Genomic DNA, 144179 nt, shown 5'->3' on the forward strand with positions numbered 1-144179 from the left:
CCCTAATTGAGTGAACAGCTACAAGAACCATCTTGGGAGGGGTATTGGTATGAATCTATTTTAATGATGTGTTTCCTGAGTCAATAAAAGAGTCTTCTAAGAAGTAACAAAAACTGTTCTTCTCCCATTGGGCTTCATGCTTTGTAACGATGATGTTGACTTGTTTGTACTAAAAGGACTTTGCACTAATTACTCTCTATCTCACCCAACAAACAATAATGCAAAAACAGTGTATAAATGCCATTAAAGGCATTCCTTTTCTTCCTCTATCCTGTTGCATATACACATTTTCTCTTTATTACAGGCAGATATTGAGTATCAAAATTCCAAAATTAGTGTCTAAGTATTAAGCTATCACATTAATTTTTCTTTTTGCATCTAGCACATCAGATTTTCTCCTTCATACAAATAAGCTAAAATACTATATTTTTTTCTGAAAATGCCAACAACTTGCACATTTGGCTGGTACACTAAATAAAACTGGACAAGGAAAATTGGAGGGAAATCTGAAAAAAGGCTCAATTGATAACATATAACTAACTTTTAAAAATTGTGTGTGTGTATGTGAGATGGTAGGGACATGCATGTTCCATGGTTCCATGGTGTTATAGTGGAAGACATAGGAGACACAGGAAAACTTTATCCAGGCTTTCTCCTTCCACTGTATCGAGAAGGGTTTCTCTTATTTCTGCAATGCTGCAGACTCCAGAAGAGTTAGCTAACCAGATTCCTGGGTATTCTCTTATCTTCATGTACAACCTCAGCATCAAAGTTGTGGGATTATAGATGCTTGGTGTGGGAAGCCCTTCTGTTATGTGTTGCTTTTATTGGTTAATGAATAAAGCTGCTTTGGCCTAAGGCAGGAGAGAATAGAGTAAGGCAGAAATTCCAAGCATATAAAAGAGGAAAGAAGGCTGAGTCACAGAGACACCATGTAGCCACCAAAGGAGACAGATGTTCAGGGAACTTGTCGGTAAACCAAGAGCCTTGTGGTAAAATATAAAATAATAGAAATGTGTTAATTTGAGATGTAAGAGCTAGCTAGAAATAAGCTTAAGTTACGGACCAAACAGTATTGCAATTAATATAGTTTCTGTGTGATTATTTCGGGTCTGGGCAGCTGGGAACCCAACAAGCAGGCTCTGCCTACAGAATGGTGCACCAATGTGGGCTGACTACATCCATATAAAACCTGATAGAGACTGAAAGGGAATTCTAGACACACACACAAACAACAGTTTAGCAGCATTTTTTTTCTGGCAGTGAGCAGGGGCCGCACAGCTTCTTTAAGAGAGGTCTTCCTGAATCAGCTTTGGCAGTGAAGGCTGCAGCAGTTTCTTTAGGGGAGGGCTTCCTGGTTGGAAGGAACAACTCTGGTTCTTTTAGGAGGCCAAGCACTTAAATGGGGCCTGTAAGCAGCATGTTACACATTGTTTAATGGTGGCATAGACCCACTGCAACCATGGTGCTGGGACAATGTGCATAGCTCTCATAGGAAATGAACATACCTCTGCCATGTTGGACTGGGCTGAGTGAACAAGCAGGACAACACAGTTGATCCTAGCTATGCCTGCTTAACATTTATTTAAAAGTACTCCTGGTCAGAAAATAATTACAGATATACACACAACAAAGACAGATTCTGAAGAAAAAGACCTCTAAATGGGTCACGGTGTTGGATAAATATACATAGGCTTGGGAGAGAAAGGAAATAGTTATAAAAAGAAGTATTTTTTTAAAAAAGCAAAGTCTTTAAAGAGAGTACATACAGTCATAGATTAAAGAAGTAAAAAAATAATAAGCCACATAAGGATGGAATATACATAGAGAGTCTGGATCATGTATACTGTTGTGTTTTCTTTGAATTTTTGACTGTGAATGAACTAAGTACAGAGAGACGTTTCATTGTACAGGCTGTTAAGCTAAACCAACATATATACTTTAAAAGTATCTTGACTTCAAAATTTGGGCCTAAGCATATGTTGCTTTGGAAAAGAGGTTCTGCTTTTGTTTTCACAGAGGATGAAAACCTGTGTATTCCTTCCAAGTTAATATGGCTTGATCAAAGAAGACCCCCTGAAGCAATGGACCAGACAGTCCAACATCCATGACAGCTTCAGGACTGCTGGCTGAGATGGGCCAACCACACAGGATACCCCATGAAAGATCTGATTAACAGTGCACTGAAGGGCTGGAGAGATGGCTCAGTGGTTAAGAGCATTGCTTGCTCTTCCATAGGTCCTGAGTTCAATTCTCAGCAACCACATGGTGGCTCACAACCATCTGTAAAGAGGTCTGGTGCCCTCTTCTGGCCTGCAGACATGAACACAGAATATTGTATACATAATAAATAAATAAATATTTAAAAAAAAAAACAGTGCACTGAATCAGCAGGAAGCAGTCTAGATAACAATGCCCAAATTCCCTAAATGGTTGCTTATAAATGTTTGTTCACATTTAAAGGGGGATATGCTATAGAGATGAATACTTTGCATTGGTATGGATCTTGATTTATTGATACAAATTTAAGGTCAATTTTATCATATGTATATTTCTGCTTTTGATTGAGGAATTATGTTCATGTTGTTCATTTAAAAATTTAATGTATAATTAACAAATACAGGTTAATAGATAGTCATGTATAATAGTAAAGCTTGTAGTTATGTGTAACATGAGCTGGGCCTGCTTGTTGGGGTTTATGTCCTGTCTGGTTCCCACAGCTGTTTAGCCCCAAAGAAAATCACACAGAGATCTCTATAAGTTATAAAACTGATTGGTCCATTAGGTTAGGCTACTTATTAGCTCTTGTAGCTTATATTAACCCATTGTTCTTATCTATGCTAGTCACATGGTCCAGTACCTTTCTCGGCAGGGCAGCTCATATCTTGCTTCTTCGGAGTCTGGGCAGGAGTGGGAGGAATCAATTTCCTCCTTCCCAGAATTCTCCTGTTCTCATTGTATCATTTCTACTTCCTGTTTGGTTTTCCCACCTATACTTTCTGCCTGGCCAATCAGTGTTTATTTAAAACATGATTGACAAGATACAGACAATTCTCCCGCACCAGTTATGTAAGGTTTTCTAGATATACAGTGATATATTTCAGATGGATAGTTATTCTTCAGACCTTTCAAAGACTAACAAAATATGGAATTTAAAATGTTTTGAGAACTTAGGACTTTTCATGACAACGAAGCACATCTGATCCTTGCAGCACCAATCTACTTCAAGAAGATGATGGGCATCAAAGAGGCTCCTTATGAAGTTTGTTAGCCATTTGGGCAAGAAACTGCTCTTGCCTGGACTGCTTGATGGTATGCTGTATAAACTGGACATGGAGGACCCACAGAAAAATGACTGCTGAAGTTGCCTAAGGAAGGTGAGACAATCCTTCAGTGTTCCTACTTCTTGAAAGAATCTTCTAAACATTCTGCAGGATACAGAAGAAAGTGAGTGACAAACTGACAATAGAGGCAAAACAGTCTTCCAAATTTCCTGCTTCATGAAAAGTCTGCCAGACCCTATGGTCCTGTAGGCTGAAGATGGATGCTCCAATGCTACAAATGAACTTTGGGTAACTGTCCAGCCAGCAAACTGTCTCTGTCAATTCAAGAATTTTGGAAGTTTCTTATAATGTATTTCCTATTAATTTAGGTAATATTATATCCTTCTGGGGTCTTTGATGAAACTGAAGACTAGACAATTATAGTTTTCCTTAGTTGTGACAAAAGATAAAGGAGATATAAATATTATAACTGTAATTCTTGCTTTATAACTGTTTTATTGTATGTAATCTTATTAAAGTTAAAACCTTCCTTTTTATTTGGACAGAAAAGGGGAAATGGTATGGGAAGTCCTGTATATGTGTTGTTTTTATTGGTTAATGAAAAATTCTGCTTTGGTCTAAGGCAGGGCAGAATAGAGTAAGGCAGGAATTCCAAGCAGATAGAGAAGGAAGGAAGTCAAAGTAAGAGAGACATCATGTAGCCATTGAAGGAGACAGATGCCTGGGAAACTTACCAGTAAGCAAAGAGCCTCCAGGTAAAATATAAAATAATATAAATAGGTTAATTTAAGATGAAAGAGCTAGTTAGAAATATGCTTATGCTATTGGACAAACAGTATTGCAATTAATATAGTTTCTGTGTGATTATTTCGGGTCTGGGCAGCCAGGAAACAAGCGAGCTGCCTCCACCTACAGATGCTCACCATCTTATGAGGCTTTTTATGTCATGGGGGTCAAACTCAGTGGAGCCATCTCCATAACTCCCAAAAGACTACATTTTTAAGAATATTAATCTGTTTCATGTTTAAAAACAACAAATCAACAATACATTGTTGCATTAACAAACCTCTAACTTCTGAGAGCTAGAATTACAAGCATACTACACCATGCCTAGAATCTAACATTTGTTTATAAAGGATCTTCCTGTATTTCATAAGAAACAGATTTTATTTTAGCTTTGCAGAATAGTACTCAAATAAGTCTGCATCCTTATCCCAAGAACCTATGATTATATAGCCAGGGCAAGTTAAAATTGTAATAATGGTTGTTAGAAATATAGTTCAGTGGACAGTACTTATTTAACATGTCCTTGGTCCCAGGTTTCATTCTCAGTACTGGAGAGAGGAGCAGCAGGATTGACAGGAGGAGAACAGAAAGGAGAAAAAGACAGAGGGATGGTAGGAAGGGGCAGGGAGGGAGAGGATGGGGATGTTTTAGACAGATGTTTTAGATAGGCTGATGATCTGATACTCTTAAAATAAAATTAGCCTTGATATGTTTGGTTCTGAAATAGAATGAGGCACAGTGATCTCTGGAGGTAGAGCCCAGAGGATGCCTAGGGATTGCTAGCCTTCTAGTCTGGCCAAATTCATGAGCCACAGGTTCAGTGAGAGCCTCTGTCTCAAAAAATAAAGTAAATAACAAGTGAGAAAGACACACAGCCGCAACCTCTAGCCTCCACAAATAAGTACACAAATACACACAAGCATGAATATGCACACACACACACTATACACAAACAGTAGATATCATGAACATATTTAGAAACAATAAGAAAATATAATCAACCAAACTAATTTATATTTCTCTTCCATTTCCTCCCTTTATTTAGATGGTCTCATTTAGTGTCTCAGGATGACTTCAAACTCACAATATTCTGCCTCTTCAGTGCTGGGCTTACATGGATGCGTATGTATAACTGACCCTAGTTCAAATTAGCTTATTTGGGGCAGGTTTAGCAACAGGGTCTCTTGTAGTGCAGAATGGCCTCAAACTCACCATCTAGTTCAGGCTGTTCTTAAATCTTGATCTTTCTGTTTCTAGCTCTCAAGTTCTGAGACAATAGGTGTGGTGTGTCCTGCCATGCTGTGCTGCTTCTAATTTCGATTTCTTCATGGACAACATTCAATAGATAGAAAATAAAACTGGAAGTTGAACTTAGTGTCGTCATCAACGTTGCAAGTTTCTTTGTTGTGTCGGTCAGTCTCATGATATTACAAAATAAAAGAAAACCAGTAAGCATGGGGAGTATGTCAAATATATATAAATATGAGGACACAGTTTTGGTAAGGAAGGTTAACAAGGAAAGAAAGCATATTTCAGGTAAGAAACAATTTTATATAATAAAATCAAATTTGACCTGAGATAAAATTGCTGGACTTTTTCAAAATGAAAAAGAGGAGTGCACACCCAGAAAGCTTAAGCATATTACAAAGGTCACAAAAAGTCGGCCAAAGATAAATCAAAGATGTTCCATGTGTCGGGAATAAATGTTATTAAAATTCCTCAGGTCAAAATCCAGGTCACTCAAATCTGCCTTTTGTTGAAAACAATAAAGTTTGCCCAAGTTCTGCTCGTGGTAACATTTACAAGAATAGACTTAAAGAACAAAAATTTTGGTTTTTTTTTTCAAGGTAATTATGTGTGATTATTCTAGATTTGTTAAACTTTTATCTTCTTAAAAGACTGAGGCTCAGCTGGATGGTGGTAGCGCACATGCCTTTAATCCCAGCACTCAGGAGGCAGAGGCGGGTCTCTGTAAGTTCAAGGCCAGCCTGGTCTAGAGTGAGTTCCAGGAGAGCCAAGGCTACACAGAGAAACTCTTGTCTCAAAAGAAAAAGAAAGAAAGAAAAAGAAAAAAAGAGAAACTGGGTCTTACTAAAATAGGTATTTATTCAGAAATCTGTTGGCTTTTGTTTAAACTCTACTTAAATGTTACCCCTAAAAGTTAAACTAAAATCCATTACTCTTCTCTTAAACTGGTTTCTGAGTATTCACCAACAAAAGCTTACAGGCAAAATCCAAAAGAGATGAGAGACCTAAAACTAAAGTCAATATTTTGGCATTTACTCTCCAAGTTCTGGCCAGACCCAAGGTGTAATGAGACCCCCCTCTCCAATGGCCCTCCATCTCCAGTAAGCCACCTGTCCTCTTGATCAGAGAGGCTATGGATACTACCAATGGTGATCTCTAACTACTAAATGCTAAATACCAAAGGATGGCTCTCAAGTAAAAGTGTCTGCAGTTGGCTACTTCTGAGGCTATGCCAGAACTCTTGGGCCTGTGCTAGCTTCTGGTGGCTGGCTGGAAATTCTTGACATTCCTGGCTTATAAAAGCATCATTCTAACTGTCACATTTATCTTCACATTATTTTTCTTTTGAGTGTCTGCCTGTGTTTGTGTGTGTGTGTGTGTGTGTGTGCAAAACACAGAGACATAATAACATAAAGGAGTAGATCCTACCCCTAATGCCTCCTTTTGGGGATCGATTACCTGTCAAAAGCCTTTTCTCCCAGTATTTGGGGTCAGGATTCCTATACCTTCTGGTGGCATCACAAGCAAACCTCTAGAACCCCAATACTCACTTGATTATCCCCCTAGGTTACAACCGATAATGCTAAAAATAACTTACCTGCTAACCTTACTAAAATAATGATTTGCACTGTGATACAGAACCTGTGTTTTATAATATTGAAAATTATAATTCATGGTTTTTATTTCTGCATGGCAATTGTTTTGTTAATAATAATTTAGCTTACACACATCTTAATATTAGGTCAAATGCTACTCGGGATAAGTATTTGTAAATTCTGACTGTGTGTGCATCTAGGTTATCCTCGGTGAGGTTGTGTCCTGTGGGAACAGACTAGCAAGTGGTAATTACTGGATTTATATAGTATCTATTCCATAGAGAGAGGGAAACACTATAATACCCCAGAGCCTCTGATTCCTGAGCCTTCACAACAGGGTTAATAATACCCAGCTGTCTCCCTGGAGATCACAGAGTCGATGTGAAGCCTCATTAAGATGCATCACTCCACTCCTCCTTAGAAGAAAGGAATACAGTGTGTTTGTAGGCACCCGAAGCTTCCTATTCTCACCTTTTGTCAAGGTTCATTTAGGTTCATCAGCAAGAAGGTACTTTAGCTGCAGTCTATGGCTGTAGAGCACAGTACACCTTCCATGTTTAAGCTGGAGGCTTTACATGTTTAAATAGAGTCTGCACACCTGTTAGCAGTTGTCTTTAGAGGAGTAGCTTAAGGGGAGAGTCTTCGTGAATGGGCCAAGGGACAAGAAGAAGTGTGAAGGCAAGAATGAAAGCTTAAGAAACTGGCCTGGAAGTCGAGCGGTGGTGGTGCACACCTTTAATCCCAGCACTTGGGAGGCGAAGGCAGGCGGATCTCAGTGAATTCGAGGCCACTCTGGTCTACAAAGCAAGTTCCAGGACAGCCAGGTCTGTTACACAGAGAAACTTTGTCTTGAAAAACTAGGGGGGCGCGGGGGGAGTCCCACCCAAACACTTCCTAAGTGTAGTGAATCCTAAATGTCCCTTCCAATTCACAGGAGAGAACCTGGCCCACTCAGGCACTGAACTCCTTAGGTTTCTTGGTTCTGAGAAGGGCCTGTGGGGACTTTGCACACCCTAAGACACACCAGTGTCTTCTTTCTAACCTCGAAAAAGAGCAGAGAAATGAGAAGAGACGCAGTGGACCACGTTCCCCTGCTGGAGCTCTGAGCTGTCTAAGGGCTTGCTGGAGAATATCTGAAAGGAGACCATTCCTAATGGTAACACCGTGGAGTTAGGGACCTGGCTAAAGTCCCGTGTAGCATCCTTGAAGCCACCACCCCAAGAGGCTGATACACCGTATAAGTACCAATCTGGATCTTTTCCACTAGTCACTCTAGTACTACAGGTGAGCGAAGCGACATCACAGTTTCATTTGAGTGGGCTAAAGAGAATTTCTGGGTTCACACCACCTCGCTCCAGACAGTCCGGCACCATGCTCCGCCCCCTCATGTGCTAAAGCACAGTGCTTCGCCCGGACTGCTCACCAGCACATGTCCCACCTCTTATCTGCACCTACTTGATCCGTAAACTCAAAATCTAGGTCCTTCATTTGTGACATCCCAACTCTCACCTGCACCTGACCCGCCCCTTATCTGTCTAGGACTTGTTCCTCATTACCAAAATTCCACCCCTTATCTGCACGTTTTCTCCCCAGTACCTCCTCTAGCCAGGCGCAAACTTGCCCAAGTACCATTCACCAGCACACGCTCCGACCCTACTTGCCTACGCTGCGTTCCATACCCACAGCAAGCCCTTCATTAGCTAATGCCCCCCTTTCATTGCTCGGGACTGGTCTTTGCAGTAAACCTTCCTATCACTTGCCACGCCACGTCCCTTCCCAGCTCTGCTTCCTTCTTGCCCTCCTCCCACCGGTCCTCCTCTGCGACCCGCCCATCACCCGCCCCTCACCTCGCTCCGACCCATGGCAGGAGGAACCGCCTTCCTCCCCTCCAGCCTATAGCAGACGACATCTCCATTCCGCTTGTCCAATGAGAGTCTCGAGGTCGCTCCCCGCCCCGCGCCGTGCGTCAGGTTAAAGGCAGTCCCCACACTGGACCCACGCTGGTCACATGCCATGTGGCGCTTCAGCGGTCGTCGGGGATTGTGCGCGGTACAGCGACTGAGCTACGGGTGAGACACTGCGGGTGGCAACAGAGGATAGGGAGGGGCGGGACCGGTACTAGAGGTTTCTGAGTCTCTGCCATCTCTGGGCACGGGTGACAGCCCTCTCTGGTGCTCCTGCATCCCAAAATTTCTTACAGGTACCCAAAAACCCACTTCTGAGCTCCCCAAACCATGCATCCCTACTTCCTACGTCATTCAGAGCCTCTAAAGTAGTCCTGCCCTTCGGCGCGTGGCAAAGCGTGCTCTCCCTAAGAAGCTGCTGTCCTAGCTCGAGTTGGGGTGTCACCGGTACTCCAAAGGGGAACCAGGTCCAGGGCACTGTCCTGACCCACTTTCCAGGTGTTCCGAGAGCGAGTGGGTGGTCCTGAGTGTAGTTACCAAGGCTGTTTGAAGTAAAGATAGGCTTTGATGTGGATTTTAACTGTGTAATTAATAATAGAGGCAGTTTATGGCCCTCATTAATAGATTTGCGCCCATCTCATTTTTGTTACGAGGTAGAGTCCTTGAGGGCTCCACGACAAGCTGCAGTTTACATAAAGTTGTGCCTCCTGGAGTCCAACATTTTGTAGCGATTCGATTTATAGAAAAGTAAAGATGTATTTAAAAAGTGTCTGACTTTTATTCTAATCCAAACCCCCGTTAGTCTAGATGAGAAAACGCGGGGTTGTGGGTTTCTGTGAGGGTGTGGGCGTTAGGAGTGTTTGAACTCGATAGCAGCAGTTTTATTTGTGAATGCAGTTACCAGAATGTAAAGAGAGTGAGCCATCCTACCTAGCCTTTTGTCTCTCAGTGTTGTCTTGCAGATCCTGTTCTGATGACCAACTGTTTCTTAAACTTTCTACCCACAATCTAGAATTTGCTGTCAGATAGGAAAACCAGTTGATTTTAGCGTGTCTTCCTGATTCTGCCAGTGACTGAATTGGAATTTTTTTTTATTGTTGTTTTCTTTTCCTTCTGTAATATAACCTTTAAAAGGGATATTCCTGAGATTTTAGTACTGAAAACTTCATAAAACTTTTTTTGATAGAAAAACTATTTTAAATGATGTTATCATTACTTGTCAAGATTGCCCTGACAATGTATGTAACTCTTTATCTATTTTTGGGTAGTCATTTCTCCCAGACTTAAAATTTATTTGCTTTTTTTCTTTTTATTATCCATGTACATTCCTATACTAAATGTACCTGCTCACATGATAGCTGTGTACTGTCTTTTTAAAAGTCCTGTGCTTTTAAAACAGACGGAGCATAGCTAGAAACTAGTCTTAGAAATGCCCAAGATCTTGGAAGATTCAGGGTACAGGTTCCCTTTACTTAATTATCTTTATCCTGAGGGGTTATTTATATATGCCACTGTGGTACTTAACCAAACAACTTTCTAGGACGTTCACTAACTCTGACACCCTTCCTTTAAACTCCGCAGGGCACACCACAAGGTGTGGAGGGGGAGGAGTGATCAAGCCTGCGAAAGAGCCCTGCAGTATAAAGTGGGCGAAAAGATCCACGGCTTCACCGTAAAGCAGGTACCCACCCACCCATCTACCTTGCCACATTCTTTATGAATTGAGGTTGGTATACATTCTGCTGGCCGATGAGAGCTTGCAGAGAGGAGACTGTGGTTTCTGTCCTTGCCTCGCCAGGACCTGGCAAGCTTCCTGACTCATAGCAGGTGCTCCAGGTGGCTTCCACATGAAATGATGGCGAGACCTTAATTGTACCCTTTAAAGCCTCAATCATTTCAGATATTAGAAAATGACCCCCACCCCCGCTATGAAAGGAGGGCCTTTGTAGTCAGACACACTGACATTTCTGCAGCCAAGCCTGATCATTCCCTGTGATGACTACAGATGGTGCTTGCTGTTCCCTTCACCTCCTCCTTCACACTATGTCATCAATTATTCTTGCCTCTAGACTTGCATAGAACCCTTTCTAGCTGTTTTGTCTTGGAATTACAAAGAAGAGATGGTACACCAGTATTTACTTGGTTTACATTAAAAATAGCTTTCGCTGGTTCTTTTTCTTGACTTTATTTTTTATTTTTAGGTTAAAACCTTCATATTACTTTTTTATTTATTGTAATTATTGAAAAATTTGGGGTGGGCATGTCGCTCAGTTGGTAGAATGCTTGCCAAGGATCCGATAAGCCATGGGTTTGATCCCTAGCACCATATGAAACCCTGTTTGGTGGTATATGCCTATAAATGAACGGCAGAGACAGGAGGATAATGAGTCCAGAGTCATTTTTGGATATTTATCAAGTTCACAGCAACCTGGAATACCCTGTTTTGTATATATCCTGTCTTAAACACACACACATATGAAAGAAAATTCCACACGTCAAGTTTTTGGTCCCAGGCTTTGTACTGTACTTGTATTTAACAAATACAAGAAGGCAGAACCTTTAACCTAGAAAGCCGCATGTGGCTGCAGCAAAAACCACAATTTGATAAGCATGAAGAAATAAGCAAGGCTGGTAAAACTGGAGCACTAGTTCCGGGCTAGGTAGGATGAGTCACACGAGCGGGGTGAGAGCATTGTGAGCTCCCTGAAAGGCCACAAGAGGAATCTGGTTTTGTAATATAAGTTGCTGGTAATGAAGACCTGGTTCAGAATGCTGTGATCTTTTCCTTATGTTTCAAACAAAAGAGAAGCATGGGAGAAATGGTAATTCTTATTTGAAAATAGTTCCCCTGAGCTGTGGTTGGGCAGGCATCATAGTATCTCCTGGTTTTAAGGACACTGATCGTCTATTTGAGTAAATTCCGAAGCCTGAAGCCAGCTGGAATTACACAAGTAACTTCATTCATGTCATTTGTGTATCTGGGCCCCTAAGTTTGCACCAAGAGAGTTGGTTCTAACTATAGTTCTGCCGGGAACTTCCTGTAGAGAGGTGGACAGGTTATCATCTGAGAAAAGAGAAGGATGATAGCTGTCATAGTACGGATGGTTTGTGGCTGAATGAAAGAGGACCAGCTGATATGAATGTGTGACAGGATGCTGTATGTGTGCATGCACACTTGTGCGTGTGGATGCATGTGTGTGGATGCATGCATGTGTGTGTGCCACACACACACGAGAACAGAAGCTGGCTCTCCTGGCATGTTGAAGGCAGCCGTGCTGTGTCAGTGTGCTTTGCTCACACTGCCCTTCTCTCCTCAGGTCACTCCTGTCCCTGAACTGTTCCTGACAGCAGTAAAGCTCAGCCATGACAACACGGGAGCCAGATACCTGCACCTGGCAAGGGAGGACAAGAACAACTTATTCAGGTGTGTGTTCCTTTGAAGAGCGTGTTCTTGAATGTCTGTCTAACACATCTGCCATCCGTCCTGAAATGCGAGGGAACAGTGTCCCTTTCTGGGCATAGTGGCTCATCAGTAAACCTAGTACTGGAGAGGCAGAAGCAGGAGGATTGCTCTAAGTTCTAGATGGGGCTAAGCTACATAGTGAGTTCCAGGCCAGGTTGGGCTGTAGAGTGAGAATCTATTTCTACCTCTTCCCAAAAAGGAAGAGTATATGAATTCATCTAAAGATTCTATCATCTAGATACAGTGCAGTTTTACAGTATGACTCAGTGATTCATACATTATAGTCTTTATCAAAAGACTGAGATATGAGAATGATTTTTTTTTTAATGATGCAGGGTGGCCACAGGTTCCGGAATTCTGTTAGAGAATCTTAGGCTAACCCCTTATCACCTGTTTGTCGTCTTTCCTGACCCTCAGTGTCCAGTTCCGGACGACCCCGATGGACAGCACTGGAGTCCCCCATGTTCTTGAGCATACAGTCCTCTGTGGTTCTCAGAAGTATCCATGCAGAGATCCTTTCTTCAAAATGCTCAACAGGTCACTGTCCACGTTTATGAATGCCTTCACAGGTAAGACTGATGTCCTGAGTCAAAACCACATTTGGTCTATTTTAGTAGGCGAATTAAATTATTTTCCAAGAGAAAAAGAAGCCTTAATGTAGTAGAGTAATTTTTATTACTCCCTGGACTAGGTGCTAGAAATTCAGTTGTTTTAGGAAAGCTATATCTTGGTTTAATTAGAAAAATGGGAGTAGTAGCTACTGGGGAGATAGCTTGGTTGATAAAGTGCTTGCCATAAAGCATGAGGACAAGGACCCAAGTTCAAAACTCCAGCACCCACGTGAAAGCCAGGTGCAGTGATGTGTACCCATAATCCTACTGCAGGAGAGGTGGAGGCAGGAGGAGCTTTTGTCTTTTCAGCCAATCAATTTAGCTGAATTGGTGAGTTCAGTGTTAAGAACCTTTGTCACAATGTAAGGTACAGAGTGATTGACAAAAGTACCAGCCTTCACCTCTGGCCTCCTTAGTCACACAAGCACATATATATATGCACACACACACACACATGTATGTGCACACACAATTAGCAAGTAAGTAAATGAAAACTGGAGTTTTAGGACAACAGTATGGGAGGTTTTTTTTGTTGTTGTTGTTAAAGTTCAAAACAAATTTGGAGATAGCCCTATAACATCTGCAAGGCTGTATAGTTAAATCAGTCAATCAGTCTTATCAATTAAACCAGTGGAACATCCCAAGTCAAGCAGTTGATCAAATCAAAGCAAAGGGAAGGTCACTGAAGAATTGGTGCTAGTATCTGTTCAGAGAAGACATTGGGGTTCAGGAAAGGTTAAGGCTCCAGGTAATGAGCTGGGTGGAAATGCCAAGTGCAGGGTTTTCCCTTCTGTTTCCACGGGAGTTAAATACTAAAGGGTGTTAAGAAGTGATGCTTCACAGTCACCCATTTCCAGAGGCATTTCGTATGTTTTAAAATCTGTCTCTTCTTTTCTCCCCAGCTAGCGATTATACGATGTATCCTTTCTCCACACAAAATCCCAAAGATTTTCAGAACCTCCTCTCAGTGTATCTGGATGCAACTTTCTTCCCATGCTTGAGGGAACTGGACTTCTGGTATGCAAGGATTCTTGTTTGATTTAGGCTTTAATAGTCTGCTCACCACCGTTTTTTTATGTATCCACTTGCTGTTTATTTAGGCAGGAGGGATGGCGTCTAGAACATGAGAATCCAAGTGACCCTCAGTCTCCCTTGATCTTTAAAGGAGTCGTCTTTAATGAGATGAAAGGGGCGTTTGTAAGTGTGCTTCCTCATTTCTGCTGTATTATAATTATCTCTGTAACAAAACATATGTCTTTGTATGTAGCATGTTCATGTTCATGGTATGCAGGCTCTAACATACCATGGTGCGTGTGGAGGGCAGAGGGCAGCATAAGGTGTTGGTGCTCACCTTCCACCTTGTGTAAGGTGGGCTCTCTTGTTTTTTACACCAGGCAGTCTGGCCCGTGAACATCTGCATAGTTTCCTTTTTCCACATCCCATCTTGCAATGGTAGTTCTACATTTACAGAGGGTCTCTAACACATCCAGCTTTATATGTGTTCTGGGATTTGAACTCAAGTCATCATACTTTTGTACCAAGTTGTTTAACCACTGAACACCCCTCCCACCCCGCCGCCAGCCCACCTTTCTAAAATTTTGAAATGTATATGCACATGAGATATGAGAGACCTGTGGTTATTTAATATTCTCCTAACACCTTCAGTTGTGTGGCGTCAGTACTGAGAGCAGAACCCTTTGGTGGTGGGAGGGCCAGGTCTCATTACATGCGACCTGGAATGTGAAGGCCTGCCCTGGCCAGCTTACTCTTTCGGAAGCACATGGGATATTTAGATATACCAGGACCATCTCTGATTCTTGTGGCCTCTGGATAGCAAATTTGTTTTTATACTCCAGTTGGTATCATTTTGTTCATGATATCCATGGTAGTAACATCCTTGTGTCTGTATAGTTCATGGACCAACGAATTCTTGCCCATCCATCTGTTTCTCACCATTCCCTTCTCTCTGACTTCAAACTGCGCTTCTAAGAGAGCCAGCCCTGGGGTCCACAGTTTATGAAGAACTTGAACGCTAGTTTAAACTGCACCCCTGTGGCTCGTAGGTGGCGTCTGGTTTACATTACATTTTCATTAACTTACTTCTTTTCAATTTCAAGACAGACAATGAGAGGATATTCTCCCAGCACCTCCAGAACAAGCTTCTTCCTGACCATACGTACTCTGTGGTCTCGGGCGGGGACCCACTGTGCATCCCAGAGCTCACGTGGGAGCAGCTGAAAGAGTTCCATGCGACTCATTATCACCCAAGCAATGCCAGGTAGTGTGGAGTGTAGAGGTTGGATGGTGGACCCATAGTCGACTTGCTTGCCTTCCTACAGTTCTTGGATTAAGCTATGTGGCTTCTCATTGAAGGAAAACGTGTTTGCTGAACAGATTCATAGCTCTGGGTAAGATCCTGTTGCTTTAGTTCTCCTCTGGACCCTACTGGGGCATCACTGTGAGCATCTACAGCCGTAACTGTCAGTTGGCAGCATTTAGTGGTTACAGACCACCTGTAGAGTCACCTCTGCTGGAGTCCCAACTCCAAGCCCTGGTCCAGGTCACAGTCTTATTACATACAGATTGTGAGTCGTGGTGTCCTTTCTGGGACTCATGTTCACCATACTCAAGAAGCTTTCTGTCTGTGGTCTTTGGCAGACTGAAGTGCTCTGTATGGTGAATAATGATACAATTGAACTTTATTTTTTGTTACTCTTTTGCTCATTTGGTTAGCCATGTATATATTTGTGCATATTGATTGTTTGGTTTGGTTTGGCTTTTGAGACAAGGTCTCACTGTGTAGCTCTGGCTGTCCTGAGATTAGCTGTGTAGATCAGGTGGCCTCAGACTCACAGAGATCCACCTGCTTCTGCCTACTAAGTGCTGGGATTAAAGGCTCGTGCCACCGTACCAGGCTAATAATTGAACTTTAAATGGCAGCTTTTAATAGAAAAGAAAGATTGCCACTATCACTTGTAGCCTTTTCTCATGATGATTACGTAAGTGCATTATACTAAAAACATGCAGTTTGGTAATTGTAGCCTAACACTGAATTTTATGAATTTCCTATTTTGGACTGCCAGTCTTAGGTACATTCTAATACACATTGCATGCCAGAGCAGCTTATTTGGCTTTTGCAATGCCTTTATAGCAGGTTCAAAATAAAATTAAATAATTTTTGTTGCATTTAACCAAGTCCTCCTGTGTGCTGTGTGGTTAGACTGTCTCAAAGCGAAAATTCATCCCTCTGTGTAGTTCCCATTCATGGGGAGATTACCTGTTATTATTACAAGGTACATATACCTTGCATCCTCCGTCTCATGCAAAATCCTTTCATGTTGATTCCTGTTCATTTCAAGCAAATAAGGTGCTATGCTCCCTGGAATTCCCAGGTTCTTCACGTACGGCAGCTTTCCGCTGGAACAGCACCTGAAGCAAATTCATGAAGAGGCCCTCAGTAAATTTCAGAAAATGGAGCCGAGTACAGCTGTGCCGGCCCAGCAGCACTGGGACAAGCCTGTGAGTGCCCCACCCACCCTTTGTCAATGTTATTAGCTTGCCTGTTAAATGTACTGAAACGAAGACTTGGATGATGTAGTACTAACATTTTGAGTTGTTTTGGGGTCTGCAGTGTTTCTAAACTTTCCAAGGCTGAGATTGTGGTTATTTGTTAGAAGCTAACTTGCTGCCAAGGGTTTGACCTGTCCAGATGACCTATGGCTGGTCCATGCTCAGTGCCTGCCTAAAGTATCACGTCATTTTGCAGAGAGAATTCCATATAACATGCGGCCCGGACTCGTTAGCTACGGATGCCTCTAAGCAAACAACTGTCAGCGTCAGCTTCCTCTTACCAGAGTAAGTACGTGTATGCTGGCGGATGGTAAGAAAATAGGCGAATTAGAAGGTGAGATTGTTTACCAATCAGGAGGGATTTAATGGGCAGATAGGAGGATCCAGGAATCCAGCACGTTTTGGCAATAGAGAACAAATGTCAAGTTTTTAATGATATCAGAAATGGGGTTGGAACAATCAATTCTGCCGGTGAGTCAAGGGAAAATTATTTTCTTATTGTATATACGTACACACACATGTTCATGCAGGGTCTCTGCAGCTCAGTCTGGCTTGGAACTGGCTAAGGATGACCTTGAACTTCAGCTCTTCCTGCTTGTGCCTCTGAAATGCCGTGACAATAAGTATATGCCACCACCGCTGGTTCTTAATGTGGTGCAGGGAAATGCACCCAGGGGTTCGTGCGTGCTAGGCAAGTACTCTACCAGCTGACCCACCTTCTCTACTTAGTATATATTAATGTGAATTGATTCATTAAAATTAAATGCTTCCACAAAAGAGGCTGCTTTTAATTGTTTAGCTTTGGGGGGTTCACTGGTCGGCTCCAGGGCTAAGTGCCCCTTGAACATTATCCTCGGGAGAATGTGCCACAAACAAGACTTTGTAACTAGAGATTTGCTGAAGAGTAGCATTAGATTCGTGCCCTGCAGAGCTCTTCAGAAAGGAAGAATGGAGCTCTTCTACCCCACCTGAGCTCTGGCTGCTGCTTGTAGCTCCCGTCTCTTACCGTGCTGACATGGTCCTGTTGCCAAACCTGCAGTATGTCCAAAGACATGGCAGGCCATCTTGTGGTAACATTTGACATGTAACCAAATTAATGTTATGGTTCTGAGCCCCTCCCCCCCACCTCATATAATTATTAAAGTAAATACTCAAGAATCTTCAGTAGAAATTAGGCTTGATTGGAGATGCAGGTGCTAATTTAAGAATGGTTTCAAATGGCTATAAAAGCTCTTAGGCCTACAGAGATGGCTCCATCACGAAAATGCTTACTATGTAGGCATGGGGACCTAAGTTCAGTCCCAGAACTTTAAAATTGGGTATAGTGACGCAATCTTGTAATCTAAATGCAGGAGGTTAAGATAGACAGATCCTCAGGTCACTGTCCAGCCAGCCTAGCAGAATCAGAAATTCCTAGTGAAAATGAGAAAGCCTGTCTGCGAAAGCAAGCTGGGTGGCACCCAAAGATGGACACATGAGGTTGTGTCGTGTGTACATGTGCAGCTACAAACACGCATAAATATGTTTACACACTCATCTTGAAAAGTAAAATGTGGGTCAGGTGGTGGTGGTGGTTCATGCCTTTAATTCCAGCACTCAGTAAGCAGAGGCTATTGTTGCATCTCTATGAGTTCAAGGCCAGCCTGGTTTATAGAGCATGTTCCAGGACAGATTCCAAAGCTACACAGAGAAACCCTGTCTTGAAAAACAAACAAACAAAAAAAAACAACAAAAAAGAAAAAAAAAGAAAGAAAAGAATATGTGTGTAGCCACCAGCAGTTTTCCCTGTGTTCCCTTCTTACCCACCCTCACTTATTCTTCCCCCCATGAAGCATCACTGACACCTTTGAAGCCTTCACGTTGAACCTTCTGTCTTCCCTCCTGATTTCTGGACCTAATTCCCCCTTTTACAAAGCTTTGATTGAATCTGGACTCGGCACAGACTTTTCCCCTGATGTTGGGTAAGTTGCATTTCTTCGGCTGGATTTGATTGACTTGCTTGGGTCATTGGTTTGACTTATTGTTATGGATAGGATTTGATGTTGTTGAGGGGTGGGTGATTTGGTTGGTTTGGTAGAAATTGACATGATTGATACAGTTAATTTGATTGATTGACCTGATAGTTTGATTGATTGACTGATTTGCTCAGGTTGGCCTTGCATTTTCAGTCCTCCTGCCTCCGTCTCTGGGGTAGCAGGCATTACAGGCTGGATTTATTGGCATTTTACCTCAATACTTCTTACTTTGTGTCTTAAAATTCATTATCATTAAGTATTCCTTAAAATTCTAAGTTATTGTAAAACTCAGCAGTTCATTGTTTCTAGGGTTATTTTAGCATAACGCAGATAGGCTATGATTGTGCATTTGACTAGCTACTAGACATGTCTGAGAGCACTGCTTTGGTACTTTACTTTAATGCATTCTTCAGTGGGATCCTGAGTCAGATGTCTTTGGGTGATATGTCAGGAAGGTACATCACAAATGAAAGTGCTTGGCTGATGCATTGTTTGCTTTTGTGTTCTAGATACAATGGCTACACGAAGGAGGCTTACTTCAATGTTGGCCTCCAAGGGATTGCTGAGAAAGATGTCAAGACAGTCAGAGAGATCATAGACAGGACAATCGAAGAAGTTATTGAGTACGTGCGAGGGTCCTGGTGACCTGCTTCTGTCCTTTCTTTATGCATGTCCTGCGGAAAGGAGACTGAGCCATCCCCACTGCAGGCACTGCCAACCTCCCTCAATATAATGTGTGACATGTGTTGCTTCAGTTTAGTTATTTGTATATTTGATTTTTATTCTTGATATTTTTAGCATACAAAGTAATGGATGGTGTGACATTTTCATGTGTGTGTATGCATACATATGATTTGTCCTTGCTGTCCCCCCATCTTTATGCCCCACCCCTTGCTCCTTCCTTCCCTATTTAGTCTACCCTTATATGTCACTTGTTTGTTTCGGTATTACCGCTGCCACCATGTGCTTCTGAGACCTCTTTCTTCACAGCATCTCACTTGATAATTTGGGTGTTTTTAGGAAAGGATTTGAAGATGATCGGATTGAAGCTTTACTTCATAAAATCGAAATCCAGATGAAGCATCAGTCTACCAGCTTTGGCCTGGCGCTGACGTCAGTATGTGATCTTGTTGCTACTGCTACTTTCCCTTTTTGTTTTGATTTTGGTTTTATAACTAATAATTCTTTCTGAGTTTATTTTTATTGATGTATTTTATTTTTATTTGAAACAAGATTGTGCCATGTAGCCCAAGCTCAGTTCTGTTTCAGCATCCTGCATGCCAGGGTTGCAGCTGTGCACCATGATGTTCCCCAGAACTGTAGTTCTTGACAGTACTGAATATATGGACGAACACTGAAAATTAATTTTTTATTTGAGCTTTGAAACTTCTACTATCCTGAATCAAATGCAAATATATTTATGATTTAGTTTCAGATCATTTACAAATATACTTATAATTTAGCTTTTCTTTCTTTTTAAAGATGTTTTTAAATGTACGTGCAGGGGTGAATGCCCATGAGATTTTATGTGCGCTGTGTGCGTGCAGGAGCCATTGGAGGCCAGGGATGGCACTGGATCCCCTGGGAACTGAACGTGTGTCTTCTGCAAGAGCAATAGTTGTCTTTACCACTGAGCTGCCTTGCAGTTCTTTTCATTATTCTTGAATTGGCTTTGTTTAATTGGCTGTTAGTTTTGTTCTCTTTTGTTTGCCTGTGCATATGTACGTAAGGGTGCAAGTGTATGTGTGTATGAAGATGTGTATATAGATGTCTGTGTGGAAACCAGGGGGGGGGGCAATATCAGATGTTGCTCCTCAGTTACTGGCCACCATTTCTTTCTTAAGACTGGGTCTCTCTCTGGCCTCTCACCAAGTAGGTGAAGTGGCTTGACAATGAGCCATAGGGACCCACCTGTCTCCGCCTTCCCGACATGTAGCACCATGCTTGGCTTCTGTCTTTTTCATATAGGTCCTGGAGCTCAAGTACTTTAAGAGCAAGTATTTCATCATCTAAGCTATCTCCCTAGCCCCTTGATTGGCTGTTTAGGAATATTGTGTTCTTACCTGAAATCGATTTAGGATACTAGGGATTGAACACAGGGCCTTGAACATACCAGACAAGTACTGCACAAACTGAACTGTGTTCCCACTCCTCACCATGGTGTGTCTAAATAGACACTGGTATTATAATAGACTGTCAACCTTTGGTGTTTACCGGGGTCACCTAGTTTTTCAGAGGTGATAACACTGCCTGTATATTTAAATTTCTTTGTTGTAGTATATAGCCTCTTGCTGGAATCATGACGGGGACCCTGTGGAGCTCCTGCAGATGGGAAATCAGTTGACTAAATTTAGGCAGTGCCTTAAGGAAAATCCAAAGTTTTTACAAGAAAAAGTAGAGCAGTATTTTAAGGTAAGAAAACTAGAGAATCTTTTGTTTATAACTTGGCAGTTAGATTTCAAGATGTTGAAAAATATGAAGTTATTGAAAAATGTGGAATTAAGATTACAATCTATGTGTTTCTGTTAATAGATTATATATTTATGTATATATATATGTATATATATATGTGTGTAATAAGAAATACATGTGCTTACATGCCTTAAATTCTGTTTTCTAGATTATAGTGCATGGTCAGTACTTAGTTCGTTACAGTAATATTCCCTCTTTCTAACAAGTTGTACTTGGCTGTGCATTTTCTGTTGTACTCTATTTAATTACTGAGAGTCACACTGTTACCTGTTTTGAAGGATAGCTTTCTTGTAAGAATTGCCATTGTTTGGGACAAGGAATGTGATCATTTGATCAATGATTTCTGTGTCCTGTATATACCCCTCATAAACACTTCAAGTCCTGGCCTACATACCCAGGCTAGTTTCTCGGTATCTCTGTCTCTTTCTCCTGAGTGTTGGGATAACAGGCAAGTCCACCACATCCAACTGTTGGGAGTCCTTACTGTATTCTAATCCACATGCCTCCCTTTGTTGAACATTATATACACATGCTTCACTGTTGAGGTAAATAACAGAAGCATGCTAAGAATATCTGCCATTTTTCTTGTACGTTTGGTCAGCATCTGTTTTGTTCACTTACTTTATGAACTGATGAATTGTTAAGTATTGTCTCAGAGGTGGACATGGTAGCACATGCCTGTCATCCCAGCACTGGGAAACAGAGGCAAGAGGATCAGGAGTCCAGGGTCATCCCTGGCTGCTTAGAAAGTTTGAGGCCAGCCTGGGCTACTTGAGACCCTATCTCAAAGCAAACAAAAGATTATAGATCTAACCCTTCAGAAATTCATAGTACTGGATAAAAATTAAATCTGAGTTCTCTTATCTCTAAAATAATTCACAATATTAGAAAGCCCAGGTTTTCTTTACAACCAAGATGTACATTTTGGGAAAGACAGTGGTTACACTTGGCCCAGTGGTAGTCATAGCACCTATGGCTCCTGTGCTGACCGGATAGCAGGTATGGTTGCAAGTGTTTTAGATGGCCTCTGTGCTCATAGCTTCCCCGGCAGCCCCAATGACATTCTCATTATCTGAGAGGTGGATAAACAGAACTGTAGACCTAGGTGCGTGCTGCTCTTGGATGTTCTAATTGATTTGGATTTAATTTCACTCAGTTGTGTTTTAATCTGGGTTGTTGTTGCCATGGTTCCGGCAGAACAATCAGCACAAGATGACTTTATCCATGAAACCGGATGACAAATATTATGAGAAACAAACGCAAATGGAAACGGAAAAGCTAGCGCAAAAGGTGAATTCTCTCTCCCAGGCGGACAAGCAGCAGATCTATCAGAAAGGTCAGTGGGGTTGGGGTGATGTGGCTTACTTGATTTGATGTAATGCATCTCTTTCTCATAACTGGCCTGATATTTCTGGAGCATGAACTCAGGGCGCTGTGTGCGCTGGGCAATGCATTCCCGCTCAGCTCTGTCTCTCAACTCTTCACTGTTTCTTTTGAGCTGAAAACTCAACACTGCCTCTGGGTAGCTGGGATTACAGGTTTGTACCTCCGGGCCTGGGAATGTAGTTCATTACATCAGTAATTCTCTGGGATTACAGGCTTGTGCCTGCGGGCCTGGGAGTGTAGTTCATTACATCCGTAGTTCTCGAATGAAAGCCACTGTGCCTGTCTTCCCCTACACCCACCCCCCCAAAAAGGAACCCAGTACTTGACAACAGGACAGTTTTGCTTGTTTTAAATGCCATGCATTCTGTCTTAATGCTTGCACGTTCTCCACCCTCCATACAACCTAGTGAACTTTTCCTCCTAATAGTTAGAGGCAAGGTATGTTTTGGACACCTATAGACTTACAGATATGTCGTGATGGGTTCCAGCCATGACATTTGGCCATATCAAAAAATTCACATTATAGTTCATTTGTTGCAGTTCCCTGTTTCAGGCCATCTGTCATAGGGAAGTTCAGGTGGCAGGAACGTGAGCAGCTATCACAGCACATCCCAGAGTCCAGATCAGAGTGCAGAGAATACGTGCATGCCCGCTTGCCTACTTGCTTGTGCTCAGCTAGCTTTCTTCATTATTGTGCAGTTCAGAGTCCAGCGCTGAAGTGGTCCCACCTACATCAGGACAAGTCTTCCTACCTCCTTTAGCTCTTTTAAGTCAGTCCCTCTCAGACATTCCCAAGTCCAGCCTGGATCGATGGTTCTTCATTGTCACTCCCTTTCCGGTGATTCCAAGTTGTGTCAAGTTGAAATTTAAAGTAGAGCAGTAGCTCAAGACGCTGATGATGCCCCTGTCACAGAGGTGTTCCCTTCTGTCCAGAGTCTCTGCAGAGCTCTTCCATAGACACAGTGATGATGCCTTTCATGATTGCTTCCTGTGGAGGGTTTTAAGGCGTATGCTTCAATATTTGGAACCTCTAGGTTAAAGTCCAGTCAGAAGATGCCCGGCAATGGGAAAAGTTTATTAACTTTACATCAGTATTTTTGGTGTCTGAGACTGAAGTCCTTACCATGGGGAACCTTTTGATTAGAGGAAAGGAAAAAAAAATAGCTGAGTGTTTCAAATGTCAGTATGAGTGTACACCAGCAAAGGCAGTTGGGGTGCCGGGGTAGCTGCAGACTGTTGCAGTGACATCAGGTGGCCTAGACACCGTGTGGCAGGCACGTTATGTGCTTTGATGATCAGGTCCTCTCTCCCTGTGGTCTTCGCTTTTATAGAGTGAAGAGTAGTAGACCAAGAGCAAAAAGCCCCAAAACCTCTTCAGTCAGCCTTGTTTGGTTTTCATTTCCACTTTCTTTCTTCCTCTTTAGGTTTAGAATTACGAACGCAGCAAAGTAAACCTCAAGACGCCTCCTGTCTCCCAGCACTGAAAGTCTCTGACATTGAGCCCATCATGCCTTTCACCAAGTTTGACATCGCCCTCGCAGGTCACCATCAAGTCCTTCTCGTGGGTGCCTGGGTTCTTTGACTGCATTAAGAAACAGTTTGCAAACAGGCTGGGTCACATTTTAAATGTTTTCCAGAAAACATCGGAGTGAGCAACTTGTTTATATAGCCCTGCTGTTTATTGTTTATTTATTATTTATTATTATTGTTTATTATTTATTACTGTTGTTTGGTTTGTGCGTGTGTGTGTGTGTCTACGTGTATACATGTATGTGTGCGTGTGCCTATGTACATGCTCGCCCATATGCGTGTGTGTGCACGCATGTGTATGCTTGTGTGTATGTGCTTGCTTGTGCACGTGTGTGTATATGCATCTATGTGCATGTGTGTGTGCGTGCATGGCGTGTGTGTGTGTGTCTACGTGTATACATGTATGTGTGCGTGTGCCTATGTACATGCTCGCCCATATGCATGTGTGTGCACGCATGTGTATGCTTGTGTGTATGTGCTTGCTTGTGCACGTGTGTGTATATGCATCTATGTGCATGTGTGTGTGCGTGCATGTATGTGCGTGCGCTTGTGTGTGTGTGTGTAGGGGCCAAAGTTTATTCTTGTATCTACTCATGTAAAATCTGCCTGTTTTTTAAGACACTGTCACCAGTGTTGCTCACTGGGACTTGGGATTTTGCAGTTCAGCTAGGCTGGTGAGCTGGTGAGCTTTCTCTATCTCCCAGCTTGGGGTTCGCCAATGTACACCTCCACTCCTGGCTCCTTTTTTTTTTGAAAGGGGATTGTGAGGATCAAACTCAGGCCCTTCCTTGTTTTCACCAACTGAGCTTTTCTCCAGTCCTTGTGAATTAAGAAGCTTTGTTTCTTCCTGGAAGTAGATTTGATGGTGTGGAGGAAATTCACTGCTGCTGGAATTGGGAGAGGATATGCGTAGCCCCAAGGTTAAATTCGGGCAGGCTTTTGAAGACCCTAGGAATCCTCTGGGCCCTTCCCTCACTCTAGCTCTTTAGCTTGGCTGTCACCATGGGAGAGGATGTGTGTGGGGGTGGGGGGAGGAATAAAACACCTGGCAAGGTTAGGTACTGCAGAGTTACAGAGAAAGGACAGGGTCTGGTGGTTCTCTTGGCCTCCTGTCTCACCACTAGAGATCTCAGAGTTGCTGTTTTCCTTTGCTTGTGGTTGGTGACGTGAGAAACAATTGTCTCTGGAATAGCATTTCCCTGGAATAGCGACCTTGTGAGTGGCCATGGGTAGTTTCTTATCGATTGAGAGATGGGCTTTACTGTGCACTATGGATGATGGGATGGGTTTCATCTGGTTTAATTTTGGAACCGGGAGCCTGCTATATGCTGGGCAAGCACTGTCTGACGACCCCAGGGTAGAAGCACTGGTATCTCTAACCTGCCTTGCATATTTTAACAGTGATTATCTCACTTGCCATGTCTGATTTATTGGCTTAGGTTTATGTATTTAGCTGAGAGGGGGCGGAGGGAGGGAATGAGTACTCCTAGAAATTGTTTTCATGTGTGGGTATGGGTGTGTGTGTGACTATGGAGGTACATGTATGTGGTTGAGTGAACATGTGGGGAGCATGTGCACGTGGAGGTTGGCACTGGAAATGATTCTCCATTGACTTTGTAACTTATTTATTGAGGCAGGGTCTCTTAATCAAACCCAAAGCAGACCGATATGACTAGTCTTGCTAGACAGCCCCTCCTATGGAGTCCCATCTCCGACTTTCAAAGCTAAAATTACAGGTGAGCTGCTGGGCCTGTATGACATTTTACATGGATGTCTGGAGACACAAACTCTGGTCCTGACTCCTGGGAGGCAGCCTCTTTAACTACTGAGTAATCCCTTCAGTCCCTCTTGCATTTTTATTTAGAAGTGAGTCTCAAGAAGTAGAGACAATAAATCAATCATCCACAATAGTTTTCATTCCTCTTCAGTTTTAGGCACTGTGCTCGGAGATGGGGGTATAAAACAGAATCCAGAAAACCTGCCCTAAGAGGTGGGGATGGAGATGCCCTAAGGTCACAGTGTTCTGTGACATAATGAGGGCTTGTAGAGGACAGGGCAGTATGCACTGTTCCTGAAGGGTGGTGGGCCTCACTGGGAAGGGGGACCAGCAGCATTTACGGATGCAGCAATGGAGTCATGTGCTATGGGAATGACCATCAAGCATGCTGATGAAACAGAGCTCTCTTTGTAGGGCTCCGATTCAGGTGAAGCTGACTCAGATGCTGCTGGAGTCAGCTGTGAATGAGAAAAGCATGATTCTTTTCCATCCAGTGCTTCAGCAAGCAGGGGGCTCCCTTCCTCTGCAGTCTTTCCGTTCCATACTCTAAGGAAGGCGCAGGAAGGAAGTGGGGATCAGCTGTAGGAAATGAACAGTCTGTTCTCTTTCAAGCTCTAAACCTTCATCCTGGAAAAGCAGCAGCATGGTTTCTTAAAGAATGATGAGGGGCTGGAGATGTAGCTCAGTTGGTAGAGAGCTCACCCAGCATGCACAGAGTTCTGAGTTCCATCCCAATATTGCTTAAATCAGACGTAAAAGCCCCCTATCTCTAATCCCAACAGGAGAAATCAAGAACTCCAGGCCATCCTTCGGTAAACATCTAGCTCAAGGACAGCTTTAGCTACATGAGACCGTGCTTCAATAACAACAGCAAACCCATTCAAATTTTATTAATTAAACCAGAAGGATTGCTTTTCTCTTTTCCAGCTGGAGACGTCCCCGTGCAGTACTGCCCCCAGCCCACCAATGGCATGGTGTATTTCCGAGCCTTTTCCAGCTTAAACACCCTTCCAGAGGAGTTGAGGCCCTATGTGCCTCTCTTTTGCAGTGTGCTGACCAAGTGAGTTTTGGATCATAATAGATGCACATCCATGCTGTCCGGCATATTTTTATGATGTTTTTCTGTGTGTGTGCACATGCATGCACATGTGTGTGTGTGTGTCCTTTGACTATTTGTGTTATTTTCATGCCTTTTCTTACTTTCTTACTATAAATACATTGCAATAATACACGAATCCAGAAAAGCAGTTAACACTTAGGAAGGCATCTGTCCAGGTGGATTACCGAAACTCTTGAAGACAGGGCAATGCACTTAGTCAGGAAATAAGAGCAGTTCAGTGTAAAGGATAGTATAGCTTGAGGGCTGTCTGTTCAGGTAGCCCAGCCTCCTTCTCGTCTCTGCTTTTCTTCCGAGCAACTCTACAGTGGCTGTTTTCCCCCACAGACCAGTGTGTGGATAGATTAGAAATGGTACAATGAGTTTTTCTTCAGAGCTACAGGAAGAGTAACAACTCCAGACTTCCTCTCCTGTGATAGGAAAGTAAGGCTAGAGAGATGTCCCAGCAGCACTTGCTGCTCTTCCAGAGGCCCCGGTTCTATTCCCAGCACCCACATGGTGACTCACGGCTGTCTTTAAATTCAGTTTCAGGGATTCTGACATCTTCCTCTGGTCTCTATACACACCAGGACACAAATAGTACACAGACAGCCATGCAGGCAAATACTTAAACATATAAAACTATAAAATATAAGAAAAAGTGTAGGAGTCCTAGACCACAGGCACAGTGGCTGGTCCTGCACCTTAGTCCAGTGCACACTTCATAGAGTTAAAGTTGCTTGTGTATTCCAAATGCTGCCTGACTTTGGAGCCTGTATGCTGGCTGAGGACTGGGTTGCATGGAAAATGCATCTTTGGCTTTTTGGAAGTTCTGTCCCAATTCTCAACCACGTTAATAGCGCCCAGTGTTTGCCTTTTAAAGTGGTTTTCAGGAGCACCTCACAGTAGTGCTCTGGGATCAGACTGGTAATGTTTCTTCTGAATACATCAGCACACAGGGAATGTCTGCAGATATTTCTCAGCTCCCTCCCACTCCATTACCAAATATTTGAGCAAATGAAGTGTGTTTGAAAATATTTAGGGGGAAGAGAGCACTCATGAAAACTGTCCATGCTAAAGGCTGTAAAAGCATATTCATCCTGTTATCTTTGGCAGTGGGCACTAACTGCTGAAGGACCTAGTGTCCTGGATGCTGGGCGTGAGTTTCCAAACGGAGAAGTGGATTTGTACCTCAGTGAGTGGGCACATGAGCTGTGTAGAGGTTTAATCTAACACATTCAGGAACCGTGACATGTACGGGAGATACGGAAAGTTGTGGTTATGGATTAGCGCACATAACCTGTACAGTCTTTGAAAATGATGGGCACAGGCAGCTCTGGTAACTCAGCTCCTTCTTGGCTCATCAGGCTGGGTTGTGGCATCCTTGACTACAGAGAGCAAGCCCAGCAGATTGAGCTGAAGACAGGAGGCATGACTGTTTCACCCCACGTGCTCCCTGATGACTCCCAGCTGGACACCTACGAGCAGGTAGCCTTTCACTCCCCGTCATGGCTATAGTCAAGGGCGTGTCTCTGCAGTGCCCTTGTGTTTATTGGTACCCTAATTAATGTCATCCTTTGCGTCTCTCCTTGCTGATGTAGGGTGTGCTGTTTTCATCTCTCTGCCTGGAACGGAACCTGCCAGACATGATGCATCTGTGGAGTGAAATATTTAACAAGTAACTTTACTTGTGCTGTGTATTAATAAGTGGGAGATTGGTATATCTGATTCTGAAATGCTTTCCCAAGGGATTTTCTTAATTTTGAAAGGTTTTCTGAGTTACCCTGTAATAACTTTGCTGCAGTATCAAAGTGAAGCCGGGCCGGTCTCCAAGACTTCACTGTGTTTTTGTAGCCCGTGCTTTGAAGAAGAAGAGCACTTCAAAGTGTTGGTGAAGATGACTGCTCAGGAGCTCTCCAATGGCATTCCCGACTCGGGGCATCTCTATGCATCCCTCAGAGCGAGCAAGACACTTACGCCTTCAGGGGACTTAAAGGAGACCTTCGGTGGGATGGATCAGGTGAGCACTGGCAAGGGCAGGTGTGTGTTCTCGATGAGCAAGGCTTCCGGGAATTGGCAGTGTTCTGTGGTAATGAATGATTTTATCTCAGAAAGCTAACTTTCTAAAAGCCGGGTGGTGGTGGCTTCTGCTTGTCATACCAGTGCCAAAAAGCTAGAGGCAGGTGGATCCCTGAGGACTGCTGGCCTGCCAGCCAGCCTAGCCTACTTCAGGAGTCCAGGCCAGTGAGAGACCGTGTCTCATAAAAATGGTGGGTGGACCCTGAGGAATGATAGCTGGAGTTGGCCTCTGACCTCCACATATACATGTCTGCATGCATGGCCATGAAAATGCATAGGCATGCACACATGCTGAAACCAGAAGGCTGGCTTTCTGACTTAATTCTGGTTTGTTTTGGTTTTTGTTTCTGGTTTTGGATATACAAACAGGGTTTCTTTGTGTATCCCTGACTAGCCTCGAAATTAAAGATTTACCTGCCTCTGCCTCTGGAGTGCTGGGATTAAAGACGTTCACCACCACTGCCTGGCTTAATTTTTGATGTCTGATTCCCAGACTTCATGGATGAAAGTATCTGTGTGAACTCCCTCCGTCTGTGTGCCACACATTCCCTCAGCACCACCCAAGTGATGCTGGCAGTGAACACACATGTGCACAGAAAACCAGGACACATCCAGTGGTCAGGCAGGACCAGTATTAGGGCTGTTTGCATTTCAGACCTGTCCAGAGAACAAAGAGATAGCTCAAAACTAAAACGCTACTACTGACGTAGTAAAGACAAGGTGCCAAGAAAGTCGCTGTGCTCTGCAACCTGCCTCTCTAGGACTCCCATTTCGAGAGAATCACAAATAGTTTTGTGATAGGTATTTTCCTGCTACTGTAAGAAAGTACCGTAGCCAAAGACTATTTAAGGAAGAAGAGATCTGTTTTAGCTTGTGGTTCCACCGGGCTAGAATCCATGATGGTGGGAAAGGCATGTCAACAGGAGGCAGAAGCAGAGGCCACATTCTCCTGCATACTCAGGAAGCAGAGAGAGAGAGAGAGAGAGAGAGAGAGAGAGAGAGAGAGAGAGAGAGAGAGAGAGAGAGAGAGAGAGAAGTGGGTGTGGCTATAAACCCTCAAAGCCCACCCCCCCCCCGAACTTAATCCCCTTCAGCAAGACTGTACTTCAGGGGGTTCTATAATCTCCCCAAACAGCACCACCATCAGGGCACCAAGTGTTCAAATGCCTGAGTCTACGGAGAACTTTTCTCATCCCAACCACCATGGCTGTCACCTAAAATTTGTTTGAATTGTGCAGTGTATTGACTGTCAGTGCGCTCTGACTCAGTGTCTGCCTCCTTTGGGTCAGGTGAGGTTGATGAAAAGAATTGCAGAAATGACAGACATCAAACCCATCCTGAGAAAGCTCCCCCGGATCAAGAAATACCTACTAAACTGTGATAACATGAGGTGGGTGCCCCAATTGTTCCCAGACAGATCTTAGGGTTCACACCATTTCAGGATGTGTCATTTTTCAAGATTTTTTACTTGATGATGTAATTACCTGAATTTATCTTCAAAACAGAAAGTGTACAGGGCGTTGGTGTTAAATTACAGGATTGCTTCAGACATCAAAATAATGTTTTGTGGAAATCAAATCATTTTTAATTTAATAAAAGTTGGGTGAAGTGAAGAAGGCAACTAATTTAAGTCTAGAACTACAAAGTAGACTTAGGGCATCAACTTAAAAGTTTTTTTCTTCTAAAAGTACATATTTCATAAACAAGGAATCGATAAGACCTAGAGAAGGTTATTTTGCTCAAGACTGGTGTCCTAATAGGGCTTCTGCTGCTGTGATAAAACACCATGACCGAAAGCAACTTGGGGAGGAAAGGGTGTATTTGTCTTATATATCTAGAGTCACAGTCCACTGAAGGAAGTCAAGTCAGGAACTCAAGAAGGGCAGGAACCTGGAGGCAGGAGCTGATGTAGAAGCCATGGAAGGGGGACTGCTTACTGGCTTGTTCCTCGTGGCTTGCTTAGCCTGCTTTCTTGTAGAACCCAGGACCAGCAGCCCAGGGATGGCACCACCCACCATGGCCTGGGCCCTACCGGTAAATCACTAATTAAGAAAATGCCTTGCAGCTGGATCTCATGGAGGCATTTTTCTCAAATGAGGTTTTCTCATTTTGGTTGACTCTAGCTGTGTCCAGCTTGTGACTCTAGCCAGGGCAAGCAGTGCCTTCTATCAGTTTGTGCACATTAAGTTAGCTTTATGCACTCAGGCTGTGCATGAATAAAATTAAAGTATCCATAGATTATATACAATGTCTGTTGCCACCACCAGTGTTAATTTAGTAGTCACCGATGATTAACAAGAAAACGCATTATTAAAGCTACTGTTTTGCATAGATCCCTGGTTCCTTTCTTTTTCTCCTCTCTCCCCTCCTGGTACCCTTCTCTAATCAGTTCTTGAAAATCATTAACAGATGCCACAGGGCAGACTACCTAGCAGGAGCGGTCTCATGTTATCACTGCTCCTCCTGCCTTGGGTGTCTCATGGGCCCAGCTTGCATTTCCTTCCCTTCCACTCCAGGCCAGCAGAATTCAGTGCTTACCCTTCCACGCCAGGCTTTATTCACCATGATGCCCCAGGCCAGCCTGTCCCAGCATTCACACTTCCATCCCAGGCTAACCTTTCCTAGGATTCATCTTAGACCCTAGCACTCACCTGTTCCCTAGGCTGGCTCCTTTTGTGTTCACCCTCACACCCTAGGCTAACTTAGCCAGCACTCACCATAATACACAAGACCAGCCTGGGAGCTTAGAGTGTCTGTTTCCTTCTCCATAAAACTGTCTTTGCAAGTTTCTTACATGCAATAAAATCAGTAAAATATACAGGCAATGAGTATAGAGCCCATACACGGTGTTTATTCGATAGTGACTGCTGTGAATTTAACACTGGAAGGAGGAAACCTGCACAATCTCTGTGAGTCTCTCATGTCTGGAGGAGTTTTCTAACAGGGTGTTTTAAAATGTCTTTGGCATCTTAAATTTCTGACTTATAGAGCCGGAGAGATGACTCAGCAGTTAAGAGCATTGGCTGCTCTTGTAGGGGACTGGAGTTCAGTTCCCAGCACCCACACTGGGCAGCTGGAAGTCCAGCTCTAGAGAATCCAACATCTTCTGACCTCCGTGGGCACCTGCACATGGGCATTTGCACACACGTGCCTATACATAGTACATATAGGACATGCACACATAATCTTTGTTTTTAATTCTCTACTTAGCAACAAGTTTGTTGTTTCAAATTGGCGAACGCTTTTGTGGATAGTCACGTTCTTGAAGTTTTCTGCTCTTTGTTATAAACCTTTAAGGCATTGATGGAAGCTGATAGTGTTCATGCTCTTCACTTTGCTCTTTAGAAACTGTGTTAACAGCTGTAAAACCACTCTAGAGAATGAGACAGCTGCATGATTTCTACATCTGGATATTGTTCCTTTTGAACATTTATTTAGTATTTTTATAACAGAAACAAAATTAATTCACATTTCTGTGTCATTTATACAAAATGTGATAAGTTAGTAAAATAATTGTGTTGGGGTTTTGTTTGTTTTGGGGGGTTTTTTTGGTGAGATTGTTTTTACATGTACTGTTCTCCTCCGCAGATGCTCAGTCAATGCCACCCCTCAGCAGATGCCTCAGGCAGAGAAAGAGGTGGAAAACTTCCTTAGAAATGTTGGCCGCAGCAAAAAGGAACGGAAACCTGTCCGCCCACATATTGTCGAGGTAACAGAACCATGTCATTTTTCTCAATTGCTTGACATATGTAGGGATTGATATCCTTATGGTTATATTTGGAGAGACAAGTACATGGGAGGATTAGGTGGCTTAATCAGCCTAGCTAAGTGAATTCAGACCCCATCCCATGTATTTTTGTTCATGCTTGTAAGTAAGCTTTCTCCTGATAGGGAAGAGCAGACTTTGGCCTAGGATGTAATAACATAAAAAAGAGCCCAAAACCTTGATCTGATTAAAGTGTCCCCTGCATTTTGTCAGGCTTGGAATCAGACACAAGTTGGTAAGAGCCTTTCCCCTGTGGCTCATTAGTTTACAGATTTTATCCTTGGGCACAGTACTTGTCAGTGATAATCTTATCAGTGCAATTGATTTGCAATGGTTTGTTTTGTTTTTAAGTCTGAGTCCCTAGAAGCCTCACCTGTCACTGCAAAAGGCTGACACTTTGCAGGTCTTGTAGGATTTATTTTAGTGCCTTCTCTGCTCTGATTCACGTGTTCCTTCTTTCGTTTGTCATTTGGTTTTCCTGTTTGTTTGACATCTTCACCACCCTGTATGTAAAGAGATACCATGTGGAAGTGACTCACTGCTCTTTTGGCCCTCTGTCTGTAGCCTGTGATAACCCACTGCTCTTTTGGCCCTGTTGTAGCCTGTGATAGCCCACTGCTCCTTTGGCCCTCTGTCTGTAGCCTGTGATAACCCACTGCTCTTTTGGCCCTGTTGTAGCCTGTGATAACCCACTGCTCCTTTGGCTGTCTGTAGCCTGTGATAGCCCACTGCTCCTTTGGCCCTCTGTCTGTAGCCTCTGATAGCCCACTGTTCCTTTGGCCCTGTGTCTGTAGCCTGTTCATGTCACCCCCGTGCTTTGGAAGACACTTAGATACAGGAATATTTTGCTCGTTGTTTTTGTTGTTGCTGCTGTTACATTTATTTCTGGGTGTGTATGTGTGGGGGCATGGGTGTGCCACAGTGCGCATGTGAAGGTCATAGACAACTTATAGGAATCATTGGTTTCTTTCCACCTTGCAGGCCCAGGCCCATTGAGTCATCTCACTGGTTGGGAAAGACAGTTTTATGACTACAAAGTAGCTGTTTTCATTGTCTGTTTAAAATTTCACTTCTTTGCATCATGAAGCCTGTCTTCCTTAACTAACCTGTGAAAGGAACTCTGTGGACTTTATAACGGTCATACCTTCCTAACTATTTCAAGGAAGTTTCTTTTTACTCTTGGACACTTTTTCTTTTCAGAAACCTACACACAGTGGCCCCCGTGGCAGTACGCATGTTAGCGGCTCCCAGATCATCAGAAAGCTGATAACAGTGAGTGACCACGGGCTGCTGGGCTCCTTGCTGTGTGCTTTAGCACACTCTGGTTCTCAGCATTCTTCTAGTGGGGCCTTTCCAGGACTCAACTGCAGCGATAGATTCGGGGAGTCACTGTCTCTTGCCATTGCCACCCTGAGCCTTTTCTCTTGGGACAGCCCAGAATGGGTATCATATTTCTTAGCAAGCCTCTACTTACTCTACCAAATAGTCTTGTCACTTTTCAGTCCACCCACATCTTAATGTAGTGTATGCTGCTTAAGCCACAGCAGCTGCCTCCAGGTAGGCAGTGGCATCAATCCCTCTGCAACCCCTTGCTACTCATTGCTTTCCGTAATGATGTCGCTTGGCCTGGGTCTTTGTAGAGTGTGGCAGTTTAATGTATTCCTGGAAAATCAGCCACAATCTGGAATGCTTTTAATTTAATAGTAATTACATTTTAATGCATCTCACCAAATGTGGGGTGTTTCTTGTTAGTTCGTAAGTATACTGTTAGCAGAGCCTGTCTCGTGACTCCCTTGGAGATGGAGATGCTGGGGAGGTGCCGACTGGGTTTACTACCTGTGGGCCACATTTGGTTTTTCAGCTCGGTCTAAACCATAGGCCTCTGCCCCTCAGGACCCCACCTTCAAACCCTGCCAAATGAAGACGCATTTTGTGCTGCCCTTCCCTGTGAACTATGTTGGCGAGTGTGTCCGAACCGTCCCCTATGCTGATCCAGATCATGCCAGGTAGGAGGAGGGGTACAAGCGCATGCATCTGGACTTCAATGAAAGTGTTTGTCAGCATGATAGAAGGGGGGGAGGGGACCGGCTGGGGAGATAGCTTTGTTATTAGAGTGTGAAGAGCTGAGCTGAGATTCCCTGTACGCACGGAAAAGCCAGATGTGGTGGCATTGATAACCCAGTGCCACAGAGGCAAAGACAGGCCAACTTCCAAAGCTCATTGACCAATCAGTCTGGCCAGATCAGTGGACTCCAGACTCAGTGAGATATACTGTCTCCAGCAATAAAAACATTCTGTCAGAAGAATGACCATGATAGCTGAACATTCAGCTACAAATGAATTAGTTTACTAAATAGCACATAGCAACAAGAAGTAAAGGTACAAATCGCAAACAAGCAAGCTGTTGATAATAGAATGTCAAATCCTGCACTTATAGTGTCCAGCAGAAGTGACTAGATGAGCACCGCCCAAGCTTCCAGCCAGCATCCAGATTCAAATTCTGGGCAGTGTTGTCCCCTTGGGAGGCGTCCAGCTTCTGGAACTTCTTTGCTTTCTAGCTGTTCTTAGGGCACAATGTTTTTAAAGCCCTTTGGACTGTTCTCTTTTCTCCTTGTCACCGGTCAAGGGAGGGCCAGCCTGCCCCAGGACACTAGGTCTTAGAGGACACTTGAGATAAACACTCAAGTCTGAGACGAGGGACCCTACTCTGTACCCAGAATCAGCTAACACAAGCAACACACAACAGTTAAGTGATATGATTTACAATACAGAGACTGAGCGAGGAAGATACTCACCATTCTGTCACCCACACATACACACATGCACGCATGCATGCCCACACATGGGTACATACACACAAACACACACACACACACACACACACACACACACACACGAGGTCCACATGTGAGTACAATAGGAGTGAGGGATGCTTTGTGCTCACAAAGTTTCTGCACTAGCTTCACACACTGGACCCTGTGTTACATTGTACCTGTCTGTCACCTACATGTTCCAACTATACCAGTCAGCTAGAGTTCATATGCAGAACAACACACACCCCCACCAGTAGTCAATAAACTGCAGCTTCATGGATAAAATGCCCAGTGTTGTGTGCAGTGTTATTCTTGTGAACCAAGCAGTCCTGTATACAGCAATATACTTATTCCCCTAAATGCAAATATCCTTCAAATTGATTGACTTAATCTCCTATGTATTTACAATTGTTAATTAAGCCTTAAAACTGTCTGATAAATGTAGAATGAACACATGTGCCTACATTTGAGATACACACACTCTCTTGCACGTGTGCGCGCACACACAGACATACACACACACACACACACACACACACACATACAGACACTCACATCCACCAATTACCCTGAAGAATATCAGCAAGGATATTAACAAGGGCATAAAGCCACCAGGAAGAAAAAGCAAGATAGTGTATTAGTCACTGCAGAAGGGAGGGTTTATTATGGTTCATGGTTGGAAGCTGCATTCTATCAAGATGAGGAAGCCATGGCAGCAGGACCCTGAGACAGCTCGTACTGTGCTCACAGCCGGGAAGCAGAGAGCAGTGGATGCCGGTGCTCAGTTCACACTCTCCTTTTTACACAGTCTGGGACCTCAGCCCGGGGATGGTGCCGCCCACATTCGGGCTCTGTCTTCTCACTTCAGTAAACTCAGTCTAGAAACTCCTTCACATATGTGCCCGCTCAAATTGACAGTCAGTATCGGCCATCCAGACGGCCTGGTGTGCAGCATGGGAGAGTTGCAGGGACATTTTCAAAGTGGCAGATAGAGGTCCTCGGAGAGTGTACCCTAGGAGTCCTGCAGAGGGACACATCCACAGGGAGAAAGACAGGCTGTCCTCTGAAGTGGCAGCCCCTGAGACCGATGCATCTCTGAATTGAAGGGCATCTGGAAATAAAGGGCAGCTCCGGATTCCTCTGAAGGAAAGGTTAGGCTCTGTGCTCTGCCGTACCTCAGGAGGTCAGAAAGAAGGCGCTCGCTGATAGAGAAGTCAGAGAGCCTTGGAAGAGAGTGCCTAACCAGACTATTTTCCTTTTCAGTTATCCACCCCGTTTCTTGGCGTTGGTTCTAGTGTTCTAGTGTTGTACTCTCTGTGAGTCATGCTCTAACTTGTTTTTCGCTCCCTTCTTTTCAGTCTTAAGATCCTTGCCCGTTTAATGACAGCGAAATTCTTGCATACAGAAATCCGAGAAAAGGGGGGCGCCTATGGTGGAGGTGCTAAACTCAGCCACAGCGGGATCTTCACCCTGTACTCTTACAGGTGCGTCTCTGAGTTGTCCTGTTTCCCGTGTGAAAGCACCCACATCCCAGCCACTGGCTCTGTTCACTCAGAGTGTCACCATCCCATGTGACCACTGACGCAGTGAAGATTACACCTGTTCATTTGGTCCCTGTCTTGAGCAACGAACCACCGAACCGTGACTTTCTTGTAGCAAGGATCAGACACAGTGGTGTAAGGGTTGTGTTGTTGCATCGTTTACATTAGACAAAATTCTCACTTCCTAATCAGAATGTTTTGGTAGGATGTAATCAGTGGCTTCTGAACTTGTGTTGTAGAAACCTAATCGGGATATGGTTCTATTGGGTTTTCCCAGGTGCGAGACTGTTCTGAGACTAAGATTTTCTGTAAACGTTAGTCTCTCGGGCACTTTTTCCTGAAGCCTTGTATGCCAACGTGCTAAAAACAAGGCCTTGCCACTGATGGCATTCTCCTTGTCCTGACTACCACAGAACTGCAGGCCGGGAGAGTCTCACTGACAAGTCTTCAGGTCCTTGGTGGTGAACTTAAAGAGCTAAGAGGAGAAAGTACTCCAGAAATCCCCTAACTCTCACTCATTTCTGGACGATTCTGGGTTTGTCCTGGGGAAGCAGGGACTTCTTGTCCTTCTTGTGTATCTTTTCCACGGCTCGTCTGTAAAGTCTCGGTATTCCTGAGACCCAACCATCCATGTGCCTTCCTCTCTAGATGAAGTCACAGTCAAGCAGTGGGGTAAGCAGGTGACTGTGGTATTAAATAGGGTGTGTGCTGTGAGTTGTTATTTTATCAGATTTAAATTCCCCAGAGACATTGCTCTGTCAGTGGGCTGTGTAGAGTGTAGACTATCAGATTTTTTAAAAAAAAAATTAAAGCTGTCAAGTCCACATGATTATCATAGATCCCCACCCCCGACATAATGCTTCAGTATTGGCTCTTTTGGGTTTCCAGGGATCCAAACTCCATAGAAACACTCCAGTCTTTTGGGAAAGCTGTAGACTGGGCTAAGTCTGGAAAGTTCACCCAGCAGGACATCGATGAAGCCAAGCTTTCTGTTTTCTCTGCCGTGGATTCTCCTGTTGCCCCATCGGAAAAAGGTATTTCAAGGGCCGGTGACCTGGGTGCCTGGTTTCCTGGGGCAGAATTCCAGACAGTTTTCTTAGTCATGCGTCTGACTCACATGAATGAAACACAGTAGCAGCTATGTTCTTTCAGAGTCTCTCATCTCTGTCCTTTGACCTCCTGAACACCGACCTTAAAAACCCCTCCACCAGTAAAGTACTTGTTAAGCAGGAGTTCAGACTTGAGTTGAATCCATGTAAAAATTCAGGTGGTGGGTACTTCTCAATCCCAGCACAAGGAAGTTGGGACAGGTAGATCCTTGAGGCTCACTGGTCAGACAGCCAGCATACATACCCTACTTGGTGAGCTCCAGGCTAGTGAGGGAGACCCTGTCCCCAAAGCCAAGGTGGGTGGAGCTGACTAGATGGCTCAGCAATTAAGTGTGGTTAATGCTTTTGCAGAAGATCTGGGTTTGGGTCTTAGCATCTGACTCTGGCAGTTCACACCCGCTTGTAACTTAGCTCCCAGGGGATCCAGTAGCTAGTTGGAGTAAAGGAAGACATTTTGACACAGCACAAGACTGGCCAAATTGTTATTCAGTGCTGCTTTTCTTTGCAGTATTGTTACCCATGTGACCTATACTGACTCTAAGAAAGGGAGTCTATACTGGGCTCTGTATCATAGAGGTGGATGTCAAGTTGAATCTCTCTTGCACATGTACCCTTTTTGGTTGAGGAGCACACCATAAAGTGACATGAGTGTCCCCACTATATTTTGAGCACAAAGGCCCCTGTGTGAGCCTTCTCCTCAGCCGTACTTGTGGTTCTAACTTTCAGGAATGGACCACTTCTTGTATGGCCTCTCCGATGAGATGAAGCAGGCGTACCGGGAACAGCTCTTTGCTGTCAGCCATGACAAACTGACCTCTGTGAGCCATAGGTGAGTATGTGTGCCCTGGCTTCCTGTGTTAGCTGGGGGAAGGGAAACTCAGAAAGGTGAAGGCTTCCTGTTGACCACTAAAAAACTAGAAAACGGTCCAATGTGCCATCTTCCTTACAGGTACCTTGGCATTGGGAAGAGCACACACAGCCTGGCTATACTCGGACCAGAGAACCCAAAAATTGCCAAAGACCCATCGTGGATCGTAAGATAATGAGTTTTGCTTATTTCTGAGTCTCTGTAAGAAACCAGAGGCTCTTAAAAACTAAGCCTCTGAACCAAATTTAATTTAAGGGTTGATGGTTTTGTTTTTGTTCTTGTTCCAAAAATCATAGTTATATTCAAAAATCTGACCAAAGATGTTTATCAACTTGCAAGTTGGGCAAAAACTTCAGAAATTACTGTGACGAAGAAATTCGTTGACGTTATCATGCATTAAATGGCAAAAGTGAACAAATTAAAATTCTGAAATGTTACTAAGCCTAGAACATTTATTTTAAAAATAAAAGTCACCTCTGACCTACCTGGGCTTTAGTCATTATTTTAAACATTTTACTACTTTAAAATTAGTTTTTGGGAGCTCGGTCCAGTGCACCAATGTGGGTCTCTGTCTCTATCTCCTTGTGGCTGACGAGGAGGGCTGACTGAGAAGCCAAGGACAATGGCACTGGGTTTTGACTCTACTGTATGTACTGGCTTTGTAGGAACCTAGTCTGTTTGCATCCTCACCTTCCTAGACCTGGATAAATGGGGGAGGAACTTAGACTTCCCACAGGGCAGGGAACCCTGACTGCTTCTTGGACTGGAGAGGGAGGGGGAGGGAAATGGGAGGAGGGGAGGAGGTGAAAATTTGTAAAATTATATAATTTATTTTTAAAAAATTAGTTTTGGGGCCTTCGTTCTTTAAAAAAAAGAAGATAAAGAACGAATGAATATTCATTTGGAGAAATAGCTCAGCAGCGAAGAGCACTTGCTGCTCTTCCAGGGGACCAGAGTTAGGTTTCCAGGACCCATGGAGCATCTCATACCATCTGTAATTTGTTTCTGGGCATCTGATGTCCCACTGCGTGAATTTGGTGCATGGACACACAGTCAGGTAAAGCATTCGTACACATAGAATAAACCGTTTTTCACAAGCACAAGATGAACAAATGTAGAGGCCCGCATGTGCCTGTGTGATCCCCCACCATAGACCTGAAGGAAAATGCAGGTTGGAGTCCCACAGGGCTGTCCAGTGAGCATCCACCTCCAGAGCTAATTGTGCTAGTGTTAACTCAAGCTTTGGCCCTCTGTCTTTACTGAGACAGGAAGAAAGTTTCTCTTATTGTTTTAGCCTCAAACACAATTGACTTTTAATCATCCCTTTCCTCTGTACAATTTTCCTCATTGCTGCTGTGTTGATATCTAGAGGATGCCTTTAGTTAGGAGAACAGCTAGACTAGGGACAAGAGGCAGGGGTGCTTTGCCCTGCAGACTGCTCATCCCTTTGGAGCTTGCTGGAGTGGAGTGGAGGGGCTGTTGCTTAGTACCCCATCATTAACCCTTAACAGTGAGTAGCCTCTTTCAGAGAGTGAAAGCCCGACTTCCACACCGCACCACTGCTTTGGAAGAAGCTGGTTATCATATTGCCCTTCTAAACCCCCTTGTGGCTACAGTGTACAATTATGGCTAAAACTGCGAATGGAAGATATCTTCCTCTTAATTACGGGTTCATATTTGTCATTTTAAAATTCTATACTTGACCTCATTTTAAAAGGACATCTGAGAGTAGTGATGTACATGTAAATAACTAAAATCATACACCTGGAGTTAATAATGTTCTCCACCTGGATGACCATCAGTGTCAAAGTCCCAGACCAACCCTGTGCGTGTGTGAGGTGGGGGGATTAAGAGGAAAGAGCATGGCAGAGGGCGAGAGGGAGGGAAGAGGGGTGAGAGAAGTTAATCTGCACATGTATGCACGTGGCGGTCAAGAGAAGACTTCCAGGGGTGTCCTTCATCAAGCATCATCTACCATGTTTCGTTTTATATTTTGAGACAGGGTCTCTCACTGGCCTGGAGCTCACTAAGCAGGCTAGGACTGGCCAGCATACCTGAGATCTGTCTGTCTCTGCTAGTACGTGCTACTATACCTAGATGATGATGGTGATGATGATGATGATGATTATTATTATTATTATTAATGTGTCTGGGGATCAAACTCCTGCTCTGACCCATCCCTTTCAGTACAGCCCACAGGAGTGCCCAAAGTTCGCTTAATGGCACACAGCTGGTATTTTGATCACAGCGTCTTATTTCCCCCTTCTTTCAAGACTCTCTGTTTGCATAGTCCCTATCTGTACCTGCCCCTGGGGTATCTAAGGAAACTTTTCTAACCTCTGTCCATAAAACTGTCCAAGGAAACCCTTGGCAAGGAAAAAGCATCCTGAGGTTTTAACCTCCTACTTAGAACAATGAACTACTGAAAACAATAAACAGAAAAATAAACAAGAAACAATAAAGGACCATGGGAGTTGTAGCCAAATGTTTAATTCCACAAGACACACACATGGTAAAGCACAAGACAGTATCCCATACAGTAGAAAACAGACACTGGATCAAGCACAGGAGGCTGGGTTTCCTTCCTCAGGCTCTGATGGGTTGGTGATTATGGCAAGTGGTGCTCTCTGAATATTACTGCTGACAATACCTGGTCAACAATACTTGCATAAAGTGCTGATAAATAACTATGTTACAAAAAGCATGGTCCCTGGGGAACATTACAGGCTTCCCTAGACAAGGGTGTAGGTCAGGTGATAGCATGCTTGATCAGATGGCTGCCGGCTCTCCATGGGAGGTGGCCTGGTGGTGTCCCAAGGGCTCCAGCTTGCCTGCATCAGACACATCGTAGCTCGCCTTGTACTTGGCCAAGATCTTCATGAGAGGCCGCAGTTTCAGCCACCACTGCTCCTTGGGGATCCGGTGCCTGGCAGGAAGACAGGTCAGCCTTCAAGTATTACATTTGTACTGAAGACAGCTCCCAACTGCTATAGGCTGCTGGGAGTTGTTTGAAAGCCTCCCCCCAAAAAGATGGGCTTGAGCCGGGCACTGGTGGCGCACGCCTTTAATCCCAGCACTCGGGAGGCAGAGGCAGGCGGATCTCTGTGAGTTCAAGGCCAGCCTGGTCTACAAGAGCTAGGTCCAGGACAGGCTCTAAAAAAGCTGCAGAGAAACCCTGTCTCGAAAAACCAAAAAAAAAAAAAGATGGGCTTGACTTTGTGGTGCAGTCACCTGAATAAATTTGGGGTGATATGGCAACTGTTTTTAATTTCAAAACAAGGTCTTACTCTGTAGCCCAGGGTGGCCTTAAACTTGTAATCTTTCAGTTTGTCAATCAAATACTAGAATGAAAAGTATCACACCATACCCAGTATATGTGTGTTTGTGCATATGTGTGTGTGAGTATACATGCATGTCTGTGTCTTTGCGTGTGTGTCTGAATATGTATCTAAATATGTGTATATGCATGTATGTCACTGGAGATTGAACCTAGGGCCCTATACAGCTAGGTACAATTGCTCTACCACCAAGCTATGTCCTCAGCCCTTTTTATGTTCAGTGTTTTGAAGTGAGGTCTCAACATGTTGTCCAATCTGACCTTGAATTTAGGATTCCCCTAAAATCAGTCTAGGATTGTAGGCCTGTTCTACCACACCAGAAAAGCTCATAGATTACCTAAAGCAGGTCAGTAAGTGGGCTGCATACAGTAGCCAGGGTAGCGCTGGTGATCTGCCCTCACAGCCCTATTTCTCATTCCTTCTCAAGAGATTCAGGTAAGGCACAGTTTTGACTTACTCAAAATCAGTTTCTTTCTTCAAGGCCGCCACTGGTTGAAACAGAAGGTCTCTTTTGATTATTCCCAGGACGCAAATGGAGTCATCGCTAACAAATTTTTTCCCTGTGGACAGTTAAAATAAGAAATCTAAGAGCTACTCAGCATACTGGGTGAGCACATCTCATAGCCTAGGAGAGATGAGACAGCAAACGAAGGGAGAAACCACCAGAGACCATATCTAGGTATCGAGGAGAAAAGTGCAGCTCTTCCAAGGCCTTCTCAGGAATGCTCACTCAGTGCCAAGCCCTGGGTGGGGGTGGGGGTGGAGTACTCATGAGAAACAGCCGTCCAGTCTCTCGAGGGGACCTATATGACCAGGGTCCTTCCCAACTGCCAACACAGCTCTGGTCTTTGAGCTCTGTCTCCTTAGGTCCCTTCAAGGTTCCTCCAGGATGGGGTACAAAGAGGCCGAGATTGTGCTGGGGTCTTCTTTATGGTGCACTCCCAAAGAGGAGCCCTTTACCTGTCTCCCACCTACATACAGTACACCTACCGGATACGGGCTACTAGTGGGAGAGGTTCCTGGAAAGGAACATTTTATAGAATGCTGGTCCAGTATTTAATTCACTAAATAGTGTAATAAGAAAATATGCTCAAACTGCAAGAAGATTTCGCTTTAATAATAAATGTTCAAGGACAAACTGGGAAAGGAAATCTAGGTAGAAAGAAAGAATACAAAAGTATGAAGTGATGTTGAAAAATTATCAGGAGAAAAAAAAGCCAGAGTCAGGATTTCGAAAACACTACAAGTCGGTTGGAACTATATATATCCATTTTGTAGAGTGCCACGTTTGTAACCCACATGCTGGTCACTGTGTGGGTCTGTTCTGATGAGGACACACCTAGATGACTGACAGAGAAGCCTGAGGGGAGAGGGTGCCAAAACCCTGGCGCAAACAGCCATTCTGAAAAGGGAATGGGATCTAGGACTGCAGACCTCAAAAGAGAATGGTACAAAAAGTTCCCTGCAAAGTTTTGATGATGTAAATGGTTTTAAACTGTCCTAGAAAACGTAAGTCAGAAAAGTTATCAAAGGAAGAAAGTATGTTGTTCCATTGAGCAAGAATGAAATCCATGTCACACTCAAATCTTTACACAAAGGAAACTGGAGGTTTTGACAGATGGTCTCACAGGGAGGGTCTACCAAACATCCTGCAAGCTAAACTCCCATGTCACATAGACTGTAAAGGAAACCACCCCCTACCACCACCACCACCACGTCATTTTCAAACATGACCCCATGGAAAATACCAGTGGGGAAACAGCTGGCAGATGGTTTCTATCACCAAAACAAATGTCCTACACCAAAGCATTGCAACATCTGAGAAGTCTGGATGTCAGTCATGGGCCAGGTGGATGCAAAGGAAACCACGGTGCCTGTGAGTGAGCAAAAAGGACTGCTGAGACTTGCTGGCAGCCTGTGCTGAGCATGCATCTGGGATGGGGGTGGGGGAGGGGCAGACCCCAGACACTACAGCACATTGAGTCGAGCGATTTGGAGACACCTGAAGGGTTAGTTGGTCTGAGCAGTTCAGTTCCATCATGTGTGTTCATCAGTGTGTGAACAAGACCATCCCAGAAGAAAGAAGCACACCCTTCCTTCAGACAACCTAGAAAGCCGAGCCAGATTACACCATGAAGGTGTATTCACTCCATAGTGACATTCTAGAATTCTTGAAGAAGTCATAGGAATGGTTCTTACAAAATCCCAAGGTTGCCTCTTTAGGAGAAAATAAGATATTGAAGAAAGACAATATTTAGGACCCGCAGCCAGACATTAGGTGGAGAGAGAGCCCAAATCAGAAATCTCCATCAGGTCCTTCCCTTTAGAGCTTGAGGAATCCTGAAGAAGAGGGGGAGGAAAAATTGTAGGAACCAAAGGGACAGAGGACAACATGAGAACATGACCCACAGAATCAACTAAGCAGGGCTCATGAGGCCTCACAGAGACTGAAGCAGTAATCCGTGAACTTGTGTGAGTCTGCACTGGGTCCTCTGCATATACGTTATGGTTGTTAGCTTGGCTTTTGTGGGACTCCTAACAGTGGGAGTGGGGGTGTCTCTGATTCTTGCCTACTCTTGGGACTCTTATTGGGTTCCTCACCTAGCCTTGATACGAGGGTTTGTGCCTAGTTTGCTGTATCGTGTTACGCCACGTTCAGTTGATAACCCTGGGAGGCCTGCTCTTTTCTGAAGGGAAATGAGAGAGGAGTGGATCTGGAGGGGAGGAGAGCCTGAGAGAGGTGGAGGGAGGGACAACTGTCATCAGGAAGTACTGTATGACAGAATAAAAACATCAAAAACTAGTATTTAGGGTTTTAAGGAGGAAAATAGGACAGTCTTCCCAGTCAGTTGCTCATATTTCCCACCCCATTATACAGTTGCCTGGGAATCAGATCAATGAACAACTGTTAGCCTAAGTCAAAAGATCCTGTACGTGCTTCATGACACCACAGAAATAAATAAAAGTTATGCTTTACAATCTTGCTAATGGTGAGCAGTGTGTGCCTGGCAATCTTCTGAATAACAAGAATGCTACCAAACTACTTGTCACCCATTACTAACAACAGAAATAAAACATTTATTTTTATTAATTATGTTTCTCTGTAACCTAGGGAAGTTAAAAATGGTATTCAGTATGCACACACAAGGAAAGATAAGACAGTATGCTGGGCATCTCGATGGCAGATTTAAAGGAAAGACTTTAGCTTTGATAACACAGGGTTCCCAGTGAGGAAGCCGAGGCATCTCACGCTGTGCACCCATTCTCCCGACAGACTCCTACCTGTGCCCTGGGACCCCTTCAGTTTGTCCGTGATCCACTCCATAGCTCTCGCAGAGATTTTGGTTCCAAAGTTTCTGTCGAATGGAGAAGGTGCTCCCCCCTGTGGTGGGCAAGTTGTGTGAAATGTAAATCATACAGCAATTTCTCTAGACCTTTTTAAAATAAATAAGTAAATAATACCATAACTTAACAAGATCCATGTGCTATTCAGAACTACAAATCTGCAAATGTGGCTTGGTTTTGTATATAGTGGACAAGAAGGAAACAGGACTGCAAGTCCTGGAGCCCCACCTCAGCCTGCCATACAGCCTTGTGGTGTTCTCAACTAAACAAGGAAGCTTCCTGTCTCTGTCTCTAAATAAGTAAGCCATCATTCTTCCTGCCTCTGTCTCTCTGCGTGGTGCTGGCAAGTGAGAATGCAGCTGGGCTCATCTGTATGTCACCAGGCAGTAGGCAGACAAGGCACCAGGTGGCCACGTCTGGCTTTCCACCGATTGCCTTGACGGGGTCTCTCACAAAATGAGAAGCTCCCCATTTAGGCAAGGCGACCTCGCCAGCTGGTTTTCTCCATCTGTCTATCTCACATCCCAGTGTTGGGGTTACAGGCATGTGCAGCCATGCCTGGCTTATTATGCGGGTGCTGAAGGTTCAAATCCCAGTCCTCATTCTTGCAGAGCAAGGGCTTTTACCTACCGAGTCATCTTCCCAGCCCACTAAGATCTGGGATGAATGGAAACTTTCTTTACTGACAAAAATTGGTGGAATCACAGAAATGAGAGGGTACATATTCCTACTGAACTTCAGGAGCTCACCTTTTGAAGGAAGTTAGTGGCTCCTAGCTTCAAAGTTCCCTCAAGTGAGCATCTTCACTGACTAGCAAATAGCAATTATCAGTGATCTCTGAATTTGACTGAGACTTCCTCAATGAATAATGTGGAAGAGCCATCATGGCTGACTCCTGCTGTCAACCTTAGGCCTCCTCATACAATAGACAAACATGTACATACATACCAGAAAAAGGGAAAGGGTGCGTGTCTTAGTCAGTGTTCTCCTGCTGTGAAGAAACACCATGGCCATAGAAACTCTTATAACTGAAAATATTTAATTGTGGGCTAGCTAACCGTTCAGAGATTTAGTCCATTATCATCATAGAGAGTAGCATGCAGGCAGATATGGTACTGGAGAAAGGGCTGAGAGTTCTACATCTTAATCCGTAGGCAACAGGAAGTGAACTGTCTCACTCACTGGGTGTGGCTTGAGCATATATAAGAACTCAAAGGCCACCTTCACAGTGACTCACTTCCTCCATCCAGGCCACACCTCCCAATAGTGCTACTCTATTGAATGACAGGCCAATCATTCAGACTTGAGTCTGTGGGGGTCATGCCCAAACCACCACAGTACATACATATACATACATGAGTAACACACACACACACACACACACACGAATGAAGATAAAAAGTTCCCTATATTGCACACAGGTCAGCAAATAAGGAACAATGGAACTACTGAGTCCCAGGCTGACCTCCAGTCTTGTCACCTAGGCAAATTTGTTTTTCATAAATTGAGAGTATTAAAAAAAAATGACAAAGACAAAAATTGCCATTATACTGCAGGTAGAGAAGTACTTCTGTATTACCAAATGATCTTGATTTGGCGAAAAATGCTACAGTCTCATATTCCACCGTAAACCTTATTAAATGCTGATATTTAATTCAACAAAGTAATCAAAGTATTTCGTGTCTACACAGAAGCTGATTGTTTTTCCCTTAAAACTCCTGCTGTGGTTTTAGTATGGAATCTCCCCCAGAGGCTCATGCCTTAGAACATTGGTGCCCTACTAGGGGTGGAGCCTGAGATAGACTAACTGGAGGAAGTCTGTCACTGAGGAAGCTCAGCTGATGTCTCTTCCCTCAGCCCCACTTCCTGCTTGCCTTCTGCATCCAGACTGTAGATTCAAAGTGAGCAGCTGCCTCACACGCCTTCCTTCATGCCTTTCCCACCATGATTGCTCTAGCCCCTTTAACTATTGGCCCGCATAAATCCTTCCTCCATTAAGCTGTTTTTTCTCAACTGTTTGATCAGGACCATAAGAAGAGCAACTGAGTATTTCCCATAAACCCCAGATATCATAGAAGACAGAGAATCCTAAAGAACATGGCATTTGATATGACTTAAGATTTTGAGTTTGAGGTTAGCCTGATCTACAAGAGCTAGTTCCAGGACAGGCTCCAAACCTACAGAGAAACCCTGTCTTTAAAAATGTGTATATATACATATATGATACTTACAATAATCAACAATTTCAGAATTTACTCATGCTCACTTTTCACAGAACAGCATCATCTAAAGGTGAGCCCTGGAGGTGCAGGGATCATGGCCTACCTGCTGCATGTGGCCCAGCACGTTTTTCCTGCAGTCAAACACCCCTTTGCCTTCCTCTGAGTAGAGCTGGTAAATGAAGTCAGTGGTGTAATTTACACTGCAGCTTTCATTTCTGAAATGAAGGTGAAGGATTCGAGTTCACTCAGGGCTGGAGAGAGAGTCTGAGGGCTTTCCGGAGAACAGCTCCATCCAGCCAGACGACTCAAGGCTCAGGGTGCGCAGTAACATCCCACACCAGCGCCTCTGCCCCTCTGCCCCTCCTCTGACTCTGTGTATATTTCCCTTTTTTCCTAAAGGCTTAAGTAAATGAGTGGCAGATATCTTGAAAACAACAATTTGTAGATTATAGAGAAAAAAGAAAGTATAAATAATTGTACCCGTGTTCCTTCAGCATTCATAGAATCAGCAGCAAGGGAAAGCTACTGCTGGGGTTAAGATCACATGACAGCTTCTGCCCAAGAACCCTCACCTAAAACGGAAGAACACAAATCCTTCCCATTACCTGAGTACCAGGCCCCTCTGGATGGTGGTCTTCATTTTCTCTGTCAAGTGCTCCACGTTGGACTAGAAAAGAATGTCGTATTAGTCCCTCAGACAGTATGCTTACTGGGCACCTGCTGTAATACCATTTGTGCTAGAATGTAACATCAGTATGAACACATCAGCTTCTATGGCTTTAATGTTTGGGGGGTATTACAGTACATAAGAGTATATAGTGGGTAATGGGAAAAAAGATGGTATTGATAGTAAACTAGATAAGCTTGGAATGTGTAAGAGGTTATGTTATTGGATATATCTATTAGTAAATGAATATGACCCCCATCCCCAGCTAAGTTTCCCTCTTAAAATACTTATTCTATACATTTACCTAACACATGCATTTCCTTCTGAATGTTCATGAGATGGTAAGTTTTCATGGTCAACCTGTCACAATCCACACCCACCTAAGAGTCTCTGGACTATCAGGCTGGGTCTGTGGGCATGGCTATGAAGGATCAGCTTGATTATGTTAACAGAGGAGGAAAGACACACTCATTGTGGGTGGCGCCACTTTCTAGGAAGGGGATTCTGAGCTGGCTAGCGGATGGCTAGCACACAGGCATTTGCTCTCTGTGCTCTTGACTGAGCACGTGACTAGCAATCTCAAGTTCCAGCAGCTTTAGCCTCGTTGGACCGTACCCTGGAACTAGGAGCAAAATAAATCCTTTCTCCCTAAGTTGATTTTGCCTGAGAATTTTATCATAAGAATGGGAAACAAAACTAGGACAGTGACAATGTTTCAATAGGCCTAAGGGATGTTATTTAAAACACCAGTCCCATTAAGCAAGTGATTTATACCAAACATTGGGAAAGCATTTCATCTTTCTCAAATGAGTGACCATTTTAAAATACATACACATACACACACAAAGAGAGAAGGGAGGTTAAGACCCCTAAGAGCACTTTTAAATCTTGAGAGGACCCAGCCTTTGTTCTCAGCTTCAGAGAAGCAATGGTGGCTCACAACCATCCTTAACTCCAGTTCCAGGGGATGCGGCACCCTCTTCTGGCCCATGAGGTGTGCACATACACACATACTGGCAAAATATTCCTATGTATAAAATACCACACACAAGAAGGACCCTCAACCCTTCCTAGTGTTGGCCACCCATCCAAAGAGCTCCTAAGACTCAAGTCCAAGCATTTGGATTTGGAGATGACAACTAAAAGCAAACAGTGTGCCATGTTTTCCAACTCCGTCTCCAGCCTTACGAAATAAGGTTTCTTTACTCGGCAGTGTTCCACGAGGTGCTCGAGTCACACATGGATTGACGTACCTGTAAATCTCTGATGTCAAATGGCTCTTCAAAGATGTAGGCAGCATCGGCTCCCGCTGCAAGTGCCCCCATGTTGGCCAGGTAGCCACAGTATCCGCCCATGGTTTCAATGATGAACACTCGGCGCTTGGTCCCACTGGCCGACTGTTTGATTCGGTCACACGTCTGGCCACAGACAAGGAGATCCGTCATTTGAATCCAGGATCTTAGCCAGTGCCACGTGTGCACTAGCCCAGGGCCTGCTGTCCCCACAAGCTGCATGTCCCTCCACCAAACCTGAGCGTGCAGTAGCAAGCATTGGGTACAGAGAGGAGCGGTAGAAAAAAGTGCTTAGATGCAGCCCGGGAGTCAGAATCTCTGTGATCACCTGTGGTGGGAGCCTGGCTGGGCCATTACCCTGGAGACCCAAGTCAGCTCGCTTACTTTTCTGTCTGAAAATGTCCTCGCTTAAAGGATTTTTGCAAGTCAATACTTAGCTGGTAGAATTTATGTTCCCAAGGAAATATTGATTACCTGGTTTCCTGGATGCCATCTTTGCTTTTCTGATCTTGTTTTGTTGTGGAAAGCTCTTTGTCATATTGGGTTTTGTTTACCTTAGGTGTATGCTTGGGTGTTTCATAGGGTACCTCTGTCCACAGAGAACAGCTTCTTGGACAAAGGCATCCAGAGACATCTTCCAGGTACTGGCACCAGGTTTCACACTAAAACACAACCCACTGCCTTACACCCGCAGCACCAGTGTAGATGCCACTCATGTCTGCTCCGTATCTGTTCTGTACCCACAAAACTGACATCCAACCAGATTGTGTTCTTGCCCTCTTCAAAACCCTGCAGCACTGAACTTTTAAGTATGCATTAAAGCCTTTCTTTCTTTCTCTTTCTCTCTTTCTTTCTTTCTTTCTTTCTTTCTTTCTTTCTTTCTTTCTTTCTTTCTTTCTTTCTTTCTTTCTTTCTTTCGAGACAGAGTTTCTCTGTAGCTTTGGAGCCTGTCCTGGAACTAGTTCTTGTAGACCAGGCTGGCCTCGATCTCACAGAGATCCACCTGCCTCTGCCTCCCGAGTGCTGGGATTAAAGGCGAGCGCCACCACTGCCCGGCTTGCATTAAAGCCTTTCTATGGAACGCACAGACCTGCCAATTCCCATCACCATGTCCAACTCCCAGATCCGGTTGCTGTCGTAACACAGGGATATGCTGCTCTCTGAACCTCCATGGGACTGTCATACACAGTGACAGTGAAGATCTGTACATAGAAGTCCCTAAAGGAATTTCCATTCATATGCCCTGGAATGCCATAAGCCTTCTCTTATACATGTAAGTAAACAATCTTGAGTTGGGATTATTCCAGATTATGTTAGAGAGCCTTGAGTGTCATTGTAAAGGGAGCAAAGGAAGCCAGGACACAGAAACAGGCTACTAGACAAAGGAGCGAGAAACTTTATGCTGGCTCAGAGGATGCAAGAGAGGTGGGGGTCATGGCCTGCCAAGGATGCAGGTCAGGAAATTAGAAGAAATAGCAACAGCCTCTCTGTCCTGGAGCTCGCAACTTTACTTCCCTGACCTCTGCCCCAGACAGCCATGAGCAACTGGTACTCTGGCCACACAACACCCATGCAGCCGTTTATTACGACCATAGGAAACTCACTCAGACTGCATCCTGCTCTTAGCTGCGACCTGTGACCCAGTTAAAAAGTCATTTCCTCAGGAAGACACTGCGTGACCTCCAGGACGGCACAGTCCCTGTGGTAGGGATCCTCGTGACTCTGTGTCCTCCCTCTCTTCACCCAGTATTCTTCCTATAATGTGTGCGTATTAGATTTGGGTACTTCCTCCTCTCTGGATACCATTCCTTTAAGGACAGGAACTCTGGGATGGGATAATGCCACTCCACTACCCTCCACAGCCAGCTGTGCCTGCAACGCAGCAGATGCTCAACACTGAATAAAAGTGCATGAGCTACTTGCCCTGCCTGTCAATAGTCCAGAGCTAAGAGGACAGTGACAGCATGATGGGAGAAGGGACACTGGGACTGTAACAGGCACAGACCTATAGGGGGAGCAGAAAGTGAGTCTTGGCACCAAAGCCCAATAACTCTCTGATCATTTTTACATGAACACTTTGAGTTAACATTTAACAGACCATGCGTAGGAACAAACACGGGTTTTATGAAAAGCATTTCAATCTGCAATTTCTCTTGTAGATCCCCCTGCCCAAGAGTATTTACTATATGCTTTGGTGGGTGGGAAGCTCTCAATTCCCAGGCAACAGAGATGTAACCAGGGAAGAAGGATCAATGTTGTACTGAACCTCTCTCTAGGACATTCAAACACGGAAAGGGTCACTGTGTGGTCTTTGTTACAGAGCCATCCTGCAGGGTGAAGGAAAGCTGCAGATCTGCATGGGCTGAGCTAAGGCAGGTGGCCAGTCAGGGAGCAAAACCACATGGGCTACTTTTCTAATTTAATCTTTCCCACATGCCCATTCTATTGCCCACTAACCCATAGAACTAGTCACTTGATGATCCAAGAATATTACTAAGAAAGATGCCTTCGGACACAAGGCCCATTTATACAAATGTCTTAGCTCTGATCCAAATGGATTGTTGATGAAACAAAAAGAAACTGATTGGAATGTATCTGACATGGAAGAAAAGTCCAGGCTTTCTGTGTGCCACTGGCTGGAAGAACAAGGAGATGGGTTTGGGATGGTCTGCTCCTCCTATACTCTAATTACCCAGACTGAATATGAGGACTTCAGTTAGCTTCTTCTAAAAACAGGAAGACATCGTAGCCATGTCACATTCCATTATTAAAAGTAGTAATGACATGGGAAGGGCCAGACCACCAACGCCATCTGTCATGTGCTAAGGGTCTGCCCTGACTGCTAGCTGAGGTCAGGAACCGTTTGTGGTTCTCATCTCTTATGCTAGAGCAAATGCCTCATAGCCACGTTCATGGAGTTCCGAGGGCACAGAGTAGCATATCCTCTGGGTGAGCCTCTGGGAGTGGTCCTGCTGGAGGAAGAAGGTCAAGTCGCAGTTCAAACATCATGACCACTCTGCCACACATACTGTCCTTCCAAAATGTATATAAAAGGTAAGACAGTAAGGCTGAGTTCATCACAAAGCTCATTTTTTTTTTTTAAAGAAAATCAATAGACGTTAATGTGGGAGCAATCGTGTCTTACATGTTAAGAGGTTTCCTCTCTACTTGGTCCCTGAGCCAAGAGAAGGTATTTCTTCTGAATACTCACTGAAGAACTTAGGTAGCCAGATAGGGAAGGAGCTAGGCAATGGGTCATGGGAAATCCTGTAATGCTGTGTGCCGGTAGAGAAATGACTGATCCTCATTTCCCTGTCAGTGAAGCCAGTGTCCAAGGCAAAAGCCAAAGTATGTTGGACCATCTAGGACTTCTGCCTGTGATATCATCTGTCCATGGAGGTGTCTAGAAGGGAAAGCTCAGGGCTGTGCCTGGGTGCTAAGGCATTCAATGACTAGGGTTCAGTTTACAGGCTTGTTTGTGAGTCTGTTTAACACACAAAGAAATTAAACTCCAAAGAAGTCTGAATACAGGCCAGGGGAGCTTCCCCACTGGTCTCAACAGAAAAGTTTCAAGGAAGATCCTTAGAGTATGGCAATCTGTTAAGTCCCATGCTAAGATCTTAGTGGAGAATTCAGATGCTTGACCCAACTGGGCATCTCCCCCTTTTCCTGCAATTTAACTTAGAAGAAAGAACTTGGGATCTAAGAAATCTCTCCAGCAGCTGTAATTCTCTGCAAACTCTAGAGCAGGGCTTCTCAACCTTCCTAAGGCAGCAACCCTTTAATACAGGACCTCATGTTGTGGTGATCCTCCCAAGCCTAAAACTATTTCTGTTGCTACTTCATAACTGTAATTTTGCTAGTTATGAATCATAATGTAAATGTCTGATATGCTGGATATCTGATATGTGATTCCTGAGAACCACTGCTCTAGTGCCAGCTTGGTTGTGAATGCCTTTAGTCAGAGGTCTGCTTGCCGCCCTTGGGTCAGGGTAGGAGGAGCTGAGCATGGTGAGACAGTAACTCCACATGCTTGACCACCATCTCTGGTGTGGGAGAATTGTCTGTATTCTGTCAATCATATTTTAAATAAATGCTGATTGGCCAATAGCTAGGCAGGAAGTATAGGCGGGAAAACCGGACAGGAAGTAGAGGTGGGGCAATAAGAACAAGAGTATTCTGGGAAGAAGGAAGCTCTTTTCGCAGTACTACCCAGATCATAGAAGAAGCAGGATGTGTCCTACCCCACTGAAAAAGGTACTGAGCCATGTGGCTAACATAGATAAGGATAATGGGTTAATATACATTATAAGAGCTATCATGAAGCCTGAGCTAATGGGCCATTCAGTTTATAACTTATGGAGACCTCTGTGTGATTTCCGTTGGGACTTGCCAGGTATGGGAACTGGGCAGGACAGTAACCCCAGCAAGCAAGCCCACATGTTACACATCCCTTCTGCTGTTGTATAACCACTACCTGCGGCAAAGGACTTGGGAGCAAGCAGATATCCTCCTGTCTCAACAGTACCTAGTGTGTTCAGTTCTTTACCTGTGATTCAATGTGGACACTAGCACCAGCTGGTCCATCTCCCCACATAGTGTGTGGCAGGTAAAGTCACTTTCCTCTCAGAGAGTGACTTTGTCTCCTGGAGTGCCTCCCATCACACCAGGAAGTCTTTCCAAGCAATGGCCTGGGTCTTCCTCTGTTTGAGCAGTTATATTGACCACGCTTAATCTGGGAGTTCTTATACTTACTTGAAGCGCATCTAGATCCAATCTACTCTGCTCTCTCCTATGACTTGTTCTCTCACCCTCCTCCAACATCAAAACCCTAACAATGGGACTGTAGACAGAAGCAGTTGACCTTACCAGCAGGGATGTCCACAGCTCTCCTATTAAGATGGTACAGAAACACTACGGAGAGGCCCGTATAGAGCATTTTATCTTGAGTTAATGAAGAAAAGGCGCTCACCATGAAAAACAAGGAAACACTATCCTGTTAGCAAAAATGTGGGCAAAAGGTAAACATACATTTTGGCTTATTCCTTCTGAAAAACAGTTTCCAGTTAAGGTCAGATAGGGAAACATTAAAGACCTTAAGTTGAAAATTGGAGCTGACAGGCAGGCTTAGGGCAGAAGAAAAACTCATTAAGGCAAAAGAAGCAAAATGTAAGTAGAAGCAGAAGGTCTCTTACCTCGACAATCACATCCAGGCCAGTATCAGAACCGATAGATAAATCTGTGCCCGGGATATTGTTACTAACAGTGGCAGGCAAAACGCATATCGGAATGCAAAACTCCTCATGGCTGTTTCGACCATCAGCCAGCATGACCGCAGATTGGAAAGCCTGAAGCAGCAGGGCCATGGCAGTTAGAGGGGTGCCAGTACATCACGTGCCAAGGCACTGGGCAAAAGGCAGTAACTTCAGGGATATGACAGGGAGGAGGGAACCAAGTAACCAGCAGGAAGTTGGTCTGCTTGGGTCAGCAGAGCCCACGAGAGGCCTGGATTGGCGTCTGAGCAGGTGGAGGGCATGCCACAACTATTCATGGACTACTAGGTGTATCCCTCCGCCTTGTCCTTCTTGTCCCGCAGGAAGAAGACACAAGTGGCAGAGTCAAGGTGATGCAAAGCAGGCAGCAAAGCAGGCATCAGGCCGAGGGGACAGAGGTGCATCGTGGGTTAGTCATTAGATGGAACAGCTGCTCCTTTCTTGGCATTACAGTGGAGGTGGAGAAAGAAAATGAAGTGGGGGGCTGTTTAAGCATAAAGCCAGTCCCAACACTTCTTTAGGTGAGGGTGGAGTGTGGGGAGGAGCATATGGTTGCAAGGATGACATCAAATGACTGCTATCACCAATGCAGAGCTGGGTCATTGCACCACCGCCAACCGCTGACAGGAAAAGAGACATGCATTTTACATTACCTGCAGGTTCATCACAGGACCCACACTGGCTTCTGTATGTCCCTCTGCTCCTCATTGGAAATACCTGTTTCCCTCCTGGAGGGGGCAACCTTTCTGGGCCTTTCACAGTACTTACATGAAGCGAGATAGCTCATTTGGAACCTCAGCCACTGCTTTGGAAGAATAACTAGAAATCTGAGTCGGCTGTAAAGACCGACTCCTAGCTGCAATACAGAGGTTTCAAATGCCTACCTCAGGTAGTAAAGCCAGGTTAGTGGTAGGATTCAGGTCTACTCACCCAGAGTTCCTAAATCCAGGCAGCCCCCAGAGTAAGGCAGAGTATTTTTAGGCCACTGTGGGCGGCAAGTCTGACCCATAAATCTTATTTATCCTTCTTAATATAATCATCAACACAGGTTGCTGCATAACTATTGCTAGACTGTAGCATGGGACTCTGTGTCCCCACAAGGCAGCTGTAATGAATGCTGTATGTTCTTTGTGCAACCAAATCGTCCTCAGATTTAAAACCCGTATGCTCCAAGGATTCTGAACAGTGGGTCCAGGACCTGTGGTAAATTAGTCCATAGAGTGTTCAGGTAAAGGTCAGACAGGGTCGCCAGCACGGGCCAGTTTAGGCTTTCCCTTATTCCCAACACAACCAACCCTCCACCTCCACCCCTAGTTGGCTCGGAGTCTTTTCACTGCTCTCCAAGTGCTCAGCCGTTTCTTGCTAAGGCTGTGGTTGTTATAATTGACTGCATTCAAAATCATACCTTACATCAAAGCAATCCGGGTTAACCCGCTGGTCCGTGCCCCCGACACATTTGCTAGACTCCTCAGAATTTTCTACGAAATAGTTGTCATTTGCTGAGAACTATTTTAGCTAGATATTTATCAGGAGTACATTATATAGAAAGAAGCTGTGTCGTTGAAAAGCCTCCCACCGGAAATCAGAGTGCCTGGCAGCCCAGTCTTCCCTGTGGGTGGGGTAGGGCCAGAGAGATATGAGGAGAGCAGGTGTCAATGGAGAGTGTTAGTGCTTAATTTCATCCTGACATTTGGAGTGATAGTTTTATTGCTGCAAGAGCTTTCTTCCCAGCATTCCTCTTCTGTTTCTGTTCCTCTCTCATCAACTGAAAGGAAAATGCCCGGAGGCCAGCCCTACCCAGGAAAAGCAGCAAACTGAGGAAACCATCCAAAAATTCTTGCTTCTAGATCCTGCAGCATTTTTTAAATTTTTTAAATTTTTAAATTTTTTAAAGCACCAATAAAGCCGCAGTAGACATTTTGACTGTACACACTTCAAAAGAAGATGATGCTACACAGTTACAAGGACCTAGGGTCAATTTTCCATATCCCAGTGGTCACTACTGGGGGAGGGCCATCCTCAGGGCTATGTCGTGTCACTTTCGTGGCATTTGGTGGCAGCTCACACTTAACTTGCTTTGGTTGTATTTTTTGACTAGAACAAAGCTTGGTGTCGATGGTAAGGAATAAAAACAAGTCCCATTGGAAAGCCAACACTGCAACACCAGACTTCTGAAGTGCCTGCTTTGAGATGTTACCCAGAGGACTTATCTATTACCTTGCAGATACTGAAACCCATCCAAGGGATGCCCCTATACCTGAGTATCATTGCTGGCAAGCGGGGAGCGATTAGTAAAGACAAGGATCAGTTTTCAAGGGCAATGATGTTGTTTAACTGGAGAGGCTCAGGTTTGTTTACCTCAACAAGACAGACATTCTGAGACTGATTTGTCCCTGTGGTGGGGACTGTCCCCAAGACCGTAAAGCAGTGAACAGCATTCCTGACCATGTTAGGGATTCCTCTCTCCTACCTCTGATGACACAAAATGTCCTTCATCACTGGAGCTGTCTACTAGATATATAATCGCCCAAAGCTGAGAACTGCCTGACTTTCCAGACCTCAAGAAAAAGCTGGTTCTGGGAGACAGCCACGGATGGTAAGCTCGGGTGGTATCCAGGGCCCCAGAAGAGACTATTATCCTCTAGAAAGAGACGAGTGTAGAAAGACAAGTGACTTAGTGCATACTTGTTCTTTAGACACCTGCTTTAAGTTACCCAGTGAGGTTAGGCAACTACTCTCAGCTCCCTGCCCACTCTATACAGGGGCAGCAGGAGGAGGCACGGGCGCTTTGGGTAGTCTCCTCACGTCCTCTTTTCCTAGACACAGTGTCAACCTCCCCTCATTTTTGTGGTCAGCCTAGCCTAATTTAGGTCCAACTTCCAACTATTAGAATGAACCTTTATTTGCCTTCATGCCTCTTCGCATTCTAGTCCCTTTATCTTTGGGATTCACGAATGGACTCTGGCTGGTTTTCTCATCCTCGCTCGGCTATCAGCTCTCCAGAGCGACGGCAACATTCACTAAGGTTATCTTTCCTGGCCCAGCTTCAGACACCCACCTTGAGATCACAGAACCAAGATGACCCAGCTCCCTGGAACCACAGAAGCAATGAGCAACAGATCCACTCAACAACCACACATCCACACGCACGCACCACACACCACCAAGCCTGTAGACCTAGGGAATGGCTACCTACCCACAATTCAAGTGTTCGTTCTCACACACTACCACTAGCTTTGAGAAACTCAAATGAATAAAAAAAGAAATTAAAGAAAAAACATCACAAAATCTCTTTAAGGCAAGTAAAAGGAAGAGGGAATAGATAACTTTTTTTCCCTCCTTCCTATTTTGAGTTTCGAATTTTCAACAATATGTATATATTAAATAGTCAAGTCTGGGACAAAACAATTATTAGCATGGGAGCTAAGAATCATAAATTATAATTATGGGGAAATTATAATAAAAAGAGAGAAGCTTTCCTTCATGCCTGACAGTGCACACTGGCTATCCACAAGGAGATAAATACCCACCTTGCATGGCATCTGCAGAGGCTCCCACTAACTGTGACTGACAGTATGCAGGAGTGTCCAACCTTTCACCGTTTGGGCAGGATGCTGCCATCTACAAAGTTCACACTCAAGAACCATGCAATACCGTTTCCAAAAATAATTGGCAGAAATAATTCTCACAATATTTCAAATGCCTTCATGATTTTTTTTTGGCAAGGCCACATTCATTGCTGTTCTAGGGCGCACGCCATCCACAGGCGTGTCAGAAGCACCTGCAAACGGACTTCTAATTAGATGACAAGGAGCTTGCGAAGAAGAAACTCTAATTGCTTCCCCTGCAAATTCCTCCTATGTAAACTGTAGGCTGTAATTCAGCATCTGGGATGCACAAAGCCCTGGGTCCCGATCCATTTTGTGACAGACACCCTTCTTTCCATTCACAGAGGAAGATCCATCAAGAGCCCGAATCCATCATCAGCAAGAGCAAAAGCAATAGCAGCAGTCACCAAACAGCACATGCAACATAGAAGGAGAAGTTAGTGATCAAAAATAAGTAAAACGGACATTACTTCCAAGACACACCAGGCACGAGCCTCATTAAACAGAAAGAGAAACGTTTCCGAAATTCAGAAAAGCAAGAAGAAATCAGCGCTAAGCGTGACTTACCATTCTGTGATATATCAGAAAAGCAATGGGGGCTTTTTATCTACCAGTACTAGAAATGAGTTGGGTGTCAAGAGCTTAAGAAAAACCAAAACCTTACAAAACTATGTCTAGGAATTCATTCTCCCAGAAAAAAAAATAGCTTAAGAGTTAATGAAAACTTGGAATTCTGACTTAGTGATCTTCAACTGCCAAAGGAATGAACAAATCTAATTTACAAATGTAATACTGAAATGTGTATATTTTGTTACTTGCTTTTTACAAAGAGAAAAATAATAAAAAAAAAAAAAGCATCAATACTTTTGACTTAAAATTGCCAATTTAAAAAGGGGGGGAAACAACAATAACAAACATAGCCAAAAATCCAGTGAAGTGCCAACAGGCGCTTCAGAAAATAGCATTATGAATTATTTAGCTCAATCTCTACCCTTAAGCATAGAGTAGAGAATGTTGGACACGGGATTTAAGTGCAATAAGAGGCTTACAGGCTGAAAGGAAACTATATTCAGCCAAAACTTAGAAAACACTATACTGAGTATCAGATGAGAAAACACAGTGACTTAGCACTGCTTGAGCTCGAGTGAGCTGTCACTCCACGGGTCTTGGCAACAGAGTGACATCGGGCTAGCAGCTGCTTGGGAAGGACCCTTGGAAATAATTGGAGTGGAGTAAACGAGATCAAGGACTTACAGAGTCCAAAAGAACTTTTAAAATGTGCTTTCCTGAAACAAAAATATTTAGGTGCCCAACTGGTAGCTGGTAAAAGGCTACTTCTAGTGCCCTGGTAGATAAAAGGGTCCAGGCCTTTGGTTAGCATCAGCTGCACCTGCTTTGCTAGCAACACGCGCACTTACGTCTGTGATAGTGTTCAGAGCCGTGTCTGCCCCGATGCTGAAATCGGAACCCGGCACATTGTTGGAGACAGTAGCAGGAACCATAACCATAGGTACACAGAACTCCTCGTGTTTCTCCCGGGCAGCTGCCAGCTCTAGGAGTCCCAGGTAGGCCTGTCAGACAAGTGTGTGTGATTGTGGGGCCAGGGACGGAGAGGGGGACATGGACAGTATGTGCCTGGGAGAGTCTCAGGGAACTACTGCCACCATGGTGCACAGGGTACAGTAAGGAGACCAGGGACTACTGAAAACTCAACACAGGTGTGTTAAGGGAACAAACAAGGACAAGCAGCTTCCCAGGCACAAAGGGGAGACGCTGTATCAGCACGTAATAGTAAGCCTAAATGACTCTCTTCAAAATTTGAGTCTAGTTATGGGAAGTTCTTACATGTCTCTAAGTAAATCAAGATTTTTGTGAGTCTCATCCCCATTGAACAGGATGTAATTAAGGACTACAGTCCCATATGACGTCTTAAAAATTCTGAAAAGAAAAACTAACTCTATAACCACCTTCCTTTCTAAATCATCAGTGTATTTCAATTGCAAAGTATGGAATTCTAGCTACAGGTTGATACCAAATCAGAAAATGTCAAACCGAGTCCCCGCAGACTGGTCAAACTTGTGCCGACACGGTTAACTGACTTTATCAGAACTGGACCAGGCTTGTGCTACATCTCCCTGATCTGCCGCACTACAGGGCTACTAGGTTGGCTATTAAAATTCTGGTTCCTGAGGAAGAGTCAATAAGACCAGATATATGTGAAGCAAACATGCGACTACAACTTAAACCTCCAGAACCAACAGGCGGGGAGACAGACAACAACGTACCTCAAATCCACCAATGATTAGAAGCGCGTTGATACTGTGGGAACGCATCTGTTCGGCAATTCTCTCCAAGTGCTTTCCAGGTAGGGTGCTGAGGACAGACAGAACAAGAGGTGAGAGCACACCCACACGCTGGGATTATCTACCCACCCGTTGGGGTCTCGTCTCCCAACTCCCACCTATGTCTGAACTCGGTGGCATGAAAGGCACAGTGGACAGTTGGGCTACTTTCTTATGGTTCCACAGTTGACAGCACCTAGGATAGCAGATAGGACAGTCCTGGAGAATGATCACTAAAGGCAGGAACAGCAAGCTATTTGGTCCCTAAAGAGCGTTTTTGCAAAAGCAGGAGAGCTGGGGACTTAGCTCAGTGGTAAAGTATTTGCCTAACATGTACAAAGCACTAAATTTAATCCATTCCACCAAATATAGGCAGAGAGACAGAAATAATGCTACCCCAGAGGACGTATGCTGCCTCCACAAGGTGTGGCGGTGCATACCTAGAATCTCAACACTCAAGGTGGAAGCAGGATTGTTGAGTTCAAGACCAGTCTGAGCTCCAGGAGACATGGTGAAATCCACAACAGACTGAGCTACATTAGGACCATGACTCAAAAGAGCCAAAACAATTCTGGCTCATGAGGAAAAAGAAAATATACAATAGTTTATGATATCAATAGCAATTGTTGACATAGAAATTTCCATTTTCCAAAGTATATGCATGTGCATGTGTATATGTGTGTATATATAGTATAATATATTTTCATTTATTTATGTGTATAATACAATAATATATATGTTAACTGATATATATTTCCTTTAATGTATGCTATGTATGTATATATATGTGTGTGTGTGTGTGTGTGCATATACATCAATTTACTTTCTTTCAAAATCACATCCACCTACATTTCTCTTCTATACTGTCACCTATTTCCAAAGACACAGTCAGCAGGGACGCCACTAAGCAAAGGAAAGTGACTCACACCTGATTCTAGTATTTCATCTGAAAACCACCCCGATCTACTTTTCATGCTTAAAGGAGAAAATGAAGTATTTATACTGCTGGCAGACAAATGTAAGTTTAAGATGAAGTTATTGGAATATGGAAATAGATACTGGAAATAGAATATAGAAAACTGCAACAAACAAATAAATGTGCCCAAGGGGCAAACTGGGCATCTGCAGCAAGTGTCTCCAGCTGTCAGCTCATTCCCACACTGCCGAAGAGTGATGCTCAGGTTTCTTCACGAGGAGAACACCTGGGCTTGCATAACCTTCAGTCTACTGGGGCTTTGACATCCAAAGAACCCATTCCATGGCACCAAGGAAAATGATCCAGATGGTTGGGGGCCACCCTGTGGAATTCCCACCTGTCTAGCTAACAGCGGAAGACCTGATTTTAAAGTGAGCAAAATAAAAGTTGGCTTGATTCTTCTCAGACTATAATAAGTCACAACGACATAGAGCCCAATACCTAAAAACTACTTTACTTCCATACAAAGGGAGGAAAAGTAAGTTACAATAACGGCTGGTACTAATACTTGCATCCTGGAAATAACCAAAGAGTTAATGGGGTTGGACCTAACATAACACACTTTGTTAAAATGCCTTAATCCCAGCTATGTAGAAAAAAGAAGGATTTTTTTTTTTTTTTTTTTTTTTTTTTGGTTTTTCGAGACAGGGTAAGAAGGATTTTTTTAAGTCAGAAAACATGATTTTAAATTAGCAATACCCAGGTCATTTCTTCAGCTACGCAACTTAGCTTGGAGTCACTGTGTCGCTCAGTTCAGTTAGACCCAGACACATTGCACCTTTCGCAACACTGAAATGCGTGCTTGTTCACATGATAGTACAGGTAATGACAGCTTCGTAATCATCCCTCATTTTCATGACCAGAGTGGGGCAGAAGCTTTTCACATTCACGTAAATGGAAGTATGGAATGAATGGAATTTTAGAGTGCTGGGGATTGAACCTAAGGCCTCATGGATGGTACGCACACACTAACCAGTGAGGTACATATTCAATACAACCTGCGCCCCTCCCCCCATTCCTGGCACTGAGCTCCCTAAAACATGAGTGAGTTCCCAAAGCAATGGCAGACAGATGTCCCTGCTTCATTAGGTGTCCATTAGGTGTCACGCTCTCGACACGACATCTAGCCACTCTCTCTAGGAAGTGCTTCTTCCTTCTTTGTTAACAATTACTGGATGGCTCAACAGTTAAGAGCACTTGCTGCTCTTGCAAGAGAACTGAATTTTGGTTCCCAGAACCTACACGGCAGCTCACAACCATCTTTAATTCCAGCTCCAGGTGAAGCAACGCCTTCGCACTTGGCGCACGTACATAAAGACAAAACACTCATACACGTAAGCTGAAAACAAAAGAAGCAGGACTTCTTTAAGAGTGAAAATTTAGAGATTACCGTTTTGTCCCAAGAATGGATCCTCCTTGTCCAGTCCATCCTCCAACATCTCCCCAGCTGATTTCTTTTACCTAAATTTCAAACACAGAGTGAGACAGCTGAAAGAGGAAGAAAAAAAGGCAGGAACCAAAGGCTCTGAAAACAGCGCAAGGTTCTGAACTCTCACAGGCTGAGTGCCCAGAGAGATGTTAGGCTGCAGCTCTGTCCCTACCCCCTCCCACCCCCCCCCCACACATACACTGTGGTGCTGACTCAGTCAAGACATGACATGTCCTTCTAAGGTTAAACAAAATGCCATGCCTCAGTAAAACTATTCTTCCTGACTGCGGGGGACGTCCACACCTAACCCTCCCCAAGCCTGTGTCCTAGGTGGATACCTGAGATGACCAGAATCTGTCACTAGAAAAGAAACCTGATATCATGGTTTTTTGTTTTTTTTTTTATTTATTTATTATGTATGCAATATTCTGTCTTCATGTACACCTGCAGGCCAGAAGAGGGCGCCAGACTTCCTTATAGATGGTTGTGAGCCACCATGTGGTTGCTGGGAATTGAGCTCAAGACCTCTGGAAGAGCAGGCAATGCTCTTAACCACTGAGCAATCTCTCCAGCCCCGATATCATGGTTTTTAAATTGGTAAAGGTTAAAAATAATTTAGCACTGAAGACAAAGAAGAAAACAAAGAGAGAAACGTGAACATAGTTTGGCTAAGCAGATGAAGTTTAGTTAACTGTGGGCGATTCCCATGTTAGGTGAAGCATGAGTTAGTCACAGAGCAGAACACAGTGGGAGAGAACTCCAGGTCTGCCAGCTTCCAGTCATGTGATTTTTTGGAGAACGTATTCTGGTGAGGTCTTTAGGGAAGTTACAGACCTCTTCCAACTTGGCATCTCCAACCTACTGTCATAGTACCAATTACAGCAGCTCTGGGTTCAGACATGCCTCACCATATTGCTTCAAATCCTACATCAGGAGAGGCACCACAAAATCCTGAATGAGTAGGTGCTGTGATGAGTCTGGCCTACCCATGTGCGTATTCTCACTTCTCTAGGAACTCCTGGGAGACTCACTTGGCCTTTGGCGAAGCCATCAAAGCCATCATAGACTGCGTACATCCTGTGACCATCTGCAATGCCAACTCGAACAGCGGAGCGCACGGCGGCATTCATTCCAGCTGCCGGTGCCCCTACATTGATGACAGCCACATTGCAATTGCTCTGAAAACAGAACAGGGCAGCGTCAAGTCATCAGACAAGAGCAAGCTCCCATTTGCACACTTATAAGGGGGTCATCCTGTGTCACGTTTGGCAGGAGGTGACCATGTTATGATTAAGGTCACAATGGAGAGGTGACGATAAGCTTCCAAGGATTCGCACTGAGGGGGTATGGGGTAAAAAGATCCCTGAGTCACTCAGAAGACTGGGTCATTGATGGAAGCTGGCTACTACCTTGGGGATCTTGTCATTGGGCAGCTTCACGGCAAGACGCTTGTAGGTCTTCAGGTTTCCCTCAAAACTCCTTTAAAAAAAATGACAGTTTAGTTTTAATTTAATATGGGTATGTGAACATCAGTGCAGTGCCCGTGGAGGCCAGAAGAGGGCACCCGATTCCTCTGAAGCTGGATTTACAGCGGTTTTATGAGCTGAGGGACACAGGTTCTGGGAACTGATCTTACTTACCTTGTTCCCTAAACTGCTGAGCCATCTCTTCAACCAAAACTCTTGTAATTTTTATAGAGACGAAGTACAGTCTCAAGGACCAAACAAGGATCTAAATCTCTAGCAGAGTTTGAATCCCGATCACTCACCTCCCTCGCAGTTTTACGGCATCCTTAAATCTCCTCTCATCCATTGCCTTCTGTACATCCTGGGTCTTTAAAAAAGAAGTAATAATGAATGAATCAAGTCTGAGATGCTCTAAGGCTGAATCTTCACAGTCTGACCCCATTGTTAATGGTCCCCAAATTGACAGGTGACGTGGCATCTGTGAGGGTAGAGCCCCAAAGTAAAGGAGGGACTCTTTCTGCGCATGGCCACAGAATCAAGAAGACAGATTTGCACAAAGGCAAGATTCATGGAAATGGCTCTCTTAGGAGGTCTGATTAATCCTCACTGCAGCACATTTAAGGAAAAAGAAAAGCAGAGCTAGCTCACTGCCTCACTGAGCACTGCAGATCTCCAGTACGGGTCACAGGTGGCTTAGAACAGAGGGATTTAGGCAGCCTCGAGACAGAGAGCTCAGGGCTGAACAGCCTGACTGTCTCAGCAAGTAGCTCTTTGTGGCTACTTGCTGAAGCCTCTGTGATCATCTGAGTATCAGGTAAGTTACAAGTAATCCATTGTCCACAGTGAACAAAGACACAGGGGATGAACAATAAGGCCCAAAGAAATGTACCACACATGGCTCACAGCTTTGACCTTTTAATCTTACCATCTTTCACACAGTTTCAGACACTGCTTTTATACTCCCATCCCCAAGAATACACAGGAACACACACAGACACAAACAGAGACACACATCACCACACGTATGTATATATACTATCTTTGTCCCTATTGGCTTCTGGGAATTAAGGTTACTTTCAACAAATTCCCTGACACACTATCATTGTGTGTGTGTGTCTGTCTGTCTATCTATCTGTATGTAAGTCTGTATGTATGTCTCTCTGTCTCTGTGTATGTGTGTGTATGTATGTGTGTGTCTCTGTGTGTGTGTGTGTGTGTGTGTGTGTGTGTGTGTGTGTGTGTGTGTGTGGTGTCTGTATTATATAAGGCACAAATGTCAGGATCATTCAAAAGCCCAAATACTGCAAAATTTCATGAAAATTTTTTTTGGAAAAATAAAAATAGCAGTTTCTAATGTAGCAAGTCCACTGCCACTGCATTTACTGAAAAACTGCTATGCAAAGCAGAATCCATTTTTCTTTCATCTATCAGTAGAAACACCTGAAGGAGTGGGCCTATCTTAACATTACTGGAATCTGTCCCAAGGTCCGATCACAGAACAGAATGTCCTCAAGAACAAAAAAACAGAAAACAACTGGAGGACCTTAGGTGTGTCACACCTACAGCACCAATTCCTGGCAGGACCATTTTCCTGCACTCAGTCTTGCTGCTCCTGGCGCACAGGAACTACCTGGACCATCTGTGACTGTAGGTGGAAACAGTCACCCACTCTTCCAGTTCTTGGTGTAGAACATTCATCGTTAGGAGATATGATCACAGGAAATGCCTCGTGGGTGGCAAAACAAAAGAAGCAGAAGAAGGAGAAGCATTTACACACTAATGACGCAGGGAGCCTGCTGCCATCATCCACAGGACAGATGGATCATTCTGCCCTCCAAAAGGCCACTCGACCGAGTGCTCAACCGAATCTGAAGCAAACCACACAGTTTGAAGCACCCACTTGTTCCCACTGGCGGCCCATCCAATGTCCATGCCCACCCAATACCTGAGCTCACCATTTGCACACACTCCATCAGAGGCAGACGCACAGCATGGTTTCCTCTCAGGGATACCACACAGGCCGGGGTCTGAGGCGTAGCCTCCATCAAGGCAACAACAGCTTCCACCCCCATGCGACTGGCCTGCCAATGATAAGCACAATCACTAAAGACAGTAGCCCTTCCAGAGACCACTGCAGGATTCACTCTGTGCCTGCTTTCTATGCTTAAAACAATGACTCAATCAGGGGTTTGCCCTGCTTCTGTCCTGCTTATCTCTATTCATCTCTGGAACAATAAGAATATCAACTCCATGAAGAAATACCAGGTAACACTAAGAACTTAGGGTGTGAACTCAGGATGCCCGCTGTACTCTTGGCTTAGGTTCGGGAAGCTTACACTTGGGATACCCATTCCTACAACCTGGCTTTTACTCTCCTGGCACCCATGACTTCCCGACCAGTAGCATACTGGCTTCCCACGTCAGCTGTGACTTCAGCCCAGGAAATTTTATCCACGTCAGTAAGTCTCAGAGGACCTTTAAATAAGGACATGGGCCACTATTGTCTCGAGGGATGAGGCTGCTGGTCAGCCTCCACAATAAATTAGTGCGTCTAAATTTCTTTTGAGGACGTCTCACGAAAATGTCCAGTACTTTCCATCCCCCACTCACCAAAATCCTGTCAAACGCAGAAGGGGTCCCTCCTCGTTGCACGTGTCCAAGAATGGTCACCCGGGTGTCAAAGCCCAGCTGCTTCACCACAAGCTGTGGAGAAGGGTGTCCATCAGAAAACAGAGAACCAAACAGACCTCGCTGGTGTGGCCACAGGGTGCTGGCACTCACGACAGGGTGAGCTACTTGGTTTTCAGATGGAAATGCTAAAATTGATCATTGCTTCATTTCTCCCTGCACAATGCTAAGACTTATTTCTCCAAATAATGCTTTCACTGCAAAGTAAAATCTTTTTGATGTTGCTGCTGTTTATTTATTTTGGTTTGGTTTTGGTTACTGGAAACAATATACTTAGGTCAGGTTGGCCTTGAACTTAACAATCCTCCTGAGTAAAGCATCCTGAATTTGAGGGTTATGGACAAGAATGGCCACACTCAGACTACTAAAATTAAAATCGAGAGAGAGAGAGAGAGAGAGAGAGAGAGAGAGAGAGAGAGAGAGAGAGAGAGAGAGAGAGAGAGAGAGAGAACTTGTAAAGCCAGATTATTAATGCCTGTGGGCCCTGACTCAGGGCTGGAACAACACAGCCTAGCTTGTGGTTCCTGAGTGATTCTGAGATCCTAGTGAAGATGTCCAAGTCCTGTAGAGACTAGTAAGCACCAGCCTGAAGGAGTAGCAGAGTAGCAGCCCGCCAGACCCTGCCCTTCCTTAGGGCCATGAGGAACCAGTGACTCATAGCCAGCTAGGCAGATTTATTGGTGGTAACGTGATCAGCTGATGCTCAAGGTTAGAAGAGAATTAGAGGGAAAACCGGACATCTCCTTGTCTGTTTTTCCGAACAGAGAAGCCCCTAGACTGTGCTGGCTGCCAAGTAGTCAAGACTCCTTACTTCCAGTGCAAAGTCTGCTTAACAGCGGGCGGGTCCTTCCTAACCCAAGGACAGGCTTATCCTCTCGCTGTCTCGCCTCTATTGTTAGAGAAGTTATCTGTGGAGCCATTAGGAGCACTGGAGACTTGACCCAAGAACTCCCGGCTGTCCAGCTCGAGCTTCATGATCCCCATGCTATGAAAGTTGAGATAATATTCTAGATAGATCTAAGTCCCATCCATCATTCTGACAAGTCTTATGTCCAGCGGGGCAGCAGAGCAAAGGTCATCACTCATGCTTACCTCCTTGATTTTCTCAGAGCTGATTGGTTTATTTTGGGTATCGATTGCTCCTTCAGCCACGATGATAATATTCAGCCTCTTTTTCTGGGCGCGGTTCTAAGGAAACAGAAAATTCAAACTCCTAAAATTTATAATCTGTATTTAATGACAACAGACCTGAGAGATGTGTCCTAAAAGGAAGTGGCTTCTTTCCTGGCAGAAATCATTGCCGAACTTCAAGTCTTTCACAGTAACTCCCAAAGTAGGTGAAAGGTAGCTTGATGATGGCTGAGTTAGTAGTCTAGGTGACATTACAAGTACACACGAGAACGTGGCCACAGTTAGACCTGGGTTACGGTGGGGTATATAGACATGTTGATTGATAGTGATTCCCATAGCAGTTAGCAAACACAGGCTGGACTCCTCAAGTTTTGCCTGCCCCAAACCATGTTTTCTGTCCCCTTTATGTTTGAGCTTTTTTCCATCTCCCCATGGGACCTCCCTAAACTCAATCTTATGAGGTCAACAATTCTCCGCCATCATGTCAGATAATACTGCACACTAACATGGGTAGCTGACAGGCAGGTACAGATAAGAAATCAGGGAAGGATATTGGAATGTCCTAAGACCCAAGCACTGAGTGCTTGTCCCCAGCCCATGGAACTACTGGATGAGAATAAAAGAGATGGAGCCTAGTGGAAGAAGGCTAGGTAATTGGCAGAGAGAGTTTTGGGTGTGTGTTGGGGAGATATTATGACCCCATCCTCCCTTGTGGTAGTTTAAATGTAACTGGCCCCCATAAGCTCAGAGGAAATGGCACTATCAAGAGGTATGACCTCATTAAATAAATGTAGCTTCATTGGAGGAAGTGTGTCAGAGTGGGGGACAGGCTTTGAGGTCCCATATGCTCAAGCTGCATCTAGTTCAGTTCACTTCCTGTTGCCTACAGATGAAGACGAAGAACTCTCAGCTCCTTTTCCAGCACCATACCTGCCTCCACAAAGCCATATCATGTCATGATGATAATGAACTAAACCTCTGAACTAGAAGTCACTCCAATTAAGTATTTTCCTTTTCCATGACTTGCCATGGTCATAGTGTCTTTTCACAACAATAAAAATCCTAAGACACAATCATTCCTTTTCCTTTCTTTTCTTTCTGATCACCATGAGGTAAACAGACCTCTTCTGTCCCGGAACTCTGTCATGGTTCATGATATCACCACAGGCTCAACCAACCATGGGCCAACACCTTCACAATCATGAGACAAAATAAATGTTTTCCTTTACAGTTGATTTAGCTCAGATGTTTGCCGCAGGAGCCGAAATCTAACAGACACAGAGGCCACATAAAGGGTCTGACACATGCAGTTACACTTACTTGTCATTTCATGCTCTGGGACCCTGAATTATGAACACTTTGGGACCCTGTCTTGTGTACTCACATTCTAGTGCCCTGTTTTATATAAACTTACAAGGTCACTTGAGGCTAAAATATACCTAATAGCACAGGGCAACTAAATCATGGTATGGGTTTGCTCATTGACAATGAATTTGCTTTCTATAAAATCCAAACAAAATATGGTCTCTTAGAAAGGTAGAGCAGGAAAGAATATACTGATATGCATCAGAAGTATACAGCATCAAAGCCACAAATATTTTTTCTAGTTTATGGCTGCTATGATGAAATGTGGCAGGCTTTGAACAATGTGCTGACAAGAAATACCTTCTTTAAAATATAAAGGCATGAATACAGAGTAATTACCTTAGCATCGCTTCAAAGCGGACAGGAAGAACAATTCCTATAAATATGGGGTGGCTAAATAGGTGTGCTTAGTCACAAAACAATATTCTGCAGTGGTTAAAAGACAATGGAATCTGTGGCCTACAGAAACAGCTCTTTTGGTAAAATACTTGCCTTTACAAGCATAATGACCTGTAGTTGATTCCCAGAGCCTGTTTGGGAGAAAAAGGATGGAGAGAAATAATGGGGCAAGCTGGTAATTCCAGAGCTGGGGAAGGAGACAGAAGGTAGATCCCAGGGATTCACCAATTAGAGATCATCCCCCAAGGAGAAAAAGAGAGACAGCTTCTGAAGAACAAGACCCAAAGGCATTTTCTTGATTGCTAATCGCAGGGTCACAGGGCTATGATCACTGTGGGCAGTGACATCCCTTACTTCCCTGAACAGGTGGGTCTGGCCTGCATAAGAAATGTAGCTGAATATGATCCAGTAAGCAGCTTTTCTCTGTGCTCTCTGCTTCAGTTGCTGCCTCCAAGTTCCTGCCTTGAGTTCTGCTCTTGATGATGGATTGTAAGCTAAAGCAAACCCTTCTCTCCCCAAGTTCATTTTGATCCCGTGTTTTACCACAGCAACAGAGAAAACAAACTACAATATCTTCATACATGTTGGTACCTGTACACACATGAACATACATACATGGGGAATGCACACACAAAAAATGAGATCCTCAGTATATTTAAATAGGAAGAAAGGCACCATGCCACTACAACTTAATGAGTGCCTCCATGTTTAGTATCTGAATTAACTGATCCACACTGACTTTTACAAAGTCACTAAGGAATATAATTTTCCCATGTAAGAGAGGAGCACCTTTGGACATGGAAAGGTGAAGTTATTTGATTAAAGTCATCCTATTTGTAGTACAGTCTATATCTAGGTCAAGGAATTCTATAGCCTTGCAAAGCCCTTTATACATTTTACACTTATGTGCATATCATGAAGACTGTTTCTTAGACTAGGAAATCTTCTAGAATATAGGGTAACTTCTTGCAGTATTATACTGGTGACCCAAAAAAAACAAATAAGAGGTACAGGGATAGCAAATATCTGCCTTAACTCAGTCAAAACTTGGGGGGTAGGAAAGCTATGCATCCTGGTCTTGTCCTACTTGAGAGCACACTGTAGGAAGTCTAGAATAGAAGGTTTTTGGATGGTATTACATGAAGAAATAGTCTTTAAGTCTAAGAATATCTAGAACCTAAATGACCATTCCAATCACACAGACTGACTACGTACTTCCTGTCAGCCAAGCCCCAACAGTCTTCCACATCTCTGAATCAGTGCCCATAGATCTGTGGCCTGTGACAATTCACTGCGCAATCAGGCTTCTGGTAAGTCAGGAAGAAGACATAAGGGGACCAGATATGGCTTCTAAGGAGGTAGAGACCACTGAGGTAATGTCCTATGTGATGGCAATCTTCAGTCTTTGGCAGTAAATGGGATAACCTGTCTTAATTAGGCATCTAAGCAATGCCTCCAGATGAGGCAGGACCAAAGCAGAGGAAACTCCCTCCTCGTGGCAACAGCTGCACTCTGACTATCTGCCATAGCTGGCTTATTTCATGTTAAGGATGCTGAACCTCATTTCTCTCTCCATGATGTAACTTTAATCTATAGCTTGCCACATAAGTTTTTATTTCAGCAAAACCTATTGGTTCATGACTTGAATTATTGTCCTCCTTTGAGACTGTTATTCAAAAGCAATGTTTTATTGCCCCCTCCCCCCCCCCACAGCCTTTCCCAGACAGTGCTTCTGTGCTTGCTGGCTATAAATAAAATAGGTCTGTGATATAACACCTACATAATTTTCTTATAGAGCAGGGATAAGATTGTTTCAAAAATAAGGGAGAGAAAAGTAGCGTCCTTATTAATATCTCTGCCCTGAAAGCTACGCATGCTCTTAAAGCTCCCCCGCCCCCAACGCTGTATTAGGCCTTCATGGCGGATATCCGCCCTACCCTAATACTTCGAAGAACAACATACAACAAACTCCTGACAGGGGAAGAGAGGAACATGAATCAAAATAGTTAGGAAACAGAAGAGCCAAAAAGTCCCCATACACGGTGGAAAGAAATGTCACAGCCCTTCACCCCATCTAGAGGTGGGCGGGGAGAGGAGCAGGATTTAAAACTAGAGAGTCCAACACATGTCTGAGTTCAGTGATGAGGAAGTCCGGAAAGGCAAACAAGAGTTGTCTCTGTAATCCTGACTTTGTTTAATCACCACGATTGCATCTCATGGTGCGAGAGCCACCTAGACACAGAACTACTGCTTTGGATGAAAGAGAATCAACAGTTCCAGCTGTTTCTCCATGGCAACATCGGAAAGAGACCCATACAGTCACAGGCTGCGTGGGCAGATCCTCAGCAGCAAGCTTGACCTCATTTTATGGGCAGCAAGCAAGTTTTCAAGTGTTCAAAAAACCCATCCAAATTGGCCACCCCAAAAGGCCTTGTGGATCCTTACCAAAGCAACATATCCAGACTCCCAATTACCTCTGAGAGCTTCAGGCACATGTTTTCCTCCCAACCTTCCTCGGGTGGAGACTCCGGAAGGAACACCCAGTCGGCACCGCAAGCCAAGGCGCTCACCAAGGCCAAGTAACTGCGTGGGAAGAGAGGGATTAAGACCCAGGGAGGAAGGAACCTGCTGGTAAGGCTCGTGGGCCACGGCCACCCATGCTCAGAGACAACCTTGGGCAGCTCTGGCCTTTGAGACCCTGCAGGAGCTTTATGGCCCCTGTAGCAATGCAAGGTGCAGAGCACAATGTGGAACCCTCACACAGATGCCACGAAGGCTGTACCCACCAGGATGGTGTCTGCAGATACCTACCCACAGTGTCTCCCCATCACCTCCAGGACGAAGGTCCTCTGGTGGCTGGAAGAGCAGCACAGGGCACACGTTACCATTCACAGCAAGGAAATGTACTTACAGCCTTGGCTGACAGACAGCTTGCTTCTCAACTATGGCTGGCACCACACTCCCAAAAGCTGACTCATTTTCTACAAAAAGCAAGCTCTAATGCAAGTGTTTCAGACCTAAGGAGTAATGAGGCTTCAATAATAACTGCATTTGGAGAGAGGTTTTGGTTTCCTGAAACATGCTTTCATATACCCCTCTCAGACATTGAACTCTCTGAGTTGCCAAGGGTGGGTGACCTTGAATTTCTGATCCTTCTGTCTCCACATCCAAGATGCTAGGCCTACAGGAAGGCACTACCACCTCCTGCTTATGTTGTACAGAAAATCAAAGCTAGGGCTTCCTGCATGCTAGGCAAGCACCATATGAACTAAACTACATCCTCAGTACTGCTTCTAGTCACACATTTACACCCATCACTTGTTCCCTAAGACTTCTTTATTCCTTTAAGGTAATTTCCGATGGCGTTTTCTAAAAAGCATCACCATGAACTAAGTTGGATATACTTCTTCTTAAAGTCATGGGTAAGCCAGGCTCATATCTGCCATCTCAGAACTGGAGAGGCAACAAAGTTGGGGGTTTAAGTCCATTCTGGTCTACAGCGGGAATCGTAAAGCCATGGCTGGCTATATCCACGTGAGCACATGAGCATGGATGCTACTACAAACCAACTCCATCCACACATAGTGACTGTCTTTACTTGCAGTGGGAAAATCCAACTGTTCTGAGCCATTCTTCCAGTCCTAAAGAGGTGATGGGTTTTCCCGGTGGGCAGAGGGCAGCTAACAACCAGACATATATACAAAGGACCCCATGAAGCCCTAGTCTCCTTCAGTAACGCTTGTTCCAATGTTCCGAGCTTCACACTACCTACTCAAAATAAAAGGCCTATCCGATTTACTGTTCCCCAGGATTGTTATGAAAAGGTGTCCAGGACCTCCATAATGCTCTAGAGAGATGTTAGTGATGCCTCCTTGTGGGTCTACGTCACTCCACTTCATCTCATCTGTAGCTTAGAACCCTCAAAGTGACACTCTAGTGTCTCACTCCACTAACGAGTGTGCCAGCCTCACTGAATGACTCTCGTTTTGTGTTATTCCATGAGCCTGGAGAAGGGGGGCTTTAGATCATTGTCATTTCCTCCTGTTTTCCAGCTTCTTGCCCATAAGCACACTTAGAAAACTACGAATATGTTATCTACAGAATGTGCAGGAGCCAGCAGTAATAACCTATTAGTTTCTCTAAGTCCTTTTACCTCTGGGCAGTGGTCATGATAGCATCAACAACTTCAATAATTCGGTGCAGAGCCGAATCTGTACCAATGGTCATGTCTGTGCCACAGAAGTCATTGTCGATGGAGCCCACCATGCCCACCACGTTGAGGTAGGAGTGCTTCTCCACTGCATCTTTATCGATCTCACCTGCATTGGGGACAAGAAACACACTTCACATTTGGGAAGAGCTGCCCTGTCTCCTTGTGCTCCACCAGATGTGAAAGACAATGGCCATGGGATAAAAATCAAGTACTCTAAGCTCTGCTTTCTTATGAATTTCCCCAGAACTATACACACCTTGAATCAGTACACTGAAGGAAAAAGAAGTCAGAGGCCAGAGGCAGACAGAAGGGATTACACAAAATGTAAATTGGCACTGGGCATTAAGCAAGAACACCGAATTATTAAAAAAAAAAAATTAAAAATCAAAAGTTTTCAATTTAAGATAAAAACCTAAATTTATGTTAGCAATGGCTTTGGACAGTAATGACTTTCAATAAGTGTGCTGTGGGACCATGGTTTTATTCTGTAAAGATTTGTTTCTTGTACTTGTTTAATGCTGATTGGCCAGTAGCCAGGCACAAAGTATAGGCCAGGCGGGCGACCATGCAGGAAGTAGAGGTAGGGCAATGAGAACAGGAGAATTCTGGGAAGAGGAAAGAGTCAGTCTGCAGCCATCACCCAGACACTGGGGAAGCCAGACACAAAGCAAGCAAGATGTGACTGCCTCGCCAAAAAAGGTACCAAGCAACGTGGCTAACACAGAAAAGAATTGTGGGCTAATTTAAGTTATAAGAATAAATAAAAAGCCTGAGCTAATAGAGCAATCAGTTTATAATTAATATAGACCTCTGTGTATTTTATTTGGGACTAAACAGCTATGGGACCCGGTGGGACAGAAACCTCAGTCAACGTAAGGGCACATCATAATGTCATAATTAAGTACTTTAGAAACTTATGGTCACTTTAAAATCAGTTTCTTAAAGATGCCCATAGAACTAGTTGGTGCATGTGCAGCTAGAACACCTCTCAGATAAACACATCTGGTCAGGTAGTTCTGCACAGATGAGATTAGAATAGTGTATGTATGTGTGTGTGTGTAGAGGGTGCCTAGGCCTTTACTGATGGTCACCGATGGGTTAGTGAATTAAAAGATGGGTAAGGCCTCTCTGTTCTATTTCCTGGGTAGATTTGTTGGTCTGTTTTTCAAGACAGGATTTTTCTGTATACTTTTGGCTGTCCTAGAACTCACTCTGTAGACCAAGCTGGCTTCTAACTCACAGAGATAGATTTTTGAAGGTTGTTTTGTATTTTTTTTTTTTTTAAATGAAACTTGAGGACATGTTTTATCTAAAGCTTTCAATTTTCATGATATTATTATTTGAGCAACACACCCTTGCGGGTTATACTTGATATAGAATTGGAACTATATAATAACAGCGTTAAAGAGACAGAGACAACATTTTATACAGAGTTCTCAGACATCCTTTCTTAAGTAACAGCAAAATTGATTTAAGATAAAAAAAGGAGTAAAAGCAGATCAGCATCTTCTCATTAAACTCTTGCAACACGTAAGTTTGGAAACTTCCCAGCGTAGCAGGAGGAACGCAGTGTGAAGGCTTGGAAGTGTGGACGTTGACATCCAAGGGCTGGTAAGCACCCGGACCATGGTCACAGTTGCGTGGCTTCCCCTGGGACACGTCAAATGGAAAATGGGGGCGTGTATGACTGCTGTCGTGAGGGATTCCCTAGACCTAGCACACAGTAGGCCTTATTATCATTACTGCTCCTATCTGAGGTACAGATTTAAATCCTGTGGTGCCAAATCCTGAAATAAGACCACAGCCACAATTCGACTACAAGAGAAAAAAAAAAAAAGGGACTGGGTGTGGTGCACACCTTTAACCCCCAGCACTTAGGAGGCTGATGCCACGCATCTCTGTCTATGAGTTCATGGCCAGTCTGGTCTATATGGTGAGACCACATCTCAAAAACTAAAACGAAATAAAAATTAAAAAGTTGGCTCAAAGTATGTATGCCCATGCCAATTATCAATGAAATTACTCCTATTTTTCCTCCCTTAAAGAATGTACGACTTTACAAGCTCCTGAAAATCACTAACAGGGAAAACATGAAGCAGGTCACTCCGTGAAAGGCGGAGACAGAAACGGGAGCATACCATTCTTAGCCAGCTCTTCCAGCAGTCCATTCCACTCCTTCCGGAAGAGGTTGGCTCCTGTGAGACTTCCGTCCCCGCCGATCACGCATAGGTTGGTGATGCCCAAACGCACCAAGTTACAGGCAGCTTTCAGGCGCCCTTCCCGGCTGCGAAAGGCCTGGCAACGGGCACTGCCGATGATCGTCCCACCCTGGAGAGGACATAAATCACGGGCTCACTGACAGGAAGCCCGACGGATTGGCACAGGAATGGATCGACTATTTATGTGGAATGTTCTACATGTTTTCCTCATTTTCATCTCTTCAATCAGTCTACTATCAAAGTCCGAGTGCCCCACTGGGAATCCATGAAGAAAGGCGCTAGCCTGGTGCCCATGAAAGAGCAAATGTCTACAGAGTCACCGCAGCCTCCCAGCTTGTTTGAGTCAAAGCAGTCCCAACAGGAGATGATCGGGTACACACTAAGGGAAAGATGTGTCAGCACTTCACGGGCCATCAGTCATTCTCTGAAGAGCAAACCTGTCCCGCCTCAGTGACCTGGTTCCCCTGTGTGTCAGATCAACGAACCAAAGAATTATGAAAGGTGTGCAGCTTCCATGATTGCAGGTAAAGCTATAGACCTGGAGTGGCTGCCCCTACGAGGGTCAGGACTATATCCAGAGTGAGAATGAACCTGTGCCTCTCAGCAAACCTGCCATTCACAACCACGAGTGCATTTCCTTGTTTGCTATCTCTACTGCAACAGCAAAGTGAGACTGTTCTGTGTTGGTAACGAGCTAATGTCTGGGACGCATTACTTGCCTAATCATGAATGGGTCAAACGTCCTTCACTCTCTTTCCAGGCACGCAGCAAAGCTAAGAACTTCCCAAGTGCAATCTCAGTCTTCGACAGTTGTTGAAGTGCACACCCCCGAGCACCTTCAGGGTGATTTTGCCAATTTTACTTATACTTAAAAAAAGTACTCAAGCCGGGCATCGTGGCTCTCACCTTTAGTCCTAGCACTCGGGAGAGAGGCACGTGGGGACCCCTGTGAGTTCCTGGGCAGCCTAGTCTACAGAGCGAGTTCCAGGACAGCCAGGGCTACACAGATAAACCCTGTCGTGAGAAATAAAAAAAGACTCAAGATGAGTCAGAGATTAATTAATACTTAGGTTTTAGAAGCTCAAGTCACATATAAAGAGCTTTTTATAGTCTTTTCTTTCTACATCGTCTCTTTTTCTCAACTAATTTGAACCCTTTCTTAAGTCAAAATGTTTCAGGAGTATATGAGACATCCTGGACACATTTCTTTTAAATTCAAAGCAAGCAACTGTTTTGCCTGAAGCAGCAATTACTTCTTCCTTGTGCACAGCACAGAAATTAGCTGTGTCTGCTTCAAGCTAGAGCAGGGATGAAGTGTCCCTGTTAAATCCACAACTCTAGGGGCTGCCAGGCAGAATCGTTCCCCAGCTTTATTTCACTCAGTGCCAAGAGATATGTAAAAATCCACTGGGCACAGAGATCTGCCAAAAGGACATAGCACCAGCAAACCGAAGTAACCTCTACATTCCTCTGCTCAAAAAAGAAAAAAGAAAAAGAAAAAAAAAAAGAAAGAAAAGAAAATTCCAGAAGTAACACAATGAACAGTAGTTGAGGCTGAGACCTATAAGCTTGTATTACAAGGATACTTCCTGAGTTAAGGTGATGCTGATGTTTTTAAGACTTAATAAAAGGGCCTGGGAGATGACTCAGTGGTTAAGACTATTGCTGTATAATCATGCGGACCAGAGTTCAGATTCCAGCTCCCATGTAACATGCTAGGTATTCTACAAATGGCTGTGACTCCAGCTCCAAGAGATCCAACATCCTTTACTGGCATTCCTGTGCACAGTTGCACAGACAAGCACACATACCCACATGAAATAAATAATAATGAAATGACCCATATTGTAGATTGAATGTGATGTAGATCCCACAGGCAGCCGTGTCTGAATCCTCGGTCCTCAAGTAGTAATGCTACTGTTTGGGAAGAACTGTGGCTGTTTTGACACTGGCTGAAGTCCAAGTGGGTTGCTGGGGTGATCTTCGAAGGTGATAACTACCTCAGCTTCTGGCCCCAGCTCTTTGCTTCTGATCTGCCAAGGTGTGAGAAGCCATGCAAGAATCTGCCTCTGCTACAAGCTCGGTCATGAGCCGCCTGCCACCATGGGCTGCACTGCTTAGCCCCTCAACCACCTTGCTCTCCTGATATGAAGGACTATGTCCTCTGAATCATGAACCAAATAAGTCCTCCCTCAAGTCCCTTCAGTCAGATATTTGTCACAGAGACAAGAAAAAGAAGGAACACAGTAAGCAATGGGTGTTTTTTTTATCCTTTTATGACTTTATTGCTTATAATTGGCTAGCTAATAGTAATTACATACTAATATAATAGTTTATTAGTTTATAATTAGCTAGCTGGAATGGGAACTCACTTTAGAACTTACTGAAGCTTAATCATAAAATGTTTCAAACTAAAAGGGTGACATTAATACAGAGAAATAAAGAGCAACATGGTACCTACCACTTGTAGAATGCTGGAGACACTCTCCCAGTTGGCTTCCACAATATTGGAGCCTCCATCCACCATGCCTTGGTAACCCTGGATGTGAAAAGATAAACATCTACTGAAAAGGATGCTGGACTTCACATTAATTTACATAGACCCACAACGTATACAAAACAGAAAGACAAGTGGCAATGAGCCTAGCTTTCAAGGTGACTGTTAGGAGACAGTGCAATGCAAGTGTTGCCTAAAAGTAGTAAACCGTGGTTAAAAAACAGATAAAGAAACAAAACTCCCCCTAGAAAATTCGCTTCTATGAGCCTGGAAGCCGGGTGCATGATGGGTCCATGTGTTAGATCCTAGTCTGCATTGTGAAGAAATGGATTCTTCCTAGAGTGCCAGGGTCTTCATTCACATTCACATGCTTCTGAGCCAGAAAGAAAACAGTGAAAGGTACAGCCAGAATGACAGCCATAACTCAGGAGCAGTCTCAAAAGACCAGGACACAGCATTGTCCCCACTGAAGGACTTTGACAATGGAACATGAGGACCCGCCAAGTTCCCACGCAAAGAGCCCTTGCAGCAAAGTCTGGCATTCAATGGTAGGGTAAAATAAGAGACCCATGGAGAGAAGGTGGCTACAGCTTGAACACCAAAGAGGACCAGCTGGAGGTCAAAAAAAAAAATCCTGAGTGGACAGCCTTGTCTTGTTCCTGATTTTAGTGGGATTGCTTTCAGTTTCTCCATTTAATTTGATGTTGGCTATAGGCTTGCTGTAAATTGCCTTTATTGTGTTTAGGTATGTTCCCTGGTATCCCTGATCTCTCCAAGAGTCTTAACACGAAGGGATGTTGGATTTTGTTAAAGGCCTTTTCCCGCATCTAATGAGATGATCGTGTATGTGCGGTGTGGTGGTGGTGGTGTGTGTGTGTTTCAGTTTATTTATACGGTGGGTTACATTGGCTGAGTTTCATATATTGGACCATCTCTGAATCTATGGGATGAAGTCTACTTGATCATGGTAGGAGATTTTTTTTTTAATGTACTCTTGGATTTGGTTTGCAAGAGTTTTTGCGTCTATGTTCATAGGGAAATGGGTCTGTGATTCTCCTTCTTTGTTAAATCTTTGTGTGGTTTGAGTATCGGGGTAACCGCGGCCTGATAAATTGAATTTGGTGATTTTCTTCTAGAACAGCTGGAGTCGAAAAGCATCCTGAGATTGTCTCAGAGCTGGGTTCAGGTAAACCTTTTGTATCACCACTGTCCACAGTATTCCTGCAGCGCCCACACGCACAGAACTGCTCCTCACACAGACACTACAGGCCATTTTCCTACTTAATCATGCCACACGGTGAAAAGGAATGTTTCCTTTCCTCTTAGGCTTTTCATTTAAACATTGGGTTTTGTTTGTTTGTTTGTTTGTTTGTTTGTTGACACAAAGTCTCACACAGCCCAGATTGGCCTGGAATTTACTGTGCAGCTGAGGATGGTCTTGAACTTCTGATGCTTCGGCCTTTAGCTCCCAAGTACTGGGGTTACAGGTGTGCACTGCACGTACACACCCAGTCTTATTTGGTGCTGTGAATTGAATTCAGGGCTTCTTACGTGCTAGGCAAGCAATCCACCAACTATTCTACATACAAGTCCTAAATACTGATTTGATACTTTAAAATGTGTTGGTTGGTTTGCTTTTTACAAAGAATTTTGCTAATTAGACAAGGGAAAATGCTCTACAAGCCTTAACACATTTAAAGGTGCTTGCAATAATAATTTAAATATTTTCATAGTCTTGATATGTATGGTGAAGGGAGCAATCAGAAACCCGAGAGGAGAATGATTCAACTACTCTTGCATTGAAAGCTTCACTCCACTGTACGCGTGCTAACTTGCTGAGAAGTGACTCATCCTTTAGTTTGCAGAGTCACTGTGCTCACATCACATCAGAAAAATCACCTGCAGCCTGGAGCTGCTTTTACTCAAAAGAAGCGATTGCCAATTAGGAGACCTAATTTTACCCTAATTTATTATCGTGTAGAAAGTGAGGTCATTTTTTTCTTACTGGGAAAAACACTTATCCTCGTGTCGCCAAACCACTTTCTAAAATTCCATTTTGTACTCTGCCTTCAAAGCCAGTTTCATGACTCCCCTAAGAAAAGCAAACCATCGAGCCTTTCAAAATCATACCAAGTTCTTAACCAAAGAAGCCACTCTACCAGCTTTGTTTACTCTACTTCAGAGGATGACCCTAAAGAGACCATCATCCACCAGAATTTCTCTTATCACATCATTCATTGCCATGACAACACGGGTCACGCACAGGCTCTGATTTATACCGAACAGCACTTGACTGGTCATCAGAGACCCCCAACTGATTCTGAAGAAATGCACTGCTTTATTTAGGGGACCTTGTGGCCACTATGCTTAGCCACGTGTTGACTCCACCATAAACAAAGACCCAGCCCACTCACTCCAAGTAATCAAATTATTTTTTCAAAATTAAAGGGCCAGGCGGATCTCTGAGTTCGAGGCCGGCCTGGTCTACAAGAGCTAGTTCCAGGACAGGCTCTAGAAACTACAGGGAAACCCTGTCTCGAAAAACAAAATAAATAAATAAATAAATAAATAAATAAATACATCAGGCCTTTTCCTTTCTTAGTCTTGTTGGATGGATCTATGGTCAGTTAAAGTGGTATATTATTTGTGTTTTAATAAATAAAGCTTGCCTGAAGATCAGAGGGCAAAGCAGCCATACTAATCAGCCGTACAGGCCAGGGAGTGGTGGCACACACCTTTAAATCCCAGGACTCAGCAGACAGGGGTCCAGGGATCTCTGTAAATTCAAAGCTACTCTGAGCTACACAAAATCAATCCAGAAACAGATCCAGGTGGTGGTGGTTCACACCTTTAATCCCAGTGTTTGGGAGTCACACACTTTTAATCCCAGCACTAGAGAAGTGGAGACAGGAGCAGTATGGTTGGGCAGGGAGAGGAATATAAAGGGGAAGAGACAAGAATTCACTGGATTGTGAAGTCTGAGGAGTTGTGAAGACAGAATCTCGTCCTTTTAGTTTAAAGATTTGGTAGAAGCAAAAAGTCTAGTGGTTGGCGGCTTTGCTTTCCTGATCTTCAACTTGAACCCCAATTTCATGTCTCTGGGTTTTGATTATTCATGCGACAGTAGGTTTTTTTGTTACCTGACAAATTCACCTGTCTCAATGTGAATTTCTGAATTTTTCTGCTACAAAAAATGCTTGAGGGCAGGAATGTTGAGTCTCTGACTAGCTATCTGATTTTTATATTCATATATTTATATTAGTCAAAACCATTAGTCAAAACTAGTTGCTCAAAAGAGGGGGGGCACAAAAGTTCCCTAAGTCCATGCTTTTCTTTTTCTTTTTATGGTTTGAGACAGGGTCTCTCTTGCAGCCTTGGTTGTCCTGAAACTGTAAACCAGACTAGCCTCGAACTCACAGAGATTCACCTGCCTCTGCCTCCCAAGTGCTGGAATTAAAGGCCGTATCACCACAGCCCAGCATTTTTCTTTATTTTTAAGATTTTGTTCTGTGTGTGGTGGGTGGGTGTAGGTACTCTTAGAAGCCAGAAGAGAGCATCAGATACCCTGCAGCTGGTGTTAAACACAATTGTGAACCTACTGAAATCATGCACTTACAAGTAAGTAATGGTCATTTTCTCTAGTCTCACTCTGGAGCCCAGACATCGGGATCCTCCTACTTCAGCTTCCTGACTTCAGATTCATGGGAATCCTCCTCTTTCAGATTCTGAACCGATGGAATTACGGGCATGAGTCACCATGCCAGGGTTACCAGTGATTTTTGAAATTCGGGACCTTGGCTTAATTTTGCACGCAGGAAAGGTCCACACAGAATCTGAGACTGTGGAGTCTTTCGTTCCCGGGCCAGGAGGACTGTGATCACCTCTCTGCCAAGGCTCTGAACTGAAGTAAAGAACTTCGCAGTCAGCCCATTAAAAAATGTTCTCAGTGGCTTAATTACTTCACGGAAAATTCCTACAGAGAAAGGAGCCATAGAACTTGTCCTTGGTAAGGCTGGGTCAGCTCTAAAATAGGTTAGAACATGGCAAGCCATTATGTAGTCCTGTACTTGGAGCATGAGCAAACAAACCGCTAATACACTGACTTGATTTATTTGGTCCTCTGGCATCATTGGATTTCCTTAGGCCAAAGCTAACAGTGCTCAATTTCGGGAATGTTATCAACCTAACAGCCACAGCAGGAAGGAGGCAGGTCATCCTTCCTCCAGGATAGCAGTCATATTTACATGGGGTGATTATGACGTCCTCAGTGGGCACTCACTCAGCCTCACTGTGACTACCACGGTGACCGTGGAGATGGCAACAATGGGCAGAGAAAGTCCATCCTCTTTTGCAATTTGACAATGCTGTGTGTTTGGACTGTCTGAAACTGTCAAAACAATGAGATGGCTGAGGGGATTATCAGGTCAGAAATGACATATAAATTTAGTGTAAGACCTAGCATGGTTTTGGCACTTATTAAAAAAATGGTACGCACACCTGCAGCTATTATCATTACCAAGACATATCCTGGCCAGTGTTCCAGGGAAAAGGGCAGGAACTCATCATATGGATTGGCCTTTTATAAGTCCGTGCAAGTCAACCAGAGCTCTTAAGAGTCATGCATGTAGGTACGAAGGCTGGGCCTGGCAGAGTGTACTGGTGAACAGCCTACAGGAGACAGCGTGTGCTGATGCAATACAGTTCCGCCTTCAAGTGCCACTGCTAGTAATTTTAGGCAGATATAATGGCTAACTAGTTTGGGTATTAAGGAAGTTCGAATGCACACAAATGATTATCTTAGAAATCCTTGTGAGATGCTTGAATGAGATGTAGATAGCATGGCTTGAATGTTGAGACACTGGTGGGGGATGTGGAAGTCAGCATCAGAACACAAGGAGTAGCATTTGATGACAGCGATGAACAACCAAGAGATGATCCAAAAAGTCAGCACTGATATTGTGACCTGTTTTCTAATCAAGGAATCTTACCAGCTGGCATTGCCCATGCATTTCAAGAGCATAAGCACTACCCAGATTACAGCAGGAGACAAGTGCTCACCCTTCAGAATAAAAAGAGCAGAGGCTAGACAAGGGTTTCACAGATTTTTTTTCTGTCATAGCTCAGCATCTCTCGCTTTAAACACCAAAAGTTGGGAGTGCATTCTTTTGGGGGAACAAGAGGAATTGCTCTTCTAGTCGAGGAAAAGTGGGGAGGAATGTCTATCAGGAATCCACTAGTTAGCATACAACCTTCTTTCCTTTCATTTCTTTTTCATTTTATTTTATTTATTTATTTTTATTTTGGGGACAGTCTCCTGCAGCCTAGAATAGCCTGGAACTTCGAAGATGCCCTTAGTCTCCTGTTCTTCCTGCCTCTATGTCTTGAGTGCTGGAGTCACAGGAACTCTTTTGAGTTTGCTGGGCTGGAGATCAAAGGCAAAGTTCCCTGCACTCAGCCATCTGTGCGGCATTCCAACCCCAAACCGCCTATATGTGCATATTAAGTCAGGCTATAGTACTCAGGGCCTGAAACAAGAGAAGCCAAAGTGACAGGCTAATCATTCACATTCAAGAAGAAAAGTCAGTCTGGTGAAACCAGAAATAGACACGTCAACTGGACGTGACAAGGACAGCAGAGACCCTCCAGGCTCTGGAGCCACAGAGAAGGTGACAAAGGAACCATTTGGGTAGATCTGTGAGGACATGGCTCTCCTCTTTCTTATTTCTTTACATCTAACACATTTTCAATTGAAATCGAAATCTAGAATAGCACGATTAGCCGCTAAAACGGTAAGAATTCTCCAGGCATTTGTTCCCATATAGGCTGAGAGATGAGCTCGGACGGCATGTATAAATGGCTGCCCATGTATACTATCAAACTGTTAAATCCTTCATTTAAAGGCAAAAGACATTTAGGGGGCATTTTTGTAAACATCTCTAGGAACTGTTCTTTCAAAATCTGCAGGAACCTTTGACAATAGGCTAGTAAACCTACACAGTATAAACTAAAGGCAATGAAATGCCTGTCTTCTTCAGCTATGATGCTCCCAGATTAATTTTGCTTTTTCCTATCCTGGGTTGGATCCACCTAATCCAGGGAAGCCTGCTCAGGATGTGGTCTTTCCTGTATTTATTAGTCTTGTCTTATCACTACTGAGAAGCTATGGCTTTTTGTGGACTCTTAAAGAAAGAACCCAGCTTAATAGCAATTAAAACAAACAGGAGAGAAAGAAAGTAAGGAATGATCAGCTCATTACATAGGAAAAAAACTGGGTGAACCCACCAACCCCTTCCATCTCTCCTGGAATGGAGCCCAAGGGCTCCACATGCATCACACGTAGGCCTGACCCAGATCTACAGGCCTGCGAGTAGCAGCTAGACAAAATAGTTCAGCCCAAGCAGGTGCCAGGCTTTTGCCAGAAACACCAGAGTTTTCAGGTTCATACATTTTCAGAAGGAATGGGGGAAGGAGGAAAGAAGCTCAGGAGGATGAGGATGAAGATGAAGAGCAGAGTAGGAGAAGGGAGGAGGAACAAAGGAGGAGAGGAAAGGAGGGGGAAGGAGAACCCATGATTTAATGAATACTAATCCGTTTAACTGTTCTAATCTGCTGGTAACATTGAAAGCTCTAGGCAAACTGAGAAACTGGAGTATACATGAACAAACGTGTTGGGATGAATCACTAAATGATGCTTAAAAACACAATACCGGGAACCTTTTAAATTTGAATCCAATTGGTTGAGAATCGCAGTCCCTAATGAGAGGGACTGTGCCTCCAGGCAACAGTGCCACCTGGAGACAATCCTGACTGGCATGTTCAAGGGGAGGAGGTGCTTCTGGCATCCAGTGGGTAGAGGCAGGATGCTTCCTAAAACTGTAATGCACGGGATTCCCATTCCCCATCCCTGATATCCCATCCCAAACAGCACAGGGCTGGTGATAGTGAGCCTAAAAAAGAAACCCAACTATTAGGCAACTCAGGATTCCCAGAAGGTCACAGAGTGCACCAGTTCAGTCACATGCCTCAGTTCTGTGCCTGGCCACAACCCATGGGGTCAAAGGTGAGCATGTCTTCTTGTCCTACAACCAGCCAGCAAATAGCCCCTTTGGGGATAGTACTCAAAATTCTTCCATCTTCCACATTTTCTACAGAAAATTTCTGTTTTCTTCCTTTCCTTCCTCTTTTTTCCCCTTGTCCACCCCCATTCTTTTTCTTTTAGGGGTTTTGAGGCAAGATCTTATGTAGCCTAGGCTGGCCTGGAATGCACTAGGTAATCAAGGATGGATGACTCTGAACTCCTAAAGCTTTCCTGCCTCCATCATTCCCAACACAAATAAATACTCCCTTGGTTCAAATAAGGACATGGGATCAAAGGGTTATTCTTTCATTTCCAGCCACTGAGCTGCTTGTGAAATTCCACAATCCCTCACCTAACCCCTGGAAGAGAATTCTAAAGGTTTGCATTTTCAAGGCCTTGTGACTGTGATGTAAATGTGACCTGAGGCAACCAGGAGCTCGGTGGAGGCCATCCTGTAGGCGACGCTGTCTGTACAGAAAGGTAGAGCCCCTCACACCAGGTAGAATGAGCCAGGATTATACTCAGCCTCCTTCTAGGACACCAGGGCTTTGCTGTCAAGCAAGTGACGCCGTAGGTTACAGATTTTCTGATCTTTTGGATTTTAAAATTACAGAAGCAAAAGTTTTACATCTATAGAGATGATAACACTCCCAATTGATTTAACTTCAGTAGTACTTACTGTTGCTGAAAAAGGAATCTTACACATATTCCAAGTCCTACAGCATCATTGACCCCTCTCTCTCATACTGAGGCTTCCAGCTCCTTAGACTGAACATCTATTCATTTCCTCCAACTCAACAGAGGAAGGGAGCCTATGAGTGAGTCAGTCTAATAAATCCTGTCTTATGATTACATATTGTTGGTTCTGTTTCTCTAGAGAGCTCTAAAAACAACAGTGTGGAGAATAAATCTGGTTAACCTCAAAAGAAAGATCAAAAGCCTTTCACTCTAGGTCTATAAGAAGATCTCCCTATCAGTTGTTTAATTTTTAAATGTGCAGAGTCTGGTAGACACAGGTCTGGAGCTAGCTAATATCACAAGACAGGAAGAACGAGGAAGAACAAAGTACAGACACGCAAGACACGGCAATTGCATACACGGAGCATCTGAACAAGCACTATGGGTTGACCAGTTTCTAGCACAGGTTAAAGCACAGTCAACATGTCTTCCCCAATTAAATTCTAGTCTCTTCCCCAGTGAACAATAATCAAGAAAGAGTTGGCTCTTCATGGAACAGTGGGTTTCTCAACATTGTTTGGTCTGACACGTGGGACCAATTGATTCTTCAAGGACTGCCTTGTCTGGTTTAAAAGGTGTTAAGGCAGGATTCTACCATCTGGATGACAGGAACAATCCTCCCTCCCTCTAACAATGAAAATCATCAAAAATGTCATCAAGCAATGGCAAATGTCTTGGATCTAAGTCACCCCCAATTAGACTTGGGAGTCACAGGACTGAGCTCTTTCTGGCCCTACAAAGGACACAGAGAATATCAACCGTTTGGGGAAGAATTCAGTTTGACTATGAAATAACAGAAATAGCTTCCGTCCTAACCTCAAACACCCTCAGAGCTACCGGTCAGGTCAAAGAGACTCGTGGGGAACTTTCTCCTTTCTAAGGTGCTTATACAGCAATAGCAGAAGACATAGCCCCGTGGCCTTTGTGAAAATCACGTAGGCTCCTTGAGAGATGGTTCTGTAGACTCTAAGTCGCTAGCAAATGTGAAACCACTGCTAATTTTAACAGGAAACCTCATCTGGCACTGCTCCAACCCCAAAGAGCTCATGAAAACCACACTTGCTAATTAGAAACTGCTCTCAGGCCAGCACGCCGTTCTCTCTCAAGGCTCAAGACAAGAGAGAGAGGTTGGAGAAAGGGGGAGAGAATCCGCCTCATGTTCACATGCAAGTTCTGAAACAGAAGCAGAAGGAACAACACAAAGGTCCAGGTGAAATATGGTCACGGCCCTGGAAGCCCAGTGGCCGAATGGATAAGTCGATGGCCTCCCTTCAGAGACCCTGACACACAAATGCAAACACTCAGGGGAGGAGGAAGAGGAGAAAGAGGACTCCTGCTCTGCATGGCATGGATCCTAATCTGTGTTTACACCTCACGGAGCAGAACAAGGGATGGCAGTAGTCAGGACCAGAGACCGGGCCTGGAAATTCACAAGGAGAATTTGACCTTCACACGCTCCAACAGTAAATGTTAAAATGGTCAGAATGGACTAAGGGTTAGAACCATTGTTTTCAATCTCCCCAAGTGTAATGAACAAATATCACACAGCCACAAACTTTGAAAATCAAATTAAAACCCAAGGGATGAGCAAAGGAATACAAGTGCCACAATTTCACAAAAGGGAGGATGTTTTAGTAGACACCAGTGTGGTAGTTTGAAGGTATTGGCCCTCATAACTTCTTAGGGAGTTGCCCTTTGAGGAGGTGTGGCCTTGTTAAAGGAAGTGTGTCACTATGCGGATAGTCTTTGAGTGCTCAAGATGCTGCCCAGTGTCACCGTCCACTTCCTGTTGCCTGCATATCAAGATATAGGAAGCACCACGCCTGTCTGCGTGCTGCTATGCTCCCTGTCGTGAAAATGTACTGAACTCCTGAATATGGAGCCACCCTAATTAGATGTTTGTCCTTCATAAGAGTTGCCATGGTCATGGCATCTCTTCACAGAGATAGAAACCCTAACTAAGACAACCAGCTGTCTGCAGAGATAAGAAGTTACCACCTATGGAGCAGGTGAGGCTGAGGGTTAAGGTTGGAGGATTTTCAGAAACTGTTACATCAGCCAGAGGTATCTATCACAGTGGCCATGGCTTTTTAGGGGACTGATGCCATTATCTACAGGCCAAAGTACTGACCCAAAACACAGAATTTTAAATAGCAATGTAGACATGGAACTAGTTTTTAAGGGATGGGGAAAAACCGAAATAGGCCAGTGACATAGGACTCTTACACACCATTTGATGTGAAAGTTACCCCGAACCCCCAGCCTCTAAGGCAACCCCCCTGTCTCTGTCTCTAACCACGTCATTGGACTAGTGGGAATCCAGGTGCACGTGACCACAGTGGCTTCTACAAGGCTTCTGTAGATGCACAGCTGGGTCTTGTTGCTTCTAGGGCAAGCTCTACCTGACGGAGCCATCTCCTCAGGCCTGAAATGGTCATCTAGGAAGCCATTCTTTTCCACATTTAGCTACATTTTGCAAATTTAAAAACAAAATGACTTTCCTTATACTTTTGGAAATTAAGTGACTCAGTATATGGTGATTCCTTCTTCACATACTACATATTTCCTAAGCTGCCAGGACCTCAACACGGGAGACAATAAGCAGTTTCAGTTTAGCTGTTGCTTAGTTTTAGTACAAGTTCGTGCAGGAGATGATGGATTTCATTATGGCATTTTCATACACATTTCTCCCCATTCATTTTCCTCCTATCTCCCCCCCTTGCCCCCGCTTACTATCCCACTCCCAACAGCTCCCCTCTGTCCTCAAGTCACAGGCATTGTATCACCTTTTCTCTCCCTTTTCTCCTTTGTATGTTTTCTTCCCACCATGGTCTCCTTTCTAGTTTCACATCGCACGTGCACACACACACATATACATACACACACACACACACACACACACACTAAGATCTCAGATCTGCAGGGCAGCAAACATGCTTGTCTTTCTAAATCTAGTTTATTTTGTTTAACAAGATTTCCATTTCCAGGCAAACTCATGACATTTTTATTTGTGTACTAATAAAATAGATTCTTCACTGTGAAGCCAAGACATGAGCAGACGCTAGGGAGTGGTGTCAGCTTCACATTAAGGTTGGAAAGCTCAAAGCGGCCGTCTTTCCATGTTTCAGACTGTTCTTTGACATTGGTTCACATAGTTAACACATTCAGGATCATTAACCCAGCAATCAAGACCAGGAAGTCGATAACAGCATGACTTTTGTGCTGTCTTATCTCATTTTTCCCAGCACCTCTGGAGCTCAGTCAGGGCAGGCAGAGAGAGGGGGGGGGGGGGACCTGTGAGCCTCAGGGCTATGAAGCCAGTGGGCGGTCCGAATTCCTGAGTCAGAGAAAGCACAAATGGGAAGCAGGCACTGACCTCATATATAAAGTACACTTTGGCCCCCACGTATATTCCCATGCGCACCACAGCACGGACAGCGGCGTTCATACCTGTGGAAGGAACAGGAGCAGTTGTCAATAGAGAGCTTGAAACCAGTTCACCAAGACCTAGGCAAACGGTATAACTGCCTGTGCTGTTTCCTCATGAGACATGGCTAGGAACCACACCTTAAGGATTAGTATTGTGAATAGAAAAAAAAAAGTTGGAAATCAGGGCACCCTGCATACTGGGGTTCATCTAAAGATGAGTTACATTATAAAAGAACCTAGGGTTTTTTTCAGTTCAGAACATCACTCAGAACTTCCTTTTCTGAGTCTAGCTTGAGGCTGAGTAGAGCTTGCAACTCCTTAGCTTCCTGAGTGGATGTGTGTGTGCTCTGCAGTACAGAATGTCTGGCAACTCCAGACAATCACTGAAGGAAACAGAGGGCAGATGTCGCTAGCCAGAGTCAAAGAAGCTAATAGTGAAAGGGGCAATGGGTCTTGCGAAAGTGAATAGTTATTTCATCCCTACCTATCGGTGTGATTAAAAAGTAGGCGATGGTCTTAACCACAAAACAAACCATGGCAATTTTGTTAGAAGTGAAGGTAAAACAAGTCAGTGTACTAGAAATCTCCATAGGACCTTAAGATAAACCAAGGACATTTTCCACACTTAAAGTAAGTGTCACAGTGTGCAATAGACTGCAAGGCCAGAGCTCAATTTTACTCTCCACTGAGATAACATTTCGGGAGGCTGAAAGCTTGCTTTTGTAGTCTACCAGTCGCATAACTGAAGAACCTTGTACCACCTTAGCTCAGGATCTAAGACCCAGCAGGAGAGAGGAGACAGGAGAAAGGGCCATGCCCAGAAAGGATGTAGTCCTCAGCCTCAGAATGAAGAGCAACTTGGCTTTCAGCCAGGTTCCTCCCAGGCTACAGTTTTCTCCAAATCTCCCATCTTCGATCTTGAAATTGTGGGAAACAAATAACAAAAGCAGACGTGCTGCAAAACAGAAGGATGACAAGTGACATCCTTAAATAAGTAGAAAATAAATTGGGAGCTGGGGCAATGACTCCATCCACAAAGTACTTGCTGCACAAGCATGAAGACCTGAGTTCTGATCCAGGCCACCCAAGTAAAAAGCCAACCAAGGCAGTGTGCTCATATTCCTGAAGAGATGAAGACAGGAAGGAGGACTGCTCAAACTGCTATCCTGTCCACGTCAGCGAGTAGTACCGGATTCAGTAACAGACCCTCTCTCAAAAATAAAGTGAAGAACAATTCGGGAAGGCACTAGACCTCTGGCTTCCACAGAAATGGGTGCATGCCCACGAAAATATACGTCCACATTTTCCTCATGTTCACTTCCGCAAACCTCTCAGAAACGTACACATGCCTTTATCATGGAAACTCATAGTCTCAATTTTACCTTCCACTCAAATCATATTTTAGAAGCTAAAGATTTAATTTGACTAGTCCTCTTTGGCAAAACAGCTAAAGAATCCTGTATCATTGATTTTAGCTCGTAATTACACACATAGGGCAACAACCATGTAAGACCCCCCCACCCCTTAGAATACATGGTAAAGCACTTAACCGCTGTGTCCTAGAGCCTCATTGTTCTTGGACTCAACAATGTTCGAAGAGTTTTCTGCCAAGAGAATGTCTGTTTTTGCTAAAGTGTACATACATACAGATGCCAAGCTCCTCCTCCAAAAGGGTCCATGGGAAGGAAAACCAAACTGGCATGCGGGAGTGGGGGGAGATGCCTGGCCACATCCTAAGGACTGTCCTGCTAGTTGGTGACAGTGAGACATTCCTGTAAGATCCTCTGGAACTTCAGCATCATCCCCACCCGTACTCCCCCCTGCAGCCCTTCTTTAACTTCCGAATTCCGCTTCTCCACTCTCCCCGGTTCCCTGCCAGACAGAGCTGCCTGCCCCTCTGAATTCACAGCTATGTGCTAATGACGCAGGCGTCTCTCCACGGGAAGGCTGAGCTGTGTGTTGGAGCTTACATCTTAGCTGCGGATAACAGCAGCACTTCACGGTTCCCGCAGAATGGCTGTGGTTCTAGGGCTTTGTGCTACGGTTATAATCACTTAATCGACCATTAGGTACCTGAACTGTACAACCCCTGGAAAATGGCTTGATGCAGTACCCCAAGGAATGATGCACTGGAACCCTTTGTGCCTCTCTTCTCTGAAGATCTCATTTCCACACGTTTCCCCACCCCCACAGAAACATGACCTCATGAACAAACTTGGGGGTTTGAAAAGAGTGTGTGTAAAAGAAGAGACAGAAGGAATGAGATTGCTGAACGCTGGGAGAGATAAGGAAAAGAGAAAGCTGAGTGTGGTCAGAGTGACAGCTATCTGGCTGGGCTGCGGGGATGAAAAGAAAGAAACGTGAAACCACTCCCTGCTGCGGAGATTATCCTGCCAAACTCTAACTCACCAGGAAAGAAGTGTGATTACACTCCAGCAGTGGGCCCCAGGCCCGAGGCAGGCTCCTAAAACTGCGGCTGTAGACTGCCTCAGGATCTTCTCAGGCACAGCCCTAGAGTCCGTACTCTCCCAGGCTAACAGCTGACCCCTCCCCACCCCCCACCCCCTTCACCCCCCCACCCCACTCCCCGTCCTAGCACGCTCCCGGAGGCACAGCCTGGAGGCTTCTATTCACTTGCAAACTAATCTTAGGAAGTTAAACGCTAGGGATCCACCTTGGCCCTTCAGGTGGGATTGTCTGAACTGCCTCTAAAGGCAGGGACTGAAATCACCTAGGGAAACCTGCTGAAGTCCAGATCCCTCTAAGGAGCCAGGAGAAGCTGGGGCTCTGAAGGGTACTGCCCAGGAAGGGGTAACTAAATTAATTAAACGAGAAGCTGGGATTTAAGCCTCCCTTGCGCTTTAACAAGGCCAGTTTCAGAAGACTGCCTACTGGGGCCAGATTCCCATCTAACGGCTCAGAGATTTTAGGCTCTGTCTTTGAAGACAATGCTGTCAGAGTAAGATGAGCCCCAGGAAGGTTCTGGGAAGAGGTGAACAGGGATCAAGGAGAAAACAAAGAAACCAATATGTTGACGAGTATCCTTACGACTTGGGGCTTATAGTCTCCTGGGTAAACTCTGTGTCATTTCCCTTGGGGCTGACCTTGTCCTCAGCCACCTGGTCATTTGGGACAAAGAGCAGATTCAAGAGCTCCCTCACACTCGGCCTACTGTTTTTCCGGGAACAGTTATAGCACAGAGTTCGTTCCCTCATTTGTTTAGGTTTTACGGTCTGACCTGGGACTCAAAGCAACCTCTTTGAGTATTTCGTCACCTTCCTTTTAAGCAACAATCTTAGTGTTTTTTTGAAAGAAATCTAAATCCCAGCCCAGTCCTCCCGGAAGGCTTGGAACAAGAATAAAGATAATCTAAGGGGACATTGGTGTACCTCCCTTTGTCTATCAGATTATTAAAACAATGGACCACAAGGAACTGAAATTTCCCCAGGAATCTCATGCTGGGAGAAGAAAAAGACTGAAGTTTTATGCCAGCCAGGGTAGAGCTCTCAAAAGAAAATGCGTATAGTTCTCCTAAATTGTGGGAACAACTTTCAAGCGGCTGGGCTTGGCCGTGCATACCTTTAATCCAGCACTAGGGAAGCAGAAGCAGGTGAATCTCTGTGAGTTCAAGGTCAGGACCCCTGGGCTAACAGAAACCATATCTCAAAAAACTTTAAAAATAAAATAAAAAATGAAAAACAAAACAACAACAACAAAATCACCTTGCCGGACAGACTGTAGCCCAGACAGTGATAAGTCACTGTGGGGCATGAGCACACCGACCAGGACTACTTAGTTACACATACCTCGTCTTCAGGTCAACCTAATCGCAGAAGGTTTCAGACCTGGAAGGTAGAACTGGGGTGAGGTATTCCTTTTTGTGTTTCTCACTATTACTTTGCATGTTTAATTGACATAGAGGGCTGGTGGCAGAGCCTAGCTCGTCGGGCCTGCCAGACCCAGGCCCTGACCCTAACTCCAGGAACAGGTGCCATCTTCTTAAAGAACTGAGACTAATTTAACATGGGGATGGTGCTGTTGGGTGGGAACGTGTGACTGAATGGAAAGGATGGACATATTGCAAACGGTTCTCACTAAAGGACAGTGGAGGAAAAATAGTGGCAAGTTCACTTTTTCCTTGAGGCCATGCAAGAAAACATTAGGTAAATCTTTGTTTACTGGCTGCTGTGAGGCAAACCTCACCCGTTGCAAAGGCTGGCTTTGAAACACTACTCGGGCAACACTTTAACTGTGAGTCCTGTGAAAGTAACTATTTGAGAAGAAAGAACTAATCACCCTTATTCCACTGCTGCATCTGATCATGGGTACCTAGTAACAAACCTATGTACCACACCTCTAGTTCCCACGATCCTACGCCCTCTTCTGGCCTCTGCAGAACCCACACACATGTGGCATTCATTCACATAGACACACATATACAGACATAAAGCGGAAAGGCCTTTTAAAAGATGAACATAAACCATGCCCTATATTATTTTGCTGCTGTAGTTATTCATTAAGCTCTGTCTCTAAATGATGCTGATAGGGAAGGGGTGTGGGTGCAGGGACAGAACCCAGGAAAAGCCTGGCTCCCTCACAGTTATCAAACCGGAAGCCACCCTGACCCGAGGTCCAAGAGTCAACATCAGAAGGGCTCAGATAAATGTATAAGGATGTCCTCATCTGCCTAGCCATCACATATACGGCATGTATGTGGAATGAGTGTCTACTCTTTTCCAGGGGCTGTTGGGAGACTTTGCTGACAGAACAGCAGAGACCCTGGCCCTCTGGAGCTCAGTGAGGTCAGGAGAGGGCAAAGAGCAGTAGTAGCATAAGTTCCAACAGTGCCCACTGACAGGATCTGGAAATCCAGTTCAGTGGTAGAGGACAATTTGGAGACTCTGGATTTGGCCTGCCACAGGAGTGAATAAACGAATGAAGAACTGAGAAGATGGTTCTGTGGATGAAGGATGAACACAAGAGCATGCATATGCAAACCCAGTGCTGGCCAGAAGGGCCCCTGAAAACAGACAGCTGGATGCTGGGTGCACATAAGTGTCTCACTGTGGTGGTTTAAGCCTTTAATCCCAGGCAGGCAGATCTCTGTGAGTTCAAGGCCAACCTGGTCTACAAGAGCTAGTTCAAGGACAGGCTCCAAAGCTACAGAGAGACACTGTCTCGAAAAACAAAACCAAAAAAAAAAAGTGTCTCATAGAGTGGAGAAGTGATTGGATAAGATATCTGATGTCCATCCCTGTCCAGGTTTCCACAAGCAAGAGCACCCACACATGAATGCATGCACACGCGCGCGCGCGCACACACACATACACACACACACACACACACACACACTGAATAATATAATAAATTAGTAGCAAATAAACACATTAAAGCTACTGCTAAAAAGGCATAAATATTAAGGAGAAAAATGTCAAGCAGAGTGGTACAGGAGACGAAGAGCCTGGAGGATTTAGGAAGCACTATGGTGGTTCACCAGAGCTTTGCTGAAGACTAGTGTTTGAGGAAGAAACTGAAGTGGAAGAAGTTAGCCAAACAGACAACTGGAAATTACTACTGGCTCTGAAACTACAGGGTTCAGAGAGCGTGAGTGTCCCAGTGTCCACAGCAAACACTGAGACCACTGTCACCTGATCCCTGTTTATACTCAGAGTCCATACAAACATGTAGAGTTATTTTGAAAAATAAATTTCTTTCCAATTTCATATATGTGTGTATGTATATGTGTGTATGTTTATGTATGTACCTGTGTATGTATGTGTGTTTATGTGTATGTAGTTGTGTGTACATGTGTGTATATATATGTTTATGTATGTTTATATATGTTTATGTATGTTTATGTATTTATTCCTTTGATCCAAGTTCCTCACACATTATATACTTTTATCGTCTTCCTCTCTCAAATTCCTTCTTCTCAAGTCCCCTTTCCTACTTGTCATGTATTTGTGTATATTCTGAGATCTCTGTATGCACAAGGATGGATGGGTGGGTGGGTACTTGCTTGAGTAAGGTCAAGTGGTTGTATCACTGAGGAAAATGATTCCCCGGCCCTGCACTTTCCTTGTCTATAACTCCCCTGAGAGCTGGGGTTCTTGTGAGCCACACTGCCATCGACGGTTGGGATGTTGATGGGCCACCTTTGTACAAGTCTTGTGCAGTTCCACGCTGAGGCCGTGAGCACATGTACAGCACATGACTATCAGGGCAATTTTCAGCACCCCTCCCGTCTCCAGCTTTCACAGTCTCTCCTTTTCCCTGAGGAGCAGATGCCCTTTTTAGATAGACTCATAAATGAAGGTGATGACACACCGTTGTGGCTCTGTGACCATCCCGTCCATCAGGTGTCTTGCCCACACTTAAATGTGCTATAATGGCAGTACATACAGATTCCAGTCTTAATTCATAAAAGAGAGTGCCAATAACCAATACAATAGTTATATTGTTGCCAGGCGATGGTGGCCCACACCTTTAATCCCAGCACTCGGGAGGCAGAGGCAGGCGGATCTCAGCGAGTTCGAGACCAGCCTGGTCTACAGAGCTAGCTCCAGGACAGGCTCCAAAGCCACAGAGAAACCCTGTCTCGAAAAAACAAAAAAAAAAAAATAGTTATGTTGTAAAATACTGAATTACACACACAATTATTTCACCTCTTTCTGTTACTTTCACTAATATGGTTACTACATCAATAAACCACAGGCTGCTAATCTAAGCCTTTTTTTTTAGTTAGTTTGTTTGGTTTTGGTTTTTAAAGACAGAGTTTCTCTGTGTAACAGTACTAGCTGTTCTGGGAACTAGCTCTTGTACACCAGTTGTAGACGAGACTGGCCTTGAACTCACAGAGATCTTCCTGCTTCAGCCTCCCAAGTGCTGGGATTTAAGGCGTGCCAACAGTCCTGGAACTAGCTCTTTTGTAGACCAGGATGGCCTCGAACTCACAGAGATCCATCTACCTCTGTCTCCCGAGTGCTGGGATTAAAGGTGTGCGCCACTGCCACCTGGCTGCAAACCTTATTCTTAATGGACAGAAATGCTCTTGAAATCTACTCACTGATGGGTGAAGTACTGAACACAGCCTGCTACGTAACTAGGTCCTTAATAAACCATGGTAAACACTTCATTCCATAGGGCCTACTTCCTACAGACAATTTTTCACTGACTTCCTTTTTTCTCCCCATTTATTTGCTGTTTGTTACAGGCACCATTGACAAGAATGTATTCTCACTGGCCTTCGTATACCTACATTTTCGTACACTGTCTCTATGGTTTCAGCAGATGAGTTCTCGTCTATCTTGTGCCCCCACCTATTCAAAAGGCCTTCTGCTCCTTCCTAGGCTGTGCGTCCGCAGTAGCATCCTGTCGGTCCCACCCCCCACCCTGCCTCCCCAAGCCTCCATCTGAGTCACTCAACCCCAGTTCTCTCCATTCCACAAAGTGACCTTTATCAGAGGCAGACAGTAACCTCAGCATGGTTTCCCAGCGCGCACAAGGTAAACCCAAAGTTTACACACAGCCTGTGATGACTAGTACCTACCCAAGACCACTTCCTCCCATCCCCCATAAGGAATCTGGCTCCCTGGCCTTGGGCTACTTCCTGTTGGCTCCGTCCAGGCTTTCCAAGGTTCTGCAGGCCTCTGTAAAAACGTAACTCACACCTTTCCCCTCTTTCTGGTACAGGATACTTCTCAGCCTGCAGCAGCCTCTGAGATACCCAGTCCATAGGTTCATGTCGTAATAGGGATAGAAAGGACTCCAGGATTCTACCTAAGGCTTCACACATTCCACAACTTGTTCCTGAGGTGGAATGATTATATAAGAGCATAAGCAGTCTGAATAAAAGGAGTATAAATTCGAAAAACATCAGACAGACAGAATGACTGCTCAGGGCAACTATGTGTCCGCCCCTTTCAATTATTTCTAATCAGAAAACTTGTAACTGGGTCACGTTTTTAGATAATGGACCCTATGTTATGAAATCCTCTCAGACAAAATGCTGATCAAGCCAAGAGAACAGTAACATAGGGCCACTGGGTTGATGTATTAGGGAAGTTTCCTGGGAGCCTGGACTTAACCAACAACAGTCCCTTTGATCCTTGAAACTTGGGTGGTCTGTAACCCACCTGGGGATGGAGGGATTGGGGAACTCCAGTACCATTCCCAGCCTTTGGCAGAGCCACTCTATCAGCATAGGCGCGTAGGCGGCAGCATCGTTCAGGTGGCAGTGAGCACAGTGAGGAGGGGCAGGAAGTGACTGGGCAGCAGTGATGTTAGAAGGCCAGAATGGTCCAGCCCTTCTTCTTTGGCTGTGTCCTACTTTTGTCTGATGATGTAAGGAGGTAAGGAGCTAGGGGATCCAGGGTGGGGGGTAGGGAAAGGAAACGGAGATAAAACATTCTGACTGCTTCACCTTGCAAATAAGAAAGAAACTCCTGTTGCCCTTCTAGTAGGTGGAAGACGGGGCCCTATGGATAAGTCTGCATCTAGGGTGACTGTTCCCTATGTTTTAAAGCTGCATCCATCGAGACAGGCACAATGACTGTAATTCCAAACAAAATACAAGGTGGCAAAGCCTGGTTGTGAGGAAGAATCCAGCCTGCATGAAGGAACTTGTTAACAAATAAAAATACAAGAGTGTACTCCAAAAGTGACTCAGCTCCCCGCTGAGTACAGCTACCTGCTCTTCACCCTGAGCACTCTACTCAACGTAGTCACTCGCGTGGTGACTGTGCAGTGAATGAACGCAGCTCTGTATTCCGACATCTGTCTCTGACATGTGGCGAACTTATCTCCATATTTCTAATTCTGGTGGCTTTTGACAGTAAATCACTAGATCAAATCTTAAACAGCCTCAGATTCCCTGGATAAAAGGTCCCTTCACAAGCAAAAGCTTCGAGTTCATTGTAACTAACTAGAGGAAAAAACGTCTCAGGTTTTCATCTTGTTTACTTACTTATTCTGGAAATCAACAAAATATCTAGCTTCCATAAAATCATAGGAATGCCTCACAGAAAATGATGTGCTGGGGCTTAGTGAGCACTTGCCTGGCATGAACAAAGGTCTGGTTCCCAGCACCAAGAAAATAAACACTACAGAATCGTACAGTGATGGACTTGCCCTATATTTTTGCTTAAATAATTACCTTATTATCTGAGAGATGCCCTGGAACGATGCACTCAAAGAGCAGGCAAGAGTTTTAGGATAGTAAACACAAGTGTTTGTGTGCTTTGCTCATACACACAAACACACACGAGCGCACGCGCACGCGCACACACACACACACACGTATGTGGAGCTGTGTGAAGTCACAAGTCTATGGTTCACAAAATCTTTTCTGCATGTACTGCTGTCCCATACAAGCACAGCTATGGGTAAAGAAGGGGCCCAACCAGAGCTCTCATCTGGGTATTCAATGACTACAGACTTGCTTTGTTATTTTCTTAGAATTGATTCTTGTATCCATCCTTTTAGAAACCAATCCAAGGACTTGGAAGTTCATGTATAAAGTTGACAAAAGTTGTTATATAATTTAGCACATCCTCCCATAAGCCTTGAAGCATCTCTGCATTTTATCTCGGCTAGTACAAGGCAAATGGTTATTGTGCTGTATTGGTTAGAGGGTAATGACAGCGAAACAAGTTCATGGATATTCTAGTACATGCTACACTTAGAAATATATGCTCAAGCCATGTTTGATGACATTTGAAAATGTGAAATCCACAAATACGGAGGGCAGAGTGAATGTATAAGATCGAGGAACCCATTCAGCACCTGGGCCAAGTCTGTGGGCGCCTCTGGCTTCTAAGTACAATCTTCAAGTTCTTTACACTTACTAGTGGTTGGTACCTATTGCTCAAAGGCTGACAGCAATTTTGATAAGTGAGGGTCTAATTCGCCTAATGCTCCTAATTCACCTAAATGCAAATTTGCTCCCTGTCACTTTACTGGTGATTCCAGGTTGGGGGACAGTTAACACGTACCTCAATGCTTGCTGCCTGCCATGCAGGATGTTGTGAGCTATCGTTACACTGAGAACTGTCAACAGCACAGTGTATCTGCATCCCATCTACAGCCACAAGTTCCGGCCCTGACACTCACTTCTGTGAACTTGAGAAAAACCAGAGCATCTTCAACTTCAGTGGCTCATGCATCAGATTAACTTGGCACCCAGAGTACATCAGCCTACCACATAATAAGCAGTCTTTAATGGCTAGTCACTTTCACAAAGCCTGGAGAGATTCGTATAAAATCTAAGTAGGTGTTTGGTAAATATTGTATTAATGTTGATGTCTCCATAGACAATAAACAACTGAGCCTACCCTAAACACAGACCATGGATTCTGACTAATTTGAATGCAACCATACACCAGACCCACAGAGGTCACAATCTACCTTTTTAATTATCACGTTAATTAATTTATTAATCTGTATATGTGGGCCATCGTGCACATGTGTGAGTGCATGAGTCAGCTTTCTCCTTCCACCATGTGGGACTCAGGGATTGAACTCACCAGGTTTAGCAGCAAGCACATTTACCCAGCAAGCCATCTCAGCAATCTGCCACAGTGTATCTAAAGGTATTAATCATTGTTGTGCAGGAAGCAATACTGCCTGGATGTGCGCACCTAGTCATAGTCAACTTGCCTCTCTAGCAATGTGGAGTTCATTTTAGGCGAATGTGAAAATAATGGTGAATTTTTAGTTTTTATGTTTCAGAATGAAACATATAAATTGCTTTGGAAAAAGAAAATTTTCTGCTGCTTTTGTACTGAGTGCTATGCCGTATGGTTTAAGCCACCTTGCTGTTACTAATAGTGTAAAAAAGCCATCTACCTGCTCCACTAACAAAGTGGCCCAAAGAGACTTTGTATACATTTGAGAAAGCTGGGCTCCATTCACTTTTGAGCAGTAACTCAGTCTTATATAGAGAGATCCCATGAAGACATGGTATAGTAAAGAGAATTTGGAGACAAGATTTCATAAAGCATCATTTAAGTCCTGCTACCACTAGGTATGTGCCTTATGGTCTTCCCTAAGTTACGTATCTCTTGTGAGTCTTTCTCCCTACCTCCAAAATGAAGAACTCAGTATCTTGTAATCTTGTCATTAGGAAGAGAGATGAGAACTATAAGACTTTGGCATATAAGATATATAAAAAAAAAAAGATATATAGAATATGTACTGTACTACCTATGCCATTCCAGCATTAAACTATACTATCATTCTGTTAGTGTAAGATTTAAATTTGCCTCCGACCTCTGGTTATGAACAAACCCCTCTTTCAGGAAAAATCAGGTACTGATGAAGTCAAGATGGAGTAGCGGAAGAATGAGAGTACAATAAACACCATCCGTCCCAGGAGTAGTGACACTCAGTCCAGGTCCTCCTAGTATCCCAAGAAGCTTTTCCAGGAAAAATGCATGCACCCACTCAAACACGTCCAATATAGTATCACGACAAAGCATGACTGTTTATATAACTTGTAAGAAAATCCAGGCAGAGAACCCATACAAATGGCTCTGACTTGCTTCCCAAGAAACAGCTCAGGTGTGACAGGACATAGTTGGTGCCCACTCCTAAGCTGAGAGCAACCACCTTCCATGAACCTGATATCATACTAACCCAGCGATGTTCAAATGCAATTTTGGTTTTGGAAGTATCTTTTTTTCCACCGAAGAGACAGCAAAAGAATTTAAAAATCAGATTTCCTACTTCTCACCTGTGGTAGATCCAAAATAAGCAGAAAAGAAAATGAAGTTTCCACTAAGTACCCAAGAATCTCAGACCATTGCACACAGGCTAAATATTTCAGGAAACGTCTTTGGCCAGGGACTTCAAAGGGATAAGCCATCGATATTGGTTTTCTAATCAACCAGGACGTTGGTTCTAAAATAAAACCTTTCACCACTTCACCTTGCAGCCCTAGTGGCCGTAAGCCTCTTCCTGTAGTGGTAGTTTCTCCTCTGGCTGCCCAGGATAAGATCCAAAGTACTTCCTATTTTGCCTTATCAGGGTTCTGTGTAAGGATGCAACCACTTTTGAAACCCTTGCATTTAGATGGGAAACGACTGAGTGCCCTTCTACAGATTACTGCCTGCCCCAGAGATGGACATCTTAAGGCGTTACATTTTGGGTAACTCTGGTGATGTTATCTCACATTTCACTGTGCTGTTTTTCCAGCCTCCGATGTATCGCGGCGTTCATGTCTCTGGGAAACCAGCCCTCCATGAAATAATGTTTGTACCGAGGATCTCCTTACTAAAATACTAGTACTGCTGCAATCCTGCCTTCTGGGGTGGAAGGAGGGTCTGGTGCAGAGCCTAGGGTGACTGATGTTGCCATTGTCGCCTTTAAGATAATGGGAGGAAGAGCACTGGGGACCCCTCACTGGGCAGACCTAGCTTCCGGTGTCTGGGAGCCTGATGCTTGGAGCCTCGGATGCTACCTTAAAGTGAGCCGGTGTGGGAGACATAAAGCACACCGAAGACTACGGGCCCAGCATCACGTAGGCTCCTGAGCCACGCCAGGGCGGGGCGGTGCCCTAAGCCCCAACCTGCAGCATCAGCGCTGGCCCCGCCCCGCTCAAGGGCAAAGTGAAGGTCATCTGTAAGGGTAGGCGGAAAGCAAGGACACCGGACTCCAACTCTAAGCCTCCCCTTTTGTGAAAACAAAACGTGTCATTTGGACTCCTCTTTGGCAGAGGAAAAAACGGAAAAGCAAAAGCAAAACCCAGCTCAGGGAACTGTCTGCAGCCGGCGCTAATCTCAAAGACTTGGAGAGCGTGTACACTATGGAAATGTAGGTCTAGCTCCTAGAGAGTGTTCCCATCAAGGACTTAGCATAGGAAAGCTCACTGTGCCCTCACGTGTACCCAGGGAGAGAGACCGGGGGCGTGATGTGGTCACCCCCATCGCTTTTACATTTTAAATATTCTCTTAGTTTATCAAGTCCAAGGGTCCTGGAATCGCGTCTCTACAGCTCTGAAATCTCGCCATTGGGAGAAAAGGGAAGACAGGAGCCGGTGCTCTAGAGAGTACCGGTGACGTCTCGGAGTCCCCGCTTCCTGGTCTTTCCCGTCCTGGGGAGGCTGGCGGGGAGGGCCTAGTAACCCATTTTAGTTTTCGGTTTTGTTAGGAGCAGGAAGGCGACAGAAAACCTTTTAAACAATCTCCCTCGTAAAAAAACACGAGGCGCCGCCCGACTGTCAACGCCACACCCGGAGAGACCCCTGCGCGTCCCCAGTCGTGCTTCCCGCAATGCAGCAGCGGGGAAGCTGCCTGAACCGCGTGGGAGGCGGGAATGGATAGGAGGCGCTGCGGGAACCCCGCTGTTTTTTCTACGATACCCAGGGATTGGGGTGGGGCTAGTGCTGTGCCATCCAAATAGTCGCCATGTACCTAATTTCCCGAAAAAACTCCAGGCTCTATGATATGGCTCAGACACTAAACGACCCCATTGGCTAACTCATTTAATAAACCTGTGGATGGAAAATATTTTCATCTTGCGAATAAAGGATCTTACAACCATACCCCTCATCCTCTGCACCTTACTGGCAATGGTCGCCCCTCAAGCACCCTAGTTGTTCCTAGCTTAGGGCTGCCTCTTCCGGCTCTGGGCCACCAGTTCGCCTAGAATCTCACCAGTCATTTTCACCCTTATCTCATCCTTTCTCCCAGATTCACATCACCCAACGTTCCTCTCTAGCTCTCCCTCTCTTCTCACCCCGATTATCCTCTTCTGCAGCCCTCTCTGATAGCCCTCCCCTCCCGCCCCTGCCCGGAAGGCAGGCTAGAGAGCCGGCAGGCGCGCACCTTGGGCATCCCCGCCGCTGGTCAGGACACCGATGGCTTTGCCATCCCCAGAGAGGTGCTCCAGATACTTGGGAAAGGAGCCGCTGGAGCCCGAAGAGGAGTCCACGTCGCTCATGGCGAGAAGATCGAGAGATGCCGGACAGCTACCGCTCCGGTGCTCAGCAAGAAGTGAAGACCTGGCCCACGCGCCGGAGTCTTGGAACCGCTGCCCCGCCTGCACTCGCCGGAGCCGCCCACGCCCTGCCCGAGGGCCAATGGGCGGTGACGGGAGGCGGGACTCTGGCAAGGGCGGGGCCTGTCGGGTCTAAGACTCCAGTAAGCAGCCGGATGGGCAAGGAGGACAGGGTGGAACCCCATAGTCTTAGGGATGCGGCGCTGCAGGCCTTGAAAGGTAGAATCAGATGTGTGGCACCATCTTAAAAGAGGGATGGAGGGATCATCGCCCGGTATGGAGCCCATAGGTGGATGGCAGCGCAGATGTGGGTATGCTTCCGCAAGTGGGCGTGGAGCTGGCGGGCCCACCACGTGGGCGCCGAGGCTCGTGGTGGGCCCATCACCCAACCTGCTCTAGCTGTTAGGGTGGCGGTTGAGGAAGCCCAGAGGTCTGTGCAGCAGCAGAGGCACGCGCCTTGCTTCCAGTCAGATTTAGCCTTTTTGTGCAGGGTCCAGAATCCACAGGATTCCCCAGGTTTCATCGCCATTCCGAAACCAGGAAGGAAAGAAGTGTGAATAGATCAAGTTGTGTCACTGTAGAGAAGGGATTGGATATAGAAGAATGTCGGATGGCCACACCTCAGCAGGCAGGCGTGGGTTCTGAATAATCCAAAAGAAACCCTAGAAGGTGCAACTAAAAAGGCTTAGCAGGTATAATGAGGCAGACAGTTCCCATCCAAAGAAAGCCCTGTTCTTGATTTGTTTACCAGAACCCTGAAGGTTCTACTAGAAACTACAAACTCAAAAAGGGGGGGGGGGGTATGCAATCTGTGTTTGAATATTAGCTGTTTTGGAGATCCACTTCCTGCAGGTTCCTTCAGCAGCCACCCCAAGTATAAAACTGGATGGCCCCTCAGAAAGGGTGGCAGCCCTGGGCCTCTTTTCTGTGCAAATGATACATGGTGAATACATAGAAAAAATGAGAAACAAAAATAACAAAACTAAGCAAAAACAATACAAGAAATGTAACTTTTTACTTGTCTTTTTACTTGTAGTTCAACCATAGAAAAGAGATGGAGGCACACGACATTTGGGTCTTCTAACTCACTCCCTAATCTTCAGACATTTAGAGGAAAGACAATCCAGTGTAGACAAGGACAGATGAGGTCTGATCTCTGCCTTCCAGAATTGATTGAGCAATTCCTAAACTCCCGTGATCAACAGAAATTGGCCATCTTCAGGTTCCTCCCTCCACCTTCCAACTTCTGGGAAATCAGCCAGGAAAATACATATTTTAACAGGGCCTCTAGAGTTTTCTGATGGGCTCTAAATTCATATCAATCTAATGGCCTGCTAATGGATTGTTCCTGAGCATCATTCTAAAAGGGAGGAGGAGATACTACTGGGCGTCTTGAAAATGGAGTGGGATTCCCTGGACCTTCCAAAGGCAATGTGTATGTTTTGGAGCAGGGTGTGTCAGACTCCAAGCACTTCTGCCCACAGAGGTTTGTTGTAAAAAGGAGCTGCGGGCTGCGTTCCATTCCGGCTCCCAGCTGCCTGACTAGCTTATGCCCCAAAATAACAACACACAAATTGTATTCTTTTAAACACTGCCTGGCCCATTAGTTTCAGCCTCTTATTGGCTAATTCTTATATCTTGCTTTAACCCATATTTAGTAATCTGTGTAGCACCACGAGGTGGTGTCTTACTGGGAAGGATCTTAGCCTGCATCCATCTCGGAGAGGAGAGCTATGGCGTCTGCCTGAGACATTTGCCTGACTCTGCTTTCTTTCTCCCACAATTCTGTTCTGTCTACTCCACCTACCTAATTTTCTGTCCTATTAAAGGGCCAAGACAGTTTCTTTATTAACCAATGAAAGTAACACTTAGGCAGATGACCCTCCTCCATCAGAGGTTTCTGCAGCTCAAGGTGAAAGCTCCCGGAAATTTAAAACATGCCCTGTTGGAGTAGACAACACTCTAAAAAAGTGTCTCGACCTTCCTAATGCTGTGACGCTTTAATACAGTTCCTTGTGTTGTGGTGACCCCATCCATAAGATTATTTTTCCTTGCTACTTCATGACTGCAGTTTTGCTACTGTTATGAATCATAATGTAAATACCTGATATGCAGGATCTCTGATATGTGACCCCTGTGAAAGGGAGGCATTTGACTCCCAAAGGGTGCTCACGACTGCTGGCTGCACAGCTTCTCTGTCTTGCTGCAGTCCTCTCAGTATGTTTTCTTTATTAACTCCTCCCACTTGTGAGGATCATACCTAAGCACTTATATCTTCATACCCCGTGCATACGCCTTTCTTCAGGGTTCTTCATCTCACTTCTGGTGTCTCTATTATTCCAGATGTACAGGCCAAAGCCTCCGGTGTACTTGTAAAGTCCTGACATCTAAAACCAAAAGGACATCCGTCTGGAGTATTCTGGTCTGCTAATCAGTCACCTTAGTACAACCCAGGCTGTACAAGTACTAGTGCCCCTGTCTAGGTAACAGTTTCCTTTCTAGCCCCTGTACCCTCTGCCTTCCTGCCGTGTTATCTTCAACACAAATGGCAGCATGCATCTATTGAAAAGTAATTTAGAGATTAAAGTGATAGCTCACTAAAGTGCTTGCTTGGCAAACATGAGGACTTGAGTTCTAGCCCCAGCACTGTGTAAAAAGGGTGAGCATAGACACATAAGCTTGTAATGCCCACTCTGCCAACCTTAAATAGATTGATACTTGGGGCTTTCTGGCCAGCTAGCCTAGCCAAATGGGTGAGTTTTAAGCCAGAGAGACTCTCTGAAAACAAACAAGTTTGAATGACGCAACAGAGGTAGCCTTCCCACACATGAACCTACACATATATGAAAACGCGCACACATACACATGCAAAACTTTGTTTTGTTTTGTTTGTTAACATAAATTCAGGGCCTTGTCTATGCTCCAGTTGAAAGACCCCCAGTGTGGGGAAACTCTCACTCAAGTCTCAGGATAACACGACCCCTCCCCCCCCAGTAACTCAAGAGAGACCGTCCTTGCTGCAATCACACCAGGTTTTAATGATGAGATGAGATGGGAACCAGTGCACTGGGGCCGAGACTCATAACCCACGCAGGGGAAGAGTTTGACCCCAAGTGGCCAGGAGAAGGAATTTTTAAGGGAAGAAACCACAGCCCAGTGATGCAAAAGTGGCAGGGAGGGTATAGAAAATTCCAAAACTACCAGTGATGATTCAAGGGGGGGGCAACTCCCTGCCTCTCAAGATCACTCTCAGGGTCATAATCAGTTAGTTCCTAAAACACAGTATTCCAAAATACCAATGATAATCACAAGGGGGAAACTCCCCATTTCTCAAGATTATTCTCAAGATTACAATCTAATTTTATCTTCAACTAGTTCCTGAAACACAGTCACTGAACCAACTAATCCTAGATTTCTGATTCTTCTCTTCCTGCTTAGATTTTTGGCTATTTTCTTTCTGCTAGGGGTGTGTGTGTGGGGGGGGGGGGGGAACCTGGATTTATCCAGGGCTTTCTTTGGGGAGACCTGGATTTATCCAGGTCTTTCACAGTAACACGTGTTCCCACAGAGTGAAAGCTGTCCTTCATATTTGGAAGGCATCCAGCTTCCCTACCCCCTTGGCTGGCCGGGTTACTGGTTTAAGACCCTCAATCCTTGCTCTTCCCTGAGATCCATCCAGACAAAGGCTTCCCAGCCTCTGGACCTGTGCTTTCTAGTCTCCAAAGCTCTCCTCTTCCACACCTTGCCTCCTTGCCTTAAGGCTTTAATCAAGGTCACCTTCAGCATGAGGTCTTCCTGGAAAACCCTTTTGGAAATGGTAGCTTCAACACAGACACCTCTCTGTTTCCTCCAAAGGACCAGTTAGCGAGTCGAGTGTGCCTGGTGTTCACTGCATCTGCTTACCTTGGGCTTTGGCAGGTTTTCTGCACTGGACTCCAAGTGCTTTGAACAGTGAGGACTTTGTTATTCATAGCTGCTTCCCTGAAACCTCCAACACAATCCAGGCAATCCATGAGCACATGTTGAATGAAGGAAGGAACAAATGAACACATCTCTCACAGAGGGAAGAAATGGTATTCTGCCTATAAATGCCACAGCGGTAATGGCTGAAGAAAGAAATTGGCATATACCTGGCAGAGACAAATGTATTCTTTCACTATGTGGCTCTATTTGCGCCTTCTATATCCACACTTCACAGGCAGTTGCTCTTTACGGATTATTAAAGCTATTTCACACATTTAAGGATACTTCTGGATTTCTTTTTACATCATTTTCCAGTCTTAGAATCTTCCACTTTTGTTTCCACACCACCATATTCTCTTACTTAGGAATCATTTCAGGGTAAAAGAATTGACATAGGATGGAATGAAGGCATGGGCAGGATGAGGTGGAACTCCAACGCCGCCTTCACCACCATCCTTCCTCCTCCTTGAGTTACCCTGAGTGCTTTGGTTCAGATACACCAAACATGGGTAAACAACACAAGCGTTTTCAAAGTCAATGGTTGCTAAGGAGATCCTCCTTGGCTTCCTGCTCTGGCCCCCACCAGTGGCCAGACTTCTTAAGAACCAGACTGCGCCTCCACCCTGCTGGCCCAGTTCCTCCTCTTCCAACCATCTGGTGGACTTTAGACTCCTCTGTAGCTGAAGCCATACAGGCCCCCTCCCTTCCTAGCATCAGGTCTTCCCTCCTTTTCATGTCCTGCTCCTTGTCCTTCAGATTTGGGGAAGTTTAGGAAGAATGGAAACTGTATATTAGTCTAGAATTTCTTTTTCAACCCAGGCCTTCCTTACTGATTTTCTTTCAGATCCCTGTATCCTATTTAGTTGTTAATCTTTAAGCTATGTGTTTGAATACTTCTCAAATGAAGCAGACCTATGATGCACTGGAACAATATCTAGAAACTGGCATGAAAGGAAATCAAAACACCAGATTATTTCTGTAAAGCATTCAATCACTATTAAGTGTAGTTTCTCTAGGCCACTGGATCATCAGTGATGGGCACTGAAAGGATCTTTTGAAGGTCGATTAATAGAGACTACCTTTGCTTCCAGCACCCAGTGAAATAAGAAAGCAGCAGTAAGCATTTTGTTAAAGTGAAAAGAATGGATTTGCTCCCTTAAGACTACCTATTGGATATTTTGGCAATTAATAGAGTTATTTAGAAAATGGAGAATGATAATTTATTGGAAAGTAAGTTACGCTTATTACCCTGGTAGCAAAAAAAGATCACTTTGTACTTTATTAACTTAGGATTTGAAAACAGAGAGGGAACTATTTGGAAAGAGGAAGAGGACCAGTAGTAGGTGGGCAGGGTGGGGCAGGAGAAGGTGAATATTGCATGAGTCTAGGGATGTAGTTTGAACATTGTCTAGTATGCATTAAATCCTGGGTTCCACTCTGTGCCTAGAAAGAAGAGAATGATGTTGCACTCTTTTAATCCCAGCACTCAGGAGGTTATGGTAGGAGATCAGAAGTTCAGGGTCATCCTCAGCTTGGCCTCCATGAGACCTGTCTAGATGTGGGCAAGAATGAATGAGCTGGGAAGGTGGACTGGTGGGTAAAGTGCTAGCTGCTCAAGCTTGACAAGCCAAGGTTGATCCCTGGAGCCCATAAAAAACTGATGAGCTGGACGGTGGTGGCGCGCGCCTTTAATCCCAGCACTTGTGAGGCAGAGGCAGGTGGATCTCTGTGAGTTGGAGGCCAGCCAGATTTACAAGAGCTAGTTCCAGGACAGCACCAAAGCTGTAGAGAAACCCTGTCTCGAAAAACTAAAATAAATAAATAGATACATAGATATAAATAAATAAATAATAAATAAAAAACTAATGATGTGACATGAACCCGCAATCTGTAATTCTGGTACTCATACAGTAAGAAGGGAGGCAGTCAGGATAAGTCACCTAAAGCCCGAGGGTCAGCTAACCTGGAGTATACGACACAACAGCAGAAAAAAGAGATACCCTGCTTTAACACGGTGGAATATGAAAATAGACTCCTGAGAGTTGTGCACTGCCCTTGATATGTGTGAGAGTACACCCATACATTAGCGCGCATGTGCACACACACACACACAAAAATTTAACAAATTATATTCATAAAACAAAAGTACATTATGTGTGTGCACAAGAATGTTACAATAAAACTCATTATTTTGTACAATAAACACTTTAAAAGAGAAAAAAAAGATGTGATTTTGGCTGTGTTGCAGTCTGAGTAAATGTGTCCCCTCCTCAGCTGTGAAGTGCCGCAAATGCATGAGTCTTCGTATGTGCAAACACAGACCTGTGGCACTTGTTGTCGCTTACAAGTGTGAGCTTGTAACTACCGGCTTTTTCAATTTCCTTGTACAGGGAACCGTTGTACAGTGTTGATGGAAATGGAAATTAGCACAGTCGTTATGGAAAACAGTCTGGAGGTTCCTTGAATAATAAAATAGAACTTGCATGTGTTCCAGCAATCTCATTACTGAGCTCACTTCAGGAGGAAATGAGTTCGCTATGTTAAGAGACATATTTACCTTTTGTTCATTGAGACAATCATCATAAAAGTCAAAACAAAGGTCAACCCAGGTCTAGTCCATCAATAGATGAATGGATAGAGAAAATCCAGAAAAACAAACACACACTTATATACAAATACAGACATGCACTGGGATGCTAGTCAACCCTAAAAATAGAAGAAAATTCTGTCAATTATGGCAACTTAGTGAACCTGCTAAGTGAAAAAGACAGCACAAGACCAAACATCAGGTGATCTCATACAAACAAGCAAACAGTAGCATTGACAACAAAAATCATCCATACTCCACAAATTAACAGGAGCAGAAAATAGAATGATGGTATTGGAGGCTGGAACGGACTGGAAACATGCAGGTCAAAGGTTTAAAGGATTCATTAAGTAACAGGAATAAGTTTCAGAGATATATCGACTGCCTGCAAAATGCACTGATTGTTGCTGTGGCTGAATCTGGAGTGTCCCCATGGGCTTTTGTTTTGAACATCCAGCCCCCAGCTTGTGGTTCTATGCTGTTGGATAATGCTCTTGTACACTGTAAAGATTTGTCACTCCATCTTGAATTTTGCATGCAAATGGATGGAAATAGAAAACACCATCCTGAGTGAGGTAACCCAGACCCAAAAGGATGAATATGGTATGTACTCACTCATTAGGGGATTCTAGCCATAGAATTGAGCCTATATTACATGATCCTAGAAAAGCTAGATAGGAAGGTGAACCCAAAGAAAAACATGTAGTTATCCTCCTGGATATTGGAAGTAGACAAGATTGCCAGGCAAAAATTGAGAGCTTGGGGGTGGGGGCAGGATGAGGGTAAGGGGAGATGGGGAGAGAGAAGTGAGAAGGGGAAGATGGGAAGAGCTTGGGGGAATGGGACAGTTGGGATGGAGGAAGAGTGGATATGGAATCAGGGAAGTATATATCTTAATTAAGGGAGCCATTTGAAGGTAGGCAAGACATTGGACTCTAGAGGGGTTCCTAGGTGTCCAAGGAGATGTCTCCAGCTTGCTCCTTGAGCAGCTGAAGAGAGGGGGCCTGAACTGGCCCTTTACTATAGCCACAGTGATGATTATCTTGCATATCACCATAGAACCTTCATCTGACGTTGGATGGAGATAGAGACAGAGACCCACGTTGGAGCACTGGACTGAGCTCCCAAGGTCCAAATGAAAAGCAGAAGGAGGGAGAATATGAGCAAGGAAGTCAGGACCACAAGGGGTGCACTTATTCACCCAGACAATGCGACTGATCTAATGGGAGCTCACCAAGGCCAACTGGACTGGGACGGATGGAGCATGTGATCAAACCGGACTCTCTGAACGTGGCTGACGAGGAGGGCTGACTGAGAAGCCAAGGACAATGGCACTGGTTTTTGACTCTACTGTATGTACTGGCTTTGTGGGAACCTAGTCTGTTTGGATCCTCATCTTCCTAGACCTGGATGGATGGGGGAGGAACTTGGACTTCCCACAGGGCAGGGAACCCTGACTGCTCCTTGGACTGGAGAGGGAGGGGAAGGGGGGTTGGGGGGAGAGGAAGGGAAATGGGAGGAGGGGAGAAGGTGAAAATTTGTAAAATTATATAATTTAATGAAAAAAATTAAATTTAAAAAATAAAAAGAAAAGCAAATTTAAAAAATGCTTTTGACTCATGATTGGCTAAAAAGAAATTTGTCACTCATTTAGTTTAATAAAATTTGATTGGCCAATAGCCAGGCAGGAAGTACAGGCAGGGCAACCAGACTAGGAGAATTCTGGGAAGAGGAAAGGCAGAGAGTCAGTCATCAGCCAGACACAGAGGAAACAAGATGAGAATGCCTTACTGAGAAAAATTACCAAGCCATCTGGCTAAACATAGGCAAGAATTATGGGTTAATTTAAGTTATAAGAGCTAGTTAATAATAAGTCTGAGCTAATAGGTTGAACAGTTTATAATTAATTAAAGCCTCTGTGTGTTTATTTGGGACTGAACAGCTGCAGGACCAGGTGGGACAGAAATATCTGTCTCCAGTTCTATTTTGAAGGTTGTAGAGTTGTAGAGCTCTTAGGATATGGAGTTTGGCTGTCAGAAGCAGGGCTCCAGGTGGAGACCTTTAAAGATAATGATTAGTTCAACTCCATTCTGGTCTAGTTCTCTGCATCCAGTTTCACCCCGTTCACCTGATACTGTGAAGCTGCTCTGACATAAAGACCCTCCCTGGCATAATGGATCGAACCCTCTGAAACTGACCACAGCAGCCCTTTCCCCCTTAAGCTACAACTGTGAATACTTTGGCACAGCAACAGAAAGGTCATTAACCCATCAATGTATCATCTGCCTGAAGTCATTGGGAGAGGTATTACTGTACTTGCTACAGACAGTACTCCAGGGAGATGATGGATATACACATAACTCCATCCAACTGTTTTATAATTATCTACACAGAAAACTTTGTGCAGGACAGCAAAAACACATCTTGATTTATCAACTAAATTAAACCTTTGCTTTAAACTAGCTTGTGAAGTAACTTGTTTCCTTAAGAAGTTTTCATACATTGTTTTAGTTGATTCTTGTAGCAAGGAGCTGCTTGTTCATCCCGGCTGCCCAGTACTGAAATAATCACATAGAAACTGTATTCATTAAATCACTGCTTGGTCAATTAGTTCTAGCGTCTTATTGGCTAACTCTTACATCTTAATTTAACCCATTTCTACTAATCTGTATATCACCATGACATTGTGGTCTACCAGCAAAGTTTCAGCACATCTATCTTCGGCAGTGGATCCATAGTATCCCCTCTCTGCCTTCCTTCTCTGAGCATTCAGTCCAGTTTTCCCTGCCTACCTAAGCTCTGCCCTATCAACAGGCCAAGGCCTTTTCTTTATTCATTAACCAATAAAACCAATTAACCTCCCATACAAGATTCTCTCCCTTTTTAAATTCTTCTTTAAAAGGAACTTTTATTTATAGTATTTATTATTAAAAACTTAATAGTGAATAAAAATATCACACACCAAAATTAAGCAGACCCAAAGTCCATACAATTTAATGAACTCATACACTGAGAATTGGTATTCAAAACAGAAACTGTAAAACCTCACATTAAATTTTTCCCTTTAAGTGTCAAATGAATTTTATGTACATATCCACCAGCAAAATTTCCAGTGAAACTTTTATTGTGGAAAGCATTTTCAAAAACATGTTAAATCTTTCTTACTTCATTAATAAAACTAGTATTGCTCATAGCAAACTAATATGTAGATGGAAGCAGCAGGGCTGCGTCCCGCCACCCAGCCGCCAGCTAGCTTTACACCCAAAATAATTACACGGAAACTGTATTCTTTTAAAACACTGCCTGGCCCATTATCTGTAGCCTCTTATTGGTTAATTCTCACGTCTTCCTTTAACCCATATTTAGTAATCTGGATAGCACCACGAGGTGTGGCTTACCAGGAGAGATCTTAACCTGCGTCCATCTCGGAGAGGAGAAGCATGGAGACTCCCCGAAGCCTCTCCAACTCTACTTCCCTGTTCCCACAATTCTGTTCTGTCTACTCCGCCTACCTAATTTTCTGTTCTCTTAAAGGGCCAAGGCAGTTTTCTTTATTAATAATGAAAGTAACACATAGACACTCCTCCATCACTAATAGAAACTAAACCTATAATAAAAGACCTTTTCATTCTGCAGGAATGTCTATACCTGGAGCCATGTTCTTGTTAGTGGTACATGTCAATATGCCTGAGTTCAGTTGGAGTTTTTTAACATGTTTGAGTCTAAACTCTCAGAGATTCTTTGAGAAGCCTTAGACTTCTCCCTATGCCCCAAAGCTCCTTTTCACGTGTCCCCTGCTGTTGCAGAGCCTGGCAAATGAAAAAGGAGAGGTCAAGAATGGACAAAGCAAAAGCCCAGCTATGGTTCAGGGTAGAATGGAGGTCATAGGAGGACATCTCAGTTCTCTGTTAGTGGCCAGGATGCCCTTGGAGCCGAGTAGTGGTGAGTTTTTGGCCCAGAGACAAAGAAGCCTGTCCAACCGGTTAAGAACCCAGGGTTCTTGGATTTGAGTTTGGGAGCCAAACCTGAAGGCTTGCTCGGATTCATCTCCCTGTCTTCCCTTGAGATGCATTATTAGACAAGTGACCACTTCATAGTTTTAGTTGTTTCTATGCCCTAAGCAGTTGCCATTTGAACACTGCTCAGGAACAGATTATTATCTTGGCACACACACACACACACACACACACCCCTCCTTCCCTTGCTCTCCCCCCTTCTCTCTTTCTCTTAAGCTTTCTGTCACAATGAGCCAGTCCTCCTGCGCTACGTACCTGCATTGCTGAGCTACTGCTACTGTGGATCAAATGTAGACCACTTTTATCACTTCATGTATTCTGGGGTCCCTCCAATTTGTCCTCCATCTGTCTACCTGCCATAGAACTCATAACCTCTCTGGAGACTACTTCTCTCTCACAGACTAGCTCACAATGGGATGGCCTGACCAGCCTGACCAGTCTGGGAGGTGAATCATCCCCTTTGCCCTGGCCATGGATGGGTACTGCATAAAGCACTGTGTATTGGTTTGGTTGCCAATAACACCAAGAGCTGGTGAGAAAGACAGCTTCTGGGCTTATATGAACATCAGAGGAAATTTGCACAATATAGCCAGAGAGAAGAGGGAGGGAGGAAAGGGGGGAAGTATAAAGAGGGAGGAATAAAAAATATAGGGAAGAAGACAGAGTAAGCAAATATACAGAATTCCTAGAATTTGCTTCCCCACTCAAGTTCCCATTCTATTTTTGTGTTTCTAATAATAGATATAATTGAAGTCATAAATTCTTCTTCCTTCCATATAGTTTCACTCAGACATCTTAATGTCCACCTTCTCAACTCCAGCTTCTCTGAAATATCTCCCTGACAGGGTATCAGTTGGTTTTCTAAAAAACTAAAAAGAAAAAGCTTGAAAACAATCTACCTGCTTTTATTCTTTTCTCAGATTTTTGACATTGCATGATGTTTTCTTAATATTCTCCTCTCTTAAAACTCTCTCTCTCTCTCTCTCTCTCTCTCTCTCTCTCTCTCTCTCTCTCTCTCTCTCTCTCTCTCTCTCTCCTTCCTCTTCTCTTCTCTCTCTAGTAAATGAAACCAAATTACTTGATACATTTTTTTTATTACTCTGGGTATTAATTCCCATTTCCCACCTTTAAGAGCTTTTTTGATGGAAACCCATGTGGAAAGGTGCAGGACCAGTGGCAGCAGCTTCCTGCACTTCAGGGATCAGTGGGTGTCCTAAGCAGGCTCTTTCCCATAGCCTGCCTGCTGGAGACCTAGTCTAGCTCAAAGCTAAGTAAGTCCTGGGAAACCTTTCAGAATGTGGATGCTCACTGAAGCATTGCAGCTGCTCAGCCTCACAATGGGTAAGAGGTCGGCTGTTAGGCCGTAGAATGAGATTGTGGGAGTAGCTTAGTCTGGGTAGAGAGTCTGACTGGCACGCAGCAAGTTCTGGGTCTGATCTCCGGCACTGAGTCAAACTGGGAGCTGTGTGCATAACTGTAACCCGACACTCAGAAGGTGTAGAAGATGAAGGCAGCACAGTCAAAAGCTAAGGGTCGTTTTTTAGCTACATCACAAGTTCAAAACTTAGCCCGGGATACATGAGATCCCATCTCAAAACAAAACAAAATAAAACACAACACACAGTGTTTGAATGCTGTAGCTTAATTTCTCCGAATCCTGTAGCGTGAGATCCTCAACATTTGTTCTCTCTTCTGTTTTACACATGTTTCTTTCCAGGCCTTAATAAGTCGCTCAGTTCTGCAGGACCCCTCAGAAAACAGATTTATCACACAAGATCCCTTTTGTCTTTCGGAATTGTTCATGGAAGGCTAAAACAGAAACCCACTGCTATCTACTTCAAGTGCTACTAACAGTATCTGTAGAAAGGAATCTGAACAGAAACCACCTTGAGCTATTTATTCTCAAATGAGACTTCTCCCCCTCCCACCAAAGGCTTGTGAGATGTAGTGTCTCCCTTCTGCAAATCCCTGACACCTGCTTCCTATTCATCCCCAACACAGCTGTCATCATAGATTCAGCCCTGCTGAAGCTGCTGCTTACGTCCTGGTGTCCTTCTAGACTCCGGTATGCTCACGTACTTCACGTAGCCAAGATGAAGGACTAACTGATAGATGGCTCTTTTCAGTCAAGCACAAGAATTGGGTCAAGCAACAGAATTGGAAGATTCCCTGAGTCCTGATGCTGCTCCACCCCACATTTAGTCACATGTGAGAATTCCAGTGTTACTAATATTATCTTGTGCCAGTTCTTTTTTCAGGAACTTCAGCTTGTTAGGACCAGTACCTGCTTTTAGCAACAATAAAGGTATTCCAAAGCCTTTTCTTCTACAAAGTTTGGATTTTGTGTGTGTGTGAGTGTGTGAGTGTGTGTGTGTGTGTGTGTGTTATTTTTTTCTTGGTTTTTTGAGACAGGGTTTACTCTGTAGCTTTGGTGCCTGTCCTGGAACTAGCTCTTGTAAACCAGGTTGACCTTGAACTCACAGAGATCGGCCTGTCTCTGCCTCCCGAGTGCTGGGATTAAAGGGGTGCACCACTACGACCCAGCTGGATTTTATTAATTTTTACTTTAGTTCTTCAGCATCACCAAAATCATCACCTCCACCACACCACCAGCGCCACCACCAGCGCCACCACCAGCGCCACCACCAGCGCCACCACCAGCACCACCACCAGCGCCACCACCAGCATCTTGTTGTCAAGTTACACAGATGAGGCTAGGTCCTGTTGTCCTGCAGCCACACAGAGAGGGGACATGCTTTTTTCAGACAAAGAGTTTTGCATAATGGAGAATAACCTTAAATTCCAGGTCCTTCTGTCTCCACCCCTCCCCTCCACCCCGCCAAGTGCAGGGATTATAGGCGTGTACCACCACAGCTAGTTTATGTCATGTCGGGAATTGCATCCTTAATCCCTGTTTTTTTATATTATATTTTTCAGTCATGGCATGTAAGTAATGGGTTTCATTATGCCCTGCCATTGTCTTTTATGTTGTATATGTGAAATATTTAATGATATTTATGTATGAGATACATATATAGCGTAAGTTGCTTGGCATTGAACCTAGGGTCTCATATACCTTAGGCAAACTTTCTACCCCTGACCTAGAATCTTATTTCACTATGGTTTGCTATAAGTCCCTTTCCCTCTGCTGTTTCTTGTGTCTCCATTTCCTCCCCCAGTTCTGCCTTCTGCTTTTGTGAAAGGGCCATCTTAGTGAAAGGACTACACAGTGACAGATCTGGTGAGTCCCACGTCGAAGTGTTTAGAGCCCTGACCTATGCAGGGAGAAGATACCCCGGAGTCTTCTGAGTCTCCCTTCTCTTTAATTCAAACTACACTTGGATATGTGTTTTGGACAAATCCTCTTCCAATGTCCTAGGATCCTTTTGTTCTAATAAGTTGTCTCTTCACTGCTGTGGAATATGCCTTTTGTCTACACAGACTTCAGTGTTCCTAGATATGTCTTCTCCTGTGTCAAGGGGATTTTCTGGAGGGTGTCCTCACACAGTACTCTCCCTGCCCAATGTCTGAGCCACAACGTGCCACTGCCATCTCCTCTTCCCCACGACTCAGAATTTGCACATCTTCTTGGCAGATGCACTGTGGAGTGGAAGCCAGCTCTGCAGAGGTGGGGTCTGCAGCTGCCTGTTGGCCTGGCTTCCTGTAGGGGGTGGGTGGAGTCATGAAGACGACAGATGACTCTAGGTGTGGAGTGGGCAGAATCGTGCCTTGTTTTAGGATTCTGTTTTGTCTGTTTATAAGGCTTTTCTCCTCCAAGTACTACTCTTGTATATTCCTTTTGTCTTTAGTGCTTTTGTGTGTCCATGCGTGTATACATACTTGTTTGCATGTATGTACACACATAAGTGTGAAGAGCAGAGGTTGACACTGTCTTTTTCTACCACTCTCCACATTGTTCTTTGAGGCAAGGTCTCACTCTCCACTTCAATTGGACAGGATGGTCAGCGAGCCCCAGGGATCCTCTTTGCCTCCTCTGCACTGGAATTACAAGCGTGCAATGACTGTCCCTGCCTGTTTTGTCTCTGTTTTTTTTTTTTCTTGAGAAAGGGTAATTTTATGCAGCCAGGGATAGCCTAGAGTTTATTGCCCTCCTGCTTAGGTGCTGAAATTACAGGTAGACCCCCCCCCCGCAACATACACACAGTTTGAAGTCATTTTTTTATGGTATAAAAAATATGAGAGAAGAGGAAAGGCCTAGGGCTTTGGTATTAGGATAAGCTTTCAGCCTCATTGTCTGTGGACTGCCCGGATCAAAATGCAGAGAGGTCGGTTTATATCTTTTCCTGTGCTTCCTTATATAGGATGTCAAAGCCTGTTCTCCCTACATCTAGAGAACAGGACTGTGTTAGTCAGCTCGGGGTGTTATAACAAAACAACACAGGTTGAGTGTCTTAAACAGCAGATAGTTATTTTGAAAACAATTTAAAGTATGGTTCTAATTGAAATAGAATTACATCACTGTTCCTGTTCCCATTCCTCCCTTCAGTCTCTTCCCAGCTGTCCCATCTCAGACCCTTCCCATGTTCCCCCAACTTGCAAGTCCATCACTTTCTTCTTTGATTATTATTGTTATATACATATAGATGTGTATGTGTGCTTGTGCATGCACAGGGACATGATAATACAACCTGCTAAGCCCAGTTTTGTTGGCGGTGTGTATATGGTTCCAAAGTTGACCACTCTTCATTGGACAACTGCATTTGGCAACCAATAAGGGGTTCTTTGCTGGAAGAGGCTAATTCGACACCCATAGTCATTAGTTGCCTGTGGTTCTTTGTCTAGGGGTGGAACTGTGAAATATTTTTCCTTCCACATTGACATATTTGTTGTGGTGGCTAGTTTTGACACAAGCTATAGCCATCTGAGATGAGGGAACCTTGATTGAGAAAATGTCTCCATGAGTCTGGGCTGTAGGCAAGCCGGTTGGGCATTTTCTTAATTAATGACTGTGGATGGTGTCACCTCAGGCCCGTGGTCTTGGGTTCTATAAGAAAGCAGGCTGAGCAAGCAATGAGGAGCAAACCAAGAAGCAGCACCCACCCATGGTTTCTGAATCCAGGTTCCTGCCCTATTTGAGTTCCTGCCCTGGCTTCCTTCAGTAATAGTCTATAGGTGTGGAAGGATAAGCCTTTTTCTCTCTAACTTGCTTTTGGTCATGGTGTTATATCACAGCAGTCGTATCCCTAACTATGATAAATGTCTACTGATATTGCCATTGTTCCAAGATTGTTCATGCAGCTATTTGTAGAAGAGATTTTTCCACAACATACTTCCTGGTATTCTGACTCTTAACCCCCCCCCCCCCCCACACACACACACACACACTCCTTAATGTCCCCTGAGCTGTAGATGCAGGAGCTATAGTGTAAATGCATCCATAGAGGTCAGGCTCCCCAAGATCTGTTGATCTCTGCATTGTGTGCAGGTGTTTAAACAGCAAAAATAATCATTTCTCACAGGCCCCAGGGTTGGCCTGTGAACTCAGGATCTCACACTTTCTCTTCCTAGCTTACAACTTGCTCCTCAGTGTGGTGTGTGTGTGTGTGTGTGAGAGAGAGAGGGGGGGGGGAGACACAAGTCAGATTAGGATCCATCTGTGACCTCATCTAAGCTTGATTGCTCCTTACAGTCTTTACAGTCTTAACTCCTGAACAGTTACACTAGGGTTTGGGCTTTAGCGTGAACTTCAGGAGTGGGGACACACAACTGATTACACAGCAATGATTCAATGAGTGTTCTGGATGACTTGCAGTGTTTCCAGGAAATCCATGGACTCAGGGACAGGTACTGAGGGACATGTACAATATGAAACTCCATGTGCTAGCAGGCCGCTAGAGCCTGGTGTCCCTGGGAAGCCTTGGCAGACTGCAGCAGGGCTCCAGTTGAAGAGGGAACTTGGAGAAAGCTGAGTTCAGGTTCAGCCTAAGACCGGGGAAGGAGTGGCTTCTGTAAACAATGCCCTGAGCTGTGGTTTATCTTTGGTGCTGTGATGGTTAGTGTTGTCAGTCTGACAGGTGTGTGTGGTATGTGTGTGAATGTGTATATGTGTGTATGGACTTGTGTACTCTGTGAGAGTATGTGCAAATGTGAGTGTGCTTAGGTGTGTGCATGTTTCATTGTGTGTGTGCTTATGTGTATGTATTTATTGTGCATGCGTGTACATGTGTGTATACATTTGTGTATATGATTGTGACAAAGGGTGACAGATTGTTTACGTACGCATGCATGCATGGCTTCAAGTTTGGGCATGTGCATTATGTAAGTGTGTTTATTATATGAATGTGTGTGCATGCTTGCCCACGTGTGATTACTTGTGAGATGGAGTATATACAAACAGGCAGGTATGTGTGACTGGTTGCATGTGAGTTTCCATATAATTGTGTGTGCTTATATGTGCAGGTTTGCACATGCATATGAATAATTGTGTTTGATTTGTGACTGGTGTTTTTATGTATTCATTCTCACGTGACTGTGCACATATGTGCCTTTGAGTGTATGTGTTAATGTATATTTGAGTGAGGCTTTTCAGAGTTCACATATACACAAATGCAATAGTCTGTGGTATATGCATATGTGTGCATTTTTTGTATATTTGCACATGAGATTGAATTTTAAAACATTTACATGTATGTGTGCTATCTAGGTGTCAGTGAATTTCTGTGATACTTTTTGAATATGCTTGTGAGAATGTGCTTGTGTGCATCTATTCATATGTGCTTTGTTTTTTATATCAAGTGTGTGCATATGGAAGTTTGCATGTGCATGTTTATAAACTTGATGGAGGACTCCCATTGGCTAATAAAGAAACTGCCTGGCCCATTTGATTGGCCAGCCTTTAGGTGGGCGGAGTAGACAGAACAGGAAGAAGGAAGTGAGGTAGATGGCTCAGTCAGATGCTACGCCTCTCCTAAGTTAGACAGACCGCCATGCCTCTCCTCAGAGAGAAGCCAGACGCGATGAAGCTCCAGCCCAAGATGGACGTACGCTAGAATCTACCTGGTAAGGCACCACTTTGTGGTGCTACACAGATTATTAGATATGGGTTAGTCAAGATGTGAGTAAGAGGCTGAAACTAATGAGCCAGGCAGTATTTAAAAGAATACAGTTTCTGTGTAATTATTTTGGGTAAAGCTAGCCGGTGGCCGAGAGCCGGGCAGGATGAAAAGCAGGCCTGCCCGCAGCTCCTCACTACATAAACTCATTTGGTTACATGTATTTGAACATATGTATGATTGTGGATAAATGAATGTGCATGCATTTTTAAGTGTATACATGTGTGCTTATAAGTGTATGTATGTTTTTGCGCAGGTGATTGGATCCATGTGGGCCCACTTGTAAGTATGAATAAGCTTGGGTGTACATTTGAGCTTATTTGTATGTGTGTGTGTTATGTCCCTATGTGAGTGTGTTCATCAGTGTGTGCATGAGACTATATATGAGTAAGAATTTGAGCAGATAATATGTATTTGCTTGTGTGTATACCTCAATGTATATAATGGTGTATATGTATGTGCTCATATGAATTTGTGCAAATATGTGTGAGTTTTAATATTTCCATGTGTCTGCATATATGTATGCATAGACATGTGTATATTATATGTGTGTTTGCATGTATACTCCTTTGCTTTTGTGTATGTGTGTGTGCATATGATTGTGTGTGTTTACATGTGCACAAATATGCTTTCATTTGTGCTTTGTGCTAGTTTACATGTATGTGTATATGCTTCTGCTTGCATAGCCATGTGTATGCATTTATATGTATATGAGTGTATACACACATATGGGTACACATGATGGAGTTTGTGTGTATGTGTGTGCTTGAGATAATGTGTGAGAATGTGTGCATCTCCACCTGCATCTTTTCTCATATCCAACAGAGATCCACTTACACCCTATAAGATGGACAGAAAACAAAATGAAGAAGTGTACCGATTAACCTGGATAAGAATTCTAGGCGCAATTTGATTAGTTTCTTGGAAACGCTAAGGTAATTTGAAACCTACTAAATTAATGAAATCCAGTAAGTGCCAGTATTCAAACTAATCAATAACTTCCATATACCAGCAACAGCCAGACAGATCAAGAACAAGGGGTTTCCATTCACAGTGGTACTGATCTTGGCAGAGATGTCCCTGGATAGCTCTAGCATAGATGTCCAACTGCTGGCTCCTGGCTATCACATTCTCCTGTGACAAGAATCGCTGAGGTTCAGGCCCTCACTCCTTTCCTGGGCCCTCACACTGGTTCCTGAGCCAAGCCAGAATCTCCTTTCCTTTTGTATTATTTCCTCACTTGGCCTCTGAATCTGGCTCAGACACATTCATTCTTCAAGTGCTCTGGCTGAAGCGCTGCTCTGGCTATCTGCGAAGGCCTTGTTCTATTTGCCTGTGGTGTCCGGTTTAGGGCTGCCGAGACTCGGCTTCCTGGCTGGGGCTGCTTCTGCTTTGGCTTCAACATTTTGACTCAATTGGAAGAACATTCTTTTAAACTTTAAAAAAAATGTTTTGAAGTCAGACACTGCCCCCCCCCCCCAATCTGTAAGGGCTACACACACACACACACACACACACACACACACACACGTATATGCATATATATATTATTGATGAATTGATGAATATATATATATTGTTGATGAATGAAGTGGAAAGGCAGAGCAAACAGAATATTTATGTTTACTCACAGAAAAGCATCTATAAGCATCCTGTGTGTGTTTGAGTTTCCAGAAGCCCAGACCTGAAGGAAAGGAAGGAAGAAGGGAAGGGAGGGAGGGAGGAAGGAAGGGAGGGAAGGAAAGAAGGAAGAAAGAAGGAGTGTTGGAGGGAGGGAGGAAAGGGTGAAGGATAGGATCTTGAAACTGTTAACATCCCACTTTTGGTTAATGGATTTTATGACTTTTTTTGTTTGGTTTTAGAGACAGGGTTTCGCTGTAGTTTTAGAGCTCTTGTAGACCAGGCTGGCCTCAAACTCACAGAGATCCACCTGCCTCTGCCTCCTAAGTGCTGGGATTAAAGGCGTGCACTGCCACAGCCCGGCTTTTTTTCTTTTTTCTGAGACTGGGATGTGTGGACTCAGTGCAGAGGCTACTGGATGAAGATAGGAGAATTTTCCTGCCGAAGGATCTGGGGGTGGGATGGGAACAGAGAGGGAAGAGAAGAAGAAAAAAGGGACAGGCAGAAGAGAGGGAGAATAGGACAAGAAATAGCAAAGCAAATAGGAGGAGAAGTTGTCAGAGGAACCAGGGACAATTAATTGTCTTGAACTGTTTGTTAGAAGTCGGGGAAGCCCTGACTGGCTTTAGTTAGTTTGTTTTTCTAGACAGGGTTTCTCTGTGTAGTCTTCGCTGTCCTGGATCTTGCTTTGTAGACCAGGTTGGCCTTGAACTCACAGAACTCCTCCTGCCTCTGCCCTGATTGCTGGAATTAAAGAGTGTGCCACCACTGCTGGGTTAGGGCTGCTCCTCCTGTAGATCCAGACACTCCCTGCCTGGTCTATTTCTTACTCTCCATTTTGAAAAGCGACATTTGCAGGAGAGCTTGTTTTCCTGCCTTTGAAGCCAAATCCTAGTGTCATTCTGGAAACTATTTCAATTTTTCGGAGTGCTGGGCCCTCAAATCTCCGTCTATGAAAACTCTTTCTAGAACTCTTCCTGAGGAACCTAGCTCCAGATAGTGTTTATGAATTTTTGAGATTCTCAATCAAAAGTAATTTGTCTTCACTGGTTTTACTTTCTTATTTCTAGCTATTCTTCTTAGCTCTTCAAGATACCTGTGTCTGGAACCTGTGCTGTCCTTTAGATGACACATGGTTGGTATGAATACCTGGAAGAGTGTGCGCGCACACAGACACACACACACACACACACACACACATAGACACACACCACATTAGGAGCTTGGGAAAATGTATCTGTATACCTTGCTTTCAGAAATGGGTCATCAGCACGGAGTTGGGACTACTTTCTGTAATTAGCTTGCACTCCTCATTGGTGACTTCAGCCTGTCAGTCATGCACTAACCTATATTGTCAAGAAAAGGTCTGCTTTTAAGATTCCAAATTGTTGCCAAGGTCTTGACTTTCTCTCTTGAAACTGATTGTTGTATCTTTAATACAGCATATTTATATGCAGCAGTCGTTAGACTCAGTTCCATCCTAAATGTCCCTAGTGTGAAGGAGCAGTGGCAGACAGTAGATGTGATCGGGTTATGTGGAAGTGTATTGGAGGGAGCCAACTGAGCTCCAGCTAGTTTCCTGGAAATGGTAACCTGAAGGATGGATAAAAGTTCAAAAAAATGAACTGGGCAATATAAGCCTTTAATTCTTTAATCTCTGAGAGTTTAAGGCTAGCCTGGTCTACAGAATGAGTTCCAGGACAGCCAGGGCTACACAATGAAATCCTGTCTTTATTTATTTTTTTTTTAAAATATTTATTTATTATGTATACAGCATTTCTTCCATGTATGTCTGCAGGCCAGAAAAGGGCACCAGACCCCATTACAGATGGTTGTGAGCCACCATATGGTTGCTGGGAATTGAACTCAGGACCTTTGGAAGAGCAGGCAATGCTCTTAACCTCTGAGCCATCTCTCCAGCCCCCGAAATCCTGTCTTTAAAAACAAAAGAAAACACCAACCAGCCACCAACCAACCAACCAGCAAGCCAAACAAACAAACAAACAAACAAACAAACAGAAAAAGAGTTCAAAATGAAGATCTTGTTCTTGGAAGCTATAAGAAAGCAGAATATGTGTGGGAAGAAGGTCCAGTTGTGTTGTACCAGGAATCAATCTGGGAAGGAACAAGGAGAGAGAAACAGGGAGCAGAGGGAGAAGGGCAGGAAGGGAGGGAGGGAGAGAGGGGAGGGGAGAGGAGAGAGAGAGAGAGAGAGAGCAGAGAGAGAGAGAGAGAGAGAGAGAGAGAGAGAGAGAGGAGAGAGGGACGGAGAGAGAGAGGCAGAGAGAGAGGCAGAGCGGAGACGAGAGAGAGAAGAGAGGAGAGAGAGAATGGGAGGAGAAAGGGAGGGAGGAAGAGGGGAGGGAGGAGGGAGGGAGGGAGGGAGGAAAGGGAGGATGGGAGAGAGAGAGAGAGAGAACTCTAACTGCTTAGGCAGGTTGGAGGGAAGAGGTAAGGAGAGTACAGGGGGATCCGGGGGGAGGTAGCAGAGCAGACAGAAAGTAGACAGCAAGCACCTGCAAATGTCCAGCTAGAACAATGCAGAGGCTTGAGTTTGAAATCAAAGATGGCTAGAGCAGACACCTGCTCTAATTCTTCAGGAAGGAGACTTTAAATGTTGTCATCATACATGTTCACTTCTCTTCCGACCTCAAAAGCTAATTGCTCTTTTCAGAGAATTAAAACATTAGTGGAGACCTTGGTTCTTAACTTTCAAAACCACCTTGGTACGATGGCTGTCCGGAATAGGCCAGTTTCTGCCACTAGACCTCTCTTTGCCTGTATCTGTAGCTTAGTCACCCTCGTGTGGCCTGGACTTCCATGTATGGTCAGACAAGGAGAGCTAGAGTGTGGTGTTGGACAGCCTGACCCTGGGCCTCCTGCAGTATCTGTCTGGGTTGCTTTGGACAGATTCCAAAGAGCAGACAGGCTGGAGAGGAAGAAAGAAGAGCTCTTAAAATAACCCAGGCTGTTTTCCCTTCCTTACAAAAATGAACTAGAGCTGGAAGCTCCATGGGGCCTTGGAGGAGTTAGTGCTGGCTGGAAGCACACCCTAGTTAGTGGGCTGTGCACACACTGTTTCACAGCAAGAGCAACGTTTTTGCTTAAGTAAAAAAAATGAAGTAGAAAACCATGTATCTGAATATAGCACAGTTAGCAATTACTGTCAGATGAAACATTTTACTTTTGTGCGCATCAAATCCAATTTATTTCTATGTGTGATTATTATTATCTTTTTAAAATATTAATAATAATAATAATTATTATTAATATAATCATCATCATCATCCACATCATTATTGAAGTTCTGGGGATTGAACCCAGGACCTCACCCAGGTTAGTGATTTATGTGTATGTTTGTTCTTCAGGAGCCGTTCACCTCTTTTTGAGACAGTGTCTCTCACTGGCTCACAGCTTGCTAATTGAGTGAGTCTCCTGGCCAACCAGCCTCAAGGAGTCACCTGTCCCTGCCTTTCTAGCACTGAGATTATGAGTGCCTAGCTTTTTCTCTTTTCTGTGTAGCATTTTGTTTTTCTGTATAGAAAGGACCATGATATAAAGTGGGGAGGGAAGAAGACAAGACAATTTTTTTTCTCCATTTTATGAGACAGGGTTTCTCTGTTTAGCCCTGGCTATCCTGGAACTCTCTCTATGAAGCAGGCTGGCCTTGAACTCAGAGATCTGCCTGCCTCTGCAGGCCTGCTGGGATTAAAGGTGTGTGTTGCCACGCCCAACTACACACCCTTGTGTAGAAAAATAGTTGAGACTCAGAAGAAGGGGCAGGATGTTATTTAGGTCGTAAAACATTCTCTGAAAGTCAGAGGAGCATCCACAGCTTCGGAAGAAGGCAGAGCCCCCTTCTCTGTCCTCCTAAGTGACAGGACGGTGGACAATTGCCACTCAGTTGCTCACCCCACCTCTCCTTCCTCACGGAGATCAGAACAGCACGGGGCTCGGCAAGCAGAGTCCCTTCTGTGGGTTAAAAGTCAGCTTTTCCAGCTCTTCTGACTCCGTGCTGTTGCGCGTCTCTGAGGAGAAAGGCTCCTGGGGCAGAGATATACCTCACACCCATCATCCGGATGCAGTTCAATCAGATAACGATCTGCCGAACTGGATAGTCGTAGAGTTTCCAGAGTAGAGGGGTTTTCAGGAAAAAGTCTCTGTAGATGTTATCTTCCATGCAAGATAGTTACCCACAACCAAGCTGATTAAAACCGAAGAACCAGCCTGCTCCTATCTTAGGCTTTAAAGCCATCTTTTAGAAAAGAATAATAATATTTTTTGTCGATTCTTTGGGAATTTCACATCCTGCTCACCAATCGCTCTCATTTCCCAGTCCTTCCACGTTTGCCCTCTACCCTTGTAGCCTCCCTGACAAAAGAAAAAAAATTGCTTCACTCTTCCGTCTTTTGCATGTCTCCACTAGTTATTCATTCATTGTCGTGGAAAGCAACATTTCTCAATTATTTTTGTTTGTTGTTTCTTGAGACAGAGTTTCTCTGTGTAACAGTCCTAGCTGTCTTGGAACTCACTCTGCAAACAAGGCTGGCCTCGAACTGACAGAGAACCTTCTACCTCTGCCTCCCAAGGGCTGGGATTAAAGGTTTATGTCACCACTGCCCAGATAAAAGCCATCTTATAGCAAAGGCTTTTCTGTTTATGACTAAACCTGTTTTCCAAAGATTTGGCTATGCCCACTTGTAACCTTAACTCCAAATGGTTCTGTACTGCGTGTTCCAGGAATGGCAATCATGTTTTTGTTTCAAAAGGTTATATGACCACCTACAACTGACTACCTTGTTATGACTACTTGCTGTGACCACCTTGTTCTGACCACCTATTGTGTCCTGCTCCTGTAACCCTGCCTATTCCCCCCCCACTTGGATACCCTCTACCTCCGAACTCTATAAAACCCATATCTTCTTCACAGCCAATGCTGAACTCTCTAGTTCTGTCTTGGGAGGAGGTAGCCTGTATACAAGAATAAAAAAGTTTATCTTTTTCTTTTTTTTAAATAGGGAAAGCTGGAGACATGACTCTCATGGCTCAGAGGTTAAGAGCACTGGCTCCTCTTCCAGGAGTCCCAAGTTAAATTCCCAGCTATAACGTGGTGACTCACAACCATCTATAATGAGATTTGGTGCCCTCTTCAGGCCTTCAGGCATTCATACAGGCAGAACACTGTGTACATAATAAATAGGTCTTTAAAAAAAACTTTGCTTTAATTAATTGCTAGCTTTAATTTTTAATTAATTTGGGCATGATGATTTGGGCCAGTGGCCTTTCTCCTCCTGTCTTTGGGATTAACAAGACAAAGCAAAAAGTCAGTCCCATCATCACAGGATACCCTCCCTTGGATGTGAAAACTAAGTCTAAGACTTGTGTTTTGAAGGACTCCTTGAGAACCGAACTGTCTAATATCTACATCTATCTGATGACTTGTCTGTTGAAGGCCCAGTTCTCCTCTGATTAAAACTACAGTACTCAGGGCAGCAGCTCCTGCCAACCCCATTCCTACCATCATTAGAATGAGGAGAGGGGAAGCCCTCCTGTACCACCACTGGGAAAGCCAGAAGGGGAATCAGAAGTGGCCCCTTCTGGTTCTGAATAAAATATACACTTGGGGAAATATATGTTCAGTTATACACAACACTGGTGGTATAGGCAAAACAAGTTTCTGTAAGGAGTGAAATAAACTTCTGAGTTGAGAGAAACCACGAGATTAACGTTACAAGAGGCAGAAAATGGTAATTAGCAAAGGGGTAATTTGCAGTGATGGCCAGGAGGCATTTCCAGCCACCATCTCCCAAGGTAATAGTGGTTCTAGGACTGGACAAGCAGACAGGTAGGTGGACGTAGCTGTTGGAAGTTCTGCCTCTAACCCCACATATTAAGGACACCTGCCTTTTTACCAGGTCCAGCAGTCTTGAGTCAGCTCAAACTAGGTGTAATTTGGGAGGAGGTGCATTCCTTGAGGCGTAATAAAACGGTCTGGTGAGGCTGGGACCTCCTTAGGTGTGGAGTCAATTAACATAGCCCCAGGGGTTGGTAAACACCTTCCGGAAGCCTTGGGGAGCTTTGGGTTCCCATTTACCAGGACAAGGAAGATGAGCAAAGACAATCAAAGGTTTATCCTACTGGGCTAAATGACTAATAAGGTAGAGGGGGTCAATTCAGTCTGTTTTGGATGATAAACAGACCCCTCTGCCTCCTCCCCACATCACATCTAGTTAAATATAGTATTAGTCCCCATGTGGATCCAACAGCCCAAGAAAAATGTAGGGGGCTGTTTACTTGTAGGTGCACGAGATTACTAGTCACAGGGGGTAAGGTTGGAACAATCCCTTGTAGTTCCCCTTAATAGAGATGGAAAGGCAGTGTCCTTGGGCCCCCTGAATAGTTGGCAATGTCTACGTCATGAAGAAGTGCTGCTTAATGGTTTGTTCAACCTGCTTTCTTTCTTCTTCCTTCCTTCCTTCCTTCCTTCCTTCCTTCCTTCCTTCCTTCCTTCCTTCCTTCCTTCCTTCCTTTGTTTCTTTCTCTCTCTCTTTCTTTCTCTTTTTTTAAAAAAGAAAACAATCTTTTTTCATTTTACATACCAATCCCAGTTCCCATTCCCTCCACTCCTCCCATTCCCTCTACCTCCCCATCCACTCCTCAGAGAGGGTAAGGCACATTTCTTTGGGGAATGTCCAAGGCCCTCCCTACAATATCTAGGCTGAGCAAGATATCCATCTAAAGAGAATGGGTTCCCTAAAAGCAAGTACTAGCAGTAGAGATAAATCCTGGTGCCCCGGCCAGTGGCTTCTCAGTCTGCCTCAGCCATACAGCTGTCACCCACATTCAAAGGATCTAGTTTGGTCCTATGGTGTTTTTTCCCTGTCTGGCTGGTGTGGGTATCCCCATCATGGTCTTGACCTTTTTGCTCATATTCTCACTCCTCCAGCTCTTCAACTGGACTTTGGGAGTTCAACCCAGTGCTCTGCTGTGGGTCTCTGCTTCTGTTTCCATCAGTTGCTGGGTGAAAGTTCTATGGTGACATTTAAAATAGTCATCAATCTGGCTACAGGGCAAGGCTAGTTTGGGCACCCTCTCCTTTATTGTTTAGGATCTTACCTGGGGTCATCCTTATGGATTCCTGGGCATTTCTCTAGTGTCAGTCATGCTTTCTTATAGCATGCAGAACCACCAGTTCAGGGATGCGCACTATTCACCTTGGGCTGGGCCCTTCCCCATTGATCACTAACTGAGAAAATGCCCTACAGTTGGATCTCAAGGAAGCATTTCATCAAGCGAGGCTGCTTCCTCTTTGACGACTCTAGCTTGTGTAAAGTTCCTACAAAAAACCAGCATGTTCAGAAGGCATCCATAAACATTAACATATTCTTATACCCAGTGTAAGGATGCTCAATTTGTGTGAAGTTGACTTTCTATTTCTCACCAGAGCGTAGCGCTCCCCCCCCATCATGTGACTAGTGGGGATTTTTTTTTTGTCCCTTGCCTTGCATTGACCTGTATGCAGGAGAGACACTGAGAGGGTGACTGGGTTTCCATCGTTCAGAAATATAAAATATGATATCTGGAAGACAACTCAGTCAGCCTGGTAGTGCCCACTGGGTACAGTTAATGCACCAAAAGGTATTCAAGGCCCACAGAGAGGATAATTTTTTAGTCTGGCCAGATCCACTATCCAGCTGGATCTTGTTTTACATCCTTGGAGCTTGCCTTGTCTTCTTCTTCCTGGGGGTAGGTGGCTTTGAGAGGGAGCTGCAGATCAGGAAAAGCAATGGGCAGGACAGAGAGCAGCTCCACGGGCATCGCGGTTACACGTCAGGCTGGCTGCCTGATCTGCCCTCCAATTTTCTTGGGCTTCAAGTGTGTTGGTTGTTTGGTAGCCATTGCAATGAATAACTGTCATCTCCTTAGTGAGTCAGACAACTTCAAGAAGAGCAAGAATTTCCTCTTTGTTTGTTAACAGTTTTTTTTTCTTAAGCAATCAATAGGTCTCTCTCCTTATAAATCATGGCATGGACATGAAGGGTAGCCAAATACCTGTTTCTGTACAAATGTTCACTCATTTGTTCTTTTCCCGGTGAAGGACTTGAGTGAGAGCCATCAGCTCTGCCTGTGGAGAACAAAAAATGTGAGCCTATTCCACCTTGTCTGAAGGTCGGGGAGTTTGAGTTTATTTTGCTCTCTCAAAGTTATTGACAGTAAGTGTGGTTACAGACCCTGACCTAGGGTGTGGTTAATTGGTGTTTTGGACATTAAGACGGCCCATAGAGGTAGAACCGCTCCACCCTGACAAAAGGTCAAAGAATTCAAGCATACTTCAGCTTCTTCCTTTGAAATAGGAAATTTGAATTAGGGAGTGGCTGCCTACTGGATACTTGTTTTAGGGCGTTTTCACTGACCCAAACACCAAACACTTTTCTCAAGAATTAATGGCTTGATGTCTCAAGTATTGGAGCAAATGACTGTTCTGGTTGTCCTCTGTATCATGCTAAGGCAGTCCTTTGTCTTCTTTCCCCCTTTTGTATTGGGATATAAAAGTGTATAGAAAAGCTGGGCAGTGGTGGTGTACGCCTTTAATCCCAGCACTCGGGAGGCAGAGGCAGACGGATCTCTGTGAGTTCGAGGCCAGTCTGGTCTACAAGAGCTAGTTCCAGGACAGGCTCCAAAGCCACAGAGAAACTCTGTCTCAAAAAAAAGTGTATAGAGGTGCTGATCTTTGACTCGTCTGCATGGACAGGCTCTGTGGGAGTCTTCTCAGCTTGGTTGATCACCTTCCTGGACCTGGGGGGAGTTGGGAGGACCTTGGTCTTAACATAGAGTAGGGAACCCCGATGGCTCCTTGGCCTGAAAAGGGAGGGAGGGGGGTATGGGGGGAGGGGAGGGGAGGAAAGGGGGAGGAAGAGGGGGGAGATGGAAATTTTTAAATATAAAAAAAGAAAAAAAATAATAAAAGTATAGAATCCAAAAAAAAAAGAAAGTAAAAAAAAGTGTATAGAAAATAAACATGGGTGAACTCAGTATATAAGAGGCACTGAGTTGCCCTCCAGATACTATCTTATGTCTCTGTATTTCTTTCTTATCTCTGTTCTTCCTATCTAATATTTCTAATGCGTAAGCCCCTACCTTGGAATGTACAAACCCACCGTGGCTAAGATCAAAGCAGAAGTCACTCCGAAAAAGTGGCTTGGGACATCTGACCTTTGGGCTTCCCTGTGGCAAGGCTTGTGTTTATATGGTGGTCCATTGGGTAGTTACTGCTGCTCTGGCTCTTTTGACTTTATTGATGACAAGGCTATTTGTTATGATTTGTGACAGCAAAACGCTGGCAGGTTCCCCTGCTGGTGTGGATGACCACGGTGGGTAGAAGACAGACAGATATGCCTGGGTATAGAGTTTATCTAGTGGGTACTGGGAAGGGTAAAAGGGTAAAGATTATGGTGGTGGGGAGAAAAGGGAGGGGACAGAGAAATAGAGGAAAGAGGAAGGGAGAAAGGGAGAGGCAGGGACTGACTCTCTAGAAGGATAGACAGACAGAGAGAGAAAGATGCAGCTTGTCTAAGAGGGAAGGGGGAAGAGATTGGGGAGTTTATTTCTTAAAGGCACAGAGTACCCAAGTGAAGGGCAGGCCAGCAGATTTATAATTACAACATTCTGCCTTTCTCTTATAATAAAAAAGCAAGGATTTAGGCATGGCATGTTAAGGGGATAAAGGTGTCAAGTTCTCAAGACTGCTTCCCGCTGATTTGTGGACATCAGAGTCTTGGGGAACCTGAGAAAGCTGGGATGCTGGTCACAGGGTAGCTGGATGCTTCACTCCTGTCCAGAATTTGTGGTGTGGAACTGTCTGGTGTCTCTTGGACCTGGTGAGGTGTTGGCAAAGCAGAGAACAAGGTTAAGTTTAGGAAGAAAAAAAAGTTTCTTTAGTTCCTGTTATTTGTGGAGGAGGGTGTCAGGACCAGGGAATTGAGAGGGGTGCATCTGACCTGTTTAAGGTGAATCACTCAATTTGACTCCATAGAACTCACAAGACTTTTTTAAGTTTGTGAAAACCCAAGTGTTAGACACATACATTGTACGAACAATAGCATATTTATGTCGGAGTAACTGTGACAGATGTTTTCGTACAAGGAAAAGTATCTTTAGGAAATGATCAAAGAGAATTGAAAACCTTGCTCTTGCAGCAGTGGTAGTGGTAATACTCTGCCAGAGTTGGATTAATAGTTCATCATCAGCATTTTATTAATAATATTAAGACTATGAACAGCAACATGGAAGAGAGAAATCTGATAAGTTTCGTTTGCCCTCAGATCTTTATAACTTGTAGGTACATACATAATAACTTACATTTGTACATCTTAAAACATATTTTATTAGACATGATAAGAGGTTATGCTGAAATCTGTGAGGTTGCCCTTTTTAAACTGACAAAACCTCTCAGCTCTCAAACTGCATCAGAGATCTTTGAGAAGGGTAAAATTTTACTTGAGTTATTGATTTAGAAAACGACAGAGAACTTACTTGGTTGGCTCCCTAGAGCCACTCCTCTGGGTCCTCCATGGTCATCGAGGACAGAGACTTTCAGGGCTGTATTTGTCTTCTGTTGTTAGCACAGGGTCTGGCAGCCTTCAGAAGATCCTGTGTGTTAGGAATCTGTAGGAAGACAAGTCTACCTGGCCTTGAGCAGCTAGGTTATCCATTCAAGTCAATTCTGTCCACTGTCATGAGATCTTCAGGAGTTTAGATGAAAGGCAGTTCTGCCCAGTGGTTAGGGCTTTCACTTGATGAAGCTAATTGTGGATGGACGTTGTTCTGTACCCATCTGTCTTCTGTCTTCTTTGGAGGAGAAGGGATGCTGCTGCTAGGAGCCAACCTGTCTCTGCTATGAAAAGTCTTTTAATAATTAAACATTTAAATGCCATATTCCCCCCATATCTCTGAGCACTTGAGGACTGTTTATCGGGTATAGATAAGTTACGATTACAGTATTGGATCTGCCTGGAGAGCTGGGGCCAAGCTTGACTGGACTGGTTTTTAACTAACAGGTGAGATTTATAGTTGTGAAAGACAAAGAAGAAAAAAATTGTTTGCAATAGAAGCTTAACATTAAACTGAGAATAGTGAAGAAATGAACAAATATACACAGTTAAATTTAAGTTTTATACACATATACATATACAGAGTTAAAGCTAAGTTATGTTCACACATAAAGTTATATCAAAAGTCACAAGCATGCACACACACATTTGTGTAAGTCCCAGTCTCGGACTTCCCTCTTTGGAGGCCCCGCCCTTGTGCCCCCCAAACCTTGACCCCTCCCCCAGTCTATTTAAAGTGCTCCCAGGAAAGTCTCCATGCCCCCCCACCTCCCCCTCCCAGTGGTCGCGTTTGTGGCTTCCCAGTTTCCCCTGGGCCACCTGAGAGCGCAGAATTCCCATTAAACCTGGATATTATTTTTTTTAAATATTTATTTATCATGTATACAATATTCTGTCTGTGTGTATGCCTGCAGGCCAGAAGAGGGCACCAGACCCCATTACAGATGGTTGTGAGCCACCATGTGGTTGCTGGGAATTGAACTCAGGACCTTTGGAAGAATAGGCAATGCTCTTAAGCTCTGAGCCATCTCTCCAGCCCCAAACCTGGATATTCTTTAATTTGGCTCGGTGTCATTTGGCTTGATTGGGATTTTTGCATCGACAGAGAGCTCGCGTTAGAAAAATTCCTAACAATATATATTAAACAGGAGTTGGGTGGAGTGGATGCTCTAGTGGGCCCTACCAAAAGCATGCCATTGCACAAAACACACACGTAACAGAGTCAGTAAGAGGAACTTCGAGACAAAGATGTAAGTAAACGGTGAGACAAGGCAAGGCATACCTCAGTAAAGATGGTGTCTTGGTTACCTGACTTGGTCTTAGTCAAGATAGTGGTGGTCACACGGTGCACATGATTTTAGAGCGGGGCGGGGGTTTAAACAGATTTTAAACAAATAGCAAGAAAGGCATGTAGAACATATAGAACTTACATTTAAAATAGAATCACCTTCATGTGGCCACACTATTCTCACATTCTTTTATATATGAAGTAGACAGGAAAATTAGTGCTGCCAGCCTGGTGGTGGAGCCCACTAGCAGAGAGGGCTGGGACTGGAACAACTGCCTTGTGAATCCGACCAGTTTTGCCAGTTTCTCCAGGACCCACAGCAGTGGCCAGTTACTGTGGGACCTGTAGTGGTAGCTGTGGCAGAGACAGAAGGGCAGAGGGAAAAGAGAACAGGAATGAGATGCCGGCGGGACAGAGTTTAGCATGGCAGGATGGAAACTTTCCCATCTGCCTGTTTGCTGATAGAAATTAGAAAGCTCCTGTATTGGGGTTGGTCTGCCATTAGGTGACCAATTTAGGTTGTTATTTAAGGGGTATGTAGGGCATTTCCCAGAGCTGAGGAAGGGACAAGAGATGAGATCCAATAGCAAATATATTTTAGGCATCCCTAAAATAATAGGAGGATAAAGCAGATTGGTCAAGCCATCCTAAGGCTCACCAGCACAGAGGGTGGGGACCAGGACCACTCCCAGTGGCCCAAGGGACTACAGACCGAGATGAGAAACGAGATGAGATCCCAGTCCTCAGCGGTGGGAAATTACCAGAGATGAATGTCAGCGAAAGCTGACTTAGAGATGGTGACCTTACCATTTAGTCAGTGTGTGTGGAGCGATGGAGCGGGTACAGGAAACTGGAAAGTGGTCCTGGTCCAGGATCCCCCTGTGCCTCAGTCCACCTGCTGGTGGGCGGTAGGAAACACAAAGAGAACCTAGTGGAGTCTTGAAACAATATTATATTCATGGCAGCATGACCCTAGCAGGTTCCCTTGTTGATGTGGGGGACCACGGTGGGTGGGAGACAGACAGATAAGCCATGCAGAGAGAGCTTGAGTATAGAGTTTATTCAGTGCATATTGGAAAGGGTATAAGGGTAAGGGATTATGGGGGGAGAGGGAGGGAGACTGAGAAAGAGAGGAAAGAGGAAAGGGGGAAGAGAAAGCCAGAGACTGCCTCTTCAGAAGAAAGGGGAGAGAGAGAGAGAGAGAGAGAGAGAGAGAGAGAGAGAGAGAGAGAGAGAGAGAGAGAGAGAGAGAGACAGAGAGAGAGACAGAGAGAGACAGTGGAAAAGGAGGCCTGAGATCAGCTTGCCTGGGCAGTAAGGGGAAGATGGGGGTGGGTGGAGTTTATCTCTTAAAGGGACAGGGTACCCAGGTGAAAGGGCAGACCAGTAGATTAATAATTACAACATGATTTCCATCAGTAAACAGATTAGCTTCTGCCCCAGGCAGAAGAGTGTCCTGGAGGTTGAATGACTGGCCTGAGAGATGGCCAATGCGTCCTCACAATCATGAAGAGGGACTTCAGGGTTCTCACCAGGCACCAGCATCACAGGGTTGAGACACAGTACAAGAGCACAAGTGATGCAGAACAACAGACAAGGCAGCACAGTCTAACGCCAAGTGATGCAGGCATTTGACATTTACCAGAGTCTAACGCCAAGTGATGCAGGCATTTGACATTTACCAGAGTCTAACGCCAAGTGATGCAGGCATTTGACATTTACCAGCCATTGCCCCTCTCAGGATTTCCACAGCACAAGGAGCTGTTAAAATCAGGTTCTGGCCCACGGTGAGCGTGTCAGCTTTATTCACTAGTGTAACAGTTATGACTATGGAATGCAGACAGCAAGGCCAACAGGAAGGAGTCCATCGGGTCCAGACATCCGGACAGACAAGTTACAGGCCTCTTCCAGGTTTCCAGGGTCTGAGTCAAAATGTCCTTTGCAGTGCCCCAGGCTCAAGGATGAAAGGTGGAATGGTTTAGGGACATCTGGTGGCTAAAACTGGGGCTTGGGTTAGAGTCGGCCTGAGTTTTCAGAAAGCTGGTTCCAGTCCACTTCGAAGACTAGCCTTGCGCTGGGGCAGAATAAAAGGGCTGGGCTGTATCAGCAAACCCAGGAATCCAGGGCCTGTAATATCCTGCTGCAATACCCTGAAATATCCCCAGCAACACGCTTGCCTCTTGTTTGGTTTGTGGAGCAGGGATCCAGGGGATGGCTTCCTCCTGGCAGCACTGAAAGTTTTCCTACTTTGGACCAGCTCCTATCCCAGGTAGAAGACCTCTGTTTGTTGAAGCTGAGCTTTACTCCCGGAGCCACACTAGCCCAGTGTCTGGAGCAGCTGGAGCAAATTGTTTGTCTCGCAAACAGGTGGTGGTGTTGGCTGCTGCCAATAGAAGATCATCTACATTCTGGAGAGGAGCTTGGATCCAGGGCACTTGATGTTAAGACAGTTCTGGAGTTCAAACTCCGGTCTTCGTGTTTGTGTGCACTGCCCCAATGGACACCCCCCTCATCTTTCTCCATTTTAATATTATAGAAACCAACGGGACCTTTTACTGGCTTCATTCCCTAGACATTAGACTTGGGATTCGGAAAACGCGAACATGGCAATTTTAAATAAGTGTCTTCCATGAATGTCATTGTGCTTGGTGTATTGAGAAAGTCAAACCCTGACCTAACTGATTGGGGCTTAACTAAGATTTCCAGTATCTGTCTGGTAAGCTGCAAGCCACACGGTGTTTTTTTACAGGTGACACGGCTAGGGTTTTCTATTGTTACATAACATTAAATTATGGTTTAGATTTAGTTCCAAATATTAAAGCCCACCCTTTTAAATTCATTTCTGTTTCTCTTTACTGCCTTCTAAATTCTTATAATTCAGATGTTCTGTGATCTGCATCCAGCAGTCTCAGGTTGATGTTAAGTAGAACATAAGGTCCCAGCTCCAACTTCTCTGTCTTTAAACACAGCTCCTTGAGCAATTCTTATGTATAATAACACTTGAGAAGCACTCATTTTTCTACCTGACTGGTCGGCGCCTTGCAATCTTTAGATAAGTGCACTCTCTGAAACCCTAGGCTTGTCTTCTGACAGACTAAGAAACATTGGGCGTGTGCATTCTTTGATACTGCCACACGATGGCGCCAGACTCCAGCGAAATGTGTAGCAGGCACTGCTTTATTAAGTGGCTCCTTAAAACAGGGTGGGGCTCTGATTGAAAGATTTGAAGATAGTGAATAAGGAGCAGATGTGTGAATAATTCTCCCTCAAACCATTGCTTCCCACACTTGTGTTTACTGCTCTCGTTATGTAGTTTGACTTTTTATTTCGTTCAGCACAATGTATTTTTTTTCACATGTAGGTGAACTTAAAACAAGTTGTAACAACTTATTATCATAAAAAGTTATGATCTAAGCTGGGGAGGTAGCTTAGTGGCAGAGCGCTTGTGTTCAATACCCAACACAGAAAAACAACAAGAAAATCAAAACGAAAACCTTTGTTTTATTTTATTTTATTTTTGAGTCAGGGTCTGGTAGCTCAGGCTTATCCTCAAGCCTTCTGTGTAGCTGAGGGTGACGACCTTTCTGAGTCTCCTGCTTCACCTTCCCCAGTGCAGGGATTGCATGCATATGCCACCACAATGGGTATATTTTAAGCTGAAGGCTGAATGCAGAACTTCCTGCATGCCAAGCAAGTTCTCCACCAAGTGAGTAACATCCCAGCTTCTGGACTCAGTATTTTAGAGTAAAATCTGAAAAGTCTTCCTGCATATTTTGAAGTCCAAGTTAAGACACATACTTTTTTATTGCTGTTATAGCTTTACCCAGGCATCACTGATGTGTTTAAAAATCACTTGAATTTATAACTTACAAATTGAGCTCTGATATAAGCACACAAAATTAGATTTAAGCTACAATAAGAAACAAATGTATTGGACTAAAATGTTCCCTATGCACCCCCCTCTCTTTTTTTGCAGAAAAATTTGGCTTCTGCTTTTATAGATTTTTTTTGCATTTTCTGCAATCTTGTAATATAGAATTACATGCTGTGTGTTTATGTGTTTTGTCTCTAGCTGCTGGTGGCTTTTATTACTCATTATTAAAGCTCAATTTACACTTTTAGTAGGTACCTGTAGCCCACGTCTTCAAATTACTGTGCAGCTTTATACCAGCAGAAATGTTATAATGAGTTTATTAATTTATTCATAGACACTTAGCTAGTCTTCTGTGTTAGTTGTAAATAAAGCTATATTGGATATCAGTTTGTGAGACTTGTATAGGACAATGGGGGTGTCTTTAGGAGAAATACCTACGAGGAGAATTACCATTAGAATGAGTATGTTTAATTTTCGAAAGAAAGTAAAAGACATTTTAAAAAAATATTTATACTGCTATACACTTCTGTCAGAAATTGATGAGAATTCCATTTGTGACACAAATTTCCCTAGTGACTTTAAACTGTATCTCCTTATTGTGATGACTAGTCTTTGTTGGCAAAACCTGGGAAGAGGGGGAGTCAATAGAGGAGTTGATTCCCTCAGATTGGCCTGTGGGTGTGTTTCCTCAATTGGCAATTAGTTTAGGAGGGCGCAGTCCACTGTAAGTGGCACCATGCCTAGGCAGGTAGGTTGGGACTGTATAAGCAAGGTAGTTGAAAGTGAGCTCGAGAACTAGTCCACGAGCAACATTTGTTGGTGATTTCTCTCTTAGGCTTCTACCTTGAGTTCATGTCTTGGCTCTTCTTGATGATGGACTGCAATCTGAAAGATAAAATAAATGTTTTCCTCCCCAAATTGATTTTGGTCCTGGTATTTAATACAGCAATAGAAAGTAAACGAGGACACAGGCTTATGAAATTCAACATCTTTTCATGTGCTTATGTGTTATCTATGAAGCTAGGTGTGGTGGCACATATGTGTAATGCAGCCCTTGAGAGACTGAGACGGGAGGATCTGGAGTTCAAAACTAACATGAACTACCTAGAAAGACCCTGTCTCTGAAAACAAAACAAGGAAGCAAGAAAAGAAGCAAACACATGTTTATTTGTGTGTGTGTGTGTGTGTGTGTGTGCATACGTGTGTGTGTCTGGGTGCACACGTACATCCAAGTGAAGGCTAAAGGACACCTTTAAGTGACATTTGTCAGACAATATCCACCTTGTTATTTTGAAACAGTCTCAGTGTGCTGGAGCTTACCCATTAGACTAGTTGAGTTACCCAGAGAGCCCCAGAGATCTGCCTGTCTCCCTCTCTTCCATTGTTGGGATTATATAACCATGTGCGACAATGCCCAGCTTTTTAAATGTGGGTTCTGGGGAATTAAAGTCAGGTACTCACACTTATGAGGAACACTCTCTACAGACTGAGCCATCTCTCTCACATGGAGTTATTTTCTTTTATGCTTGTTTTGATTTTCTTATATCCTAGTACCTGTCCCTAAGAGTAAAAGTTATTTTATATGTACACACACACACACACACACACACACACACACACTCACACACACTCATAGTCTAGGTATATAGTAAGCCTTATGATCTAACTGTGCAACTAAAAACCATGATGACAGTATAATAAAGAAATCAATTAACAAATCATTTCTGTGAAGGTTTCTTTGTCATTGTCAAGTGGTTAAATATCTATACAAAACACTTTTTATCAGTAGGAAGTAACATATACAACCTTGTCTACTCTATTACATTAAATGCATTATATCATTATAAATGGAAACATTTTTCTCCAGAATATCAATATCAAGTTTCTAATTTACCGAAAACTACTGACAGTTCTGAAGTAGACCATTTTCCGGCACAGATGGAGCTGAACCATTAAAGCAAGAGTGGTCATCTATCATGGTGGAGGTTGATGCTGTCTTTTATAATGCTAGCAATAATGTTATTGAATGGTCCCATTATACATCTGGCCAGCCAATATGTAAGCTCTTAGATGTTTTATAATCATGATTAACCCACATGACATTGAGTTTGCGGTGATTCAACAGCTATGTTCCTGAGGACTATTGGTGTAAACGTATGTGCATGAATGTGTGTGTGTGTGTGTGTGTGTGTGAGAGAGAGAGAGAGAGAGAAAGAGAGAGAGAGAGACAGAGAGAGAGACAGAGTGAGAGACGGAGAGAGAGAGACACAGAGAGAGAAAAGTGTAATGTCATAAAAACATGTATGTCATGTGCCGAAACCTCGGTGGGGACCTCCAATTGCCGCGCACCGCACCCCCCGTGTCTGCGCTCTGTGCACTAGACCCCAATTAGCGAGCATCGGGCAAGGGGGCTGGAGGTTAAAATACACAGACACACACAGACAGAGAGACAGCGACACGGGTCATCCTTTAATTCCCCAAGAATGCCCCCTTTATTGTGTTCAGGGGCAGATTATATAGAGATAGCCACGCCCCAGCCAAACCCACCAGAAACCACTCTCCTGCCATCAGGAACTCCTGAAGGTCTCGTGCTCAGAGCAGCTGTAGGCACTCAGATCAGGGGAAAACAAGAAATTCAGGATCTGGGGTCTCACTGCTCCCAACAGTCATGGAGCTTCTCAAACCCATATCCAGTTTCAGTTCCTCTTCTCATCAGGAAATGACTTCCTGAGAAAGGTGAGCCTTATATCCTACCTTTTCCACAGAGGAGATGAAAACAAACCCTCTGAAGGGAACACAGAGACAGAATTTAGATGAGCAGGTCTAAAATTTCCTGGAACATACAGAAGAGGACCACCGTCCATCATAAACATTTAAACACACGGAGTTTACCTGAATGAGCTTAGAGAAGCAGGTTCCTTAGAGCAGAGATGAATTTAACTGGACCAGGACAAGTAAGTTGCACAGGTATAGCCCATTCTTGGAGTCATACTCGATCCAGGTTATCACTAATCGTTTATTGAGGAGTGAGTACATTGAACTGTCATTTAATCAATAATGTCATAGCTGGGAAAGTCCTCTGAGTAGTTATCTTTCCACCAAATTTTCTATGTCTTTGCTTTGTGACACTTCATCCAAGGAATTGTGTGTGTGTGTGTGTGTGTGTGTGTGTGTGTGTATTAAGTTAGCATTACCTGGCAGCGACTAATATTATACCAAAGAATAGAGTGCCAGGTTAAAAGTTTCCTTAAAAATCTAGTTCTTACGGAAGATGTCCTAGTTAGGTTGAGCCTTCAATTTGTCAGTCTAGAGTCATCCAGAGAAGTATCATCTGAGGGATTAGTCAGGTCTAATCGCCTTGTGGCCATGTCAATGAGGAACTGTCTTGCTGTGACTGATATGAGAGGCTCTGCCCACTGTGGGCGGCACCATCACTAAGCGGATGGTACTCGGCTATGAAAGACATCTGAAAGAGCCACAACAGCACTCCTCCATGATTTCTTTTCCACGATCTGCCTTGGTTCCTGCTCTGTCTACCCTCAGTTAGATTGTGACTTGGAAGAGGAAGAGGAAGTAAACCCATTCTTATGGTAGTTGCTTTGGTCAACACATTTTATCACAAGAAAGTAGACTAGAACAGAAGATAACTTCTGATGAATGATGTGCTGGTAGGCAAGGACACCAAACTATTTTTTTTCATAATCATTTTTGCATAGGCCAAAGTGTTTCTCTTGATCTAATGAAGACAATATTTGCTTTGGAGAGATAGGAATTCATTATTACTCTAAGCCCTTATAACAAACTCCTTAAGAAGACACTGAATCACAATGAGTATCTTTTGGCATTAAGTGTTCCCTCTGGCTGTGAAGTCTTTCTATTTGTAAATAACAGCCAATTAATTACTAAGGTAGAAGCAAGGGAAAGATCTTTGAAGATTTATGGAAGACTGGCTTGGTTAAAACTTTTATGAATAGCTGGGCGGTGGTGGCGCACGCCTTTAATCCCAGCACTTGGGAGGCAGAGGCAGGCGGATCTCTGAGTTCGAGGCCAGCCTGGTCTACAAGAGCTAGTTCCAGGACAGGCTCTAGAAACTACAGGGAAACCCTGTCTCGAAAAACCAAAAAAAAAAAAAAAAAAAAAACCTTTTATGAATAAGTTTAAAGTCTTATTCATGCTGCCACTAAGAACACTGAAAAATTTGCTATTTGCCAGTTGTTAGTTATTTTACTTTTTTTAGAAAGAGAAGTTGAGAACATCAGTATTTAAGGAACACATTATCAGTGGTATCTATTTTATTTTACCTTTTTATATGTGTATACATGGGTTTTATGCATGCATGTGTATATATGTGTTTGCATGTGTGTGGGTACCTGTGTATGTGTTAGTGTGCAAGCATGTTTTTAATACATGAAGGTCGGAAGTTGATATCCAGGGTTAGGGTTAGGGACTCTTTTCCTCCTGTTGGGTTGCTGTGTCCAACTTCGATATGATAGTTTTCACTTTATTTTATTATAATTTATTTTGT

The 144179-nt window shown here is 44.2% G+C and overlaps 2 protein-coding genes across 2 annotated transcripts; one reads left to right on the forward strand and one right to left on the reverse strand.

Moving 5' to 3' along the window:
• The first annotated feature begins 8880 nt into the window (after positions 1–8880).
• Positions 8881–39397, forward strand: Pitrm1 (pitrilysin metallopeptidase 1). The gene is made up of 27 exons (XM_038334677.1): positions 8881–8982; positions 10399–10498; positions 12135–12241; positions 12698–12849; positions 13794–13908; positions 13992–14088; positions 15009–15169; positions 16284–16410; positions 16658–16746; positions 18294–18422; positions 18986–19099; positions 19497–19593; positions 20754–20888; positions 22146–22284; positions 23759–23875; positions 26569–26701; positions 28105–28225; positions 28339–28415; positions 28592–28757; positions 30106–30206; positions 32405–32525; positions 33783–33854; positions 34476–34588; positions 36754–36879; positions 37825–37970; positions 38772–38874; positions 38995–39397. The coding sequence occupies exons 1-27, from the start codon at positions 8927–8929 to the stop codon at positions 39086–39088; spliced, it is 3108 nt and encodes a 1035-aa protein (XP_038190605.1). The 5' UTR covers positions 8881–8926; the 3' UTR covers positions 39089–39397.
• Positions 39398–41387: 1990 nt separating this feature from the next.
• On the reverse strand, positions 41388–104635 carry LOC119816493 (phosphofructokinase, platelet). The gene is made up of 22 exons (XM_038333208.2): positions 104452–104635; positions 90576–90649; positions 79348–79425; positions 76806–76995; positions 74608–74773; positions 73266–73310; positions 72929–73037; positions 68652–68747; positions 67482–67574; positions 66827–66952; positions 65174–65238; positions 64815–64884; positions 64437–64583; positions 63367–63437; positions 60944–61031; positions 60077–60229; positions 49739–49903; positions 48424–48485; positions 47922–48033; positions 45534–45633; positions 42709–42811; positions 41388–41839 (listed from the first exon to the last, which is right to left on the reverse strand). The coding sequence occupies exons 1-22, from the start codon at positions 104564–104566 to the stop codon at positions 41683–41685; spliced, it is 2385 nt and encodes a 794-aa protein (XP_038189136.1). The 5' UTR covers positions 104567–104635; the 3' UTR covers positions 41388–41682.
• Positions 104636–144179: the final 39544 nt, after the last annotated feature.

This window comes from Arvicola amphibius, chromosome 6, assembly GCF_903992535.2.
Source record: "Arvicola amphibius chromosome 6, mArvAmp1.2, whole genome shotgun sequence".
Classification (NCBI taxonomy): domain Eukaryota; kingdom Metazoa; phylum Chordata; class Mammalia; order Rodentia; family Cricetidae; genus Arvicola; species Arvicola amphibius.

Excerpts from the sequence above, each read along its gene's own strand:
- Pitrm1 (XM_038334677.1), top strand. The coding sequence starts at position 8,927 with ATGTGGCGCTTCAGCGGTCGTCGGGGATTGTGCGCGGTACAGCGACTG. Across the intron at positions 23,876-26,568 it reads GTTTGACATCGCCCTCGCAG|CTGGAGACGTCCCCGTGCAG; the intron begins GTCACCATCAAG and ends TCTCTTTTCCAG. Across the intron at positions 38,875-38,994 it reads CTGACCTCTGTGAGCCATAG|GTACCTTGGCATTGGGAAGA; the intron begins GTGAGTATGTGT and ends TCTTCCTTACAG.
- LOC119816493 (XM_038333208.2), bottom strand. The coding sequence starts at position 104,566 with ATGAGCGACGTGGACTCCTCTTCGGGCTCCAGCGGCTCCTTTCCCAAG. Across the intron at positions 76,996-79,347 it reads TCTCCAGCATTCTACAAGTG|GGTGGGACGATCATCGGCAG; the intron begins GTAGGTACCATG and ends TGTCCTCTCCAG. Across the intron at positions 64,885-65,173 it reads GCCGTAAAACTGCGAGGGAG|GAGTTTTGAGGGAAACCTGA; the intron begins GTGAGTGATCGG and ends TTTTTTTTAAAG.